Here is a 141,242-nt window from a genome sequence, read left to right on the forward strand (position 1 = left end):
CCAGCACCCAGCATTACACGGAGGATGCCGAGGTCCAAGAACGTAGACCGCGTTTATACCCAGTCTACCAGATTATCCTTTCTACGCAATAGTAGAGATATTAGTGGCTACTATCAAGGTCCGACAAAGTCTGGAGGATGGGACATTACCTTTCACAACTCAAATTTGGGGTCTCATATTCGCTGAATGCTAATCTTGGTTCTAGTTTCTATTTGAATTGATAAAGACAACAGAACAGGTGTCCATATCACTAAATGCAGAATAGCGCATTTGGTGATTACCGTCATATTGCCCGCTCATCTCCGAGAATACCATTTTGACATCTTTCAGGTCACCAGAAACTATAGAAGATACTTTTCCCCTGTCCTTGGGGTATCTAGAACATGTTTTAAAGACCGTTTACCTACTAATAATAGTGAGACCGAACCCCCCGCCCCCCGCCCCCCCCCCCCCCCCAAAAAAAAGAGAAATAGAAAAATCTCTTCTCTCAGCGTAACCCCTTCAGAAATAACGAGACCGAGAGGTCCCCCCTTCGCCCTCTGTAGCTAGTACTAGCAAGTCTGCTCTACAAATATCTCCCTGAGCTCACTCCCGGCAAGCGCGGCTATTCTACAGATTTAAACATTCACGCGACGCCTCCCAGCTTTTTCGAATGGAAATATAAATTTTATGGATTTATACTAGGTTGTTTTGATCTAGTATTTTCGGCTGGGCCCCAGGCCACAACAATATCATGTTCCAATACTACAGTGCTATCTCAAGTAACATACCTTCGCTTCCTCGAGCGACATATATAATGAGGAAGTCAACACCAGAGTCCCTTTACTCACAGTAGTAATATTTCGATGCGCCCCTTCGATACACAAAATAAACGTGCCTCTTCCATTCCTCTTTTCTTTAACTTCCGCAGACTTTCGATACTGACATACTAGCAGCTAAAACTCACATGAATATCCTCCTAGATCTGAAATTCCCAAACTAGCTTCTTGGGTAATGGAAGGCAACACCGTTGAGAGAAATCTATGGTTTATCCCACGTTGTTCCCCGAAATATACCAAAGGAGCACATTTAAGATTGCATGCAATTAATGAATTAAACCAAAAAAAAGAGCACATTTAAGAGTTTTAGAGCCTCAACAATAATACTTCCGGAAAAGCCGAAATACCTGAACCAATATTTACAAAAGTTAGTGACTTTGCACACATAACCTCCCCATATTCACGTTGTATAGGCTATAATCACCACATGTTCCCTTAGAATTTAAACTCTATCCTCATTGGAGACATATGGCGACCCAAATGTCTGGTGGAAACTTTCCAGACTTAGCGGGAAAAGACAGAGCTAGGGTTGGTTGACTTTAAGTAGCAAGCCCTACCCCCTTCAGCGGAGTAAGTCAACACCCCCGGAGGTGTATGTTAACGGAAGCTTGAACTTTCACAGATCTTCTTCAAAAGGCCCAAGGCACCAATAGCGAGAATTTATATAAAATTGCGAGGCGATTGTTGATACTCTTCATTTTGTGGAAAACGTTGGATCCTCGATCTTTCGGAAAAGAAAACTAAAGGAAAGCATCAATCAGCTCTTAAGAGGATTGATACATGCGTGGCTGCGCTTTGGACGGCCCCGGCGCCAAGCTAGACATACGAAATCTTCAAGGAACCCAGGCATCATCGCGACCTATACCCCACACAATGAGAATTGAAATACATCTTCCGGATTGATTTCAGAGCCGAAAGGATCACCGCACAAAATTCTGTAGTTCCTCCGAATCCCTGCCGCCCAGCCTTCATCCCCATGTCTGCCAAGGCTCACCATCCCATTCCTGACTCAATACTACCCTTCTGCTCCATACTGATAACCCTCTGTGGTGTAGTTGGTATCACACCCGGCTGTAATTGCTTGCTAACCGGTTGGTCACCAGTTCGACTCTGGTCGGAGGGATTATCTTTTGCCGCTGCTGAGTTTGGGTTGTTTGGTGACCACTACTTGTTTTTTAGTTTTAGTCATTCATAGATCGTATATACCACTAAACTGCAAACCTATAAGTTATAGTTCGAAGCATGTTCTCACTCTAAACACTTCGATATTGCGAACACATCCTACGGAGTGCTCCTTATGTACAGTCTTTATACTTCCTCGCCGAAGGACACATCTCCAGTAATCTTTCGGGGGTCCATATAAAAATTTTAAGTTTAGAGGTATGTTCCTCGGGAAGACCAGTGCGTGAATGTCCGATAGTTCTTATCCCGGGTGAATCCTGTCATTGAATTCGCTGCGTCTATGCTGTCTGGTGTGATTAGTGTCTCTGCTTATTTTCGCGTATGTGTAAGTTGATAGAGCACGCACCTCCGCACTACCCTTCTCCTACATTCCGGAGACACAATCGATTGACCTCTACCTATACGGCTAACAGCATATAACTCGAGTCATATCGACTACCCACCGAACCTACGCCCCCCCCCCCCCTCCCGATTCACAACCTCGGCGTTGTGCTATCTGCCCAGGAGACGGAGCGACTGAAAAGTAGGCACACATACCAATCCACCACATATATCCACAAGAACAAATTAAAGGTCAAATTCCATCGAATGATTCCACGCTTCCCCGTCAATCCTCAACACACTCATGAATGTATCCGCATTACTTCTCAAAACGGGCCGCAGCTAAAAACATGTCAACTCAATCATGCCCCACCTATTGTTACACAACCATTGTTACACAAACCCGGAGGACTCCCGCTGCATGCAACCCACCTCCACCGACGTCAATCCATGCAGCGTCGCCCCGGCCCTGAACAAACCTGTCAGTACCTCCACAACCAGGGAAGAAACACGCAAATCAGAATGGTACATCTAATCGTGCCGGCCCCCGGATTAGAGCTCAACTTGTATCATATCTATATCCTAGATCCCGTCGCGCGCTCTTTTGCTGCATTCCAACGGTATGCATGTCGATTTAGGCCAGATATCGCCTCCGGAACAAGCATCTGCGACGAAACCCGTATTCAACGACTTTAATATTATCTCGGGACACTTTGTTTTGTCTCATCTGGGGTTGTGTTTTCTTATTATAACAGGTCGGGGAGAGGTGCTTTTATGCCATAGTCTATGACTGCATGCAGAGTTTTGTACCTAGAAGCAATAAAACTATATGATATAAAAATAAATAAAAAATACTGGCCTCGACTTCGGCGGTCGGTAAGATAACTGTACTATTCTGCGACACATCTACGAAACTATGCTTGGAAATTAGTGAAGGGACATCCTCCAGGTAAGGAGCGCAGGGCAACAAATTTTCTACGCAGGATTGACACACAACTCTCTGATGTGTATTACCATAACGTAATTAGTCGAGCTGGCCGGGTGCTAAAAAAACATCAACCACCCCACCAACCACACCCACAAGAATCGAAAAAATAAACACCGATGACCACCCACCTCCAGCTCAAAAGAACTCTCTGGCGGGGAATTGAACCCCGGTCACTCGCGGATCGTTAGATGACAAGCGAGTATACTAACCACTATACTACCAAAGATTGCTGTACTGTCATTCCTGGCCAAAAATGAACACTGTATGGCGTCATGATACAGTTAAAATTTGCATCCTCATGGGGAGGGGCAAAAGACAGGCTCGACCCCGGGTTTGAACCGGGGACCTCTCGCATACAACTAAAAGTGCGGCCCTAAGCGAGAATCATACCACTAGACCAGCCGAGCTTACGTTAAGGGCGGGCGGGACAGTTTTTTGATAGACCGGGCTCGTCATCCTTCCTTGTTTTGCCACAGATGGGAAAGACGCCTTTGAATTGATTTCTTCCACTGCTCCTTTGATTTGTAGACTCCTTGGAGACTTTTTCTACTCAAATTTGCAGAGGAGAGTTACTACATGTATTCGTGAAATCCTAAGGCGGCAAACGTGCCGAGGGCCCTCTATGACGACTTTCAAGCCCATAGCAGCATTGTACACGGCCCGGCGGTGATAATGGATCCCTTTAAGGTCGAACGTTTCTAAACAGCCCAGCGAGCAGCTATAGTTTTGATATCCGGCACAAAAAAATTAAAAAGCACTTTTTGTATACAAGGTCAATGGTAGACAATGTCAATGAAGAGACTTCCGCGCACAAAAAATGATTCCGTTGCGGGGAATTGAACCCCGATCTAGTCGGTGAGAGCGACTGATGCTAACCATTACACCACAACGGATTGCGGGATGTAACGCTAATATATTATATCAGATTTAATTCTTTAAGTCAATTATCTACCTTAAATTGTTTTTAAGGTTTTTATAAGGCTTTCGTAAGGATTTTTCTTCCAATAATCGTCTTATAACCCCTCTCCCGGACAAACGGTGTTATAAAGAGCTACGGGATAAAAATGCTTATGGCGACTTTATTCAACACTTATTGATAGAAAAGGCTATTATAAGACTCTCGTCAGGATCACGGTTTACAAAAACTGAAGCAGGAAAAGTACGTTTACTGGATGAGCCCACCCTCTTCGCAAGGATGAGCTCGAACCACGGTTTCCAAGTAGACCGTGTGCACCTGTGTCGAGCATGTACCTGTGCCGAGCACCTTATAATAAAGGCAGCATTTTAGCCACCATTTGGAGCGGATCCCTAGAGATCAGATAAGATGCTCGGCACAGGTACATTCTCGGCACAGGTGCACACGGTCTATATACGTACAAGTAGATTTAGTTTTGTTGAAATTCACCAAATCGGTGGTTTTCGTTTCTCAAGAGTGACGTTCCGAGGTTTTGACTGTTTAAGACCAAGTTCACCCATCCGACCAGGGCCAGGGGAAAAAACCTCTTTCACCCCTGTCTGCCACTAATTTAGTGCCTGGCAAGCCTCATTCAATGTTTGCACTTGGGGGCTGAAACATGCAACAGCTTTCACATCACATGGGCGTATGGTTTAGGGGTATAATATCTCATTTGCAGTGCCTCTTCGGCAATGAAATTTGAGATGGTCCTGGGTTCGATTCCCAGTGCGTCCAGCCCTTTTGCTTTTGCTCTGCTGCCCTTGTCCAGGAGTATGAGGTTGGGCGGTCAACGGTCGGGAGAACCCCGATTGAAACTTCTTGAACGATTTTACTTCCAATTCCGCTTAGTTCCTACTTCCAACGCTTAGATCATGGGGATTATGCTTCATCTGTTCTTACTTTTTCTTTTGGAGTTCTGCGAGTGGTGGGAGCCGCGGAAATGATAGGCGAGCATGTAAAATCATATCCCGCGCCAAAATACTCGCAAACCACATCAAAAGGAAAAACAAGTAACTGACTTTCCTGAGCGATTATTTCTTTCCCGACCTATATCATTCAGTGTTAAGGAAAATGGCTAGTGCTAAGCGGTAGTTCTGTAGCGTTTAAACTGATGATATTGTAAACCGGATTCCCTTGACTTGATGGTTGATGATACCCTCAAGTCTTCGCAGAATCAAGCCCTATTTATACATGTTGGAACCTATGCCAAGGCCCGCTTTCTAATACTAACTGACACAACGATAATAGAATAAGAGAATGCTCCCGAAGATAACCCAGATAGAAAAGCGCCCCCGCATAGTTCCGTCCTCCATTCTAATTCCGACACGTAACCATGAACCTTGCAATTGCCAGTCACCGGGCTGTACCATACTATTATCCTAGACCTACTTCTCTCAGTAGAACAGCCCACAGCCGTAAACCCCGCTTCCTATTCTATTCCGGGTGAGACACCCAATAGTAAGCGTGCCGTCGTAACAGTATAGTACTAGTGTGGTAACACCGCATGCCCCCACACTACCCGATACCTTTCTATGCTTGTCCTTCCGTTACCCGACCGTCCTCGCATCACAACCCGTCACTCGTATTCCTCACTGTCTTAAGTCTTTAGAACAGTGTTCCGTAGTTCCTGTAACACTACTCCCCCTTCCTAGACGTCGCCCTCGACCGTTAAAACCCTTCTATGATAAAAACCCTGTGGGAAAAATCATAGGGTAGGGAAAGGTATCGAGCTTAGTCCCGCCTGTCCCGTCGTCGCTTACGAGCCCGGTCATTATCGATCGCTGGGCCTTGACTTCGCGTATGGGGTCGTAGGTTCGAGGTTGGCTGGAAGTTCTCGTCTGCCAATGCCTCCTGTGGTTCGGGTGTTGCCAGTCGTTTTCGTGTATTCTTTTTTCTGGTAGGATCCGGATCCTCACGATAGGGTCGCAGCAGCATCTCGTGAAAGACGTCATGAACCCTCCATTCTACCGGGAGTTAAAGGCGGTAGGCTCGGTTGCCCACTACTGCTGATATTGTAAATGGTCCCGTGAACTTATCTGACCACTTGGAGTACCCCCCTAGATTCCGAGTATCCAGCAAGACTTTCTGACCGATAGTGAACCGCTGTACTGCCGGTCCTGGCTTTGACGCCATTCTGTCGAAAGTCTTCTGTAGCGTGTCTCTCGCTAACTCATGAGCCGTGATGATCTCATCCAGGTAGTTATTGCCAGTATCATCTAATCGTTCAATCTCTGCATCCGTAGGCCAATCCGTTCGGGGGTGGAAGCCATAGTTGCAGTAGAACGGCGATTGTCCTGTCGACGTGTGCTTCGCATTATTGTAGGCGTATTCACAGATAGGTAACAGGTCCTTCCATTTCTTGCCTGTTCCTGCCGTATATGCCCGAATATAACCTTCCATGTGTTGGTTGGTCCGCTCTGTTTGGCCGTCGGTTTGGGGGTGGAATGAGGTGGAGAGTCTTCTACGAATCCCCAGTCTATCCGTAATTGCCGCCCAAAATGCTGACACGAACTGCGTTCCTCTGTCTGAGACGATGCTCCTAGGAAGTCCGTGGAAACGCCAGATGTCTTTGACGAATGCGTTGGCGGTTTGTTCCGCGTTGATTCCCGTCATTGGAATGAAGTGAGCCATCTTCGTAAAACGGTCCACGACTACCAATACGTTGCGGAATCCTGATTTCTCCTTAGGCATTTCTACTACGAAATCCATCGAGATATCAGTCCAAGGTGTGGTGGCTAACTCTAGGGGTTGAGGGAGTGACAAGTGTCTCCGACGTTGCTTGGCTCTCTGGCATATGTCGCAAGTCTTGACGAAGTTGGCTACATCCGTGGACATTCCTGGCCACCAGTAGTTCCTATCGATCAACTCAAGGGTTTTATCCCTTCCTAGATGCCCCGCTACGGGTCGATCATGATGTTCCTCAATGACCTGCTTGACCGCGTAGCCCGGTACTACCCATCGACCATCGTGGGTGGGGTCATTCGAATCGGGACTCCATTCAGCGGCAGGCTCTATCTTTACGATAGCAGCCTCCGGTGGTCCAAAGATCTCAAGGTTTGAATCAGGGAGGTGTTCATCCGGAACCGTCCTCCGAACCCATCGTCTTTCCTGTTCATACCAACCCTGTAGTGGCTGAGGCAGCTCTACGCTCGGTATGTTGTACCACTGATCCAACTGATTCCATTCCTCTTCGGGGTTGCCAATCACTTCAGACCCAGTTTCTACGCTGGTCCGTGATTTTCTGACAAACTGTTCTGCACTGAGTAGCTGTTTTACGGGCTGCTCACGCATTACTCCCCCTTCCATTGCGAACTCCGGACGCCTTGTAAGTGCATCTGGCTTGCCGTTCTTTTCGCCTGGTCGGTAATGAATCTTGAAGCGAAAAGGTGCTATCTTCTCGGCCCATCTGGCTTGTCTTCTCGACAACTTCTTGGTCGTTGTGAAGTACTGCAGGTTTTGGTGATCCGAATGTATCTGGATAGGGATGTCCGTCCCTTCCAGCCAATGTCTCCAAGTCAAGAGAGCAGAAACTATTGCGAGCATCTCCTTGTCGTAGATCTCATAGTTAACCTCTGCCTCGTTGAACTTGCGAGAGTGGTAAGCTACCGGATGTAGAATACCGTCCTCGAACACCTGAGAGAGTACTGCGGCCTCAGCCCAGTCACTCGCATCAGTTTCCACGATTGCTTCGCGGTGTTCGTCATAGTGTCGGAGTATTGGAGCAGACGTAAATCTCCTCTTGAGCTCGTCGAACGCGTCTTGCTGTTCCCTGCCCCATTTCCATACGGAACCTTTCTTCAGGAGATCGGTCATAGGTCTGCACACCTCAGAGTATCGGTGGATAAACCGTCTTAGGAAATTGGCGAACCCGAGGAAGCATTGAAGTTCCTTGACCTTGGTTGGGGCTAACCAACCTTCGATCGCCTGGACTTTCTTTGGTGATACTCGGTTCCCTTTTCCTGATAGTATAAATCCCAGGAATTCTACCTCCTGTTGATACCATTCCGTTTTCTCGAGGTTTCCGTATAGATGGTGTCGTCGCAGTCGCTCCAAAACTTCTCGTACAAGAGTCGTATGCTCTTCTCTAGTCTTTGAATACATTAAGATGTCATCCAGGTAGACTACTACGCCTTGATCTAGAAGATCCTTGAATATGGTATTGACCATGACCTGAAACGACGCAGGAGCATTGGTCAAGCCAAAAGGCATTACTCTATATTCGAAGAGGCCGTATTTCGTTCGGAAAGCGGTTTTCCATTCTTCGCCCTTAGCAATCCTAATCAGATTATAGCCATTTTTCAGGTCTATCTTCGTGAAGTAGAGTGCTCCTTTCGTTGCATCTGCCAGCTCGTTCATGAGTGGCAGTGGATAACGGTTCTTGATCGTGATTCCATTCAAGCCGCGAAAGTCGACACATAACCGAAGCTTACCATTAGCTTTCGGGACGAACAGGACGGGTGCCGCTGCTGGGCTAGTGGAGGGGACTACTTTGCCGGAGGGCAAGTTCTCGTCCAAATACTCCCGGAGTGCCTTATCTTCAGGTGGGGAGAGCGAATAGATTGGTCCCCACGGCGGCTGCTTTCCTTCCATAAGAGGAATGGTATGATCCCATTCAGAGTGGTCAGGTAGTCGAGCGGCTCCTTCCTTGGAGAACACGTCGGCATTTTCCTGAAACTCCACCGGTATAGCACTAACGAGAGTCTCGTTTACCGATGCTCTTGCCCAAAAGGGGTGTTGCTCGATCGTCATCTGCTTCTTGGGTGACGCCCTCAACAGCCTGATGACCAGCTCTTCTGGGTCTTGATCGTATATGTCTTCGACTGATACGAAGCATCCATTGACTATACAGTTGTTGCTATGGAAGCTAACACTGTTGCGTCCCCAATGGATGGTTGGTTGATGCTCCTTGAGCCATCGATGTGGTATGACGAGGTCCTCTCCTGCAAACGAGCCAACCTCACAGGTGATAGCCCTGTCCAGATGGTTGCCGATGCGGAGGGAAAGAGGTTGGGTGGTGTGAGCGCCGGAGTTGGGCATAGGGGTACCATCGGCCTGTCTGATAATGAGAGGCTTTGGTCGAGGTTGAGTAGGTATTTTCGCACGGTGGATACAGTCCCAGGACATGATCCAGTCCTCTGTGCCACTGTCTAAGAGTGCATTGACTGTTGCGACATGTTTGGTGCTAGTTGCGGGGTGGTCCCAAGAGATCTCGATCTCGAGACGAGTTTCTTGTGTGTTGGAAGACATGTTTGTATGTTGGTTTGGTAAAAGGTTTGTATTGGTTTTGGGTGTGGTTTTTCGATGGTTTTTCTTGTTGAGTGCGGGGTGAGGGGGTTTATATAGAGAGTTCGAGTGTTTGATGAAGATCATGGTACAACACTTACGCACCAGGCGTTTCGGGGTGTAACCCCATCCTCAGAGTGTGTGTAAAGAGAATTGAATTTCCGCGCGTATAACAAAACAAATATAGAAAATCCCGTGGCCAACCCATAAAAATAACCGTAATACATAAAACCCTTGTCTTCATAACCCAAAGTAGAAAGAAACCCGTAACGCAACATGAGATACCGAAAAATAGAAATACCCAATCAATTTTGATCCTCCAACGTTGTAATCCTTGCCCTAAATGCCTCATTCTGGGGGCCCAATTTCCGCTTCTTTTCACCCTCCCTTCCGTGGTCCTTTCCTCCGGAAGGATACCGTTTCCTCTTCAGGTCGGTTAACCTGACCTTACTCGTCGCCACGCAATCTTTCGCGAAGTGGTTATCTCTACCACAACGGAAACACTTTCCTTCCTTTTGCCACTTCTCCTTTTCGTCCTTGGTGACACCTAAGTCATCCGAGGCCTTGGAGTTGTGTGCTGGCGCGGAAAAAGTTTTCCGAGGTGCGGGGTTGCGCGATTTTCGCCGTTCCGATTTTTCCTCACGAGGTTTCACGACATCCTTGCCACGTAAGATCTCTTTCCGGGCCTTCACCTCGTGATCTTTACGTCCGACCTTCCTAACCCAGGCTAGCCATTCCGCGAAATCTTCTGGTTCTTCGATCGCATTCGAGAGGCGTTGTTCCAGCGAGGAGTTTATTCCTGTTAGGATCATGGATTTCATTACGATGGGTCCGACCTTCGCGTCCCATTCCAGATTCTGCATCTCATTGATGTAGTCATCGATCATGCCAGTTTGACGGAGCTTATCCATCTTCTGTTTGGCTTGTTCTTGACTTGTTCGATTGCCGTACTGAATCCGTAATTCGTTTTTGAAATTCTCCCATGTTCCGATGCTGGGGTCTACCGATAGTCGCTCCACGAAGTTTCGCCAGAATTTTGCCGCACTCCCGGTAAGTTCGAGGGATGCCCACAGGATCTTAGTTTGGTCGTCCCACCGGACTTTTCTCTGAAGTTCAATTAAGACTTCCATTTGGTCGATCCAGTGTCGTACGTCTTCGTCGGCTTTTCCGGAGAAGGGGATTTTTGCCTGTTTTGGCGTATCTCCCAGGGTGGTGCGAGGGGGGTGCATGAGGTCTACCTCTTGCTGCCTGTTACGGCGTCTTCGCTCCTCCCGTTTTCTCTGTCTTCGTTCGCGTGCTCGGCGATCGTCCTCTGAATCGGAGGAGCTGGATGAGTCTGAGGGGGATGGGTCTCGTGGTTTTGCGCGGTTTCCGCCGTTGCCATTATTGCCATTGCCTCCTCTGCCTCCCTGTTCACTCCGTTGGCTTTCTCTTGCCTCAGAGCGAGGGGGTATGGGGGGCTGGCTCCCTGATCCTTCCGGTCTCTCTCCGGAATTGCTAGGGGGGTTCGGTGGAGGTGGCGGGGGTACTATGCCTTCGCCTCCTGAGCCTTCGGGGGCTGCTGCCGTTCTATTGGCTGCTACCCGCATCTGCTCAATAATCTCCTCCAGGTTCTTCTTTGTACCCGCGAACTGGTCTTCCATCGCAGCTTGTCTGTCCCGTTCCATCCTTTCGAGGGCAGCCATAACCTCCGCGGGTATCTGCACAGGGCCATCTTTCGGGAGTTGTTGAACAAAGTTGGTCAGCGCATTTATGTGCTGATCCTGTCGCTCCTGCCTTTCCTGATGCGCCCTAGTAGCTTCCACGATCTGCCCAAGGACTTGGCCGAGGTTGCTGGTAGCGGCGGTGGATTCCGCCCGCAGTTGAGTCATGACCTGGTTGAGCTGATTGTCGCGCTCGGCTCTGTCCCCAGCGAACTTGGCGTGGAGGTCCTCGACGATCTTGTTGGTATACTCCTGCTGTTGCCGGGTGAGTTCCCTGAGTATGGGGATATCCCGCACGTGCATGCTGAGTTCCTCGATCCCGCGGCTGAGCTGTTGTACCACGGGGGCCCCTTGTCGCTGGACTTCTTGCCCAATAAGGTCGCCAAAAGGGTTCTCCACCCACCGTTCCTCTACGTCCATGTTGGTATCCTCGTTGTCGTCCATTACCCGAGGCACCGAGGGCCTCTGAGTAGAGGATCTCTCTCTGATTGGGGTGACGTATGGGGAGAACTCCCGGTGGTCTACCTGCCGCCTCCTCGCCTGCCCATAGGATTCTTCCTGCCTCGTCGATGTGAAGAGGGAGCCTATCGGCACATCTCTCTCTTTCCTGTGGCGCCTCTTCGCTTGGGTCTCCAATATACCTCGATCTCTCAAGGCGATTGAGCTCTCCATGTTGTAATCTTCCTCCGACCGTTGCTGATGAGCCCTTGACATTGGTAAGTTGCTCGAGTTTGAGCTGTGGATGCCTTCTGCACCAGGGTTGAGCAATGAACCAGGGGGCTGGATGAGCAAGTCCGAAAGACCGTTGGGAGAGAGTGATCTTGATTGGGAAGAGATCCGGGTAGTTGAGGATTTCGGGATCGTGTTCCTCGAAGGTAGCGGTGGTCCCTGCTTCTGCGAAGAAACCTGAGTAGTGAAGGTATCCGCAGTATAGATGTTCGGCGCTTCCTCTTCGAACGATGAAGGATGTAGCGCAAAGGTAGTTGTTGATGGCTGCTGTTGCCACTCGGGGGTGCATATAGTACCTTGGTCTTTTCTAATAGACTAAACGCTTATTCTTCTACTGAGAGCACGGTGACTATCCGACACTAAGCAAAATACTCAGAGTATTGGTTTAAGCGAGTAGTTGTCTTATCGAGACTTTTGGTGGTGTATGCGATAGGTAAAGAGTAAAGTTAGGGATAAGGAACAATATAGTGTTAAATTATTTATGCTTTTTACAGTGAGACTATTTGATGCCTCTACCCACATCAAAAAAGTGCAAAAGCGTTTAACGAAATAACTCCTGATCTTTGTTCTTAAAGTTCTCTTAGGTCCTCGGTGATTCCAATAGTGTATGATGATAGCAGGAAATCTGCATCGCACTATGAATACCCCCGTGCTGACTTTTCATCATCTTCGGCTACCTCGTTACAATACCCTTACTCGGTTGGCCATTCAGGCTTGTTCCTTTCACGTGATATTGTCGACCGGATTGCACCCGACTGATGGTTGATGATACCCTCAAGTCTTCGCAGAATCAAGCCCTATTTATACATGTTGGAACCTATGCCAAGGCCCGCTTTCTAATACTAACTGACACAACGATAATAGAATAAGAGAATGCTCCCGAAGATAACCCAGATAGAAAAGCGCCCCCGCATAGTTCCGTCCTCCATTCTAATTCCGACACGTAACCATGAACCTTGCAATTGCCAGTCACCGGGCTGTACCATACTATTATCCTAGACCTACTTCTCTCAGTAGAACAGCCCACAGCCGTAAACCCCGCTTCCTATTCTATTCCGGGTGAGACACCCAATAGTAAGCGTGCCGTCGTAACAGTATAGTACTAGTGTGGTAACACCGCATGCCCCCACACTACCCGATACCTTTCTATGCTTGTCCTTCCGTTACCCGACCGTCCTCGCATCACAACCCGTCACTCGTATTCCTCACTGTCTTAAGTCTTTAGAACAGTGTTCCGTAGTTCCTGTAACATTCAGATCTCCGCCTCTCTGCTCAGCGCGCCGAGAGAGCGTCAAACTCATTCCTCACTACCCCAAAATCGAGTGATACAACATGACCCGTGACCGACGACAACCACCAACGGAGGCGGCCTTTACTCGCGGCTCTATGCTTGGGAATCTGAATGGCGGTTTAGGGGGTTTCTGGCGCCCACCGGATCGACGGGATCTAATATAATTGCTACTTCGGCGATGTTTCTCAAACCCAGCGCGGTGCGGAAATAATTTAAAGTCCTTCTCTCTAATTGCCTGAGTACGTACGTATATATGTACCGGAAATACTCGATTTCCAAAGTACATCCTGTGTTAATATGTATTATGTTCGACGAACTGTCGAAGCCAAAAACAGCGCCTGATATATGGTGAATGCGTATACCCATCTTGATCCCGGTAGGTTGATAACTGTCCAAGTATCGAATCTACTTGCCCACCCACCACATTCTAAAAATACACTTACGCCCGTTTTATCCTCGCTAGAGCGAACCCTCCACAATAGAATTCGACTACGCGCCAGCTCGTACAGTGTGTTTCACGAGGGATTAACCCCCGAGAGAGACCTCAGGGCATAGGGGTCTACAAGGCGAGCATGCTTGAGTGAAAACCCAGCTGCTTGCCTCGACAGTAAACTCCAACTTTTGTAGGTTTAATTATCGCACTGATCTGCCTCGAGATCATCTCTCTTGGTAGGTGCGAGCGAGCAAAGGCATGGACTATACATACGAGGCAGAGCCACATCGACGTGCCCGTCCCCACCAATCTCAAGTAGCCCGTGGGTCGGGCTATTGCCATAGAAAAAATATTAAAATATTCGTATACTGTTAAACTATAAAGCCCAACAATTTACTGATATCAAACTCTCTGGCGGGGAATTGAACCCCGGTCACTCGCGGCTCATCAGATGACAAGCGAGTATACTAATCACTATACTACCAAAGATTGATATAATTGGAGCTTTACTACTTTATCAACTAGTCCTGGGCTCTGGCCGTCTTTAGTCTATTATGGCGCTCTTGGCGGCAGGGATACTAATGGCAAGGATTGTTGTTTCAGTGATCCTTGACGGGGTGGCCGGGAGTCAATGACCATCTTACGAACCAGTACTATACAGAACATCCAACGTACCGTATTAATTCGTCTCAACGGCCGGTCACACAGGACGTTGAAATTCCCCTCTATGGTTATTTGCCTTGAATACGCCCCCCAATCTCCCTCATGCTGGCTAGAAGAGGCAACTTAGACGTCTTGTGTGACCGGCCGCTGAGACGAATTAATGCGGTATTGCGTTACCTCTGTAAAACCATTGTGGTTGTTCAAAGACACCTATTCGATACTCCTAAATTAGCATTATGATGTACATTAGACCCAAGACCCGTCGGACTGGATCTTGTGTGTAGAAACAGCCCGCAACGTCATTAAATTGGATAATAAGGCCAGATTTAGACAAATCAGTCCGTGTTTGATACAGTATGTAGCTGCTCGATAAGGAGATATATGCTCCCACATTAAGTCACTAGATTTTTATTTCAGTAACAAAACACTGCATAGTCTTGCCGAAGGGAGTCTTGATAGACCCAAATCCGAGCCACGGCGTCCGTGTCGCTGGCGCCATATTCGAAAACATAATACCCCTAATTTTCTTGGTGTCCGGAGTGTAATACCGATCTCTGTCTCTTAAGGCTGCGAAGTTTCATCTCATGCCTGTAACCGGCGGAGGGACAAACCAGCTTGTGGGCTTCGAAATCGAGTGATAATTCATGAACTGGTTACGGGAATCATTACTCTTGATTCTTGAAAGCCAAAGGTTGAAAGCCAACACCATAGCGAAGACTCACAACCATCAACTTGAGATATATCGTTATCCTCTCAAGATGAATCAAACTACACCCTATAGCTCGTCGCGATAATGGCCACTATAAAGTCACGCCACCGTTCTGCAACCTAAACTCCAGCCAGACCTCCTACGCATACAAATTTACCAACACAACCAAACTAAACATATAAACCTACAGATACCCAAAAAGAATCATGGGCAACCCAATCCGCCGCTTCGACTCAAGCGACAATCCACTCCCCATCGGCACCCCCGCCACACCAGGAGATCCAGCACGCCCGCCGACCCCCACCCCCATGACCGACCAATCCCCCCTCCCACCTATGCCGCGTACCCCGAACCTCTCCCCTCGCCGCACCAATGAACTTAACTTTCTTCCCACCCCTACCCCTCTTACCACTACTATCAACCCCCGCCGCACTCCCGAGATCTTTGCACATCGCTTACATGACACATTTGTACTCACCCCGCTAGCTCCCACATCCGCGCGACCTCAACCACCCCGCCGAGGAGTAGTACTAGTACGTCAAGGCCAGGGAACACCTGCAGTGCTGCTGAACATGGTTACAGGAAGTGAGGATAGCGATGGAGGGGTAGCCCTGGTGCCTTGTGAGGTTTGTGGGCACTTATGTTCTGATGGCAGGTGGCATTGTGTTCGCTAATAAAGACGGGAGTGAAGTTGGTAGGAGGTTATAGGTCAGAGTAGAGAGATCTCCCAGAGTCCATTATTGCGATTGACCGCGCTGCGATAGATTAGAGAAACGAGTACTTTGCGGTTGAGTACCCAAATAAAGAATTAAAAGGCCCTTTGCCAAACTTAACCACTGCACTACATGCCCCTCAAGTCCACTATATAGCCTCGGTTTTTACCCTGAATAATAAAAAAGTTGGAAACACTGTGCCGTTAATAAGACACTATAAAATAATCCACCAGCTCTGAATCAGCCGGGAATCGAACCCGGGTCGGGCGCAAATCATCAAGCTGATGGCAAGCGCCCGTGATACCACTACACCACTGAATCTTGGTTTAGGCATCATGATAGTGCATTAAGAGGCCCTTACTAATTTCCGGTACAAACGCCAAGAAGTGCGGGTTGTTAGCGTTGAAAAATAGTGTGTTACGGCTTGCTAAGCCTTAGCGACGAGCGCACAGAGGATTCACGAAAGATGGCAAGTAGAATGGATCAAGGGTACTCCGAACTGACAATGTGTTTCGTCCCTTCGGGACTCCCGGTGGTCTGGCTACTTGTATACATCGTGGTTGTAGAGGGCCACCGGGTTACAGTCACGGAGTTCTGCCGCTATTTCCGCGAGCGACTTCTCCTCTCAGGGTCCAGTCTATCCGCAGCCACTACAAGAGATTAAGCCTTCCTCGAAATGGAATGTGACTGAGTCTTGCCTGAAAGAAGTCGGGAGAGAAGGAGACTGATTCCTGTCAGGTGAGATTGATATGGTCGAAAGAATCCTTGACTGAATCCCTCCAGAGAAAAGCCGGTCAAGAATTTGTTCCTTCCACGATTCCGTCCATGGCTGCTTTTCTTTCTCCTATCCTATCGATGGTGTGGCTCATCCTAAGGTCAATCTGTCTACATATCCTTCCACAAAAGTGGGCTCTCAGTGATCCGCTTATCACAGATCATCACTCGGATATTGGCCCGCGACAACCGATTTTTTTTTGTTTAATTCATTAATTCCCGCGACAACCGATTGAAGGGCCGCTGGTTATGCTTAGAAACAACCCCCGCGGGCGGGGGGGGGGGGGGGGGGCGCAAGAAGTCTTCTGCGGTTGTTGAGCTCCAATAGAAAGAAGAAAACAAACAAAGTAATGGAAAAATTGATGAGAGTTACTTCCTCTGCTGGCCGTTTCTATGCTGGACACACTGTGGAGAACGAGAGAGGGTGTGGTGGTGCGAGGGTGAGGGTTGGGGGATATAGCAACTAAGTACTGTTTTGGTAGCGGCAAGGAAGGAAGTGTCTCAACGACTTTTTGTTTTTGGTGATGGATGATTTATTATTTTCTACCTTAGCTCTCTATTTATAGCCGTAAAAACATTTTTATCATGCTGCTAGAGAACAATCTAGAAAATGAAATAAGAGAAGCCATTCCCAAAAAGACAAAAGATAAAAATAAAGGAACGTAAAAGGACAAGAATATAAAGAAATGCCTTGCATAATAAAGGAAATAAAGGACGGGAATCGACAGATGAGTTGTCTTTTTATGTATCGGAACCCTGTTCTAGCAAGTACGAGCCATGCATTAACCGGTCGGAGATTGAGGTAAAACACAATTGCTTGGAGATAGCTTCTTTTAACTGCTCTAACATGAGGTCCGGCGCTATTGTTGGATTCCGGAGTGTTCTCAATCTCAAACACGATGTCGCTCACCACTTGATGTGCCACATAATCCGTTTACGAAGGGCGAGATTCCATGAGAATCTGGCTTACAAAAAATGGTGGCCGCCAGAGAGTACCGAGATATTTGTGTGATGTCCTTGATGTGAGGCCTTAGTGCCTGGACGGCGAAAATAATATGCAGGAGTGTGCTCCACTTCTTTTGCTCGTTACTGGGAGTAAAAGTAAGAGGCTTCGCAAAATCTTATCCCTCATTTGGCCCGATAAAAATGCTGGATGTGATTTCTGCTTTGTGTCTCGAGGGTAGAGGAAGTCTTGCAGCGTGGAGGCAGATGTCGAAAATGAGATATCCTTCGATCATTGCCCCGTCGACGTGATGCATCATGTTCCAGAGAGATTTATTCGTCCAAAGTATTTTTCTTCTTGATAATATTAATATCCTTCCCCTGGAATGATCATGCTAGCATCACGCGACTTCAAATCCTTTTTGCTGCCCCATTCTGACTTCCTATACCCTTTAATCCCTACAAGCGGAGTGCGGCCTTCGGCCACCCAAATGTACTGAGGAAATGAGGTTCGGGCGGTACTGCGATAGCAACCCCTTAGATTACTGCTGTGACTCTGGATTATTGGATCATCAAAACGTACAGGCATGCACTAAACCTCATCTCCATCTCTCTTTATATGTAATCTGTGATACAATAGCTCTAGTATGCACTCTAAGTCATTCAAAGAGTAGCGTTAGTATGTACATGTAGTTCATGATAAAATGGTATCAGGGAAATTCGACCTTCATATATAAAAATATCGCTGTAGTTTTGTCAGTGTTTGTTCTTTTATATCCATCAATTGCAATAGCTACACGCCTTTTAATGCCAGTTCCCTTCCGTCTCGGGAGTAGTTCTTTGTCGAATCATGATATGCAATCAATATTAGAAATACATATAGTGCACTATAACCAATAGGAGACGTTCCTGGTGACGATGAGGAAGACTATATAGTTTAGATATCCTCCTTTTGTACGTTATCAGAATTCTGGATCACTGATCTTTGCCGGCGAGACTTCAAGATGAAAGAAGTGATAAAGAATCTCTTCCGGACACCGGCAGTCCTGACCATAATCCAACGCCGGCAAACCTTCTTCACCATTTTTCCCGCCCAAGGGTTTTCGCCTCTCACTGCCCAAAATTCCCTCATGCGTTACTCTCCGCATCCCCACTCAATCTTCTTTCCATCAGAATTGTGAACCTTCCCCGAAAGCAGAACAAGAGCCATTCCCCTGAGCGAAGCTTCCACCACGACAATAGGGAAGAAGGGTAAGTGCCTACACTGTCACTTAATATTGTGTCTGGGTCCGCGGCCATTTCCATCCGTACTCTCGCCCATATGGCTAGACTGAAAATTAGAGTTACGGAGGTAAGATTTGTCGGCCCTGCAAGTACTTAGGGAAGAGGGATTCTGCAAAGATTGGGGGTCGACGACGGGGGACGGAGAAACTGTCCTGCGCGGATGTTGAGAGAAAATGCGGCCATCGGCTTTGCGATAACGCTCCATTCTGGTGCTCTTAACCCGACTCTTCATCTCCGAAGCCTAGCAGAGAGTCGCCGCGAATGAGAGAAGACCACAACATAGCCGTCCCATCCGTCGTAGCTCGCCATTCATTCCGTGATGCTCTGCTCTCCCTCCTCTTCCCGGGGCTGCGGCGACCACGGCCGTATTACAATCTCCATTGTCTACCAGCCCAGACTCCATCGAAACGTTCCAGAATCTATATATATTTTCTATAGAATTTACTGTATGGTGAAGTTAGCAGTCGTATTCACATCCAGAAAGCGGTCAGCTATCAATGCAGAGGAGTAAAGCATACATACAGCCACTCTGCAAAAGTGTTCGTGATTCCGATTTCGGAGTGAGACATTTCTCTATATGTAACTGCGGTGGGCCATTAAGAACCCCTAAGAGAAGACCTTGCAGTGACCAATGGCGCCCAAGTTAATGAAGAATAAGATCAATGACCTTTTTTATTTTTTATTTTTAAATCATGTTCAATTTGATTCTAGGTACAAATGATCGCGTGCAGTATAAACTATGCCGTAATAAGATCAATGACCTATCTTCTTTTTATATATAGTCACGAACTATATTATATATTTCTCGTTGTTTTGAATCTCAACTTTAATAACATCAGTATTACGGGTGCGCCACACTGCGCACCGACATTAAAACTATATCACGAACACTTTTGCTGAGTGGCTGTAGAAGCCCATATATCTCTGTGTATGCTCCTCACCGCTCTTGGGCGCTGTCAACCAAGGTGCATTGCAGAAGACTCATCGATTTTTACTAGGGGGCGCGGACTGTCAGCAATATTCCGGTCCAAGGCAGCGGGGTTTGGGTACGAGAGTGGGTTTTTTTTTTTGGGGGGGGTCTTGAAATAGGGCGCTCGGCACGTTTCATAGTTCTGGAAGATTCTCACCATTTCATTATAGTATTTGTCATCGGCGTATGACTCACTTTCCTATTAGTCATTCTATTTACTCACACGTCCATGACTCATTGTATTTCTCTTTGTACTACCTTTCATTAGTATAAATACGGGGCATTCCCCCTTAGCTAGAACAATAACACGATCAATTACTTTACTTCTCCTACATACTTTCTCTAGGTTATGAGCCCGGAGACCACTCACGCTTATACACTCTTCACCATTTTTACCACAAAGTACACTTTCTCGTTTCACTTTCAATCATGTCTGAGAGGAGCATCAAAATTCCCGCACTCCCATGCAAGCTGGATGGTCAAGGCCATTACACTGTATGGAGGGACCTTGCTACCCGCATGTTGAAAGTTCACGATCTGTGGAACTTGGTCAATGGTTCGAGCAAGCGTCCCGTGTTGACAACCACCACCACTACTGTACCTACCACGGCACCACAAGCATCAGGAAGTACAGCCGAGGCTGAAGAAGACGAAGAAGAAACCTCCGACAACGCCGAAGAAATCAGCGACTGGGACAAAAAGGACAACCTTGCAGTTGTATTCCTTCAATCTAACATCGAATTCGAAGTTATTCTCACACTGACACCGGCCGACACCGCTCATCACCTCTGGACTCAACTCGAGGACAGATTCGATCGGAAAACCGTCGCTTCCCTCCACTCGCTCCTCGCCAATGTCGTCACACTACAGTACACACCCGACAAGGGTATCAAGGAACATCTAACCCAGTTCAACACTCTTTGGTCATCTCTCCTCACTAGAACTAGTAACTCTACGGACAAAACCAAAGACCCACTCGGTTACCACCTTCACCAACTCGCATCTGTCACAGAAGCGAAGGCATCCTTCCTACTCCTCTCACTCCGGCACGAATCCCTCGAATCAGTCGTTGACAACCTGCAAACCAAGCCCAACGTCACCTTCGATGACGTTTACGAAAAGCTGTTGGATCTGGACTCACGGCGCAACAACGATGGACAGGCGGCTGGAGAAGCCTACACAATCAGGCGAGGAAACCCAGGACACGGAAACAACAACAGAGTCAGGAGGCCACGTAACAACGAAACAGGAAATCGGGACGTCACATGCACCTGGTGCACCAAGAATGGAGAATATGCAAAAGGCCACACGCACAAAAATTGCCGAAAACTCAAAGCTTTCAGAGACAAGGAGAAGTCCGCTGCATCTGGCAACCTTAACGTCGCATCTGGTACTGCATTTCACACAAAACTCGACCTCTCTTGGATCCCCGATCTTTCTGGCCTTCCCGCACTCGAAGAAACCGATGTATTCACAATGCCGGTTGACTTCGACCTCAACAACTTCTCAGATGACACCTCGGACATTACCATGGAAGACTACTTTGGCTTCATTGCAGGACCTTCCACCACCGACAACAAGGCATGGATCTTCGACCCTGGTGCAACCAACCACATGACCGGAACGCTGGTTACCGACCCCACTCCCCACACTGGAACAGTTACTGTTGGAGGAGGTCGCAAACTCCAGATAACCGGAATTGGCAACGTCACCATCAACGGATCACATGGCCTGATCACTCTGCAGAACGTATTCTTGATCCCCGAACTAGGCAATACCAACCTGATGTCTTGGTCTTGCATCGCTAAAAAGGGATTCACAACAATTGGGACAGAAAACGGCTTTACCATCTACAAACCGAATAGCAAGGAAATCATCGGGATCGCTAACGCAAATAGTACTGGTCTCTACATCTTTGAAAGCAAGGAACCCTGCGCACACCTCTCTGCCGCCACCAGCTTCTATGACTGGCACCAACGGCTTGGACATCTCCCCGCTTCCTCGCTCTCACGGCTTCGCACCATGGTCGCCGACCCCAAGTCTCTCCCCACATCTGGTCACATGGAAACATGCAACACATGTGAACTCGCTAAATCAACCAAATCTCACCTCGCTCCCCTCACCGAACCACAATCCAAACAACCACTGGAACTAATACACTCAGATCTGAGCGGCAAGTTCTCGACTCCTTCTCTGGGCGGTTTTAGTTACTATATCACCTTCATCGACGATTACTCTAGGTACGCTCACCTCTACTTCCTTAAAAAGAAGTCAGATGCAGCAGCTGCCACGGAACGATATATCGCATACATGGAAAATCAATTGGACAAAACGGTCAAACGGTTTCGAAGCGACAACGGTGGCGAGTACATCTCCAATGACCTCCAACAATTCTTTGCCTCTAAAGGCATAAAGCATGAATTCACTGTACCTTACTCTCACGAGTCAAATGGAACAGCAGAACGCTTTAACAGGACTATAGCAACAATGGCACGATCCGCCTTGCTCGACCACAACCTCCCAAAAAATCTATGGGCAGAAGCGATCAACACCATGGCACACGTCAAAAATCGACTACCGCACAAATCACTCCCGAATATGACACCATACGAAGCACTCACCGGCAAGAAACCCTTTATTGGGCACCTCCGATCCTTCGGTGAAACCATGTTCATACACATACCCGTCGAAGCACGACCAGCTGGAACAAAACTGGATGCTAGGGCTATAACGGGACAATTCTGCGGATACGGAGATTCTGAAAAAATCTGTCGCGTCTACATACCATCACAAAGGAAAGTAGTTCTCTCTCGTCATTTTAGGTTTAAAGGTACATCCGTAGGGGAAGAAATCGAAGTCAAAACAAAAACCGACACACCCCCTAAACCAAAACAAATCGAGATCAAACAAGAACCACCCTCACGTCCGTCAACACCAAAACAACATAGAACATACGACGACGACCCAAGTGACGACGACATGATCAACCAACAAATAATGCGCGAAACCATGGAACATTTCTCCGACACTGATTCGGAAGACCACGCAAGTATAGTGGGGGCCGGCTATACGAGGCCCGCCACTGAACGTACCCCGCATGATGATAATGAAACAGATACTGATCAACCGAGACGTAACCCAGTACGGGAACGGAAACCTCCGGTCAGATACGGACACAACATTCAGCATGACACTACCCTAACAGAACCAACAAACTACCACCAAGCGATGAACAGTCCTGACTCCGAAAAGTGGCAGAATGCTATGAAAGTTGAACTCGACTCACTCGCAAGGAATAACACATGGAATCTGGTCAACACACCGGACCACCGCAAACTAGTTGACTGCAAATGGGTATACAAAATTAAACTCGGGCCCGATGGCAACCCCATACGGTACAAAGCCCGACTAGTCGCAAAAGGTTTCTCACAGGTCCCTGGTCAAGATTTCGATCAAACCTATGCCCCCGTCACCCGATACGAATCCATCAGACTACTCCTCGCTCGCTGCCTTCAAACCGGCGGCCAATACGATCAGATGGACGTCACAAGCGCATTTCTATACGGCGAACTTAAGGAAGAAATCTACATGAAATCTCCTCCAGGCTATCCCACTCCCGGCAAAGCATGCAAACTAATCAAATGCATCTACGGACTCAAACAATCCTCAAGGGAATGGTATGCCCGCATCTCAAAAGCGCTAATCAAAATAGGATTCAGAAAAGCAGACTTCGACCCTTGTGTCTTCATACACAAGACAGGGGAAGTTGTCATCGCGATATACGTAGACGATATCCTCATCTTCTACTGGTCCGTTGAACGCAAAAACCGTGTCAGCCTCCTCCTCCACTCTGAATTCGAAATGACGGAAACTGGCACAGCCAACTGGGCACTCGGAATCCACTTGATCCACACTAAGACTGGCATTGCCCTATCACAGGAAGCCTATCTCAAGCGTGTACTTATCAAATACGGCTTCGACGAATCCAGACCTGTGGCAACACCTATCGACAATAACGTCCACCTCCAAAAAGGAACGGAAGCTGAGAAAATCGACGATCCAACAATTTATCAGTCAATAATCGGTTCACTCATGTACGCAGTAATCGGCACTAGACCCGACCTCGCCTACACCGTCACCATGCTTTCACAATTTTCCTCCTGTCCCACCAAGGCTCATCTAGCTGCAGTCCATCGCGTCCTCCGTTATCTTAAGGGCACCCTCGATTGGTCACTCCATTACACCAAAACGCGACCAACTGCACTCATTGGCTACAGCGACGCAAGCTATGCCTCCGACATCGACGATCGCCGCTCATTCACCGGTCACTGCTTCATGCTAGGGGAAGCCCTCATCTCCTGGCGCTCTTATAAGCAACGATCTGTCGCCACTTCTACAACTGAAGCGGAATACATGGCCCTCTCGGACACCAGTCGACAACTGATCTGGTTAAGGAACGCAATCCACGAGCTGGAACGAAAACCAAATCTTTCTTTCATTCTTCGAGGTGACAACAACGGCTCTCTCTCTTTGGTTAAAAATCCTGTCTTTCATAAAAGGTCTAAACACATTGACGTACACTTTCATTTTGTTCGGGAACGGTTTGAGGATGAATTATTTGAACTGGAATATATTTCTACGAACGAGAACGTGGCGGATTTACTCACAAAGGGATTGGATAAAGGCAAACATGTTTTATTTTCTTCTACTATTCACTGTGGCTCACGAGGGGAAGTCTTGAAATAGGGCGCTCGGCACGTTTCATAGTTCTGGAAGATTCTCACCATTTCATTATAGTATTTGTCATCGGCGTATGACTCACTTTCCTATTAGTCATTCTATTTACTCACACGTCCATGACTCATTGTATTTCTCTTTGTACTACCTTTCATTAGTATAAATACGGGGCATTCCCCCTTAGCTAGAACAATAACACGATCAATTACTTTACTTCTCCTACATACTTTCTCTAGGGGGGGGGTAGTAGGGGTAATTCCATACAGTAGTGTCTAGGAGCTGTCTCCTTTACCCATACCATCCATCGAGATGTGCTAAAGTAGCCTTGCTACAGAAAACCTCCGACTCGGGGTCTACATCCAGGCTTCGCAATCTTGAGTAAGTGCGGAGAGTAGTTTCAAGCCGACTGCCAAGCCTGGGTTTCTTCAGTACCGCCGCAAGCTAGTCGATACTAGTCTCGTACCCAGCCCGTTACTTGCAGAAAGCTCTGGAAGCATGGAAGTAGACGGTTGGGGACGAGCCTAAGTCGATACTAATGATAGAACCACTCGTCAAACGTCAGCGGAAAGGCTCCGAGCACAGCAGGATCTGTGTCAGGGAAGGTTGAAAGGTGGGGCGGTGAAGTGGGTAACAGTCGGGAAAGCTGTGGTACGTGTGGTTTATTTTTTTCAACTTTCGACACACAAGTTTGAGCTCATGCACATACACAGATGCTCCATTCTTCGTCATTTCAATCACCACCCCCCCCGAGATGCGGCGCCTCGTCGTTCAGGCCGCAACCACAGCGGAGGAGCTGCCCTGAAGTGCTTCGGTGGAGGTGAAGAATCAACATCTACAACATCAACTAACACATAACAGCACACAACATACAAAGAACAATGCGGGGATTCTAGCGCACCTGGAGGCGGGGTCACCGGTGGTCCCTCAGTACGGGCAGCGAGAAGAACAGGTCCCCCTGGTGAGCGCATAGTGCTCCGAAACAAGTAGTGCAGCTCTGTGTTGAGGTTATTGTACGTCCCAAGTCTGTATGAATACAAATACCGGAACACTTGTAACTAACCTTCACGTGCACATGTAGAAACCGAGCTTCCCGGCAGTACAGGCGTGTACCTAGGTCTCCGAATCCAATTTACCGAGCTCCTAAGTCTTCCGGAACACTCAGAAAACGTGGAGGAAATTTGGAGTTGGAATAAAATTGCCTCGTTTTCACGACCAGGAAGATCTGTTATTGCAGAGCTTTTTTCCCCCTTCATCTTCTATATTCGAATCGGCGACGAGAGTCCTCCTCCTTTCACCTTATATTCAGAAGTTCTCAAAACTTGGTTTCTTGCCAATTATCGCTGCTACTCCACCTTCGGCGCTAAATGTAACCTTGAAATTGTAGTACGAGCTGGCGAAGTTGCATAAATTACGATTTCTAAAAGTCTCTCGATTCAGGCAGCAGGAGTCCCCCACTCAGCCAATTATAAGACTACAAAACCATACCCCTCAACTAGTCGTACTACCGTACGGATGCTCCAAATAAATAAAGCAAAGGAATCAGGAAGCTTCAGCTCACTGCTCGAACGCTGTTCCACTTCCTCCAGGGCAACACCCGATGAGATCACCTCTTTCAACCTGCCCGAACCTCTGGGAACTCTATTCAGCTCAACATTTACTCCGAGGACCTGTCAGTTCCATGATAGGTATTCATGCGGTATGCCATCACAAATCACCCCGGCTCCACGAGTGGGGGTAAACCCCAATATGTTTTCAACTCCGGCAGAAGCTAAACTCTCGCAGGTTATTTTCGAAGCCATGGTGCCACCGAAGCCCAGCTCTGGGAGCGCGGAGATGGCAGCATGCGAAGAGGTCATTAGCGGGTCTGTCGGTATGCCTCTGAACGCTCAAGCTTGAGGGGTTTATATTGCAATACCGCGGTCAGCTTGGTCGCCTATTCTCTGTGTCCTAACATCCTGTTCCAACAACCTCCTGCTGTCGCCCGCAATCTCAACTCCCAATCCCTCCACCGCTGAGAATACACGTGGGAACGCCGGCGCGTTCAAATTATTAGCGCGATCATAATATCACGGTTCCATGGCTCAGTTGGTTAGCGCGTGGTGCTAATATCTCTCCGGAGCATGTTACGCCAAGGTCGAGGGTTCGACCCCCTCTGGAACCAGTATGATCTGCCAGTCATTGATTAGCAGCCAGCATTTTACGATTTTTTTTTTGGTATTTGTAGGGCGGATAGGAATGGCGGAGGGTTCAACTGAGGGCGGCGTTGATTCCTGGTGTGGTTAGGTTGCGGCGTCGGGGGTGAGATGGAGTTGAGACAAGCGGCTGCTTTGGCTTGGCAAGAAAAAAGAGAAGAGAAAGCATTCGGGCGGACGGTTGCATGGAAATTTCGCCCACAAGATACATACGGCCGGCGGCCTACCCCCATAGTGGCGCCTGTTATGCGTTCCGCCGTTAAGATACAACCCACACAGCCAAAGCCTACATACATAGAGAGAATTACGAGAAGGCTAGATTGCTATTTGGTCTGGCGCTCTAGTGCTTTTACATTGGTGCGACGGGTACATGACGGTCGACGAGCATGACAGATCGATCATTGACAATGCTATTTTATCTTATCTTACGCTCCACTGTGTGCAGAAACAAGTAACGCACCCCGCTAAAGTTACATACGTACCCAGAAAAGTTCAGCTCGGCGAACCCCAAAACGAAAGAGAAAAGGAGGGATTAGAAGCCGTGACTACAACTGCCCGAACAATCCTCGGTTTGGTACTTCAGGACCACCTACACCCCAGTCAACGAAGGTCATACCAGAAATGATTGTTAGTGGAGGGACTAAATCCTAAAGTTACAAAGGGATTATTGTTCTCCTTGTGATTACAGAAACCTCTTTCTCCGTCTATCACCATAGGTTGTCACAAGCTCGGGGAAGATTGGGTCGGTGATATTGATGCGAGCCGGCGATGGGATGGCTTCCTGAGTATGTTTAAGTAGAGCTATAAAGGGTAGATAGTTTCTACTTCCTATCTATGGGTCGCGGCGCATGATATTTGAACCTGTGAGCTCAAGGGTGAACTCCGGTTTGTGTTTTGCTTACTCCTCAATTCATCCTGATTTGCGCGTAGTCCTCTGATTGCATTTACATCAACGAGCTACTTATAGCTAAAACCAGTCAACAAATCGTCCGGGACGAGCTAGAGAAATGACCACTTCCCTCTCGGCACCATGGAAATAGGCAGCCGAGTCTCCTGGCGTGCTATGGATACGGTTCCCTGAGGTTTCGGCGCTGCTATATAGAGCACCACCAGCAGAGTCGAACAGGGCTTCCATCAAGTTATCTACTTCTGTGGACTTTAAATTCCCAGGCTCGCTGCGGTGGATATAGGGGTCGGAAGCACTCCCAATAGAATCAAGGCCTGTGACTACCCATGAAAATCAAGTGCAGTCCACGGTAATCCCGAGCTGTCCCCGCCGAATAAAAACACCGGGGGTGGGCTTTCGCCCTACCGGTTGGAACAGAGAAAGGAGGATACATTTCTATCAATGTGAGACGTTGGAATTGTCAGCAAAAATGGGATAAACGACGGGTATACCTTCCGTCACTCTGTTCAAATCTGGAGAAGAGTGACATTCCGCGCTCCTATAATATCAACTGGAATTGAAGCTCATGGCAAGCCATTCATTTAATTTTGGTTCTGTTCTCCTTCCGACGTCATTGAAGGAACGCTGTCGCCAGAGGTGCAGAACTATTATTGGGTTAAACCAAAGAGTAATTTCACCTGCCAAGTGTCATGGAATACCTCTGTTCCGGCCCCCGAGAACTGCTCCAGCTAGCAAGAGAACATTGATGCCAAGGTAAAAAAAACCCCCGCGAGACCTGATGTTGTCAGGCTGTATTGTGGAGTGGAGATACTTTATGCAGGGAACTGGAGAACCCTAACCCACGCTCGCGGTTGACTCGTCCTGCCAAGACATGGATAAAAATCTCACCAGCTGTTACACCAGCTTCAGCCCGGCAAGGAGGGCAATCAAGCGAACTGAGGTATACACGTGCCTCTACCTAGGTCAATGAAGTCGGTATGAGTATCTACAAGAATGGGCAATTCTAAGCGAAGGCTACAACCTGTTCACAGTCGGAGAAGCTTTGTTCATGTCGCTCTGGCGCTCTGGGAGTAAAAAGAAAGGTTGACCAGAGTCCTGATCGCTTGAGAGGGCAGCCCGGAGTGATGTGTTTCTAGAGGCTGTTTTTTCAAGAAGTGGAGGACTGCTAGTTTTGATGTCAACGCGACAGTGTTCTGGTTTCAGTAACAGGAGCTGAAAATTTAGTTAAGTATAGGCTGAGAAGATACGAAAGACATGGGGATGTGGTTTAGTGGTATAATACCTCTTTAGCATAGAGGTGGTCCGGGGTTCGATTCCCCGCGTCTCCAGTTTTTTTTCCCTTGTTCCTCCACTCCCAGCGCAAGCGCATGACTTTCCCTTGTCCCCCTACGCGCACGAATTATAGGTCATCTCCTGACGACTTGCGAAACCGTCGAACCATAACTTATTTCAAGGGGTCTCGTCCAGTGCATCCGACCTTGTTTCAAAATCTTTGGCTCCTGCTTAATGCGCAACAATACCTAGGGAGCACACCGCGTCCTATTTCATCCTCAAAGTCTTCTACTTCGTCAATATAATAGTCACGAGATTCAAACTCTTACAAGAACCACCATTCCTCCCACCCATAAAAAAGACCTTTCAACCCCTCTGTCCGCTCATGCGAAGGCAGTGAGCGACATCCATAATTTACTGTGTTACGTCGGCTGTGATCTAGCGAAGAAGTCGGTTGTACCACTTCCAAGCTACTCGATCTCATCTTATCTCGGTCCCCAAAAGTTACACGATAGGGCCAGAGAGAGTGATTTATCATAGTGGTTGAGTTGCGCACCGAGGATCCAGCGCAAGAAGAGGCAAGTTCGGCCAGGACTGCAGCGTGTTATACTCGTGAGGCTTTGCCCTCATCATGTCGCGCATCATTTTGGTATTTCTAGGGATTTCTGACGAGAGTTCGGTTAGTTAGTATGGGTTAGTGGGTGGAGTGGTGGGGTTCGCTCCCGCAGAGCCTCATGATGCTTGTGCTAAACCTAACAACCTACAGCAGAGCCGCACGGCCTTGAGCTGCACAACCTCATCGCGACATCCTCCCAACACCACTCTCACCACCATTGACGAAGACGAAACCGACTGTGGACAAAACTCGAGCCTGAAGGAACTTAACCACAGCAACCTTATTATCTGACACATACCCCACCAGTCCACTCAGGGCTCATCTCTGCTTCCAAGGCGATTGACATTCTGAGGTAACCGTCGACTCCGAACACTTCGATACCGCTGAAGCGAGGTATGCCTACCCTGCCATCTACTCCAAATACCACCCAGTCCCCTTCGCCCTTTAGGGATAATTAAGCTCACCATGCTCCTATAGAGCTGCAGAATACACCTCGCTCGCCTATTTCCATCCTCACCTGGGGGTTTGTACGAGTGGTTTTCTCACGATGCACCCGAGGCAGGCAGCGACACCGTCATGTCTCGACGGTCATTCTTACTCTGACTCATGGCTCTCCCTATTCTCTTATTTCCATATTCAAGTTTAGAACGGACGTATAAGTCTACACTATAGGCTACGAGGAGGTCGTCAGTGCGATGGGCAGTGCCTAGTGACTCATCGGACGAGTACTGGAGCTTGTGGCAACTCGAGAAAGCTATGGCGGGGAATGGAAGTTACGATTATGCTCTAGGTATGTTTTGTTCTCTATGATCTCAATTACACGGACTAACGTCAAGGTTTTTAGGTCTTTAGTGGATACCGATGCGCATTGTTCGGAGGAGCAATACATCTTTTGTATTTTTAGGGTAGCCGAGAAAGGACGGCTCAACGAAGGAGAAGGAGAGGGCGTTGGAGGAAGGGAAGCAATTGACTTTCTCTGGTACGTGAGATGCTCCATAGTACTGTGGCCCCAAGTCCTCCATAGTACTGCGGCTAACAAAAAGGGTAGAAGTCATATCCACAACAATGTCGCGCTTACCACGGTTTTCTTGGGTCAATGTGTTTACAGGCCCTGTAACCTTTAGGAAATGCTAGACGAATTATACCAGGAGGTAGCTAGGACTAGCCATGTCCACTCTGATGACCGGTTTTGACCGGTTTGGTGAAGGTGAAATCTAGCACCGAACCTGATGCTACTCGACGACGCGGCACGGGTTCGTTGCTTTTTTTCTTCCGGGGCGCATGGCAACGAGAAACAAACGGAGCGAACATGTTACCTGCCCGCCTTCTGATGGGGGCACGGGAAAGAGGACTTGATGGGCACATGGTTAAATTTTTTCTGGGCGCTGTAATACCGGTATCTGCCATATGTTCCCACCTGTTGTGTGGGGCGAGGGGGGGGGGGGGGGGTTGCGCGCGGAGTAGTAGGTAGTAATGAGCTATATCACCATATCCATCTACGAGTCCTGGTAGTATTCAAGGGATGTTTCGGCGGTGGTCGGGACGACCACTTTCTAAGTGGTGACATAATCCCTCCGATTCGAGGGAGAGGTTATAACCAAGGGAAATGCAAGCGCATGTAGCTGAACTCACTTTTGGGGAAGTCAATATTACTGGAAAAAGGGAGGAATAGTATATTGCCGAACATATGGAAGTTGTGGTATCTCTAAATGTAGAAAGATCAGCCCGTTTTGTTTGCTCTTCAGACCTCGGTGTTTCGTCCGACATGTAATAATTTCCTTCGCCGTTTGTGAGGATCTCATGTCTGGTGGTGGATTTCCCATTTCATTTTTTGATTGAATGATCTAGTGTGACGGCAATATTCCTGTGAAAGAGCCTAGTTTCATCTGAGTCTCTTTAAACCCTTAACCAAACATAATACAGACGCTGAGCCTATTCCACTGGCGGGGGAGCTCAGACGTAATCGAACCCTCATAACCAACCATATAGGAACACCAGACTCTGAATTGATGTTTGCGAGTGATAATATGTGAATACATTACTATTTCATCTCATATGAATCCCATGTACACTGTAGAGCGAGTTCGTTTTGAAGATTTGATACTGTCCGGTGAGTGGTGAGGTCTTCACATGGCTTTCCGGGCTTGCGTTATCACCGTGTCGCCAGCTCTACGATATCTAGCCTGATATTCTTCTGTGAGAAAAACCTTCGCATCGCTGAAAGGACTCCCAGCAACTTTTAGACTGCCGCAGTAATATTATCATACCAAGCGTTAGAAATGTCTGTCTTATATAGACACCAATAATACGAGTAAGAGTCTATCAAGCATCGGAGGTAGAAGACAGTCAAGTCGAGTTAGGTGCGACGTTCATTTTCTTTTTGTTTAATTCGGTGCAACGTTCATGGTGTAGCTACTTAATTTAGATCATAGTGGATCACTCTAACTTTGCATTGTCTCGAGAGTAGATCATCACAATTTTTATAATATTGCTTTGTTGTTTCTTTTTTTCTTTTTTTCTCTCCTCAACTACACTAAACAATTTCGTTTCACGTCCCTTTGGTAGCCTGGGCATGACCAGTGAGAGATACAAGCATATAAACCCAGCTCCAGATCTCAAACCTCTTCACTTACCACCATATCTTGACACGAACCAACTCTATATTACCGCACTGTCCCGCCCCACGACTCCAGAGTCCAGAAAGAAGGGATACCGAGTGACCACCGGTGATGATTTAATCACCGTATAGACAAAATCCCCGAATACAATGGCGAAAAGACATTCAATACACCCCCAAGCTCCCATAAACTCCTTCTCTAACCGGTCATGTAGAATGCTCATACTGTGGGCTGAATTGCAGCATAGAATCAAATTTTCAACTTCGGAATATATACAGTTACACAAAAACTCGAACGATTTTGATTTTCTTGGTCGGTTCTGATCGCGTCAGTTGGATGCGAGATGTGGCATCGCTTCCGATCCGATCTCACTCGTAGTTTCCCCGTGGATGGGTGTTTTCTTGTCTTCCGGGAGAGAATGGGTGCGTATACCCTCTGTACTGTACTGGATTCTACATATCTGAGTAGAGCTTAAGCTTGAGACGAGGGCTTTCAATGTGGGATATCAGTATATAGCAATTAAGTTTGCTATGTATTCCTGAACATACATAGCTAGAAATTACCTCATCACCTACTATTGATACATTCGCCCCGTCACGTAACCTTAAAAATGAAGTCACGGTGTCCGGCGTCCTTCCAACACTATATGCGAACCACCACCATATCCAACTGTCAGCATACCAACAACAGGATCCTCACTACCCCCCCCCCCCCCCCAAAACAATGACCCCACTCCCACCGCGTCACCCACCCAACCTCAGCGCACCATACAATCCCCCACCAGACCATGCTACCTGGCGCGCCGCAGTCATCACCGACCTCCATGCCGCCAATACTATCATGAAATACGCAGCACAGCTCGTAAACATCTCCGACGACCGCGACTGGAGCGAACCAGAGTTTGAACAGGCGGCGGCACTGGAGGAGGCTGCGGGGGAGCTGGAAGAGAGGCTAGCACGACATCAAAGCGTGTTTGCACGTGTCCAGATGGGGGCAACGAGGAGGGAGCTGTGGGCAAAGGACTTGCCAAAGCTGGAGGCGGGAAGGAGAGATGTGGCGGATGTTCTGACGGATTTGGGAAATGCGTTGAAGGCCGCGGAGGGAGAGGAGGGGGAGAATAGGGAGAGGCCGAAGTATTTGCCGCCACCCTTTATAGAGGATACGGTATTGAGGGTGGGGAATCTGGGGAGTAGAAGGAGGCGGTGATGGAGGTTTAGTGAACTGGGAGCTTGGGTGTTTGATATTTCTACTTGTGATATTAATACCTAAACGTTGTAAACCCCTCCAAAAAAAACATTTTGTTCCTCAATTCACCCATGCTCTTGAAACAACCGAACGCGTGGTACTCGCGGCTCCCCCGAGCGATGGATGTACCGCCATGAACGTGTTCGTTGAAAGTACATGTACATAGGGATCGGCCAACTGTGAAATTGATTCGTATATCAACACTGAGAGCCCGCCCACTTAACAAACAAAGATATGCTCGATACGGTCCTGATTCTATACAGAAGATAGGATTTATTATTCCCAAGAATTTTCTCCCGCTTACAGACATGGATATGAGGTCCGCATCCTGCAATGGATGTTCTGGCAGTACTTGCCGTGAACACATGTTCTACCATCAGCTAGATTCCTCACAACCAGGGAGACACGGTTCCAACTAGAGTAACTTCGGGATAGAGATCGGAACAAAGGGTATGGACCATTCTTGACGACCAAGGTGCGTGATTGGAAAGTTTGAAGAGAAGTGCGACTTAGAGTGGACATGACGTTGTGTTGTCTAGATGTTCTGGAGACCGTTGTGGCGCGCTTAGATCTAGTCCATGCAGGCGCAGGTTGATGACAAATTGAGACGAGTGGAATCAACGGAGGAAACGTAACTCAAAGGCGGGCAGGATAACGTGGCCAGAAGAGATAAACACACTGTAAATTCCCGCTTCGGATTGTCATCGCAGCTATTATCATTCTCATCATTTAATTAAATTATTTCATAGCTCAACCCACCCATTCTCATACCAGCCCGTCGAAAATAATCATGCTGTGAATGCGAAGAACGTTGAACAGCCACGAAAAAAACACTATTAGTGGTGATGTAACAGCCGGTGAGCTTTTCTGCTCCGGGTACTAGATGTCAAAGCTTCCAACACTACCGTCTAGCCAATCTATACCACTTATATTCTATGGAAAGAGATATTAAGATATCAAGCGCGGATGGGATGTCTTCATGGGTTGTCATTCGATTTGAAGCGTCTCTACTCGCTCCACTCATACCGAGTTATCAATCAGATATATGCACTCTTCCACATGAAGGCACAACTCGGGGATCATTCGGACACATATCGGCCACATGGCAAGATCTACAATAGGCAGAAGTGCCTTCGGCATCCAAGAAGTCCCCAGAATCATTCTAGGCAAGTCTCAAAGCTAAACAGTTTTCTTTTTTTTCCTTTTCCCCCCCCCCCTTTTTTTTTAGCTATAGCTACATACTCCGACACTTAGCAGGAAGTAAGCAACTATGATTATCACAGTCATTAAGATGATAATTCCAGTGCAATAGTAGTGGATGACTCGACTGAAAGGCCGTGTATTTCACAAGATTAGGGGCATCCGCCATGGCCTGGAGTTTCTTCTGTCAAAGTGGAATAATCTCATATATATGACTAATCTTAATTGTAGTATGAATACTTATTATAGTACCAGGTACGTACATACGCACCGCCGGCTCGGGCGGGGGGGACGGTCTCAAGCTTACAGGAAGAATATATATAGTGATTAACAAGTTTATTAAAAGTCGACCCAAGAACGCATTATCCGAAAATTAAGAATAAAGCTATTACAAAACATAAAGCCCAACAAAATTAGGACGACCAACGAAAGCCACCACAACCCTCCATATCCCCCTCGTCACAACCTATCCACTCTTAACCACGTCTTCCAACTCAGTCAAACCATGGTTAAGCTTTCCTACAACCGCCCAGATCTCCGCTACGAGTGCCGTACACTCCGCGTCCTTCGTGATCGCGCTATTCTTCAGGTACACCTCATAATCATCCAAATCTTTGATCACCTCGCGCATATCACTCGTGACAATCTTCTCGAACGCCTCAGCACGCGTCTTATAGTCATTTGGCCTGTTTTTCGGCCGAGCTCGATGGCGGCAGTGAGTTGGACTTGGGTGCCCGTGAGAGAGTCCGTGTGCATCCGGAGACCGGCAGCGGCGTTGGAGTAGTCGACTGTGTTTTGCATTTTTATCTGAGATTTTTACCAGAGGATATTCTGTGTGCGGAGTTACGTATGCGGAGTTGCGTATGGGGAATGGCTGATGCTGAAGTCTAGGGAGCTGAGCTTTATATACGGCTGGGTGATAAGGGAGTGATACAAGTCTCAGTTAGGGTACATTCTACCGAACATTAATTGGAGGTACCCCACACCGGAATAGAAGTGCATCATCAATGCTCCTTGAGCCCCCCGCGCAGGAAATTGATACGCTTGTCATATGTGTTCATCAAGATTCTTCCAGTATGACTCCTTCCGGATACGACCCACGTGCAGCCTTATATAGAACGACGGTATACTATTAAGCATTATTCAGGCTCGAGTAAAGAGATTTGACTTCAGTAGGAGATAGAACCAAACGCTGCAAGCTTATTCAACCCGCGGCTGTCGCCCAATTGGTACGTGGTACAAGCATTATTATTGAATGTGTCATACCCGGCCGGTAGAATTGACCAATCACATCACGGGAATGCGTGACTGCACCTGAGTGATCACCGACCCCCCATGCCGCCAAATCCTCACGCAGGATAGAATCAAGGCGCGATAGCTATCAAAAAAGATGCACTGCCATGAGGCGAGGGCGGTGGCCGACTGAGGTGTTGCGTTGCGTGATGGATCCAGGAGTGCGTGGTCGTGACCGTACTATCCCTGGGGTGCTTATTCGCTGACGAAGAGTGATCACACCTAATATGCGACCATTTCTACCGACGAATCTGAGAAGAAGGTAGGGACGAACAAGGCACTCCCTTATATATGGTGGAATAAAGCCCAAGTTCTCTAACACATGAAGTACAACATGCGGTCATTTCAGAACTCCTAACTCAGGCCCCTACCGAGCGCTGTGTCATAAGAACTGCTTACTGTATTAATCAGTCAAGTTGTTAGTCACAACAATAGAAGCTCGGTATATATCCCGACTGTTTGTCGGTATCGGCCTCTTGGATTACACGCCTCGGTAAAGAGACGAAGCGGCTCCGTAAGTTACCACGGAAACCGCGCACCGTCATATCATCATACCCGCTGCTTAGACCTAATACGAACGAGTGGGGATAATCTATCCAAGGTGATTCAAAGCCTTCGGGGGAATGTCGTGGTACCTTTGGACACTTTAATTCCTATGGTCGCGGAGGTGCTGACTGGAGTTACTGCGGTAATGATGCGTACTGGTGAGGCATGGTTGATAGGACAATATTGAGGCCTCTCTGCAATATATCGTCGTTAATAATTATGGAGCTAGATACATACATGCACTCTTTTTGCATAATGGCGAAGGAATGACGCGGCAAAAGTATAAGAACATGACTGCCCAGACCACGACTCTGTGAGAGCACCACCGGGAAAGAAATCTGGTCAGCATTTTTCGGGACTGAGAACCAACAGTATATATATCTAGGCTTGAGTCATTTCATGCCCGTAAAATAAACTCACAGATACCCAAGCGGTAGGATCTATAACCAATTAGCTATTGGGGAATTGACAGTGCTACTACATGCAGAAACACAAGAAACTACATCTATACCTCATCTATGAGGACCATCTATAAGCAAATGACTGTACACCTGTATCTAAACGGTGGGATCAAGAGCGAAAGGATGTGTGTAGGTAATATTAGCCAGCGGGGGGGGGTGGACAAATATCTACCCTGTTTGTAGTGCCCGAAGAGCTGATATAAGACAGAAGAGAACAGGAAACCGGAATAATGTACTTCGGGTGCTAGGGCTCAAGGGAATTAAACAGGAGGGTGAAGAAGGAGGAGAAGAGGGAGGCCGGGAGTGCGTAAGTGTCGATGGTTACACTCATATTACCTTCCTAACTGTTAACGGGGTAACTATGGTAAATATACTTACCTATATAGCCCTCCCAATCCGATGTTACTATAGACTCCGATTTCGGTGGTTCTGCTGGAGCAGTTGTGCGCGTGGTTGGAACCCGGCTATCTTGCTGACTACTCCAGAAGAGCTGCATGCCAACACCGCCACCTAGCCCACGCCAAGAATGAGTGATACATTGTGACTCACCCCTGTCTTGTCAGCCAAGACCGAGTGACACGCGATGTCTCCAAGACAGGGGTGCAGCTTGCGAGGGAGGAAAAGATTAGGCATCGTGACTATTCGTAGAGAGAGCGGATGATATCGATACTTCAGTCACTAACCACTCCCTAGTGAAGTCAGTTGGCAGTCGGTGTCATGTCGCGCCAGCAAAACAACCGATGACGTTGGCTGTGTGGCTCTCTCTGTGTCTTGGCATGGCCGAGTCCACCACACCGCGGCTCTTTGTCTCCCTTGCTTCTGTCGCCTTTCCTCCTCTCCAGTGGATATTGCTACCAGCTTTCCGGACTCAACAGCGACAGAGTATTTGCGCCTCGGTATCAGGTCTATCCTACGATGCTGTACCTCGGTGTCGGCCGGTGTCGTGTTGGTGTGTGTGGCCGCTCAAACCAGGCACAGATACCGTAGTAAAATATCGAGAGTCTTTGGCGCTACTTGTTAGAAGAGAGGATCTTAACGGAGATGGGTTCTGGAGTCAGGGATTTGCAGAAGTGAGTCAAGTGCGGATTATATAGCTCTATACTCAAGCTGGATTGGTATCTTATCCTTGCTGGCCACCACCGCTACTCGAATCAACTGGGGAATCGACAGCGGGTGGGATTGAGAGGGAATTAAGGCGATTGTCACTGAGGGGGTGCGTTTTATATCTCTACCCATATTGTCCGCGTTCATTGGGCGAACAACCACTACCGGCATATCAATTACCAATACGCTGCGGAGAAACTTATACTCCGAGCCGAGCGCTCCCGCGGTGGCTCCGTCCTTACGCCCACCTTGAAAGGGGATTGATAAGGCGGTCTAACCGCTGTGTGCCACGAAGACAAATGGTAGCACGCGGCAAGGACGGTCCCAGCTAATGCCAGAAAGCTCACTTTTACCCACCATACAATGTACTCTCCAAAGACGGTCCCCGTCGCCGCATGTGCTCCTTAAGTTACAACGGTAACGCCAATCCGCGCCAGTACCGACAGTATCCCGCACGCTACGCTAGTAGGGAAACAACCCGGAGGTTTTATCTCTATTGCGGATATGGCGGTTATGCTCTGTGGCGCGTGGCTGGCTGTGGTCGGGGTTGGAGATCAGGATTACCGGGGGTGGGGATTCTTCTGCCGTACCAGATACCATTTCTATCCATGAAACTTGCGAGCGCAGAATCCTCCTCTAGACAGCGACCTACGATTATTCTTGCGCTGTACGCATGAAATCCGTTCCCTATGGTAATCGTTTCACAAAGCTTTCTCTACGGCGACGTGAGGCTTTAAACTGTTGCAGGAACTAGGATATCTGGGCACTAGATGCATTGACGCATACTTCTTCTTGGGCAGCACATACCACCATGTACCACCGCCGAAAAAAAGAATCCACCTTCTAGACCCCCCGTGCAAAGGCACAACCATGTATTCGCCACCCAAGACGTCCAATTGCGCTTTTCGGCATCACCACTGATTGCGGCGACGTGAGGCTTTTGATGAAGGTTTTATATCTACAAGGGCGACGTTGCGTTGCGTTGCGTTACGTTGCGGCTCTTGAAGTGTGCATTTACCCGCATGACATGCATATCCGCGCCGCATACGTGCGTCTGTGGAGAGGGTCGGCCATAATTAGTAAACAAAATAATGCTCTACATGGATGTAGAGTATGTATCTTGTCCAGGAACAGCGGCGGCAGCGGGACTTAGCACGGAGGATGGAAACAGACTAGGTGTCTGATTGGATCTTATCTTATCGCACCTTACCTTATCACAACCTTACTTCCACCGACACTCCTCGGAATAACACCAACCTCCTATAGATTTATTCGAAGATGGGGTTTTCAACCGCAAATGTAAGTCAGATATATCACTCGCACCTGAATAACTCAAAAAAGAAGGAAGCTAAAAGACGTCTATCGTCAATTGTCTATATAGAGTTGTGCATATATTCAAGGTTCTAATATCTAGAGTCCTCATCCTCACCCCCGTCCCCTCCCACGAGTCTTCAAACCTCCCGACTCTAGACCCACACACCCCCTCTAGCTACCATTGTTTGATGCCACTCTTATGTATGAATTTCTGTTGTCAGGAGTACGCTCACCCAGCGTCGGGTGCCTCATCTAATAAGCACAGTCACATCACGTCAGCATGCGCATGGAGACCCTTCGAATATGGTTCGTAGAGTTTCGCCCGGGGGAGGAGGGGGGGAGTTAATATACTCACCACGTCCAGAGTTATCGGCTTATTAGTATCGGAAACGCCTACGGTCACACGATACAAGCCATCGAACTGACCCGCCGCCCCAGTGTAAACAGCGCCCCCCTGAAGCAGCGGAAAGGTAATATATCTGTTGACTTGGGCGTTTGGCGTTGTTACCCCCTCAAAGTTCTGAAAGTCGTGAGGCCAGGGACCTCCTTGAGCGGGCGTGATCTGGTCATTAGCAGCATTCATGCTGACCAGTTTCTCCGCGGCCTCCTTCACTTGGCGGCCGTTGAAGATAGCCGGAGCATCCGGCCTGTTGCCTGTAATTTTCTAGCTGTTAGTATGCGGTGCATATCCATGGTGTATACACTACGTAACGTGGGTATCAATATCAAAGATGAAGGGCACATACTTGGGCATGTCCAACAATCGCCCACACTGACCAGATGGTCAACACTCAGCGGGTTTGCAGGCGTAACAGGTCCCCCCATTACTTGGTTCGTCAGCTGCTGCGCCGCAGCTTTCTTCTCCCTCTGGTTTCTACCCCGCTTCTGGAGGCCCTGGCAGGGAGCACAATTTACAAGCTGTTCCTTCTGTGACGGCGGAGCGCCGCAGGCGTCGCCTGTGCGCTTCCCGAGCTTGCCGCCCTTGCCTTTGCCCTTGGCTGGCATGGGACATGACTTTGCCGCGCCGGTGCTTGCGGCCGTCTTCTTCTTCCCCTTTGCGCCGGCGGCGGTGGCGGCGGTCTTCTTTTTGACGCCGCCAGACTGGACCTTATTAACTATACTCTTAGACTTCGCCTTTGTGGTGGTTTTGGTTCGGGAGGCGGCCTTGTTTTTGGTGGCGGCTTTGGGCGCGGTGGCGGCGGGGGAGCGCTTGCTATGTGGGATGGGGTTGAGGGTTAGGGAGGTGGTGTCGGCCACTGGGTGTGGGAATGCGTCGGCCGCTGCCGAGAGCAGGAGGATGGCGGTGGTGAGGATTGTGGTAAACTTCATGGTACTTGTAGGGGGTGGGGGTTAGGTGGAAGGAGCAGGGACGGAATTGGTAACGGAAAAGGAAATTGAAAAGGGAATGGAAAGAGCAGAACCGGCTGCTAGGGGAAGAAAATGAAAAATAGGAGGGAAAGGGGGAATGGGCTGGTAGAAGGAGCTACCTGGTAAAATGAATGACAGTTGATAGAGCTGATGGAGAAAGAAATGGCTTCGGGGGGGACGGGAGGGAGTTATATATACATATCTGCCCGATACTAGGCTCCCGAAACTCATACCGCCACCGATACCGCTGACTCTTCACAGAGAAACCTAGCTAGACGCATGAACCTATCTCACTCCGGGTCCCCCCCCCCCCCCCAATTAGCCGCACCCTCGCTGCGGCGTATAAACAAGCGGCGGTGAGCGAGGCAAAGCCTGCCACGTTCCGGCACAGCTTTGTGGAAGTGCCTCGACGGCTGTTTTATTCTGGAATACTTTCACGGTGGCTAGGTAGACGTAGTTAAAGCAAATCACGGACAATTGTTGACGAGAAAAGTAAGAATAATCAGATCCTATACATTTTATAGCAAAAAAAGACACCACCTACCAATTCGCCAGCCAAACATATTCGTCATCTAGACAGTACCGGCGACAGGTCGAGCTAGCTGTCCATCGCAAAAACCGCAAAAAAAAAATAATAAACCGAACGAATTATAGATCAAGGCGCGTAGCAAGACCATAAAAAATACTAAATCGAACAAATCACAGACCAAAGCGCGCAGTGCACCGCGCCATATCTATAATCTCCCGCCATGCGCCGTCTGAGGAAAGAGACGGGCCTAGACTGTTGAATAACCCTGCGCACCTCCGCCGGTATAATCGAAAGTATCTGTTTACCGGCCTTGACTCTTCCTCTTGCGCGGCGGGGTGTGTTAGGCAGGAACCCGAAACTACATACCTTGTAATTGGGCTTTCATGGCCCCTGATCTCTCTAGATCTGATAGCAGATGTTTTCCACCCCATCCAAAATACCCGCGCACACACCAGCCCTCCCCCTCTCTCCCCCGCGCCGCCCCAGCCGCGGTCGCCGCTGCAGCAGGCGGAGCCACCATGGGGAGAAATATTTTGAGAGATCTCTGCCCGGCGCATGGGATAGGGATATAGTAGAGTGCCGGCTGTGTGGCGCGAAGCGCGGCTGTGTGACGCGAAGCGCGGCTATGTGGCGCATTGGTGCCTGTATCTGACTGGGTGGTGTTGGCTTGGCTTGGCGGTAAGCGCCTGTCTTGCCTCGCTCACCCACCGCCGCTTGCCTCGTGAAGCGATTTTTTTTTTTTTTTTTATCTTTGTTTAACTCATTAATTACATGCAGCCTTACTATGAAAAGTTATGAAGCGACGTTAGTACCTAGTAAGTTTATTTGTTTTTTTATTTGGTTATTTTGGTGGCTGGCTTGAGAGGAGTTATAGTATACCACACCCCCGGGGATGTGGTGAGTCTGCGCAGTTAATCTACAATGCGCGCCTTGAGATGCACGACGGGGAAGGGGAACAAGATGGTTGTCTTGTCCTATCATGTCTCTACTGTGTGAAATGAATATAATTCAGTGTGTATGTTTGTCTATTTTTCATATATCTATTCTATAGATTTCCGAATTCCTCACTTCCCATTTCCCCCATATTTTCCACCTCACCTTCCCATATTCCCATTGAACACCCCAAAACCACCTGCTCACAAAATTAAACCCCGCTCCGTCTTCATAAGCTCTACTTAGCTATAGCGATATTGCACCGCCTATTTCTTGCCCTTTTCCACCTTGACATAGGTGGTCGAGTCTCCGTTGGGATGCTTCATCTACACACACCCCGCTACATTAGCACCCCACATCGCCACAAAAGCATCACAAACGAGAAAACTCACCACATTGACTGTTTGTGGGATTTCATTGGCCGACAGCCCAATAGTCACACGAAACGCGCCTGGGTTTCCGCCCGTGTACGAGCCGGCTGCGAGCAGCGGAAACGTGATGTACTTGCTCAGATCGCCGCCAGCAGCAGGAAGCGCGCCCTCGGCGTTCCCGTAATAGTGCGGCCATTCCTTAGCCCCCAAGTCACCGCGGTCGTAGGTGATCAAGCTGCCGGACAGGTTGCGCTTGAGTGCGTCGACGGCGGCGCGCTTTACTTGCGGGCCGGTGAATTTAACCAATTGGCCACATGAATTGGGAGAGGGGGGGGGGGGGGGGGAGGAGGTTAGCAAGTTATGGCCGGAGGAGAGGCGGGGGCGGGAGGGAGGGAGGGAGGGAGGGGGAAAGAACTTACTAGCATTGGTGCACTGCCAACAGTCGACATCATCAACCAGGTCGTCAACGTTATCCTTCGCCGGAGCACTCAACACCAGGACATTCTTATTCTTGCTGCGCTGGTCCTTACCACGCTTCTTGAGGCCCGGGCACAGCGAGCAGTTTGTGAGCTTCTCTTTCGGGTGGGGGCCGCAGGCACGCTTGCCTAGGCCCTTCTTGCCGCGCGCCGAGGGGAGAAGGCATACTTCGGAGCTGCTGGACGCCTTCTACTTCGTCCTACCGGCGGTTCCGGCGGTGGTCTTTCTCTTGCCGGCTGTGGTGGCCTTTGTTTTGCTGACGCCGGCGGGTTTGGCGCGGGTCTTGGAGGTTCGGCTGGTTGCCTTTGTGGTCCGGCGGGGGGCCGTGGCGGCGGGATTGCGCTTGGAGTGCGGGATGGGGTTGAGGGTTAGGGAGGTTTTGCTTTTTGTTTAATTCATTAATAGGGTTAGGGAGGTGCTGTCTGCGACGGGTTGCGGGAAGGCATCTGCTGCTGCGGAGAGCAGGAGGATGGCGGTGGTGAAGAAGGTGGAGAACTTCATGGTGCTTGTGGGGGGTGGGGTTTAAGCGGAAGGAGTGGTGGAAATGGAAATGGAAATGGAAAAGGAAATGGAAAGAGCAGAACCGGCTGCTAGAGGAATGAAATGAAGAAGAAAGAAATAAAGTAAAGGAATGAGCTGGTGATGAAAGACAGGTTTGCTGTTCGATGGTGTTGTAGCTGTTGGGGGAGGATGCTCGAGGTTTTATACATGATGATACTGTCATTGACACCCTCGACACCGATACCAGCTACCAGACTCCACCAAGCCAGCACGCTAGGTAGCTACAGCCACTCTCTCCCAAAACCCGGCACATTGTCGGACAATGCTCCATACCCCCCCAGCAATTGTCAGTCAAGAAACCCAAGCAAAGCTTCGATACCGACGCCCATTACCGGCTGTGGGTCAATGACTAATGCCCTGAAAAAGGTGTTTTGTCCAAACACTACACTACAATTGTAGATAGCTAGCCCGAAACAGCGCACGCACACAGCCGTCTCGTATCAGCACTTGACATCCTTCCTTCCAGAACTCTCAAGCTTCCCGCCGCGCGAAAAGCGCCTCTGTGGCACATTATGTCCCACAAACCCACCTCCTCCAGCTGGCTTTAGCGCGTGTCTTGCTCAGCGTTGTGCAGGGCAAGGGTACATGTAGTTACGTAACAGAAATATCGGCAGGGGGGGGGTTTATTTTGGTGGGCGGGTTGGCGGTTGAGCTAAGCGACAGGGAGGGGCAGGTGGTGGTGGACCCTGCATAGTGACATGCGCCATGCGCCGTGGTTTGACAGATGTTTGTGCTGACGACAGCGGGCCTATGTGAGATTGATAACGGGGGTGGTTTATCCATTGGACGAGTTTGAGTAAGGTCTGTCTGGGACCTCAATGATCTCGTGAAGCTTGATATATCGTTTTGATGAAGAAGGTGATGGATGTGAATGGTGATAGGTTCTTGAAACTAACACTTCTGGTTAACCAACTACAACCACGTCTATAGACAGCCATTGGAGACACCTATTCCACAAAATTTGCTTAATGAGAGTTTGTGTTAGCAGCTATTGTAGACTCCCAACGTGTCTCAAAACCTATTCCAAAAAATTCACTTAATGGCAGCTACAAGTACAGTGCCAAAAAAAGAGCGGGTGGATCCAGTACCATACCTAGCAAAAATACCGTAAGGTTACGCACGATATTATTGCGGTATTGCTACGGTAGAGCGTTTAGGGTTCCGATTTAGTTCGGAGGTTTGCCCAATTCCGTAGTGCTATCTACAGTATGGGCTGGGGTCAGAAGTGGGGTGTGGCGCATGGGTGCGGCGCAGGGTGTTGCGGGCATGAGCTATCACTCGGCCGCACGCTTTTTTTCCCTCGCAATTGTCGGAGAAGCACAACCACAACCACAACCACAACCACCGTAATAGTTACGACCGTGGGAAATCAAGTCTTCAATTGGATAATTCTATTATATACGCTATAATACGGGATGGTGTCAGTTATACTTTGGGGTTCTAGAAAGTGCGTACTTTGTGTAGTCGGTTCTAACACTCAACTCGATAAACAAATTTTGAAAGCACCGACAGCAAAAAAAAGATCGTAATGGAATTACATGTATGTGACCATACTACACGCCTGTAAAGAATTAATATAGATTCAAGACCCCCCCCCCCCCCCCAATTCCCATTTCCCACTTCACAATTAGCATGCTCCCTCCCGTCAATGCGGCTCTCTCAGCCGGAGCCGAACCGCAAAACAACCCCGCCACTATTTTTTAGCAACCCCTCGAAACTCAGACCACACGACACCGCCGGCGGAGATTCCCACCACGAAGCACCTCGGATTGCGGCTCTAGCTCTCGGGATCTCCATCCTCATCGCGATCTAGCTTCGCTAATCTCCATCTCTGCTGACCGGCACAGGCTTTCGCACGTCCGGTGAAGCTACTGACAGGGGCAGGGTTATTATACAGGGATAGGCGTTGCGACTCACCAACTCTATCTCATCTGGTATCCATCATCCATGTCGACCTTCTGACCTTATTTCGTCGTCTGCCAAGAAGCATGATCTGTAGAGTACATGGGGTCGTTTGGTAATAATTTACTTGCCACATTGGTAATGCCTGGTGCGGCGAAGCAGCGGAGAGTTACCAAGCTGGTTACTCAGCTAATATTGGATATATTCTTTTTAGTTTATGCAAGGCGTTTGTGTCAAGTTCGAGATAGCGGAGACGAGGATGAATCAGACCCGCTGTTACACGCAGACCGGATATATGAGTAGAGAACATGAAGAGTGGGGGGATTCCTGTCTTGCGCGCCGCAGGTACCGTTCAAGTGGGTACGTACGACTCCTTTCCGGTGATGAGGAAAAGACGTGTAAATTATATTTCGTTTGTCACTAGATCTAGAATCTGTATAATACACAGGTTACCGAGCAAAGGGCTCCACAAGGCAAAAATTAGGGAACAGCACATGCGGCCAAGAAACACCCGGAAGTGGATGCTCTCTTACAACTTCTCTACCCGTCTCACGAGCGACGCATCGTGAGTTTGAAGATAGCCCCGGTAGAGTAGGAATTGGTTTGGTTGGTGCTCGAGTATATTCGCTAAGTCTTGGCCGGGTGGATCTGATCTGATAATCTTATCGACACGAGGTGGATAAGATAAGATTCGATAAGATAATCCAGCTCCAAAGGCTCGTGATATAAACCGAACTTCATCTTCGACTGAACAAACTAAACCTGCAATACCAACTTGTATGTAGATCATGAAAAAATCTAAACCGTCGCTGACCACTTACCGCAGCAAGAAACTAGCAGCCATTCGAAAACTTGTAGCCAGGGTATCAGCCCGCCGGCAGGTAGTTAATAGGTCCCTTAAACTACGCCCAACCCATGTTGTGTTCCCTCCACCGGCGCCCCAGGTAGCATCGATGTGGAATTCGCGTACAACTTGCTTGTTTTATTACTACATACAAAAATAGATCCTTTTATACTAATAGGCAGGCGGCCAAGGGCGGTCAAAGGTAGGACTTTGTGGGTGCGTGCGTGCGTGCGTGCGGGTGACGGTTTGTGACGCACCCGCCAGTAGGAACCCTTAGTATGACTTCGCGCGCCCTAAGCCCTACCACATCGACTCCCGGGATAGGACACGTGCCTAATCCAATCCTTCAGTTCACTCTGCCGTCATGACCAATGCATATCTTGGCAGCGAGAAGCACGATAATAACGATAGGAAGAGGCATAGAAACACCTACCCGCAACCGGTCGGGATGTGGGCCAGGGTGGCCGTGGTGCTCCTAAATTGTCCTGCCAATGCTTCTATACAGTTAGATCCCTCAAAGTAATTCATGGTATTTTTACAGGTCCCACTTTTCGTAGACAGCGGTGAAGCTGCGCCTAGCGCTAGCGCGTCTTAGCTCCCGCGGCACAGAGCAGCGGCGTGGATGACAGGCTGGACCGTGGAAGTCCTTCATAGATAAGCTGCCGGCACTGGTGAGTGAGGAACATAAATTCTCAGCACAACAGCACTTGCCCCCTCCCCCAGAATCAGATCGAGTTCACCTACGGATTTATGGAGATCTGTGGGGTTTAAGACACCCGGCCGGCATCGGCAAGTGCACGTGCACTACAGGTGCATTCGGTTGTCACGGCCGGCCTCCCTTCCAGCCACTCCCGCCTCGCTCTTATTCCCTTCCACTCACAGTTAGAATCACCCCCCTCGAAAATTTGCAGTGTCCCTTCGGGTTCAATCGAGCGTTACGACGCGTTTCTTCACGGGGCGAGTGGGAGAGCATCCCAACTACCACCACGAGATCCCGTGGTGAAGACTCAATGCACAAAAAGATATTGGAAGCTTTAGATAGGATCGTCTCAATAGCGAGTATGGTTTATGTCATGAGATCAGCCGCTTTGCATAACTGAATGAGGTAGTTAAGATTAGGTGCTCGATGAATTGATTTCTATTGTCGCGTCGAAGATGTGCGTGGTGACGTGTAGTCGTGAGTTTCCCTGTCTTAGGCATCCGGTGATCTACCTCGCTTTCCATTACGCATAAATTATTTATGAAATGTGGTAACTACGTGTAGCCGGTAAGTAATCCCCAGAGGTAAAGAAAATGGATAAATGTCTCTCCATTGATTTTAGCCGTAGATTCCTCAACTAGCTAGTCGTAAATTGAGGTTCCGGAGAGCTGCAGAGGCAGTCACTCACCCGAAGCCCTGAGGGCGTATCTGTGCAGTATAAGTATTTTTGCGTGGTGAATGCATACACTTCATTGTGCGGGTGCTGGGCAGAGATGGGTTGTTGGGGGGGAAGGAATGCTGTACCTAACAATCGCGGCTATGTCATAGAAGCTTAGCACAACTGCAACTCCGGTTGATCAAAGCCACACAAGCGCGAGCAGGGACGCACAGACGCTTAAATGGACAAGTAAACTCTATACCTTGGTCAGGTGGAAAAGCCTCATCCTTTTCCAGCAGAGTCAAAAGGTGTGGTTTTCCTGTAGTCCTCATGGGATCCGAAATTGGTACATATGTATAAGGAAGGCACTGTAAAAGTTTGAGTTTCCCACTCTCGGGAATTCCCTGTTTACTCCTACTGCATTTACCAGTAGTATAAAAGGACCGCCGTTTCTCTTATTGCATCAAGTGCAGCTCTCCTCTATCTACCTGTGCGAACTATTCCAACACGCACGCGCGCGCGTTGTGCTGTGTAACGCCAACCCTGTGCCGTGCAGAATATAGAGTAAGTCAGAGGAGATCTATATAACCGATTGGTAAGAGATTAACTCAATCAATGCTCAATAATTGGTGATGCTAGCCACGTTTCCCTTCCTTGGCCGAGAGAGAATGACGAATCCACGGGTGGTCCAGGCGTGCACAATTAAGTGGCAGCGACATCGAAAATCACCATATAAAAATGGGGATCCTCAGACTCAGCCCTGCTGGTCCTGCTGCAGCGTACTCGGGGCAGGTAAAAAGTACCGGACAATGCAGGTTTTGGTTCACCAATGGGCGCGCGTGCTAGGCGTGAACCACTGCAAAAAAAGCCCAGAGACAAAACTTGCATTGTCCGGTACTTTTTGCCTGCCCCGAGTAGTAAGAACCTCTCAACGTTATTACCGTACTCATTCTAGTGCGAGATGCCCAGATGAAGCATTGGATATCTGGTTGTGGGGAGTCCGGGAGGGAGATTAGGAACGCGCCCAAGCAGCCCGATTTTAAACCTAACTGAGTAGCGAGATCGGAAGCGTGTTTACGACAGTCGGACAAGGACCGAATCGGGGAACGGGAGTACAAGGCCCAATCGATCGCCGACTGCGCGTGAATGGGTAGGATTGAGCGTGTTGTGGTTGGCAGGCTCTAGCGAGCTGAATCACCTCTCAGCAAGTAGTTAAGGGGTCGATATCAGCGAAGAATCTTGTTTTGAAGACTTGTAGTTTCTTCCCTAGAATTCCACTCGTATGTTAACCTTAAGCATTCCATTGTTTATGCAAGAAAGCTGACAGCGCAATACAAGGTCCAGGACAACCCAGCAAAGCCATTCCCTAGTCCGTATACCAACATGCAGAATCCTCCAACCGAAAACCCACCAAGGTTTGTCCAGAGTGGTGATATTCTTTGCCAGAAAAATGCATGGGGTGATGTTATCAAGTTCTTTCTTCTGAACTATGGGCTTCATGCCCTCACAGTCCTTACACCCGCTGGATCCGGAGCCTATATCCAGGTACGGAACATAGCATGGGCCTTGGTCCATCCGATAATTGGTATCACGATGGCGCTGGAAGCAATTTTTCAATGTCCAATATTTATAAAGGACAGATTGAAAAGGGCACAGCATGCGGGTGCGCTCTGTATGTTGGTGCCCGTACAGAACCATAAACCTTCGTAAGTGCAATAATCTACATCGTATTTAGCAAGGGAGTCGTCGGACTAAGGTCAGTAAGGGAGTTGCTGGATCCCTATTACTTCAGTATCCATGGCGAACATCCGGAGAAGCCAGTAGATTTCCGCGAACGAATGAAGAGATGGATCACCTTAGGCTCAAGTGCCTCGGTAGTTTCAACAGTCCCGGCCATAGGTGATTACGGCTATATCCGCGTTCCGACGAGCTACGATGTGACTCCGGACCTGAAGAATATGAGCGGTGAGTTCGGGATTAGCGACATCGATATCGCATGCAATTACAGTGTATTTAAGCCGCTTGCGGCTATCGCGCAAATCTGTTATGGATCGTTCGAGTTATACCAAGGGCGAGGTGACCAGATGTCCCACTTCGGATACGCGGCGTACTCATTGACAATTCTACCCTATGTGTTCATGTCATTTCTAAATCTCATTGCTGCGCTCTGCCAACCTGAATATCCGTACCTCTATATGGTAAACTGCCGGGGGATACTGCCACGGGCTGCCCGGGGACGGGAGCGCCGCAGGAGCAGGTCCAGGGCCCAAGGACTTTGGAAGGGCCACAGGAAAATGCTATAAACCTCCCGATTCCAACCGAACCACCGTACACGGTAACACGCCCACTTGGTTCGCAGCAACTACAGGCCACAGTTATGGAGTCCGAGAAAATAGAAGTGCAACGGGATTCAGCAACTAACTCCCCAGTTTCACAGACAGAAGGACAACCGGACCAGGCCGCTCGCAGCGCGGGATTGGAGAGACCAGAGTATCGAAACGTAGCTACAGAGATGGTGCCCTCCCGTAGATTCATAAGCTGTGCGGTGGGAGAGGCTTGCGTGGGAGCCCCAGAACAGCCTTCAACTCCGGCGTCCGAATGGGAGGTTGGTTCCTATAGCCATGGGAGTGATTGATGGATCTTTACTAAAAATAAGCGCAGATATTCCGGAGCTATATGATGCCCTTGACGGTTGTCGCAGTCATAGCACTGCCTTATCTGGTGATATACTGGCTCACCAACTTCGATCCCGGCCGGAGCACAGCCGAACAGCGATGGTGGATCATGACCTCCTTGGTGATCGGTCATTTCTCTCTCATTCTGTTCATAGTGGTAGAAACTCTTCTTGATCGCTTCGCCGGCGAGAACGTTGCTGCTGGTGTTGCGGAGGGGATCTGGGAGGGTAACTGGGGAGGGATTCCTAGATTGGTGCCATCTGAGAGGCTACCGCCGTACGCAATTCCATTGTATCTCTTTTTGATTAGTTTTCCGGCGATAGGGGCCTTTGTGATGGTCGCGAGGATGATGCTAAGTTATGAGATTTGTACTACTATATGATCATGATGTTTTTTATGTTGTGTGGGATGCCAAGACCGGCTTGTGTAAGAGTATACCTTTTTTCCTTTCTTTCCCCCGGGCCCTTGTCGCCTGCCTTTCCATCTTTTATCTTTCTCTTTCCCTGTTTTTCTTATTCACATCTATGGATATATGTAATAATGCGGCATAAACTATCGTTATAACAACTAGCGTTGCGGTGAACTTGAGAGAATCTAACAAATAGTGATGAACGGCCGGAAGGTGATAGTTGCAAGCATCGATTGAAACTGGATGTCTATAGCATGACGTGGCCTCCACGTTGTTAAAGGTCTACGCGATTTGACACCATATAAGATTTGGCACGCTCGGTGATGCCAAAATATGCTTGGACCATCACGGGGGTAGCTAATGCAGAGCTCGAGTAGTCGATATTCCCGCTCTTCCTAATCGCATTCAGGGGTAGTACCTTCATTGAAGAGACAAAATCTATCCATTCCATTTCGACTGAGGAGGAATAACGTCAGGACCTGGGAACGGAGGACGATCCGGTTGTGAATTGAAGTCATAATCTGTCACTCGAATTACCGCTGATTGGAACAGAGCCCACAGGTATCAAGGGTGGGTGCTTTTAGGAGGTCTGAAGTTTGATATACCATAGGTTTGTCTCTGTGTATAGCTATGGCGGGATTTAATACTGAGTATAAGTTGAGTGCCGGGAAAGGATGAGAACAGAACATACTAAGTACTCTTGGCAGATGCCATCAGGCATTATATCGTAGAATATATAACAAGCAAGGGAGACACACTCTATCTTAGAATGAGTATCGGTGGAGATAATCATTGGTACGCATACTTCGATCAGACACATTGATAACGCAATTTCTACGAGCTGGGGAGTGTTTCCGCATAATTGAATTCAAAGGGGACTTCACCGGAGGATAGTATGCTTCTATATACTGACTGTCTTAGGCTCCATCATTATCAGTTCCCAGGCCAGGGAGAGAGATCGATACCCAATATATTTTGTTGTTGGACTTGCAAAATAAGTTACAAGATGGCCAGAGATTTATCCTTTAGGCTAATGATGGGCAAGAGATAAGACGAGACGATTTTGCGCCAAGTCTCGTTTTGTCTTGTATCGTCCCATTACAGTCTCTGAAGTTTCAAGACCTGAGGTAAGTCTCGAAACGAATCTCGAGGCTAATACAAGCTAAACTCAATCTGGGTTTGAGGTAGAAATTTGTACTTCAATCCGTTAATCTTTACTTTAGAGTAAAGACCAGATATTCTTGGCAAGAAATGATGGATAAATCTTGGGGCTAAAACGCACACATAATTTTTCAAAACACTGTGCATGAGGAATGAGGAAGTCTGAGGATGAGGAAGTCTGAGCATGAGGAAGCCTAAATATTAGGAAGCACCTTGCTTTGGATCATTTAACATCACTCGACATCTCGTCTTGTCCAGGGCCGTCTCGCCAGGTCTCGAGACTGTGACTCCCGTACCAATCAGTACTTCAGACAACCAGCTGATTCATGCGAGCCCATAACGATACACAGGTTACAAGTGCAATGCAGCATCCGGCCGCAAATTTGCCAAAGCATAAGGAAATAAAATAACGCTGTTCAATTTACGACCTCTGAGTAGATATTGCAATGTCCGGCCAATATATGTACGATCGAAGTCAATTATCCATGACATCTATAGATATAGATAATCAGTCACTACAGACTACCGATATATCAAGGTGAACGGTACAACATATGTTACATCCCTTCCGAACTCGGGAGTGGCTCTTTATCCAGTAAACATAGCTGTCCCGGACTCCCGGTAGAAGAAAATTCACCAATGGGAATACTTATTGACCACAACAACGAAGGTTATACTATTTAGAAACGATATATTCCCGGTGCTACATACAAAGCTTGGGATTAACTCATACACGTCCTCATTGAATGCGTGAACGGTGAAAAAAAAAAAGGTTATATCGTTATTGGCATAAGGGACGACAAAAACATTTTCTATAAAAGACTCGCCAATTCGTCTGGCAGGAATGCGGCCCGCGCCAAGGCTGTAAAATTTGCTCACAGATACATATAACTAAACATTTTATCCGTGGTCTCTTCTCACACCTAGGCTGGGATGCTCGGTTCCAAGGCTCCAATGGGTCCTTGATACTTGGAACTATCCGGCGGTCTACAAGCGTAACTTTAGGTCAGGTCCTCCAGCTTCCGGATTATTTTCACTCGATTTTTGAATACGGGTCATCAATTGGTTATGGGTGATTATTTGCAGACCATCTGTTTCAATGTCTTTGATTAATTAAAAGGATTCAATAACATTCCTGGTGATATAAGGAGCGATAGAAAAGCGTTATATATATCATTCGAACTCAACATAAAACCTACCTATGAAACAGAACTAGATATCACCAGCCTGGGCTTTATTTACTAACCCGGGTGTATAATCCTATATATAGCAGAACTAAAATATTTTAACTGTTATTGGGCTAAGTCTCGTTGGCTATTATACTACAGTCTGCTCATTGGAAACCCTGCTCAATTCTGGCGGGCAGTATTATCAGACGAAAGGATTCTAAAAGAATTAATGGCTAACTTATGCATGGGAATCATGATTTAACGAAACTGGAGTTTATTTGGAAACGAATAAATTTAATTCCTAATAATCCAAGCGTAATAAAATAAAAAAAAGGCATCAGGAAAAACTCATAACCATTAAAACGACCTGCGCAAATAACTGTGAAAATGTTAATTATAACAAAACAAATGAAGCAAACGCAAGCGATAACAAACGGAAAGGAAAAATATCACGGTGAATAGAATAAAAATATCACCACGTCATATCAACGATCCTCTGTAATTAAGTTTCAAAGGAGAGTACCCCCGACTTAGGAAAATACCAGGCCTTGGAAGCATAATTAAAATTTGTCGTCGTCTTGTTGAACTTCTCGCTCATAATTTCTTTTTGATCCTCATATGAATACGGTACATACGCCGCCTTCGATAACATAATTAGCTCCGCGCTGGCCTCCCTTGCGCGGTCACTTCTAGGGAAGATCCCAAATTTCTCCTCCAAAAGCCCGACAAAAATTGCCCTTTCATTCAGCAACCTCTCTTTCTGGTGATGGTAATGCTTGACGACATTCAGCGTCTGCTGGCCCTGCTCTGTGAGGTCATCGCCGTTGTCAAAGCGCGGGATCAGGGCGTTGGCCATGCGGTCTAGCTTGCGGGTGAACAGCTCAGAGAGGTTGGAGTCTTTGAGAACCTGGGCATACCTGGTGAGCTCGGACATGGTGTAGCTTGCCGGGACTCGGCGGCTGCGAGGGCCGACGTGTCTGGCGCAGTCTATGAGGGTAGAACTGAGCCTGCCCATCCACATGTAGAATTCTGCAAGTTGGGAAGCGCGGATATCGAGGCGAGAGACGACGTATTCATATTGCAATTGGTCCATTGTGTGAGTTTGGGTTTGTTAGGTATTCGGTTGGGAAACTGTTGTGTTAGAAGGTGATTTAGATAGAATACTAACTAGGTTGGTTTTGAAGGTGAGAGAGCTAGAGAATGCGGGTTAGTTTTGGTGGAAGATGTAGAGAATGTGAGCTAACTAGGGTCCCAGGTCTTAAATACTCGCAGGATTTTTGAAGGGTAGGGTAAGACGAGCTTCGAACTCCCATTGAAAAGTATGTATTGTTCTGGTAGATGTTTCTAAACGGTAAGCACAACCAATCAATTGGCTAGGATTTATAATGATATGCGCTGATGTCCACTTACGATATGAGTAATTATAGAATTCGAGTACCAGATATCGACAACACCAGGCGGGAATGATGATATGTGCTCCTTCGGCGACTAAGCAGAAGAGATTGATTCCAACAAAACTTGACGCTGTCAAGATCGAGGTTATCCAATCAGAAGCCTAATTGAATGAACTGATACGTACCTCGGAGAGATGGGTATTGGTCGTTTCAGATCCGGAGCTAAAGTAACTAGTCCTGGTTCTATGCCATCGGCCACATGGCAATACGACTCAAAGAACTCCAGATTTCTACAAGAAAGCCCCACACGTGGCTATCCTTGAGTTCCCGAGAAGCAATGCCATCAAGTCCACTTTTCTATACACCTTTCTCCGGCCAGCTATAGAAATTCATCCTAACAACTAACACCAGCACCCCCGGAGCCATCTGCTCATATAAAGACCTCCCACCCCCACTCCCTCCCACCCAGAAAAAACCACAACATCTCTCTCCCGCCAACATAATGGACACCTACCTGTACCCCCCACGCCTCACCGACCCCCGCTACTGGGGCAAAAAAGCCGCCTATATCTACCGCGCCACCAACGCGCGCGCTGACCTATACCACAACGCCACGCGCTTCCTCGACATCCGCAACATGCTAAAGTTCACCTGGCCGCTCGGGAAGCACCTTGACGTCTACGCCGCGCGCGAGGCCGATGCGGCCCCATTTGAGAGAGAGGAGAGAGTGCAGATGGTGGGGCTGATTGAGGGCATGTGGGTGTCGGTGGTGGAAAGGTTTGCGTTTTACGGGTTGGTGGGGCAGGGCGTGAGCAGTGCAGATGAGCTGTATTGGGCGGAGGTGAGGGCGTTTTATGCGGAGTTGGGGAGAAGGGTGACGGAGGTTGTGTTTGGGGATCCGGAGTAGGTGTTGGAGGGGGGATGGTTTGGTATGTGTTCGTTGACAGCGGAAGGGGCGGGATGCGAGAGGCGTGCGGGTTGATTGGTTTATGTATTTCTCACTCGGCTTTATTTGTTTTCTACTCCTATAGTTCATTATTGGGATTGATTACACTTGATCCTCTACCGGATATGGATCTATAGCAGTCGTTCATACGATATAATAACTTCTTACTAATGTAAAAATATTAAATTGTTAAAATTCATGATGATTATAGCTCGTGTTTTACTCATTTAAGAATTATGACGGGGGAGATACACCAGGAGGTAAAAATCTATTCGATTGAACGAAAAAATCTAGATCATGCGCCATGTATATTCCGCGAGAAACCCAATTCATATTTGATTTCAAAGATGACTGAAGACGCGCCATTTATCTATCTAGATTTGCGTATATACCTCATCTCTCACTCGGTTTTCCGGAAACCCCACTGTTAGTCGTTCAAACTCCCAACTAAAACATTGAGGGCGCGTAGAACATTCACCGGAAAGTAAATCCTCTAGGTACCCGCCCGGTGCATATATGGATCTATCGTGTATATACGGCAGCCCAAGCATATCAAAGGGCAAACACGATTTTTTTAAATGCACGACGAGGTAAAGCTGGTTGCCAAGACGATGCCCCTACCATTACGCACCTGCGCTGCCATCAACCCCGCCACCCCCCCCCAAAAAAAAAGTCTCCACAGCCTCTCCAGGCAATCCATCAACCAGTCTGACTCCCAATAACGTGCCGCCCGCCGCCCTCCTCACACGAATAAAGTATTACCCCCCGTCCCACAAAAAGCAATACTATACTAACTGACAGGCGTTACAGCATGCCGACGGCACCACGCGCCTTAACTCTGAACGAGCGCTCCAGGGAGCTGCCAGGATATGCACCCCTGGCTCGTCGCGATCGCTAAAGGGTGCCCGGACTGGTACATCCACCCCAGCCTCGTCTCGTACACCGATCGATCGCAGGGGCAAAGCCAAGGGGGTCAGCAGTGGTCCCCTGCTAGAGTTGTCATTGGCGGACTGGAGACTCCCGGATACACTGGGGACAATTGCGAAGCTGGATGGATCGTTGTTTGTGTTCTCGGGCCCGGTGTGGAGTAATGCGTGTATTTGGGAGGGGGGGGGGGGGGTGGGTAGGCTTGCGTATTATACAATGTGGTGCTCTGTAGGGGTCGTGCGCTTGTGCTGGTGGATCTGGCGTATGTGTGGGTGGAGCGGGAGGTGGTGGGGGGTGTTAAGAGGAGGTGGAGGACGACGGGGGTTGGTCCTGGCTGCTATCTTCTTTAGGATGGTGCGTAAACGGTATAATATTGGGGAATGCTACTGTGGGAGGGCGTCTAGGACTGTCGTGTGCGGTGGTGTCGGCTGCGGTGGGGGTGGCGCGGGGTTTTGTGTTTGATGTTTTGGAGAATGGGAGGGGTGTGGATGTGGATGTGGATGTGGATGTGGGTTGGGAGGAGGCGGGGTTTGTGGAGTTGGTGCCGTGGTTGCGGGTCTTGGGTGCTTAAAAAGCAAAAGTCATTGAAATATAGCCATTTCTGGCGCAGGCGGGTATAGTGGCGGGTTAGATATGTGTTTTATATGTGGGTAAGGAGATTCCGATCTCATTCCTACTTTGGTTCGACCGGCAGTCAACCCAGACCAAACCACCAACGGCAAATAACAACCCAACCGCTAACAACAACCATCCCCGACGCAGTCGGGTATAGATGGGAATAAAAATGTATGCTTTAAATACGTATAAGGAGCCCGATTGCGTGGTTTGGATCCCGGTCCTGTATTGATACATCTGGTACTCGACTAATAATATTGGCAACGTGCGATATTTCGCAACTCCCCCTCCCTGGGAAACCATAACCCCACACACCTCCCCACCGCACCACGGCGTCCGCACATCCGCCACATGACAGCATACGCGACAGCACCACAAGCCCCATCACACTCACTAACGAACAAAGAAGCCATAACCCTACGCCCCATCGGGTGTGGGGGGTGTTGCCTAGGACCGGCTAGCCAAGACTCACAGAGTATCACTCGTGTCTTGGCTTCCTGCGCTGCAACAGGGGTGGGGGGGCGGGTGACGCACTGTGAAGCGAATATGATATCTCGCGGAGGGTATTTTTTTTGGGGGGGGGCGGGGGGCGGGGGGGTTGGAGTGTCTGGTGTGGAGGTGGAAACCCATGCGATGGGTAGATGTTTGTGGGATGGTGAAGAGGTTGGAAAGATAGGATTGCGGAAAAAGGGGGGGGGGGGTGTTGGCCAGCACCTCCACTTGGGTGGGTTAAGGTGCAACTCCCCACCCGCATCACTGTTAATACACCAACACGCACAACGCCCTCTCGACTATAAGAACACTGGAATGCAGATTTGACGAGTGATATATCGCTGTACGGTCATGTCCGGGATGATGGGGCATGTCGGCGGAAAGGATGAAAGCGACTAAATATTTTATGCGCAGTACCGTCGACTGTGGAAGAGTATACGTATTTTCCTGTGTGGGGAGATGACGGGGGTTACGCCTGTCGTTGTTGGTAATCCTGCATTACGGTAGCGGTGGTGCTGTAGGGCGGCACCGTATGCTTGAGTCGGGGGAGATTGGGTGAATGTGGTAAATATTCACACCCGCGAAAAGAATATCAACAAACGGCGGTTGTAGGAATGGACCAACAACCACTCTTGATAACCGGAGCAGAGAAGGTAAGGGGAGTCACTTGATGGATGAGCCTCGAGTCAGATCAATATGTGATGATACCATGTTGACAATCTGCAACATCACAGTCGCGCTTAGCACATATTCTGCGGGAGCGAGAAAGCACTCGTAGTCAGTACCACATCCACCACTAGAATAGGACTACCCTTAAAAGCACCCCCACCACCCAGTCCTCGAACCTGCCAAACAGCCAGCAAGACAGATCCCCATGCACGATCCCTACAAACAACACCGACTCACCTGCAGCCACCCGCACCTCCATTCTATGGCCCGCCATAGAATACCGCCCCTGCACCCCGAAACGGCAATTCCATGCGGAGCCACACCTCCATACTACGGCCCTTCCAGGGTATAAATAGGGCGCCCTCTTCCGCCCCCCAGAGCCCACAAAATATTATATGCTTCTGCCACCAGCGCACTCCATTACCCGGTGCTCGCCTCTCATCACCACGCACGCGCCTGCCAATTGCAACCACCAGCATCAACCGCCATTCTAGGCTCCCCACCCCATCCACCCCGCCCCTCCCCGCCGCTGCAATGCCCGCCATCAAGCAGGAACTACCCTCGTCCCCCCCGCACGTCAGCCCCTACTCCCTCCGCCAGCGCCGCAAGCCCCCCGCGCCCTCTTGGCTCCCCGAGCAAGGCCGCGGCCATCTCTCGGAGCTGCCGCAAGCCCGGCGCGCCCCAAAACGACCCGCCGCCACGACGCTTGCCGCGCCGTTCCCCACAGTCAAGGAGGAATTCACGATCCTCGAGGACCCCCTTGCGCCGGCGTACTCCGAGGAGGACCAGCGGACGCTTGAAGAGGCGCGCTTCACGGTGCAGGAGGCGGAGCTGACAGCCGAGCTGGTCCAGGAGCTGGGGCTCTTTCCAGTGCAGAAGAAGAAGCATGGGCGTAAGAATGCTGCGCGGGCGAGGAGCGTGATGGGGCGGTTGGAGAGGATGGAGGCGTGTGCTCTGGCATGGGGACAGCAGGGTCGGTGTTTAGGTGCTGAGCTTGGGACTGCGGGGGTGGTTTTGAAGGAGGTGGGGATGTGGAAGCAGGCGCTGGAGGGTTGTGGGTGGGAGGAGTGGGAGGTGAGCGATGATGAGTATCAGCGCCGGGGAAGGGCTGCCCTGGAGGAGCTGCTGGGGGAGGTTAGGTTGGTCAAAGAGATGTTGCAGGTTGGGGGGCAGGGCAAGAAGGGAAACGCGGAGGAGAAGGTGAGAGCCTTGGCAAAAAGGTACTTGCAGGTGTTCCATCTGCTGGCGTGTGGGTCTGGGCTGGACGGGACCCAGGGAGTCGAGATGGAAGTAATCAGGGGGCAGATGGCCATGCTGCCAACAGGGACGGAGAGAACAGCGGAGGACATCCTTGCCCAGGAGGCGGCGTTCCTGTGCAGTGGAATAATCAATGGCCCTGGGGAGGTAAAAAAGTAAGTCGATGTCCTTACTCACGGATTCTGTGATGGTGCTGACAGATGCGCAGGGAAGAGTTATGAGCGCTTTTAGGTCGCTCCATTTCTGCTGGTTGGTGTCGAGAGGGAAAAATACTTTATAATTATCTTGTTGCGCTTGTCTGGCATTGGTTCTTCTATATATTTCACTAGTCTTTCCTATCATTCATAATCATAATGATATCCATGTACTCAGCCATGGGGTGGAAGTCCTCCCTTGTATTCATATTACAAAAAATAAATATTGCATGCACTGAGAAAAACCTGTCCAGTTTCTGATAGAGTGAATGCTCTCCTTTCGTTCGGTCAGGAATCAAGGCTGTAATAGACAGCATCTTGCTTCTCAATGAAAACGTGCTTAGAGAAGTGGCTGATACTGTAATGCTTGCGAGTTCTAATAAATAACTGCAGGAAAATACACAGTGATTAGATAGTAAGAGAGGATGATCATATCGAGAGGACTACTTGAAAGAGCTTCCCTCTTTATACGACACAACAGGGGACAACCTGTCACGCCACCTATCCCTCACCCTAGACCCCTGGTTGTAATAAAGTACGTAACCGACAGTGACGGCAGACTCTATCGATAAAGCCACCCGCTCATGCAGCATGAACACAGAACACAGAACATCACTCGGCAAAACGCAACAACGACAGTGGATCAGTTGAAGCGGCGGATACGTGGTCCTCAGATCGATGCGAGGGGATCCAGGCCCTCATTCCGGGTGGTCTAGGTGGTTGTCTAGGCCTCTGTTGATAGGTGACGCATTTGCTCTGACCCAAATGCGAACGCTACCCAAACTCCTGACGTTTACAGATGGCACGACCTGTTCACCGATGGGTACCGTAACCTGTATGGGTAGCCCATTGGTTGATATTGCTCCTTCTTCCGACCCATACGTTGATATTGAACTAGTGATGAGCGCGAGCCTGACATAGAGCTCGAGCTGACTTGGCAGGTGGAGGTAAAGGCTCGAGCTCTCATGATCTTACATAGAAATAAGATTAAATGAGAATGGGAATGACAGAATCAGACATTCGTTGCCAGAATCAGCAACGTATTCCTACCTCAATGCGTCACTCAATTGATCAATTCTCAATCAAATATAAATACCACCTCAGTGCAATGATTCGACCATACAATCTCACGCTAGTGCAAAGGCTTGCAAGTCAAATCATATAATCAGGGTTTTTATTTTAAGTCCCGGACTCCATTATTGATTGATTCAGCGAAAAACGCTATCGATCCGCCGTGGCCCACAGGAAGGATTCAGCATTTGGGTAGCTCATAGAACCGTAGCTACCCATTCATGAATTAGTAGCACCATCGAGTGACAGCGGCCCTGTGGGTCAACCTATGCGATGATATCAGCGTATGGGTAGAGTCCGGCGTATGGGTCAGAACATCATAACCACTAGGAACCACGATGGTTCTGAGCTCATGTTCGTACAAGAACACACATGTACAATAAGCACCGGCAGATAAAAACCGGATCTTGGCACTATTATCCCCAACGATATTGTTGATCGTAGTGCCCAGCGGAAGTCGACACAAGCTGGGCAAAATATATCAAGCCAAGATACGTCTCCCACACTCACACTCCCACTCATAAATACCACACCGGCGCTCCCCACACTAAATCCACAACAACAACAACAAAAAAGAGAAACCGCCTAAAATAACCAACACAAAAACCGGGAACCGTCCCCACCCACCCCACTCCTCTCCACCCCCCGCCCTCACTCCTGCAACAAACCCATCAGCATGGAGTACCCCAACCCAAACAGTCCCGCCGCGCGCACCGCACGCCTCAACGCCCTCCGCGAGGCTCGCGACCAAACACAGGACATCGTAATCGCCGCACGCGAAGCCCGGAACCAGATCCGCCTACGCCTAGAGCGTGTCGGGTACCACCTCGGGCACGGCCGTGCCTTCCACGGCGTCATAACGCCGGAGATGCGGGTCATGATCACCAATGCCGCCGTGCAGCGGCAGCGGTATCGGCAGAACAAGGCGGCACTAACGCGACAGAACGAGGCGCTCGAGAAGGCGGAGGAAAACGAGGCGTACTTGGCCGCTGAGGAGAAGATTGAGGAGGAGAGACAGCGGTTTGGCAGGGAGGAGGAGATGCGCATGAGGCTGTGGAAGAAGGTGACGAAGAAGAGTTGGGCGCAGAGGAAGGAGGAGAGGGTGGCGAAGAGGATTGTGGAGTTGGAGGCGGAGATAGGGAGGAAGCAGGTGAAGTTTCGGGAGCGGGTGGTGAGAGACATAGCGGAGAGGGAGGCGGAGATAGCGGAGAGTCTTGAGAGAGAGAGAAAGAAGGGCAAGAGGGTTGAGAGGGGAGGAGAGGAGAGGGAAGGAATAGAGAAGGAGATGGAGGAAGAGGAAAAGGAGATGGAGGAAATGATGGCAAGAAGGATGAGGGAGGAAGCGGGAATGATGGCAGGAGATATGATGGAGAGAGAGGAGAGTTTGGTGGAGAAGATGACGAGGATGGAGGAGTGGGACGCCGAGCGGGTGGCGGAGGTGGCGCAGGCGGGCAGGGAAATAAAGAAGGCAAAGAAGGCAGCAGAGGGAAAAGAGAGGCAGGAAGATTGAATTCTCTGCGCCGGCTTTGGTTTTAGGTAGCGGCTACATTTAGTGCTTAGCCATCTATATGTACTTTAGAACCATACCTGCCGCTTTTGCAATGAATAAACTCCGTAGAAAGTAGTTTTTTCTTTTCTTTTTATATATTTGTTTCTCATTAGGGCGTTTCATACCTCTCTTCTCACCCACAGAATATTAACAAAGTGGGTGATTTTTTCGTCCGACCGTTATCACTTTTTCCCCGTCCCACTCCAGGATGAATACCCCGTACCCCGCCAAACAACAGTACAGCAACAACGACAACGAGCATAACCCCAACTCCCAATTCCCAAATACCCGTCCAAACCCCTCCCCCGGTGAAAATGACAAAATCCAGAACACCAGCGCACAACACCACGCACTCAGCACCCCAACTCACAACACAAAAGCCTTTCCAGCAAACAGCCACCAACTTCCGCAACATGTCCACCTAGCATATCTTCCCCACCACCCCGCACCCCGAAAAGACACCAGGCTCACCAAGGAGGAAGGAGGGTGGGAGGGGGGGGGGGGGGAGAATAGGAACCTGTGTCCCGATTGAGTGCCCGATTTTGTGAGAAAAGGTTTGATTCACTATATCGACATACCACTCCCACGGGGCGTCACTGTATTCAATACCAGCATGAGAAGAAAAAGGAATCGAGGGGTGCGTCCTAACCTCCACCTACCTACGCTACCAGTCCACATCCACATCCACATCCACACCCCAGATCCCCACAACACAAAACACACGAAGCGAGCATATAAGTGGTGGGTTCAAGAAGCATCACAAAAAGGTAGTTCCGCGGGTCAGCCTGCTATGCGTGGAGGAAAAGAAAACACAGGTTCAGCTTGTGCCCATTCTACAGTGGGCATAAGTGAGTGGTAAGTTGGGTTGGTGTATGTCCCTCGAATTGTTTGGGGCGAGAAAACAAGGAGATGAGGATGACAGCGAGGCCGAGGTTGGGTCGATTTTCTTGCAGATTTTGGGGGGGGTGGGGGGGGGGGGGGGAAGGCGTTTTGTCACCACCCCGGTATGTTGTTCCAACTCCAGTCGGGTTGGGGAGTGAGCTCTATGGGTTTTTTCTTTCTTTCATTTTTTTTTAAGTTTCGTGCCTACAAGCGCCCCGCCCAACGTGTCAGTACTTCCCTTAACCTTTCCAACCGAATGTACTCTCTAGCTAGTCCAGGGCGTAAACCGCTGACCCTGTATAGCAAACCACCGGCCCACCTACCCAAGACCCCACCCCGAAAGCGATATGTTAAATTAACAAGCTGTATACTGGTTTTGTATCACTTGAGGCAACGCATAGCGCTCACATACACCAATAATGAGGGCCGCTGGGAGCCTGGGAAAGGAGCTGCTCTGTCCGAGCTGAGCTAAAAGGATACATGGGGTACTACGTGTTCCTTTGCTAAGACTCAATGTTATTTTCTGTATGAAACACGAACGCTCTGTGAGAATATGACTTGATAAACGGTAGTTTTATAAGCCGTGCTCTCTATATAGTTACAGTACTTGCTAGAGCAAACTCAGCTTCTCGTTGTTGCGCAAACAAAAAACATGGAAAAAAGAAAATAAAGAGTGGCCAGAGAGGGGAAAACTCTGTGGATGGTTTTCCATGTTTAAAGACTCATACGGAAGAAACAATATCAAGATAAAACTCTCAGACTTGTATTGAAAAGAACTAAATCAGCATGATCTCGGCACACTAACCTCGCCGAAATCCACCGATCTCATAACTTTCCCTCGCCCCCACCTTTCCGCTGAGCAGCACATCACGGCCTTGCCTTATCAAACATCTCCATAAAGCTCATCTCCATGTATATTCCGACCCTCAACACCCTGCCTCATTTATCCAGCAAGCCATACACTCACGCCCTCACCCCCACACCCAGAATAGAAGCATCACCAAAAACACCAACCCCAGATACAGACCCCCCCCCCCGCTAGAGTAAACACAAAATCCCAACCCTGCACCCCACCACTACCTCGCCGCCTTCTTCCGCGTCTCACACCCCGTCACCGACACCCGCCTCTTCCTCTTCGCCGGGCGCAGCAGTGCCAGCGGCGGAGACAGTGGAGGTGCCGAAGACGACCTCGACGAGCTTGACGAAAACGGCGGCGGAAGCGACGACAGATTCTCCTGCGACGACGGCTGCGCGGGGGAGCATGTCGGTGGCGAAGACGTTAGGGGCGGTAGAGAAGACGTGGGTGGCGATGAGACGGGTAGGAGAAAAGATGGGCGTGGGGGGAGGGGCTGTGGGGTGGGGGCTAACATTGCTGGTGGGGAGGAGGTGGGTGGTCCGGTGGATGGGAGGGGTAATGGCAGTGGTGGTGAGGATGGTAGTAATATTGGGGTGGGTGCGGTGTCCGGTGGGGGTACTGATGGTGGTTGGATTGGTGGAGAGGATGGTATTGGTATTGGAGAGGACGCTAGAGAGGACGCTATTAATATTGGAGTGGGCGCGGTGCCCGAAGTAGTCGGGGGGGTAGGGGTGCTCATGGTTCGGGGTGATGGGGTGGTCTTCTTAGACCTTTGAGATTTTGATCGGGGGAGGAGGGTGGGAGAGAAGAGGGAGAAGGGGAAGGACGAGCTTTGGTGGTGCTTCGACGAATAGGAGACTGATAGAAGAGAATCGTGGTGAGTAGTCACCAGGCATACATATACGATTCGGTGTGGGAGACCATCAGTATACGCGGTCACGGGTACGTATGCAACAAAGGAAGCCGCCATCGGGGCAACAGCTGGCCGCGTGAGGGCGAAGGAAATGAGCGGAGCACCTAAGGAGATTTCCTCTGACCGAGTCCAGCCCACGAGCTAGGTAGTATTATCCCCGAAATATACCGAAAGTCATTTATGTAAAAGATGCCGAACTGTGTTATTCCAAAAACTTCGCACACAGAACATTTACACTCGTTGATATAAAGGCATCGCGTCTCAAGTCTAGCTCTGTCACAATAGTGTGCATTTCAAATGGAATGGAAAAGGCTTGTTCTGATACGTTAACCAAGACGCTCATTTGGCCAAATGAGCGCCCTATCGAGCAAGATGATGGACGGGGCGACCCCTTGGCCAAATGGGCGCCCTGAGGGACTTTTGATCCAATGATCAAGAGGAAGCTTCCGGCGCAAATTTTCCACAATTTCCCCCCAACAATTAATGTGCTCAGGACTTGAGAAAATTCGATACTCAAAAGCCGATGCTTAATAAGATAAGTTTGATCTTGTAATGAGGTTGATGAGTATGGTACGAGAATTCTACGGATTTGTTTTATGTCAGGCCGCAGGTGTTCCAACCCCATAGAGCTTTTCGCGTGCAATCCATCGAAGTTCAAACAGAGTACAGCAAAACCTATTATAATTCCAACCACACGGTGGCTATTGGAGGGATGCGATTTGTGGAGCTATTTTTAACAGGTTGTGTTCCCTTCGAGAGGGTGCAATTATGTCAGGTTTCTCTTTGCGTACTTGATGACTGGAATAGAACTATTACGCGAGCTTGTTTAATGGAGCGCGCTATTCATCATAACATGGGACTTTTGAAAGGATCGACCTATCCATCAATCTTGGGGAATCGTGCGCGCACTTAACCAAATCAATGTCTTAGTCAACGGATCAGAACAGGCTTTTAGACCCGCAGATATCCATACCACTGCTGTAAAGGCCCACCACCGGCCAGCCCGACAAAACCCACAAGCCTCCCCTTCGTCATATGAAGTATTTGAAATACTACTTTTGCCCTCATTCTACTTGAATACACTCTCTTCTGGGCAAGACTTTCGAAGCTACACCTCCGCTCCCGGGTGTACATGACCAAGAAAGGTCGTAGGTAGGTCGATCGATATATAGGTCCGACACCCGGTTGGTACTCCTTACACAAACCCTATCTGTGACTGAGATAGATACTATAACATACATGTATTCACCACTCAACCAATTCCTAAAGACCTTGTGCCGGATTTGTACAGTACGATGCCAGTCGTGAGCGTCAGGCGCAACCAGATTTCCACAACCTTTTCACGGCGGGTTGGTACACAAGATATTAAATGTCAAATTATTATTATTTATCTACTATTTAACAACTATACACAAATTCAGCTCTCCAAAGGATCAATTGTGGTTGCTGTGCTGGTACCCGTTATGGTTCGGGGGGCGTTGCGACGCCGCGCCTGACGCTCACGACTGGCATCGTACTGTAATCATGGATTATCACTCGTATATCATCGTCACGTGCCTCGGGAGTCCAGTGCTCTATTTTGTGCTCGATAAATGCCCTGAAGACGTATGCGCGGTATAATTACCTCCGATCCCAGTACTGCACTCTTTTTCTAGCGACCAATTTATCTCCTGTACCAAGACCGCGCTCACTACGTTTAAGAGGTGGAACGCAGCGCCTGGAAAGGTGGCAGTCATGGGGTATCACTCGGGTTATTTTGGTTATGAAATATGACTCCGGCCAGGCATTCCATGGCCAGTATCCGAACTCGTGGTGTCTGTTCAGTCTTCATTAGCATAATACGTGATTCCAATGCCCACCTCCGGTACCACTATTATGGATTCCTGTGTTCGGTGGTTTCACAGTCGTGAAGCACAGTGCTCTCTGTACCTATACCAACCGACTGCTTCCTATATTATGGTGTGACGTTCTAGTTCCACAAGAATCAAGTTGGTTAGCGTATCCGGCCCAATTATAATAAATCTATTTTTTTTATCCGGTCGGCAGCGATCCTATAATACCCTTATTGAACCATCCCATCCGGAATCCCAAACCGTTAACTGCAAATTCAAAAGAAAATCTATATAGCGTTCAAAAAACTTATAAATCCACCTCACAGTTGTATAATATTGTGTACCTTTCTAGTCGTACAAATCCAGTACAACCAACTGCAGCCAAGGAACACCACCTGAGGAGGGACATAAGTCTTGTATCCCACCCCCGAAGAATGTTTCGACGCCCAATCGCGAGCCCGCATTGGACTAGCGGGCTAGGATAGCTACTGCATAAATAGTTCCTTTGTAGGAGGTGTTCATCTCAGCGAGGGTCGAGACCAGCTGAAGCCGCTCTTTTGATTAACCCTAAATACTCTCACGACTCGAGGTCTGTATGGTTGAGCCGTATATTGTAAGGCTCATAGATGTTGGCAGTGAAACGAGCCACTATTCAATTGTAACCCGAACATATCCAGACAGAAATACCACATCGCGCTAAGGTTTCTTAGGCAGTAGCACTACTCACCCGAAAGTATTGATTGGGGTTCCAGAGATGCGGTAGGTGCGATTCCTTGCTGGTACTGAATACATCCGCATCCACGTTTGGTTGTTTCTTCCGCTCGATTCCGTGAATACTATACGGCCTGTGCATCTAGTGCGAAAAAGTAAACCTTATTGTATATTTTACTGCGTGTGAAACCTAACGGTGTAGAATATGAAGGTGGGACATAGGAGAATGTAAGACAACATATGCCTATTCCCGTATTCTAATACTGTACCACATAGCCCCGAATATGCAGTCTGGAGAAAATGATATAGAAATACGACGTTGCTCTCCGGGTAGTGTTCTAGATGGAGAATCTTCCTACTATGCATGCCCGTTTAGCCGCGGGTGGTACCTGCAGGAGACTGCCTATATATAACCCAGTGTCAGCGTTATTCCTCCTCAATATCCAAACCACGCTTCTGCAGATACACAATCGTAACCGGTCACGTACCTTCGATCATTGTTCCACAACCTCATCCGTAAACCCTTTTTATACAATCATGGCCAAAACCCCTAGTACTGTCACTGAGTTTGGCGCAATCATTGCAGTCATCACCCAGAACCTCGACGGATATAGCGGGGGTCTCCAAAATTGGATGTGCCTCTTCAAGCAGAGTGCCCAGCCTCTGAGCGACTACACAATCGAAGAGCTGTCCCCACTTGCAGCTCTATTAAAGAGCTCAAATATACTCCATACCATCGCACTTCTAGACTGTGACTCGCAGACATTATTGCCCGAGGGTTTCTTCCCCTGGACCGGTAAGACTGCGTGCAATCATTACATTAGCAACGAAGACAATCCAATTCTGGAGAGGAATAGTCTGCATATTTATAGAAGATATTATGAAGCGCGAGAGGCATTGCTGCCCCTCAGAAAGGGGATTCAGGACGTCATAGCCGCCAAGTTTAACATTCAGAAGCCAGAATTTGAACAGAGGCTTCATGAGAATAGGAAGGCAATACTGCTCAGCCAGGCAATCTATCAGCCTATGAGTGAAGAAGACCAAGACGTGTTATACGGTGAGTTTGTTGCAACACAAACCCAAAAGTTTCATAAAGCAGACTCAGTTGAGTATTCACCGTTAACCGGAATCATCTTTAATTTCAAAGATGGAGAGCCTGTATTGTAATTTTAGTTTTCTTCCTTGATTTTTCTCTTCGAATACTCTTTGCTTTACTTGGCTGATGTAACTTCCCCGCGTATGTCAGTCACATTAGGTTTTATTATCAAGTTCAAAACCTCCTTTTTTTGTAACTCATTTCTTTCTTTCCTGTAGCAAATATTGCTCTAGCTGTTGTCTCCACCTATTGATCAGATGTACGCTCCTTGTCCTCAAGGATCCCACTTAAATACAGTATTTATGGAAGATAGCCTCATGGAAGTATGCGATACGTATTTAAATATTATACCCAGTTCCCTGTGACCCCATGTTAGTATTAGCGGAGTGGGTAATCTAATAATGGGCACTCCCGAGCTAGGTTTCATCCCATCGATCTGTCCCCATAACACACAAGGAGGTGTTCTGATCTACCGACTACGCCTATCCTGGGCAATGTTTTCAACCCGGTAGGGTAGTAGAACGGGTACGATTCCCAGAGGTTAAAAGGCGTTGGTACAGATTTTGGCAATCACGCCAATAGGAACCTAGAAGGCCCGGCTAGACATGGCAACTGTGATGCCCATCAACTGACTTGTATAGCCGAACCTTGACAAACAAAATGCATCTGGAGAATGGTCAGTTATATCTCTCCCTGCCTCGAATAATAAAGTGCTATACCCCCTACCTCACGCCCTACCACTGCACATCATACAAACATACCTTCACCAACTGAACTCCGAATTCCGCTGCAGATTGAGAGACATACCGCACGGCAGTGTAATAGCAGCGGCCTAGCACCCATACACTGGCACAATCCTCGTCGGCTGTGGGGGGTTGGCTCTCCAGCCGGGAGTGGGGAGAGAGGGGTCCGCAAGCATTTGCACTCGTGCCGACAGCACTGCTGCAGGTATCCAAGGGAACGGGGAAAGGTCGGAAAAGTGAGGTTCGTTGCTATTATATTTGAGCTGATTCGTATGTGGTAAATCTACATTTGGGGGGGGGGTAGGTGGGGTACTTCCATCCAGAAAATACGTATTGGTTGAGCGGAAAAGCGATGGCAACAGCGGAAGTGGCCTAAGGACAGCGTGGTAGTTGTTTGTCTAGGCTCGTCCCCAACCAGTCTGCTTTCATGCTTCCAGCCGACGGATCATATTAGCTTTGCTACTAAGCTCTGGGGGATGGGTACGAACCTATTGTTCGTGTTATGCTAGGGCACTGGCTAGCGGGAGCTGCTCTGGATAGTGGTGATCTTGACTGGCGTTGATGGAACACATTGCAGATGGCTTTGTCTCCTTGTGTGGTTGTGGATTGAGAGAAATAACCTCGATCAACGTGCTCGTTACTTGCTCGAAGAAAGGCCACGCCGGATGTCAACTGACTAGATTTTTGACATTCGGCGGTGGAACACGTTTTCATATGGCAGCCCAGGGTCAGGTGTGGATGGTAATTTGCCATTTGTTTCAGCACCTGCTCCCCGCTACATCTGGGTCCAATAGCTCATCTCAAAATCTTCTTCACTATCGATCAAGCTACACAGTCTACACAACCAAAAAAAATCAAAAGAACAACATCAACGCTTTAACATACTACAAAGATATCGGATGTCATTGCCTTTACCTGGAAGCCTGGCTCAGCTAGTCCATACACAGCCCACCAACGACACCCGGAGAAACACCAACCTTCTAATGTTTCTCGAACAGTCCATAATCTCTCCAACAGGCTCTACAGCCCCCGGAGACCCCACCACCCCGGCCGCTACCAACTATCCCCATACCCATACCCCCAACCCCAACCCCTCCGCTGCCAGTTCACCCGAAACAACCGACGACCCCGAGACCTGCGCGCTAACCCCCCCACCCACCACCTCCACCCGCTTCACCGCCCTCCTCTCCACCAACGCCGCCTCCCTCACCCTCGCACGTCACTCGCGCACTGGTCTAACCACCCACCTCCACACCCTCACCGCGCAAAAAGACGCCCTCCTCCACAAGCTGCAAGACACCATGACAACCCCCACCCCCCACTACACCGCCACCTCCTACGACGACGGCCTCATGGCCACCCACTCCCTCCTCACCGCGTGCCGCGAGGCAGAGTCAGACCTCGCATACAACTGGCTGGAGCTGTACCAGCTGCGCTCGCAGCGGGCGGCGCTACTCGCTGCGAGAGAGGCGGAGATACAGCGGCTGCAGAAGTTGATTGAGGAGGGAGAGAGGGAGGTGAGGATGTTGAACGGGATTGTGGGGGTGCTTGGGTGCCGGTGGCCGGGGGCGCCGGTGGAGGTGAGGTATGAGGGGATTTATGGGGGGAGGTGGAGGAGGGGATGGTAAGGGGTGGGGAGGTGTTTTTTAAGAGGGAGGACGCGGAGAGGTGTTTGGTGTGGGTGCGGGGGCAGATGGGTGTGTGGAGAGCGGAGTGGGAGAGATTGGTGAGGGGGGGTGATGGTGGGGTGTAGGAGGGGGTTGGTGGGGTGTGATGGAGGAGGTTGTTGTAATAGGGAGAAGACATGATCGCTGTCTGCAAAGCCTCTCTTGTAGATATCTCACGGTTGTAAGAGTCGTTCTTTTTAATACCTTAATCTCTACTCATTATATGAATGATTAAAAAGATATTATATCTGCATTTCAAAGAATACTCTCATGGAAGTAAACATGTTTACCAAACAACAGTTTTAGATCAGACACCATGGCCACCAATGTCTGGTCCACCCGGTACTAGTCACATGAATCTCCAAGCCCTTCAAGTGATGAAATCTAAACCCAACGACGCATTGACACTCGACGCCCCGTGGAAGTCCCAGCCAAGGGGGTTCAAGGAGGCGAGTAACATGATCGAGGCAACCCAACTCCTCTCACTCACCTCGAGCTGCACAAGCTTTCGACAACAATGTAGTAGTGGCATAGTGTGGTTTCTGCGGTCTTCGATATCTGTTATCAGTACTTTGTCAAGGTAGTTTTGATGATACGTTGTTATCACGGCGTTTAGTTATAAAAGCAGCCTGTCTCTTCTTCTCTCGTTGCTTCTTTCATCTAATCACACAACTATGAACTAGGCTCAAAGCTGGAGCACCTCAGGCATCACCTATTTTTACCGGCAAGGGGCATCCTGATGAGCCACACTAAATTAAACCTTCACGCATACGACTAACTCAACCATCGCATGGAGTCCCAAACGAACTCCCCCCTCCCCCCCTCAAGTCCCCAAGCACCAGAACGCTGGTTCTGGGCATGGGAAGCATGTACATGTGAGGCGTTGAAGCTACGAGTGCGAGCGTAAACGGGAGTTCCTCCTAGTAAGAATATGATCACGTCTGCGAGACAGTGTTTCCAACGGTGCTTCAGTTTACCAGTTCAAACCGGTTTTCTAGAACCGTTTAACAAAACAGTTGAGTTCAGTTTTGCCTATTCACCATTTGGTTCAGTTCAGTTTCTGACTTGGGTAAACCGGTTTTCCATGCAGGTGGAGCTCCTCATCTTCTATTATGTACTGGATTAACGGTTTTTTTCTGAACTCCTTGCAGCCTGATTGGTCAACAGCTAAAGGGTAGTTTAGTAAGCACGACACATCAAAATACTGAGCGCACGACTGATCATGAGCGGGACCGAAGGTCCCCATAATTGAAGAAGGGGAGGTGGAGGGGGCCGAAGGCCCCCATTCAAGGCATTCTACATACAATTCTTGAACACTTAATACCCATAATACAAAGTACAACTCGTGGTCGCGATTTGGCACACCCCTAGTACAAAGCACGAACACCTTATCAAGACCAACCCTAACCCAGAACACTTTTAGTATAGAGTTCCTGCCAGACTAGTGCCAAGATTTCAGAACCGTTCTGCAATATAAACCGGTTCTTATTAATTCGGTCGGTTCAGTTGTCGCCCATTTGTATTCAGTTCAGTTCAGTTCTGCTGAAAGTAAGAACCGGTCACAACCGTTGGAAACACTGCTGTGAGAGGGCAGTCATTTTTTATCCTTCACAATTAACTTTTGAAGACACTACAGGGAGAGATAATAAGAGAAAAATAGAAATTCAAAAAGCAAGATATTTATTTTCTAACCACTCTTGCGCGTTAGGTATGACTTAGTAAAGCTATGTATTTTTTACACCCAATTCCCCCCTCAAATCTGTCCCTCCCCCACCTTCCCCTCCCCCTCCATACCGGCAACCGCCTCCTTTTCACGTTGCTTCTTCCAGGCCTCCTCCGCCTCCGCCGCCTCCCTCCTGATCCTCCTCATATCCTTCTCCACCCCTCATTCACCACATCCTCCCTCTCCCTCCACAGCAACTCCCCCCTCTGAAAATTCACCCCGGCCATCATGGTCCTACAATCCAATATAACACTCAGGCACACCTGGAGCCTCGCCCCCTCGCCCCTCATGTTCGCCGTCATATCCACCTCCGCACGCGGCGCACGTGCCTGAAGGTCGTATCCGGCGCGTACAAGGCTGTGCCGCACCATCGTGATGTCGAAGCAGACTTCGGCGTGCAGGCGCTGGAAGCGCGTGATTGTGCGCGTCATGATGGCGACCCTTTCTTGAATGAAGGCGGTGCGCATGGCTGAGAGACGCTCGGCGAGGAGGTCTTGGGTTGTTGGTGTTATGGTTGCGGGTGGGGGGTGGGAGGCTTGTTGAGACATTGTATATAAAGGTTACGAGAGAATAGTTCTGTTGTTTGGCAATTGCATTTGGGGATGTGGAGAGTAGGGGCTAAGGGGCGTTGAGTCGGGCTTATAAAGACCTGGAGTAAGTGGTTCCCATCTTAGCTTTTCCATCCGGCCTGGGTATATTTCCCCTTAAACCTGATGCCGGTACCAGCGGCTTGGCTTGCTTCTTGGACAGTTAAAGCTCCTATCAGCGCTAGGGGATTTTAGTATGTATTACGTTGATGTTAGACTTTAGATTCAAGGTGTTACATTAAACGTCCGGCTCCTTTATTGATTGTGTTGAAGGTGTGGATAACGAACTTGAACGACACAAAATAATCTCAAATAAGGTCAAGAATTTAAAGACGCTACAGCGAGAGCAAAGTTTAAATAGCAAGATATTTAGGTTGTGATTCTTGCATCAGTTGCTAAAGAAAGATGAAGGACATGATAATTGTGACAAAGGTTGCAGAAGAGTCTCTTTAACTGCTGCACACTAACTTAATCCTGATCCTCCAGGTCAACACCCTGTCCATCCACATCCTCCTCCTCTTCCACCTCCCTCATTCTGGTCACCTCTTCCTCAGCCTCCGCCTCTTTCGCCCTCGCTTCTGCCTCATCCCTCTGGGCGTCCTCTCTCTCCTTCCACAGCATATAGTTCCGCGCATCGTCCATCAACTTCATCGAATAGTCGGTCTGCATAATAACGAGTTTGCAGAGCTCCATGGCTTCCACAGCGACCTCCATATCATCCGTCATCGTGACGCCTTCGTGCGGAGCCCGGGCTTGGAGGTCGTAGCCGTTGCGCAGAAGATAGCACCTGATCATGGTGAGCTCGTGGCGGGCCTCGGCGTTGAGAGGTCTGGCGGCCCTGATCGCATCCATGGCGAAGGCGCAGGCACTGGCGATGAGGGCGGTGCGGGCGGCAGGTTCGATGATAACCATTCTAGCAGTTATGGGGAAGATCTAGGTGAGACGATAAAAAGAGAGAAATCGTAGGACTATGTGTCCTTTATAGGAGGTGAGTGGTGCCCAGGAGAGGTTTTGCACTCAGGTCTGGGATATGTATCAAACTCTGACTGGTACCCAGGGGAGGTTTTGCACCCAACCTTGGGATACTCCCTACACCGTGGCCGGCGCATATCGTGCAGCATATTGCCCCTTCGCCATCCTCTGGCGGGAGTCCTTAGGAGCTTTCATAGTCGTAGACTGAGCCTTGAATCACTGGTCCTTGAATCGATAACCCCACGATATGAACCTTCATATATGGATGTAGATTATGAAGTTCTTCTGCTAAACTCTTCCGGAAGAAGTAAATGAGCCGTATCCTAAGGGGCCCCAGATCAGTCTTCCACTTGATGCAAAATACCAAGATCTACCGCCGCAGAAACCAGCCTGCTTTGTCAAAACATCCGCATAGTCAAAGTCATACCCATCTTGAAAAGCATTCGAAAAGCGGCTGGAAATTGCGCCCAAGGATTCCACGTGTGGAAAAGATGCAGCGAAAGTGCTGGGTCATAGTAGAAGGATGGAGAGAAGACAAGGAGCTGACAAAGGTCAAAGAGGTTGAAAAAGGATGCAGGCCTATGTAATGGACCGTGAGGGATCCTATAAACGACTGAGTAGCTCTTTAGTTAGTAAAAGTAGATAGTCAGTACAAGAAAAGCTTACGTTCACCTTAAGGTCCCAATCCTATACCACCAAAACCATGTTCTTCCTAATGTTTCCACGCCAAAGTTCAAAGCCAAAATACTGCCTGCATTGTCTCCCCCAGTGCAGCCGGAAGTGCAATAGATCTCTTAATACGTCACGTCCCTAGATTCAGACCACAATATTGGTGGTGAGCGAATGATGATCAAAAGCGAAGGATCGAGGTCCCGCACCTTTTATACTCTAGTATCGGACACGTTTTGATCACATACCTGTCATATTCCAATGATAATACATGTCTCCGTAGATGGTCACGCACCGTGGCTTTGTTCGAGGTAGGCTGAGGAGATAGCCTGGGTTGCTGCATCTTCCTCCATCTCGCGTATTTCGCTTTCAACCGGTATTACTTTGTGCTCACTGTGTAACACCTCGCCACGCAACCCACTAAATAGATACATACCCGGATGCCAGCTATAAGCTACATAAGATAGTAAACCTTCGACCGCAAAAAGCACCTCCACACTGCAATTAAAATGGTTACAGCTAGTAATTCACCAACATATATCCCACAGCTTCAAAACTACTCCGTCCATTCTTTATCACGAAGATCCGGGGTGCAGTGCCATCGTATCTAGCTCCCTAGCTCAAGACCCCCCGGCCCTCATCATCTAGGTCCACATACCGTTCAGCAGCACGGTCCAGACCCCGATATATATAACTTCAGGGCGGGATTTATTCTATTCCTATAGCTTCAGCTAGGACCGCTCACCTGTTACCACCTTGTGCACACCCCCCCCCCCCCCAAAGAAAATAAAAGGATAAAAAAAAGGTAAAAAAAACATAGTCATTACGGGGACGGGTCTATGTCTAGCTCTAGGAACTCCACACTCCATGGTCATGTACTATTTAAATTAAGCGCCCTCCCCTACCCCCCCTCCCCACCCACACCACAAAACAAGTAACGATAAAAGAAGTCTTGTGGAGAATCGTGATATTACTCTCTGGTTCACTTTTTAACTACCATGTAGAGGCCGGATTGATACCGGCCCTTTCACGAACAAGATTCTTTCCCGACGCGACTGGAGAAGTGTGTGACAACACTGGATATGTATAAGTCATTCGGCTTTAGTAGGAATACCTTTGTTACAACACTCATAGGTTAAAAAAAAAGCCAACAGTCATATACTATCACTCGAAACGCTCACGAGTGACATTCCATGAACAGGTCACGTGTATCACACAAAAGCTGCTTTCGAGCATGTCCTTGAACACTACGGTGATGGCCTTCTTCCGAAGGCTTTGTTGGTAGGAAGAATAGGCATACTAATTACATGTAAGCAATTAAGAGCTTGATCAGTGTTCACGAGATCTTCCGAGGGGAATGGCTGGAGCCGGTGACACGAGAAATACCTGCATCTTTGACCATGTACCTCGAGGGGCATCGAGACAACTCGAGACATCAGTGTATGAGGAAGACCAGAATGGATCCCCTTGAGGTAGAGGCACCCGATACTCTCCGTCTCCCTCCCTTCGCTGACACATTAAGCTAATTGACACCACCTCCGGTGGTAAAGTTACAAGGAATCGAAGCTAGCTATCTTCTATGCATGTGCCAAAAGTGCCAGTAGTGCACAACATGGAGCGGTATTTGACCTCTCAGTACCCCCGCGGGGAGGACTGGGCGTGGAGATGCAAATTACTAAAGCTTTCTTTGTTTTCGTAGAAGGAGCATTATGCGAACAGTAGAGGTTTCCCGTTTGTTACCAACCGTAATCATTTCATGTCGATGCCCCATCTCAACTTATATTATTTCAAACCAGGTAGCAATTGGTGAATGAAATAATGCCTTACGCTCTTTTGCCTGCTACTCTGACCCGGAACCTCTTTTTCTTTGAAAGTACTTCCCCGCGTGGCGTAAACAGAACAATCATGGCATTGAAGGGCTGTTCCGGCATATTCTAGTACACCGTTAACGTCCTATGTAGGTTGCCTAGGTGCAGGGCCAGGCATCACCCGCTATTTGCGAAATTTCTTTTCATCCTGGCCTTTTATCTATTAGTAGAAGGATAGGAGGATAGAAGGATATAGATATATCAGTAGATAGATAGATAGATAGATAGATAGATAGATAGATGTTATCGATTAGGAGATAAGAGGTAGGAGATGCGCAGTGCGCTATCCATGCCTGACAACCTGTTAGCACACCTAGCCCAATACACCAACCAATCTCCCAGGGCAGTTAAAAAGGAATTGCACCGTGCCAAGACCCTATAAATTCCCATCACGCCGTCCCTTCTCTTCCCTTCTCTTCCTCCACAAAATCAACCATCAAACCGAAACATTCTGTCCACCTCCAACCACCCACCATGACCACCAACACCACCCTCCCCGACGACGTCGCCTCCACCCGCGACACCCGCAAAGCAAAGGTAGCAGACCACACACATGGCATCGATCATTCAATCGACCAAATTGCCTCTGTTATTACGGGCGCTACACTCCACCTGGAAACGATCAATAAGAACCTCGCGGGCCTCGGCTATGACCCCATTTCTGTATCACGGTGTTACGATTACGGCGCAAATGCGAGGCTTGATCTTCCAGGATAAGCAGATCAGGTTGTACAAAGACTTCAAGTTTCAGCAAATGAGGCTTTATCATGAATTGAAGGGCGAGATTCTCAAAGAGGAGATGGAGCTAGTGAGAGAAGAGAAGGCGCAGGATGAGGCGGCGGGAATTACCCAGTAGGAGGTTGAACTTGGTGGGTAGACTGCGGTGGTTAAGTTCGGATACCAGATTCTGATAGAGACTCAGTGTTTCTGTACTTGGGTAATTTGTATTGACAAGGATATGGAAAGAAATTAGAATCCGGGGATTAAACTTTGCTATCAATGAAAAATCTCTTTTTTTGGGTCTGAGACCACCTCTCCTATATGAGCATTGAGATTAGAAAACCTATACAGTCCGTTCTGTACGGATAAATTAAAATGAGCTTGGGAGGCAATGCGCACAGGATCTTTAATCCATTCCAAGTTCTCTTCTAATGGATGTGTTCCAACTTAATCGCTGTTTGCCATCTTTTTAGTGTGGTGAGTATTTCAACAGGAGTATCATAGACGAAAAATTCTGGAGGTTCAACAGGAATATCATCGGATAGTGATGAATGGGAATGATATACAGCGTATTACAAGTAAGTCAGAGAAGGAAAGAGAATAACCTGTGGTTAATTTAACTAAGGAACAACAGACAGCAGGACAGCAAGACAAAAAGACAAAAAGACAGAACAGGACCACAAACCCTTTACATGCCAACCCGCCCATGAGCAGCCAACGTTCAACAAGGAAGAGCCACATCTCAATGAATTTATTCTTAGTTACCGGGAATGAATAACTTCGGTAACCATCTACCTTTAAATTAAGCAAGGTCTTTGAAGTCTACCAAAGTTCCAACAAGTCAGCTACCACCTGACCATAAACATACTTACCAGATTGCAACGTGTCCGTTAATTTCTCTCTTTCTGACGGGACTTCGGCGCTTTTGATTATGACCGAGCAGCGGCTGGTGCACTTTCAAGGTTGGTGCTTTTCTTTCCGAGCGAGATGGCTGCCCTATGCAGATGGTCCCTGGGTAGTAAATACCATACGAATAGCCTCCTCTATTACGAACTAATCTGAACAGAACACTCCATTCAAATTCCAAATAGCTGGCATTTGTCCATCAGTGTTATTTGGGTATTTGGTGTCCGTTGTGAGGGATACGATATTACCACCTTAATCAGCAAGGTCAGAGTAATTTTGGTCACCGTGGATAGAGCCACCCCCATGATGAATAATATCCGGATAGCACGTACTATCCAAGTATTATCTGGTCAGTACGCCTATCTCAATGAGACAGAAATTGAGCTCCTCCGCTGCTGGTCGCCTTCCCCGGAAACGTTCCTTGGACGTTGTCTTCTTACATTTGAGCGATCTTATATTATTTCAGGACATTCCCAGGCCTATGGGAAAATTTAGAAACAGAAATATGCGCCCATCTCTAAAATATTAAAAATTAACGCAACAAATATTCTCGGGTGCTCGCTGTCTTGTGTGTAGTGTCGTCGTATCGTCTCGGACAACTCCTAAACCAGAAAAAAAAAGATCGCCCACCGGAAACGCTGAGGAAATCAGACACTTCAGATGAGAGGATAGTTAGGGCCCTAATCCGGGATTGAACCGGAGACCTCCTGCATTTAAGAGAACCCAAAGCAGGAATCATACCACTAGACCATCAGGGCTTATGGATGAGTCATAGTCCTTACCTTGATGTAGCATTTTGACCAGGATTAATCCTTGTCCCTCCGGTGGCGTGACATAGTGTTGAGGCGACAGGGGGTTTCGTAAGCATGGTTAGTAGATCCCTGCTCAACACTAACGCGACCCCCTGTAAGAGGCATCAAAATGTAGGTTTCTATTGGCGGGCTTGTTTGAGCCAAGAAATAGTAAAAGCGCCTTTCTCAGCTCAAGCGCGTTGGTCCGTGATACATGTAGAAGAACAGAAAACGTGGAGAGAGGTAGGAAACGACATATAATAATATTCACAAAGCCCGAACGGTCATGTCGAAAACAACACCGATATGCAACCCCAATTTTGATATTACTGCTTTACCATATGCCAGGCTATGTGAGAACGAGTATTATTTCATTACTATGGGGGGGTTTCGACTTAAGACGAGGTTTTCGGGAGAGATTCGAGATCTAGAATCTATTTATTCCGTGCTAATGACACGATTTAACCACTCAACAGTGGTACCGGATCGCGGAGGTCGTGTGTTAAATTATAAAGCCAGTAGCGTACATATTTTAGCGGGCTGGCCTCGATATGTCAAGATATAGTAATGTATTATTTGGCAGATATTGAAGCACCTGCTGCGCGTCCCACGAACGCACCGGGACAGCAATAAAAGCAGAGCTATCCCTTCTCACCCAGTTGCATCGGCGCGTTTCCGCCGAGCCTTGGGGGGGGGGGGGGGGGGTGTACTGCCAGACGCCTGTGGGCACCGTAATAGCCACGGGCTAAGGCAGTAGATGGTATGCATTTTACTGATCTGGCTATGGAGGCTGGTGTATTACTTTTCCGGTGTATCACAGGGGTGATTGTGAAAAAAAAGGATATTGGCATAGCTCTGTGGATCAAACAGCCGGTGTCTACATGTAGTCTGGGGAGACGGTCATAGTGCATTACGCACTGGCCAACTCGCCGATCTCTTATGCGTGGGGAATGTATACTAGAGGCGCTCGACCGGCGCTGAAGCTAGGTAAGAGCACTTGGATAAGTGTAATACATCGCGTCGACCAGCTGTAACGATAATGATAATGTTGTGTCTATAATTATTGATGTACCCAGGCATGAATTAAAAGGCCGGAAACTTTAATAAGGATTAATATTTGCCTGCAACGACATCGGAGTACCATTTACGGCCCGCCCAGCCAAAACAAGCGCTCAACGCTCCGTTTCAAAAAGACAACCTATGTCGTTCAACTATGGTTCGTGACCAGGACCTAGTACACCTTTTATCTACACCTCCCAACCTGCATCACCTAATAACCATTATATAATACTTACTCCCGACCCGTCAGATTTTCACAAGTTCTAACATCACTAGTTGTAGTAAAATATTCTGATTCTACTCTGTTGCTACTTCGCACCAGTGCTTCAGAAAGCTCGCTGGATTAATTGAGGTCTTATTCTGTAAGGTGTCCTTCTCAATTGATCCTTTTGAAGTTGGTGTATCTTCTCTTACAGTTTTCCGCTACCTCTACCTACTCTATTCTCCGATGCTGATGACCTATAAGGAGGTTCAAATTCAGATTTTGACATCGCGACACCATCCTGCTCCATTTTTTGCAATCTCTAGGATCCGGTAGGTTCGAATTTTTGACATCCTAGAACCATTGCCTATCTCTCCTCGACGCTAATCTTCCTGTAAGGTTTCAGCTCCACAACAGGCTATCAAATGTGGACCACTGCCCGTCGGTCTCGGTTTGGACCAGAGGGTGAGAACAGTTCAATATTTGAAGATCCATATATTCTAACCAGTTCAGCAGATGGAGATGGAAGAAGAGCTAGCCCAACTACATGGACTGTTCCTATGAAGCGGGCTATGTTAGAAGCATTGGTGGCTGGAGCTAGGGAAGGCAAGCGTGATGGAAATGGATTTAAGAAAGAGGTTTTCAAATCCGCTGTGGATGAAGTTAATAAGCTCTATTGCTCTGTTTCTCCAGGTGGTTCGGAGAAGATACCACTAGCGGTTGGTCGCATAAAGTATAAAATAAAAGTTGTAAGTTGCAACTCATATCAGTTTCTGTTCTCTTTGGTTGCCTATAACTCATGTCGTGTTGTATGTTTTATACTAACGAAGATGCGGTTGAAGAGAAAGTACAAAACCTTTATGATGCTTAGAAATGGTAGAGAGTTCGGTTGGGATGAAGTGACGAAAGTTCCAAATGCCCCCGATGATATCTAGAATCGTACGATTGAGGTAAACTAATTGTTTATGGCTTTAATCGTTTTGGCTATTCTTTACTCTTTCTAATCGATAGATCGGTATAGAAATATCGCGGTGCTAAGGACTTCAGATATTACACCCTACGCCACTATGAAAAGTTAGAATTGCTTTATGCTGGTAGGCTAGCTCCTGAGGAACTCGCACTACCCCCAGGTGACTCGAAGAGAGAAACTGCTGTCGAACGCGTACAGAAGCACTATCATCATTGGGATGCACACAGGATGATTGCCGCAATGAGCATTTTCTCAGATGAGGCAAAAGCTCAAATGTTTTGCGGTATGAAACCTGGTGCAACCCGTGATGCTTGGATCAATCGAGAGATTAAATTCTATGAAAATGACTTCCAGCCCTGATTGCAGATTGAGATAGGTATTTCTGTCCCGCCTTGCCATCTTATAATCGTTTCGCATTTTATCCGCACTTAATTCTCTCAATATCAACACTCGACGGTCTTCTACCTCCAGAAATACTACTTCCCAGTCGAAATCCCTTCTGTCCGCTTCACTTCCGTCCTCTATATCCGCTTCATCGTCGATAATACTGCATTCATCATACTCTCCGCATATAGTTTTTCTATTGAGGTTACGCAATGCTGTCAGAGCGGATACGAATCCTACCCCTAGTTCATATGGGTACTCGGGGTTGAGGATAGGATCGGAAATCCCTTGTGGAGTATACCAAAATTCTTTCAACCACGGTCCCTAATTAGAATGCCGAAGATTGAAACGTTCTTGTTTTGTTTTCGGCTCTTCAAAGTTTAGAAATGAAGTACTTTGATTTCAATAGAATTATCATATATTCAACTATCAATTGCTTGCTCTGTCAAACGATAAAGAACTCCTCGATAGGGTGTTAAAAACCCTCTTCTAAGCCCGTAACCACTATCTACAAGGGGATACTTCTCGTTTGAAATAAGACGATCACCATTCCTAGAGCATACTGCAAAACTCTGCCGCCTTGAGCAAAGCCTTCCAATATAAGTACTATATAGATAAAATAAAGACAGAAACTGCACTTCGCCAATACGTTTTTTACACATATGCTTTGCGATCATAGTAATAAGCCACAATTTGTGCCAGTAGTCAGCTTTGAATAGTCTTGTATTCCTAGCGGTACACTGTCTGCCGATGGGAGGTGTACCGAGTCGCTCTATATCTGTATGATTACATCTAATACGGTTCATGGTGTCTTTTTCCGGTTAAAAAACAGTAGCTGTAGGATAATTTTGAAATATACCTGCTGATAGTTTCCTACTGCGTTGAAAATGCTCTAGGCGATTTGGTTACTACCGCCACTTTCTACGATGAAGAGATATGTTCTAAGTTGCTCTTGCACGGTAACATTCGCAGTATTTTCAAGTGGTTGTCGGTTTTCGAGCAGTGATTACAAGCGTAGAAGTGTAGGTAATGGTATACGCAAAACTTCAGAACGCGACGGGGGTTAAGAGTTAAAAGTGCTTCTACACAGTAATGTCTATTCAAAGGGGAGGCTCGGCATGTTTCTGTATAAATTTTGAAGCTGGTGTATCCGCCAACCTCCCATGCTAATCTTTCAAATTTTTCCGGCTTGAGGAGGGCATCGGTTCGTGGCTGAGCAGCTTCAAAGTCGTCCATCGTAAATGTGTTGTGGTTGTGTGCAGGTTGCGTGATTGAGTAGGTAGTTGGTTGTTAACGGAGAAGAAAAGGTGTGAAGTGCTTTTTAGAGGGGCCTTATGGTTGATAAATGTGGGTTGAATAATGGTGTGCCAAACAGTCAAATAATTTTGTTAATGGAGTCTGGGGAATCATGCTAATGCTTTCCTTATCGCCAGCTGAGACATTTGTGTTCCCTCTAGGCTAGTGCCAAGACGTAAGACCACAGCTGGCATTATGGGACTTTTTTTTCTTTTTTCTTTTTTCGTTTAATTAATTAATGCATTAATGGCATGGAACCCTACAGTTATAGGGATTGGCCTGGTGGTACTAATGGTCGGCAGTTCCCTTTAGCCCTCTAAACAGGTTCTGTTCAAAATATATGATTTATTTATTTACAAGGAGTATGAATCCGGCTCTCCCATCATCCTCACATCTGCAGTTGCGCCATAGGTATTTTGCACCGCACCAGGTCCAGCAGAAAGGACTGCAGTAGCAGTATTCTTAAGTGAAATCCTCACTTTAGAATTTACCACATATATGTGTTTCCCTACATGGCCGCATAGGCGTGAGGGGCCGCAGTTACCGGTAATGGTGTTGACCTCTTAGATGGTTTGTTAGCATATATATAACCAGAGTAGGATAAGAGTTAAAGCACACCATTGTGAGAATCTTCTCAGCGCACCAGTTACGAGCGGAGGCCTGCAGAAAGCAATAGTCCGCCTGACAAGCAACAGGCAGAGCCGACACCCCGAAAATATCTCCTCTCTGATTAACGTCCCCTAGGGCACACACAAATACGCTGTGTGGGTTCCATATGCACAGCGAGGCCGGTTGGACGTGAGGCAGGCAGTGCAGGGGCCCGACCTACCCATGGTAGGGGGGCCCCACTAATGATCCCTCTCCACCACTATCTGTGCAATGTTAGTATATTTGGTGTGTTGAAAATTTGCGTGATATTAAACTTACGAACTTAGCTGAAGATGTTCGAATGATTTAGATGACCCAATACGTCACTGCTGTCATCCCCCTCACTTTTGGTCTCTTAGTTCAACGTGCTCGATTGTTCGGGTCTTGAAGAGTAAATACCTAAAGGGTTACCGTTTCGAATGAATTCGATGACTCAATGAAGGCAGTCAACCTCTATGAAGAAATTAGTAAAGGCCTATGAAAGGAGATGTCGATATAAGAGACATACATAACACCACCAGCACAATGGCGAAAACGACACCCATCATGAATGGTAAAAAGAATAGAAGGGAAAGAACGGAACGAAACAAATGAAAACCCACAAAACAAGCGAAACCTACAAATACAACACCAAGAACCCATTGCCGTATGCCCTCTAGGAGGGCTGCGAATGATTGTCAATGACTCAGGGAGGGTTGTATCCTCGGCCCACCCGTCAAACGGAGCCCGGCCGATAGCACCCTCAAAGCGCCTCAACTGTTCCTCGACTTAGGGAAATTCCCCACAGACATTCAGCCTGGGAATCGACACATCGACTTGAAAGCCTGTGCAACAAGGCAGCTGAAATTGACCTTGCCCCGGTGGGATCAGTCAATCCTAACGAATACATCTGTGATTAGCCTCTTATAATTTACCGTTAATACAGTTGATGATACACTTACTATTGTCACAGCGGCCAGCAGACCATATTTCGGGGACTGAATCCTCCTCAGGACCAAATCCTGAGGTCTAAAGGTCTGTTACTTGTTGTATTCATAGTTAGTGATGTTCATATTCAATTTGATTCATCAATTAATACACTTACGGCAAAGAAGATTGATGTGACGAATGAGCTTCGAACACAGAATCACCTCCTCTTAGGTTGTGGTGGAGGAGAGGAGGGTGAATATTGGTCGACACCTGCGGGACGATGGAGGAAAAGAGTGATTGTAGACCTATACATCAGGTTAAGGTCTTATGGATGGATTGAGGTGCATGGAGATGATTTAAAATATGGATGGCGAGGTTTTAAGATGGGGAGAGATATTGCTGGGCGTGAGGGTGGTGGGGAGAGGAAGAGACTGAGAGTGGGTAGGATGGGTATATATAAGTGCTGTTGAGTAAGATACTTTACAAGGGTAGGGCTGACAACACCTATATTGATTGATTAATGCAAGCTGACCAAGCAAAACGGTGACTATGGTCTCTTCCGGGAAGAAAGAATGTGAAAGGACAGAACATTATTATTGCTTGAATCACTATACGATTTCCAGCAGTGTACCATACTCAATGTATAGATTAGGAGGCGTTTTAATTAGCCTGCTAGTCCATTCTTTGTTATGATGCAAGGATCCTCAAGATATTTCCTATAGAAAGCGGTATCTGCATCCATTTCACTGTTTACCAAACGACATCAACAACGCTGCATGGTCCTCAATACCAGCTCATCATCGAACCCTCTCTTATTCCTTTATTCACCTTAAGAAATTCGGAAGTACGACAAACCCACTCACCATGGTTTTGAGTCACAGTCTATCACTCGCTCATAACCGTTGACAGGACAGGCGTTACAGAGCAGGAAGGCAATGATATGTGGCACATACCCACCGAGCTATGCCCGAGCACTCACTTTGAGCATAAGTCTCGTGTACTAACACCCAGTATTCTCTCTCTCGGGGGTCTACAGTTTCTAACCACAGGCTATCACTCGGGGGTTTGGTTCTTCGACTCACGCGGATTGGGGCAGACATCTATTGTGCAGGTGATCTCAAGACAATTTTAATGAGTTGAGTATACTAAAAAAATGACAGCTTTTCCTTAAGTATGATATATACCCCCTGAACAACCCACCAGTGGGAAGCGCCTATCATTCTAACATGTTGGGGAATCCCAGATATTTAGGGTACCAATCAAAGTATGAAGAAACTGTTCAATTCTGTATCAGTTATTACAAGGTTCTATTACACAGACTGAGTACACTCCCACACCTATCTCTTCCCATCCCGCACCCCCGAAAACGCCGTACGACATACAGAAAATAAGTCTTGAATCTTGGCTCATGTATTTGAATCGCCTGAATTAATTAACGTAGATATTGTACACTCGGCTGACCACACTCTAGTACGAGTTGGACAATATCGAAAGATGAGAGAAACAACTTACCCCACACCGCCGATTTTGTCGGAATGAAATAAGAACTACTATTCCGGACGTGAGTGTCCGTTCAGGCCAGGCGGATCCTCAAAGTGCGGTACGGATAGGTGATTTCAATACGGTGGTCTAAACGTACCGTAAACGTCACAGAAGATAGATCAATTTCGCCGGGGGTGCCGACATCGGGGATGTTGTTATCTGGATACGCCTCAATTAGAGAGCACAGCTCTCGGCCCATGCCTACCTCTACCTCACGCGCCCTCCGTCCTACCGTCCACTTGCCCCACCTCGGACACCTCGGACACTTCCAACCCCTCCCACACCTACGCATCCGCTTCCAGTTCCCCATTATTACAAGTACCACAGTCCGCCAAGGAGAAAGAAATCGTCCAAAACATACTCAAATCCGCACAACCACTCCCCCACCGAAGCCAACAGACGAGCTCATGGGTCATCTGCCGCTGGTGGGACTAACTTGTAGGCTAAGCGTCAGGCGAGCTTATAGGTCCCACGCGCCGCCTGCGATAGTGTCTGGCGCGCCGAGCCAATGGGTTGGTGCACCAGAGGTTGTGCGGATAAGAGGTTGTAAGGGGAGCAGGAAAATGAAGGGAGACGACGTGGGTGGCAGGAGGGGCTTAGCTTTGTGCCATGGCCTGTTTGCGAGAAACTTGTTGTTGTATTTAAATTTCTGGGTTGTTGATTTACTTGGGTAGTGGCGTTGGTTGTTGTCGGTAATGGTTGACAGTTCCCGGAGGTGTAGAAGTGAGGGATGGTGGGTCGTTGGTGGTAAACTGCCGAACTGAGCATGGTATTACCATTCTCTAGACCTAATGGTCTTCAAATCCCACCGAAAGTATCTTGGAGTGATGGAGGACTCACATTGACAGCGAAGGTATCCTCTGATTCGTGGTTTGAAGAAGGAGTGAAGGGAGAGGTGGGAGGGTGTAGGGTAGTATATATACACCCGCCCACAATCACACTCGTTTCAGAGTTACCCTTGATTCCTTTGTCTGAGGTTTGAAGATTCTAGAACATTGGGAATGGATACAAATTTAATGCCAATAGTAACCCTAACCCCGGCCCTCACGCAGAACTCTCCGGGGTCTCCGCTTAACGGTGGTGGGGTGAAATTAGTAAGATATAACAGCAATAGTGGAGGCTAGAGGTACATGCAGGCTTAAGCTGGTAATAGAGGACAACTGTAATGCAGCCCCATATATGTCTGCCGTCCATTCTTACAAGGATAGATTACTGCATTACCGGTAGTGGTTAGTTCATACTTAGCAACACTGTGCTCATACATGTACATGTATATACATGTAGCGCTAGGGAGGACAGTTAGCGTTCTACAAGTTAAAGAGATACACCAAATGTTCTCCTCCATATCTTCACAGCCATCAAGCTCCTCTTTTCCCACAAACCAAGCCATCTACATCACCGGTCGGGGGCCCGGCTTCGATTCCTTGTCCGTCTCGATAGACAAGTCATCATTTTCATTCGCCCACCACGCCGAACGAGGGCTATTATAATTTAACATTAGAAAAGATTTATTACTTTATAAAGATACTTTTTGAGCCTCTCCTAAGATTATCAGCGTAAATAAAAACAATCCTTAAATAACATGTTTACAAGGAACTCAAAACGCAAGAAGAGCTTATTGCCAAAAAAGGCGAATCTCAGCCTTATTTAAGCTCTAACGTGGCTTATAAAAGCTTCTGGCGCTAATATAATCATGAAATTCGCTGGTGGTTGCTTTAGAGTTGGAATTAGTATTTCTATGAGTCTGGTTTCCGGGGGAAAGGCCCCAGTTTACTCAAATTAGCCCCAATCTAGCCTATTTTAGGCATAATCATGACCATTACTCAGGATTATGCATGTTTTTCGTCTCTTAATTTGCAATCCTTGTTGTCAAGGCTGATATTCATCCAAGTTGTGATGTACTCATTCATGCGATATCACTCGGTCCTTCCAGACAATGGCCGGGATGGCCCATGGTCATTTATGCTGGTGGGAAAGGAGAGAGAAGGTGCTAAATAGTGACAAAGATATAAATTGCCCGCGCTTTGTGAAACCTTATAATCACAGCTTCTATCTATTCTGCCGGGAATATTCCCATTATACCCCACGAAAACCCCACCTGTATCATGTTTTCCCGGGACAGAGAAGGAATTCCATTATCTGTATATCAGCTATCATACGAAGGTAAGCCAAACACAGTCACATTATAGGTACATGTGGTTAGTTAAAAACGTGCAGCGGCTTTGAATGATCCAAAGCAAAGAACTGATTATTCCCCGGTTTCCAACATAAGTACGGGGTTCTCCACTCCGGTAAGATATCGGGGAAGCAGGCAATTCAAACAGACCAAAAAATCCCAGATCAAATTTTCCGGCAGTGAAGATGTGTCCCTCTTGCCAGTTAACAGGAATATGGCACCAGTTGTCACCGTCTCCCAAACCCCGGTCTCGGAAGTCTTGCCAGCTGTCCACTCATTCAAAAACCTCAAAATGACCTTCATCCCTCTCTCTTCCGTTCCTCTCTCCAGTTTAATTCCGCTCCACCCGGAAGCATCATGCGCACCCGCTCCACCCGCAACGCCAAAAAGCGCCTCGCTTCGCCAGCGCCCTCCCCGCCACCACCACCAGAATCGGCCCTCGCAGCGCTCATCGAAGTAAAAGGCGACCACCCCAACTACGCCGCCCACCTCCAATACCTCGAAAAGCACCCGGAGTACACACAAAAGGCCGCCTGGTCCGTCTTCATCCACCTCTCCCTGCAGCGCCTGTCGGTGCGGTACTACAACCGGGTAGTCTACGAGCTCCGTGCTGCACCCCGAGGTATGTCTATTGCGGCAGGCCGCGAGTGGGCGCGGAGGGTGTTCCGCGGTGGTATTCTGTTCGCTGAGGAGGAGGTGGGAGATGTGTGGGGGGTTGTGAGGGCGGAGATGCAGCGGCTGAGGATCTGTGCGCGGGTGGCGGAGAGGGAGATGGATGTGTTGTGGAGGGTTGTGCAGGCGTGGAAAGAGGAGGGGTGGGATGGGAGGAAGGCGATCTGTTGGGCGCATTATGAGAGGAGGTGGATGGGGAGGTTGAGGAGGGAGGGGGTTGTGGATGATATATTTGATGTTTTGGTGTGAGGGTAAGGGGTTCTTCATGGGATGGGGGTTCGCCTTTGGGAGCCTGAGTGTAGGTTTTGATTATCGAGTACTGGAGCTTTCGAGTCCAGGTGTACTATATTCTGCTGCTTATATAGTAGGCCTTTCTCTTGAAACAGGGCGCTCGGCACATTTCATAGTTCTGGAAGATTCTCATCATTTCATTATAGTATTTGTCATCGGCGTATGACTCACTTTCCTATTAGTCATTCTATTACTCACACGTTCATGACTCATTATATTTCTTTTGTACTACCTTTCATTAGTATAAATACGGGGCATTCCCCCCTCTAGCTAGAACAATAACACGATCAACTACTTCACTTCTCCTACATACTTTCTCTAGGTTATGAGCCCGGAGACCACTCACGCTTATACACTCTTCACCATTTTTACCACAAAGTACACTTTCTCGTTTCACTTTCAATCATGTCTGAGAGGAGCATCAAAATTCCCGCACTCCCATGCAAGCTGGATGGTCAAGGCCATTACACTGTATGGAGGGACCTTGCTACCCGCATGTTGAAAGTTCACGATCTGTGGAACTTGGTCAATGGTTCGAGTAAGCGTCCCGTGTTGACAACCACCACCACTACTGTACCTACAACGGCACCACAAGCAACAGGAAGCGCAGCCGAGGCTGATGAAGACGAAGAAGAAACCTCCGACAATGCCGAAGAAATCAGCGATTGGGACAAAAAGGATAACCTCGCGGTCGTATTCCTCCAATCTAACATCGAATTCGAAGTTATTCTCACGCTGACACCAGCCGACACCGCACATCACCTCTGGACTCAACTCGAGGACAGATTCGATCGGAAAACCGTCGCATCCCTCCACTCGCTCCTCGCTAATGTCGTAACCCTACAGTACACACCCGACAAGGGCATCAAGGAACATCTAACCCAGTTTAACACTCTTTGGTCATCCCTCCTCACTAGAACTAGTAACTCTACGGACAAGACCAAAGACCCACTCGGTTACCACCTTCACCAACTCGCATCTGTCTCAGAAGCGAAGGCATCCTTCCTACTCCTCTCACTCCGGCACGAATCCCTCGAATCAGTCGTAGATAACCTACAAACCAAGCCCAACGTCACTTTCGATGACGTTTACGAAAAGCTGTTGGATCTGGACTCACGGCGCAACAACGATGGACAAGCGGCTGGAGAAGCCTACACAATCAGGCGAGGAAACCCAGGACACGGAAACAACAACAGAGTCAGGAGGCCACGCAACAACGAAACAGGAAATCGGGACGTCACATCCACCTGGTGCACCAAGAATGGAGAATATGCAAAAGGCCACACGCACAAAAATTGCCGGAAACTCAAAGCTTTCAGAGACAAGGAGAAGTCCGCTGCATCTGGCAATCTCAACGTCGCGTCTGGTACTGCATTTCACACAAAACTTGACCTCTCTTGGATCCCCGATCTTTCTGGCCTACCCGCACTCGAAGAAACCGATGTATTTACAATGCCGGTTGACTTCGACCTCACCAACATCTCAGATGACACCTCGGATATTACCATGGAAGACTACTTTGGTTTCATTGCAGGACCTTCCACCACCGACAACAAGGCATGGATCTTCGACCCTGGTTCAACCAACCACATGACCGGAACGCTGGTTACCGACCCAACTCCCCACACTGGAACAGTTACCGTTGGAGGAGGTCGCAAACTCCAGATAACCGGAATTGGCAACGTCACCATCAACGGATCACATGGCCTGATCACTCTGCAGAATGTATTCTTGATCCCCGAATTAGGCAACACCAACCTGATGTCTTGGTCTTGCATCGCTAAAAAGGGATTCACCACAACTGGGACGGAAGACGGCTTTACCATCTACAAACCAAACAGCAAGGAAATCATCGGGATCGCTAACGCAAATAGTACTGGTCTTTACATTTTCGAAACCAAGGAACCCTGCGCACACCTCTCTGCCGCCACCAGCTTCTATGACTGGCACCAACGGCTCGGACATCTCCCCGCTTCCTCGCTCTCACGGCTTCGCACCATGGTCGCCGACCCCAAGTCTCTCCCCACATCTGGTCACATGGAAACATGCAACACATGTGAACTCGCCAAATCAACCAAGTCTCACCTCGCTCCCCTCACCGAACCACAATCCAAACAACCACTGGAACTAATACACTCAGATCTGAGCGGCAAGTTCTCGACTCCTTCTCTGGGCGGTTTTAGTTACTATATCACCTTCATCGACGATTACTCTAGGTACGCTCACCTGTACTTCCTTAAAAAGAAGTCAGATGCAGCAGCTGCCACGGAACGATATATCGCATACATGGAAAATCAATTGGACAAAACGGTTAAACGGTTTCGAAGCGACAACGGTGGCGAGTACATCTCCAATGACCTTCAACAATTCTTTGCCTTCAAAGGCATAAAGCATGAATTCACTGTACCTTACTCTCACGAGTCAAATGGAACAGCAGAACGCTTCAACAGGACTATAGCAACAATGGCACGATCCGCCTTGCTCGACCACAACCTCCCAAAAAATCTATGGGCAGAAGCGATCAACACCATGGTACACGTCAAAAACCGTCTCCCGCATAAGTCACTCCCGAATATGACACCATACGAAGCACTTACCGGCAAGAAACCCTTTATTGGGCACCTCCGATCCTTCGGTGAAACAATGTTCATACACATACCCGTCGAAGCACGACCAGCAGGAACAAAACTGGACGCAAGGGCAATAACGGGACAATTCTGCGGGTACGGAGACTCTGAAAAAATCTGTCGCGTCTACATACCATTACAAAGGAAAGTAGTTCTCTCTCGTCATTTTAGGTTTAAAGGTACATCCGTAGGGGAAGAAATCGAAGTCAAAACAAAAACCGACACACCCCCTAAACCAAAACAAATCGAGATCAAACAAGAACCACTCTCACGTCCGTCAACACCAAAACAACATAGAACATACGACGACGACCCAAGTGACGACGACATGATCAACCAACAGATAATGCGCGAAACCATGGAACATTTCTCCGACACTGATTCGGAAGACCACGCAAGTATAGTGGGGGCCGGCTATACGAGGCCCGCCACTGAACGTACCCCGCATGATGATAATGAAACAGATACTGATCAACCGAGACGTAACCCAGCAAGGGAACGGAAAGCTCCGGTCAGATACGGACACAACATCCAACATGACACCACCCTAACAGAACCAACAAACTATCACCAAGCGATCAACAGTCCGGACTCCGAAAAATGGCAGAATGCTATGAAAGTTGAACTCGACTCACTCGCAAGGAATAACACATGGAATCTGGTCAACACACCGGATCACCGCAAACTGGTCGACTGCAAATGGGTATACAAAATTAAACTCGGGCCCGATGGCAACCCCATACGGTACAAAGCCCGACTAGTCGCAAAAGGTTTCTCACAGGTCCCTGGTCAAGATTTCGATCAAACCTATGCCCCCGTCACCCGATACGAATCCATCAGACTACTCCTCGCTCGCTGCCTTCAAACCGGTGGCCAATGCGATCAGATGGACGTCACAAGCGCATTTCTATACGGCGAACTTAAGGAAGAAATCTACATGAAATCTCCTCCAGGCTATCCTACTCCCGGCAAAGCATGCAAACTAATCAAATGCATCTACGGCCTCAAACAATCCTCAAGGGAATGGTATGCCCGCCTCTCAAAAGCGCTAATCAAAATAGGATTCAGAAAAGCAGATTTCGACCCTTGTGTCTTTATACACAAAACAGGGGAAGTTGTCATTGCAATATACGTGGACGACATCCTCATCTTCTATTGGTCCGCTGAACGCAAAAACCGCGTCAGCCTCCTCCTCCACTCGGAATTCGAAATGACGGAAACTGGCACAGCCAACTGGGCACTCGGAATCCATCTGATCCACACTAAGACTGGCATCATCCTATCACAAGAAGCCTATCTCAAGCGTGTACTTATCAAATACGGCTTCAACGAATCCAGACCTGTGGCAACACCCATCGACAATAACGTCCACCTCCAAAAAGGAACGGAATCTGAGAAAATCGACGATCCAATAATTTATCAGTCGATAATCGGTTCACTCATGTATGCAGTAATCGGCACTAGACCCGACCTCGCTTACACCGTCACCATGCTCTCGCAATTTTCCTCCTGTCCCACCAAGGCACATCTAGCTGCAGTCCATCGCGTCCTTCGCTACCTCAAGGGTACCCTCGATTGGTCACTCTTCTACGCCAAAACGCCACCAACTGCACTAATTGGCTATAGTGATGCAAGCTATGCCTCCGACATCGACGATCGCCGCTCATTCACCGGCCACTGCTTCATGCTAGGGGAAGCTCTCATCTCCTGGCGCTCTTATAAGCAACGATCCGTCGCCACTTCTACAACTGAAGCGGAATACATGGCCCTCTCAGACACCAGTCGACAACTGATCTGGTTAAGGAATGCAATCCACGAGCTGGAACGAAAACCGAATCTCTCTTTTATTTTACGAGGCGACAACAACGGCTCCCTCTCTTTGGTTAAAAATCCTGTCTTTCATAAAAGGTCTAAACACATTGACGTACATTTCCATTTTGTTCGGGAACGGTTTGAGGATGAATTATTTGAACTGGAATATATTTCTACGAACGAGAACGTAGCGGATTTACTTACAAAGGGATTGGATAAAGGCAAACATGTTTTATTTTCTTCTGCTATTCACTGTGGCTCACGAGGGGAAGTCTTGAAACAGGGCGCTCGGCACATTTCATAGTTCTGGAAGATTCTCATCATTTCATTATAGTATTTGTCATCGGCGTATGACTCACTTTCCTATTAGTCATTCTATTACTCACACGTTCATGACTCATTATATTTCTTTTGTACTACCTTTCATTAGTATAAATACGGGGCATTCCCCCCTCTAGCTAGAACAATAACACGATCAACTACTTCACTTCTCCTACATACTTTCTCTACTTTCTTCATTAGAGTAGCATCTCGTCCGCGAGATGGGCGGTAGATCAAATCAATCGTGGTAAATATGATAAATCCATGAGATGTCATAATGCCGCCCACTCTAATTAACACAAGTAAACTTGTTCTTACTATTTCCCAGAACCGTCTTCAGGGTATCAAGGTAGCATAGCTCCTACTGCTACTTTCGGATAGACCAGTGCGCTTCTCACTGTATGTTCATTGCATGTCTTCCCTTCTGACAAGCAGGCTGCTCCATTTAGTAAACTTTAGTATTCCAATCCCTAACCCCATCTGCGCGGATCACGATCTAGATGCGTATATAGTGTTTACTACTTGCATTCCTGGTACGGTGGAGGGGTGTATCTGCGGGTCCTAGGACTGATCTACAGGCTGGAAGGCTCAACAGCTTCCCAACAGACAACCCCCGCACACGAGTCCAATATATCAATTCTCCCACACTTATACTTCTATCTGTTGGAATTGGGTTCCGAGCCTAGGAGCAGTGTCCTAATACTCATTAGTATCGGTATATGTGTCAATATGTAGTCATATATAGACTATTCTAAGAACAATAGTCTTGTATTGATAATTATAAGGGCTTTCTATATCTTGTCAAGCAAGTCAATTAAGAAAGTCAAAGGTCTTCTGCATTTATTATGCTTTATTACTATTTATTAAAAATCCCCAACACTATCTAGTCGCCAAAACCGAGTGATCGTTCATCAGCCTACAGACATGTTTAGTCTGGAGGCACTGCCAAGGCATCGATAGATATCTATAATCGGTACCCCGTTGCAAACACTAGGCACAGAAGATACTTTCTATGCTTTGTTTCTAATACAGTATAATTGATTGCGAGTAGGTACTGTACATGACATCTATGCCCTCGTACCACCAGCTATAGGCTAGCAAGCAGGTTCACAGGGTATCTCATATAAACCATACAGCAGGTAGCCACACCACATTCATTTCTCTTACAAAACTAGGGGCGCCAATGAGCCTTGGCCCAAACCGTGAAGCCCGAGCTCACTTCGGGCAATTTGGGCCGGGCCTTCTGATAGATAATATGGGTCGGGCCGGGCCTCATGGGAATCAAAGCCCGGGCTACTTGAGCCCTCTTTGGGCCCATCAAGAATCGATATTTCCAGCCTCAATGTTGAAGATCATGTCATATTTTTCATACCCTGACCTCCATATCTAGGTGTTCCCAGTCATGAACAGGGCATATAATACATTGGGCTCTTCAAGCGCTGAGCCCGGGCATGCCCGGGCTTATGAACGTGGGCCAGGCCTAGGGCAACAACATCGGGCTTTGGGCCGGGTATGGGGTGTTTCAAGCCCGGGCCGCCCCAATAGAGACCCTGTAGCCAACAATATATCCCGGGTTATGTTACCCGTCCCATTGAGAAAACACATGAGCAGGAACCCGAAGACCGGACACATCACACTAGCACTGATCACGTGACCGAAGACGGCCCGATCTGTAGAGCTTGTGAATGGAACGGGATATCTGGCATGACGTACTGCGGGGGGGCAAGTTCCTCGCCGGCTAAGCGAAAAGCTTTTGGAACAGAGCACTTAAAGTACGTGGTAGAGTATAAACTGTTCAATGAACCCCCAATACTCCCTCACCACCCCCCCCCAAATCAACCAAGCAAAACTTCCGACCCAGGACTCGATGACCGCTCACCAGGTCTTTTTCCGATGCGTATAGCTGAGGGAAAAGACAACCCAATGGAGACTGAGGAGGAACCGACAAAGCCCCGGGAAGACAACACAGTGCGGAGAAAGGGTATGCGGGATCAAAGGGCTTTGAGAGAATCCATTGGGGGATGTGGAAGACAGTTCCAGGAGTCATGAAGACGCTTCCTAGAATTGGGTCACTAGTCAAATATCATCATACCTCACTTGGGAGCTGTGAAAGACAGTTCGAAGTCATGACGGCACTGGCCGAACTAGAGGTCTTGTGTACAATTGCAGGGTCCGATTGAATCCCTGGCACTCTCGTGAGACTCACAACAACGAAAACCACCCTGCGAATCGAGATCTTCGGACCCATTCCTGGCAAGAGTTGAACTTTCGTTGGGCAAATCCAACACTCTCAACTACATCCCTCGTTATAGGATCTGGATCATTACCGCCTCAATTTGGGTTCGACGTTGTTGTGAGTAGTTAACCCTCTATAATCCTATTGATACCGTTCTTATCCTCTAACACTATAGCCAGAAAATATCGACATTTCTTCCAGCAGCACTCTGATCCTCGACTATCTCTCCAACAAAATGTCCGAAATAAAACTTGATGACCTTTCCCTAGGCCTTTCTTCGGTGCGTATAGCTGAGGAGAAGGACATGATGGACATTGATGAAGGAAAACGCCACGGGCAGTCAACACGGCGGGGAGAGAAGGGCTGACCGATTCAGTGCGACGCTTCAGGGCAGCTTGGCCTTTCAGGAGAGCACCACTCAACAGCTGGAATCCATTCAAACAAATATCTCCAGTCTGTAGAGCTCTATCACCACTCTCGGGCGGGAGGGAAGGTTGGAAGTGATGAGGGAACTTGCGGGGCTTGAACGGCAGGGTCGGAATCAGCACACCTCAGTCGATAGGCATATGATGGAAGTGAGGAGAGCACTTGCGGAACTCAGGGGGCAGGTGGGATATCTCCACAGAACAGTGGATAGGCGCATGACGGCTCCTATCGCTCCGGCACCACCCCCCGAACCCGAGGTTGCTGAAAATGCCCCTAGTACCGCCTAGCGTGATGTAGAGGGCCACGATGACTTCGCGGGACACAACGACGAAAGGAACAATTGTGTTAAGATGTTCGTGGATATTGAACATTCAGGAAGACAGCACTCAATCACACTAGGCACAAGGTGCACTACCCGCCAGATCAAGCCTCAACTAAAGCATATAATGAGATGCGAAGCAAACATCTTGCAGCCATTATCTGGCCTCCGCGTCGTTGTGAGGAGCATGTGGACAACAGGAGGTGCGACAGGTGTTCCGGAAGAGCTGAACATTTCAAGGAAGGGGGACCTCCAAGCAACTTAAAGGATGATCAATGCGTCTCATGCATGGGTGAACATGGAAACACCACATTTTACCATACGGTATAGGGCGCTCGGGGTAGGCTTTAACCTTACGAACAAAATCCACATATCCTAGATCTATCTTATGCTAACAAAGGTCTTAGTTCCTGCCTCATTGATTATCATGTTGGTTCCCGCTCTGTACGTTGTTTGTCGTGGTTGCCCTCACTATTCTGTTTGCAATTTTAGCGGCCATCCCCGATCAAGCTTCGAAGAGCTCCATATATGCGAACTTTGGTATGACTCCTTCGATAAGGTATGACGTCGGGAATATTCTAATGCGATTGCAATGATAGTGAGCATCGTAGCCGGATGGATTTACCGATCCTTCTCACTCACATTTGGGTAGGCTTTCCCATCGTGGCGTAACTTGTCCAGGAAAGGATTGCTGACCAAATCGCAGACTGTTGTTTCCGTAGCGCCTGCGTGCGCTGTGCAAAGGAAAAACAACTCTTTCTTGTACCTCCTTTTTACCCCTAGAAAATTAATATATTCCAATCCATTCATCAAGACCTCCATTTGGTCAAGTGCGCGCTCCTCGATTTCAACATCAAGTTTACACTTTTGCGAATATCTGTATATAGCAGGTTATTGTGTTGAAATGTTAATCCATGTTTAGAGAGAATATGCTGTTGTAGAAGTTTCCAAACCGCCAGTCCATCTGTAGCTAGCAACATATTTTATGATTTGAGCATGTTTTCGCAGCGGGGAGAGTGTCATAGACGCGTTTGCTGCAGAGCACCCTCAACGCAAAGGAGAGATATAATTCGACATGTAACCAACCTTCCTTTTCAGCGTTGCTAATTAACATTATAATGCAAGCATTCGGAGAAAAGACTGTTGCCATAGGCCAGTTAGGCTGTTGTAAATCCGAATCCGACTCCAGGAACGTTTTATGCGGGGTTTCGTTTACCGGTTATCTGATTGAAGCTGTTTGTACTGAACCGTTGGAGTGAATTGTTGGTATGGTTCTTGCGTTCCTAAATACCCGGTTTCCTGTTATACAGACAGTTTAACCGTCTATACAAACCTGGTTCCGACGCTCGAACACATCTTTATCTCGCTGGAAGGTAGTGTTCGTGAGCTTGAACAGACTATTTCACAGACTGAAAACCCAGACATGGAAGTGCCGTTTGGATGGTTCACCCCACCGGCCCAGACCCCCGGAGTAAACCGTTGTCGCTTTTGAATATATGGTAAAATGTAGGTTATTCTGCTGAGGCACTCCCTTCAGCAGTAGGAACGGGGTTTTCTCTTTTCAGCGAAGTTGAACCCAACTGAACAGAACTGCTCTGACTGACAATTATGTCGACTGAATCAAAACCGGTTTATATATTGCGAACCTTTCTGAGGTCTTGGCACTAGTCTAACAAGAACTCCGCTCCAAAGGTGTTCAGGGTTAGGGTTTCCGTACTTTGTATGCGGCGTTCCAGTTGCTCAAGCGGGAAAATGAACCGAACATAATAGTGGGGAGGCGGGGCTGGGTGCTGTCTTTCAAACGGTTCTAGAAAACTGGGTGGAACTGATAAACTGAAAAACCGTTGGAAATACTGGAAGGCAGTTGGTCTGGTGTACTCATGGTGAACGGAGGAAGTGTTCGAAATACAGAACAATGCATGTCTTTATCCCTCGTTTCTCCCTCTCGATACAGCGGAGGCTATCCGCTCTTATATACGCAGCGCCTTTCTGTCATCATGCTTGTCTACTCTATCTCCGCGCGTACGCCACCCCCGCGAAACCACAACCCCACCCAGTGTAGCGTGCAACCATATATAATAACCACAATACTCCACACCTCAACACCACTTTAACCCAACGTCTCCTACTATATACCCCTCGCCCTGTCTGCTCACGAATCAGCGGTCATCTACTCTCTCCAACCCCCCTCCTGTAGCAATGGGCTATACAGTAACGCCCCCTCCTGCACCAAACTTCTACATGCCACCCGAATTCTTAAGAGATCTGGTTAAAGACACGCTACAAATACACATACGAGTACAGACGGCTCTCCTATCAGTACAGGCTCTTTCCCTCCGAGGAATATCAGCTGGACCAGGCGCTTACAAGGGTCGCAAAGTATGCTTCCCCTACCAAGTGGACCAACCCTGCGGCGTTCGATCTAGCCGGAAGTATGTGTAACCTTCCGGTGCCCTCTCCATCGTATCCTCTACCCTTTCCTCCGCTGTCTGATGCCACCTCGGTCTATTTTACACGATGTGTATTTTACCCGCTAAAGACGCTCACACAACATAAAACAGTTATCGTAAACGGGAAGCGCTATGTAGACGATGAAGCGTACTGGGAGGGTCTCCTCGAGAAAGACGGTGAGTACCAGATAGCTTACGGTATCTCACCCCCACCCTCCCATCGGCACCCCTTCCACATCCTGCGTCTAACCCCTCAGTACGCCGTCCCTTTAGCAAAACACCCTTGGCCCTCTGGCTCTGGGATTGGGCCCACCACACCCCTCTCATCGACACAGCGTCCGTCCCACCCCGCAATCCCGCCTACAAAGCCAGCACCGCCGTAGCCCGCCTCCTAGCCTGTGGCCTAACACCGTACACGCTTCCAGAGACCACCCGCACTTGGACGCTCTACAAGTGGTGTGCCAGCATCCCATCGTGGGTTATAGAACCCGGGGGCGAATCCACCGATGACGACGTGGTTCTGGGGGAATGCGGTTTGTAGGCCTCCGGCTGTGTGCCCGAGGCGATGGCCGCAGCCTACATGATGGATCGGGGGGTGGTTTTTATACTAGGGCGGTGGTGTCGTAATGTGGTAACCTCAGTTGCAGCACCTCCGGGTGGGTGAGGGCGTCATGACGTATGTATATATATAACGACTATGTGACGTAAGAAAATGGCCAATGGGTATATTAGATGGCCATACAGCTTTCTGGCTTACGGGTATCGGATGCACCCTTCTTTTATGAGGCCGTCCTACTCTTGAGAAGACCCATATTACCTCAGATCGCCGACATCCAAGTTATGAGAGATCCAGAGCCAGAATAGTAGGAGAACGACTTGAACAATGCATGCATATCTCTCCAATTGGCATCCTTGGCTAATTTATTAGTTTCCCGGCGGAAGGCGCCTGGAAAAACTGTCTAACTTAGTTGAAGTGAAGTTAAACGGTGAAGTTGAACCATGAAGGTTGGATTAACAGACACGTGACGGCTTATCAGCGGCGAGCAATCAGCGATACTTACCATGAACAAGAAACCTATAGATTACTAAAGCAAAATCCCTCCACTGAGGGGTTCCAATGGTAGAAACCGGATGATGGATAAGATAAAACCGCGCCGATCACTAAATCGGCAAGCCCAAACTGTGCCAGCTGCAACAACCATTTATCTTGACAATTTGAAACGGTTTCACTGTATAAGCTGTGGTTCTATGTCTTGGCATATATACCCCAATGGATTCCGCAAAATACGTGTTCATGATCTCCGGAACCGGGTGCTCGAGCACCGAAACCAGGTATTAGACCCCACCAAAAGGGCTTAAATAAACCGTTTGAACCGTGGGTATAACTGGCTTTGAACATTGTTAAACCGTTTTAATCAATTGTTGAAGTGAGTAAGAACTCTTCACTTATACGGTTCAGTTGAACTGGTTTGAACTCCATAACCGGAAACCCATTGGAACCGTCCCGGGTCTCCTATTCTTGCTCAGGCATATTTGTATTGAGGGCTTGACCCGGCCCAACCTCAAATTCAACAGGGCGACTGGGCCTATGGTATTCATGTCCGGGCAAGCACTTTTGGGCCGACACCCATTGGAGCCCCAGGTATATATGGATATAGAACCAATGCGTGTATTCACTGAGTAAAGCGGTTTTGCAGCTTTTATACAGCACTACGGCCGATATAAAGAGTTGGAATATATCACCCGCACCAGTCTTCGGACTACGAACCCGGTACCCTCGAACGGCATTTTTTATTATACATCACATCCCTCGCTGATAAACCATCCCCCCCCCCCTCTAAAAGAAATAAAAAAGAAAAAAAAAGGTCCCCAATCCCGGGAAGCTTCCCAAGAATCATTGACAGTTAACATAGATCCTAAAACCTAATAGATAGATGTACACACCGGTGAAGCCAGCCATGCCCGCAATCCGAAGCCTACTCCCATTCCCGTCAGATCCCAACAGCCAGCAAAATAAAGATTTCACGTTACCCGTCGTGTAAGACGTGATTTCGCGATCGTACATAATTGCCCCACCTTAACTACACGTACGCGCACCCAACCATCTTCCAAACCACAATCTCTCTGCATCTGCACATCCAAAGACCGCGGGACTATGAAGACAGCATTATCATCGGTGTTTAAATATGCTGCTGAGCCAATGTCAGTTCCCCGCGCTAAGGCGCTTGACAAAATCGCTGTAACGGTCAATCAGCGTGGGACACCGTTTGACGCAGCGGATATGAAAGCAGCCATGAGGGTGCTGCGTCCCTGATCTGCGGAGCAAGTATCGGTACGCTAGTGTCACCTCCAGCCTCTCCGTATCGTTGTAGTTATTCGTTTCCAGAGCTGACATGACGTGCGGTTTAGGATGCCTTTGTACTCCGACTCGAGCTTCCTATTCATCTTGACGGATCTCTTGAAGCCCCGCAATCACAAGCTTTGCAATCACAAGCTCCCTCGCCATCACAGTATTCCAGACCAACAGAGTCTGCTAGATTGACACGAGACTAACTTGGTGCTCACGACGTACAGAAAACCCAGGTACCCTTTAAGTTTCTGGGAACCGTGGAGCATATGTACACGGGCACAGGAGGAGGAGGAGGAGATTGCGGGGACGTATGAGCCCGAGTACCATGCACCACCTTACGAGGATGCGGTGGCTGCAGAGCCCATTGAAGCTGTTAACCACTCCCCCGGTAATCCCACCTTTCCACCCACACTCGGACTCGGACCCGTAGGAGCACGTATGGTGGGCGATTTACTGACATAACCTTAGTGTCCTACCCTACCTTGCCGATACCAGCTACACAGCTTCTTCCAGATTTAACCAGGTCTCCGAGGAAGGCCATGCTCTCGGAGAAGGCCAGGAAGCTCTTGAGCCACAGAGACAGGTTTTAAAACACCAATCGGGTGACTGGAGACCGGCGGGTGACTTGCTTAGTGTCGCCATCTTTTTCCGAGATATCGGCACAGAAGGTTCTCAGGACTTGGTACTATCACCTATGTAAATCTTTGTATAAGGACATTACTAACGGTCTATTATCCTAGGTTAATCTACTTTACCGGGGGACTACAAAAAGTAAGAGCAAAGTCAAGACGTTCAAACCAGACGCCTCTCACACTCTTTCTGCTCAATTGGGTGTCTGGAGGGAACAACGGGCTACTATGAAACATGAGGCTCAAAAAAGACGCCTGAACGCCGAGAAGGCCGCAATGTTCAAATCGAGATACGCAAAGAGATTGATTTCCAATCTTTGTCTTTACGCTCTCGTAGTGTCAAGAGACAGCGTATGGAGTAGCCTTATTATAATCAGTAGCATACCCTTAATAACCCTTTTCCCTCAACATTCCTTATTACTTTACTCTTTCTCTTTGTGACCACATTGTAGCCTAGAATTACCGTGTCTTTCTATATGGTAATCTTTAGTTAAGGGAAGCAGATATATCGGAGAATGAGATCTAAGCTCACTTTTTATTTTATATTATTCTATTCTACTACTGTTTTTATATTGCTACCTCATCTATTCCTTCGCAGGCGAAATAATAATTTTTTTCTTGGGGGATGGTGGAAAACCCCCTAAGTTGGGGATGCCTGAATGCCTGGGTGGTTAGATATTAAATAGATCTTGGCATTTACCGTTGCCATATACTGGAATATGGTTTTTTCGAAAGTTCTCGCACCCTGATTGGTCGACAGCCACAGGGGGTTTAGTACAGCTTGCGGTAAGATTATTGTAGAAATATGGGAGGAGTCCTATTGGCTTGCCTAGCCACAGAAACCCTGTTTTTAGACCCTGCTTCTACAATAATTTTACCTCTCGCGGTAAGCACGACACATCGAAATTGGTGCAGTTACCCTGCTTGCTCGCTTGCACGCCTGTTGCTATGCACCTCCAGGTAGGCACGCTGCGTGCGCTCTGACCCCTAACCCTGACTGACTCCTGCATGGCAACCAGTCCACCCCAAAACCTATGATATTGGCAACTGAAGCTCTACGGTTCACGCCCTAATATTTATTTAAAAAGGTCTCTGTATAATTCTATTTATTTAAAAAGGTGTATGTATAATTATAAGACCAGCCGCCCAAAAATAGACATAGCAACGTTGACAACACGTCTCGGTGGTGTAGTGGTTTGCATTCTCAAGAATCGACTAGGTGGGTAAGAGTTGTGCGAGGGGCCGGGGTTCAACTCCCTGGGCGGGGCAATGTTTTTTTTGTCTCCCCCCCTACATAAGAGAGCTATCATCCGAAGGGGGTATCAAAAGCCATAAATTCATTAATGGGGCGTGGTACGGTAAATTTATTTTATTAACTGGGTGGTATGGGAGATACCTTAAATGAGGTATTCGCAGCAGAATGATGGGTTCAAGAGGTCCCTTCACTGGCGGGGGTATCGAGATGGAAGGCCCTACGAAAGGCACAATTAATTGGAGTAAAAGGAGCTCGCGCTCGCGAGTTCGGCCACTGCTAGTATAAGTGTATGGTAAAGTGGTAGCCTATCCAGAAAACAGGGCCAAACAAGCCACACCACTAGCCACTCTCCTGTGCTTCCTTCATCAACGTGTCATCCATGACCGCCGAGTTCGAACTCCTTGCGATCACTCGAGGGGAAATGAAGCGTACGACCGGGGTGCGATACGAGTCCATAAATCTTTCCTCGCGCTCTAGCTATTCCGTATGATCGAGTTGAAAGGTTTTCCTTTCTCGTCAACGTCGTTGCCTCTGGTAGGCGTGATGCATGGGCCGGGCAACTCTGACGCAGGGGAGACTGCTATATATAGCCGCCCAGTGCATTGGCCCATCAAACGTTTTTTTTCTTTAAATCGAAAGAAAATGTTCCGGAAAAACGTACGTATCGCTTGATATGCAGCGTGTATCAATCCTCGGAGGCCTAGGAGGAGCTTTTTTTGTACCACCCGAGACACGGGTGGTCACTCGTTTGTCTTAGCTCCCCCGAGCGTAGACTAACCTTCCTGGCGGCACTGTTGTTTGTATTCAAGACCTCAAGGACCGGTGTATTCCTCTCTGCTTGTGTGCGGAGTTGTAAAGCCAATAGAACATTGTATATCAGGCTCCGAGACCCTGGCATCGGCGCTGCTTTCGCGCGGGTAGGTGGGATGGCGTGCTACTGAACTAAATCTACCATCATGGAAACCTTTGGTTGGCCGTCGGCTCACCGTACTGCTGTTGATGAGAAAAGGAAATTTACTACCTGTGGAACTGAATTAGCTCTGCTCTCTATTATACTATAGTCTATTCTTGACCGCTACCATATCTATCCTTAATATCAGATCTCTGTCTTTATCCTCCCTCCGGCTATAGCTATCCAGCAGTTGTTTACGTAGCTCGCCCAACTGATGGTCTCGTCGCTGGTATATTTCCATGCCGAATCTTTTCTGTAGTGTAGTTAGAACCATGAGGTACAAAACAGGTAAGGTGTAGGAAGATTTCTCAAAATTAAACTCACAACACTGGTTGGAGCTGGACCTTTTCACTGGTATCCCTCCAATCATGGCTTATGAGAGTGAGGACCCTGAGCAAGAGAACCTGGCTCCAGAGATCCTCGTCATAACCGTCGTCGGGATCCGGTTATATAACTCTACAATAATCACTAGGACTGCCCGTCGGTAATGGCTGAGATCGAATATTCACAACCTTCCCTCCCCCACCCCTGTCAATGAGGATAGGCATCCACCTGGGCCTTTGCACCCCCAAGCACGCAAAACGTTCTGCGCCCGCCACCACTATAAATACCCTTCACCGAACGTCCTCCATCTTCTTCTTCCTCCAGTCACCATTACAAATAGGCTCACAACCAAAAGTCAAGTTTTGAGTCTAACAACCAAAAAAAATACAACCACTCCACACATAACCCAACACCCTACCTACCTCACTCAACATGCCTTTCATTGCTATCAGGAATGCCTACCGCAGTCTCCGCGCTCGTCGCATGTCCCTCGACACCTTTTTCTGCTTCGTCGTCAACATCTTCAAGCACCAGATGTTCCACCTCACTATCTTCTTCCTCCACATGTGGAGATTCTACGTTGTCATCGGGCAGCAAACTCATCCAACCACTGCCATGGTATGCACCAATACCACTTCGGTCGTCGTCAACCTCCCGAAGTACCAGGAAGTCTACTACCCTGTTGGGAACAATCAGCAGGCTTACAGAATCCTGCGTTGGAGAGAGGACGTAGATTACGTCAATGGACACCCCGAAACCCGCATGGTCGAAGTCAAGGGATCGGTCTACGAGTACAGCTTTGAGCCGATCGTGAGAGGGGCTAGTGGTATCCATGGGGTGGACAGAGCGCCGAACGGGGATGTGGCTGCGTGGGTGGCTGCGGTCCCTCGTCTGCATGGTGGATGGGTTATCTGAATGGTGTTTCTGTCATTCACATGCTTGGGGTTTATTATGGGTACGTCGATTTTGTGGTCCCCGGAAACTTTGTGATATCTGCTATATCGTGTCAGAGCTATAGCCTTTTGCGAAATCTGAATTTTAAATTTGCTTTGAAAAAATTGTGCTTCTTCGTGGCTTTGTACTTAATGCAGTAAATGCTTGCCTGCCTTTGTGATATGACTCCATGATTTCTCTGCGCTCCATCTTCTGCTCGTGGCCCAAAACCTTCCAGCCAGAAAAGACCGATTCCCTTTCTTGATAGGCGTGAGTAAAAGATATTGTAATGCGACCGTGAGATCAGTCAATCCGTTGAAAAAAAGGCATGGTGACAATACCGCTGGGTTGTAGAAGATGTTGTTGGAGATGGTGGAAAAAATCATGGGAGAGTTCACAAGCAGAAGAGGTGGTCACTTTTTCCCCTTATCCGTTAGTTTATCTATGTGGCCTCCCGCTCCTAGCCCGAATTCATGCCTTCACTCGCCTACACAAGCCCCTACTTTTAATCTTACAAGTCCCGGTCAATTACGTGTATGCACATCTCTGGTGCAAACAATACTCAAACTTCAAAAAATAAAGAATTCATCATGAGTGGTGAGGTTATCCGTGTGGGTTAGGGTTTTTATGCTCATGCAACTGAATGTCGCGTTGCCCAAATATATATATGTCAACAAGGATATGGCCCTACAACGAGCTTCCTCCATGGCCAAACGCTCGGAAAAGAAATACGTGGAGACTATCTACGTATGGTCAGCTCTCGCGGTGATCTACCATTTCCAGTGGGAGCGATGTGTAGGGGGTGAATATAGGGGTTATGGTATCATTCGTGTCATTGCAGCATCGATAACTGTACTTATACTTCGAGTGAACTTTCGTTCCCGCTAGAGTGTTTCTTTATCTCTAACCGCCGTAGCGCAACAAACACCACCGCGATGCATTCGATATTCATCAACTCTATCTCCCTCTCAGTCTTCAAGTGATTCAACTCATCAGTAGCTTCTACAACTCTGAGGGGTGTAGGATTGGGTAGGGGAGCCATACATCAAGGTGGAGATGGACAAGAGTCGAGCCGGTGGTGATATGGGCTTGAGAAGCCTTGTTTCGTTTCATGACGGATAGGTATACCACACCCACTGCCAGTCTATAGATATTGAGAAAGAACCTATAGCTCAGTTAGTTGACAGATGCACGTACCTCCCTTCAGAGCGGAGTCACGATAACTGAACTATGCTCTATTCTACGCTAATTGGCGCCCCCGGCCCCGGGAAGCGCTCTAGGGTCTTTATCGGCTCCCCCAGGAAGTATAAGCGTATTATCAGGGTCCTATAACCGCCTCTAGTATTTTGAAGCTTACTCTTAAGATATCCCGTTTTGTCGAGGTTGGAGTCCCATCAGGTAGCCATGTGAGTGAACCGAAGACCCCCGAGACTTCGCATTTGTGGCCACTGCATAGTTAAGATTGAAAACTCTTATATTCAACATTTTCGGTACTGATGTGTTATTGTTCTTACGCCTGGGGTGCGTTCGACTGTGGCACAGAGACGGGCGCTATTGCCGCCACTTATCCATGTTGAGAAGCAGGTTGAAGAGCAACCTACCGAGGTTTCATTTCTCACTCCCTCCTCCCATATCCAAGAGAAAGCTGCAAGTTGGAATCGTGAAGATTGGACTGGCGGCCCCAGTTAGGTGGAATACCGGAGGTGCTGAATAATTGTCTACCCCGATTTATGTGGAGTACCTGGGTAAATGGACGCCTTCCCGTAAGCTATAGCGGGTGCTCTATCGCCGGACAGACCAGACCTTGGTGTTCTAACGAATAGAACAGTGTGTCTATTTGTTTCCTATAGACCCCCTTCAGAGGGCCCCGGGGGGGGGGTCTATTTGATTCATGAACTCTATCCATTCATCTTCGCATGGGGCAATAGCCGGAACGATCATTTATCGTGACTATAAAGATGCGGGACTGCATGTATTATGCGTGGTTAAATTCCAGAAACCTATGCCGCTGGGGGTTATTATCTACAACAGGATTAATGTGTGGTTCCACAAAAGACCCTAACCCAACCGAGTCAGATCGCATGATGCAGAAAGTAAACCTAACCCAGCGAGTGATCGAACGTGCTCCACCACGACACCACTGTGGTCGTACGTCACCTTCATATGGTATTTCTTCAATGATGTACACTAGAATTGGGAATGCTTAGGACCCCGAGAACGTATCGATTACTGTGGTTGTGGCTTATTCACCTACTCCCTTGTGTTGCAGGGGTTGGAAGCCAAGTGATAATATATATGTGATTCCCAGGAATACGTACTCTAGCAATACGAAGAGAAACGCATCACAGCGATCAAGAAGGAACGCTAGTAGTGCAAATTCAATGAGGGTGCGTGTCATTCTGCCATTCAAAGAACGAGTGCATGCCCTCGGGCGGCGGACGAAAATAGAATGAGTGGGTTCGGAGTTTCGGTGGCGGTTTTCGACAGATTGATTCCGGTGATTCTGTTGATTCAAAAAAGGGGAAAAAAAGAGCAAAACAAGAAAAAACCTAGGAAAAGTACACTCGTAGGTTATGCCGCCACTCGATTGCTACAATTATTTTCCCGTATCTCCCATATAATGGCGTGAAAACTCTCTTCAAGGGACGAATACATACCCCGGTGGAGGGACGGAACTCAATAATCATTTTGGAAAAGATTGGGCAACTACAGTTACAATGGCACTTTTCGTCGCATTCGTTGCTATTTTCGTCCTGTTTTCCCCATTGATCGTCGTAAGAAGCATCCGTCAATATAGGACCTCACTCCACCAGCCCACCCACCGTCATAGAATGCTAATTCCCATCAAAACCAGTTTTTTCGCCCAAAACCACATCTTCTGTCATAGAATGGGTGTTGTTGAAAACATTTTTCCATTCTAACCACATTTTCGGTCGACGAAGAATTCTTTTATCTGTGATATAGAAAGGAGCCGCGCACTAGCGCCGCCTCCGTCGGTCGACGTATATAACGAGCGGCCGCCCGTCCTGTTGTGACACTCTCATCGCACATGGTCACTGTGCCAACGCGGCTGTGTCAACAATGTTCGACGTTGCCAGCCAACAGAGATCTTGTCATGGTCGTCACTCGACACATCCTCACCAACGTCCGCAGCCTCGTCCGCCAATTGAAGATGACCAAGTCTCAACAATATCCGCAGCCTCGCCCGCCAATTGGGGCTGGCGGATCGTATTCGACACCACTATTTCGCCCCGCAGATAGTTGTGGTAGGTATATCCCTTCTGTCGATGATTGCCTGTGATAATTGACATCCTGAATGTAGCGGTGGACCACAAAAGGCGCAGTGGAAACACCAGTGGAAGCCTGGTGCTAAAAAGTAAGAGCATCCGCTCTATCTCTAGGGATTGACAATTGATATTAACGATTTATCAGAAAATTACCCAACAATGTCCGTAGCCTCGCCCGCCAATTGGGGTCGACGGATAGTTGACGGGGCATCATCAACATCAATAGCGTTGTATCCCCGCGGGTGATGCTAGTGAGTATATCGCTCCTGTCGAAACTTGAAGGTAGTAATTAACATCCTGAACCTAGGGGTGGGCAAGAAGAGCACCAGCGGAAGACCGCCATCAAAATGTAATAACATCGCCCTTCATCACCTCAGATTAGCAATTGATAATAACGATCGATCAGAAACTCCCCTTAACAATCTCTGCAGCCTCGTCCCCCTTTCACCGAGGCGTCGGCAGCGGAAGGCCAGACGTAAGATAGATTACCTACCTCCAGCGACCTTTCCCAATTATTGTATATCTAAGCAACTGCTAATAACTGGTATCAGAACCCCGAGGCAGGCTCCCGCGCGTCAATGGGTCCGAGGAGGGAAAATCATAGTCCCCCGAAGAAGCCTCTGCCTCCCCCCGCCTACCCCACCTCAGGCAACATCACTGCGGTGACAGGTCCGGAAGGGGAAATCATAACCCCCGACTGGGCCTGCTCCTCCAACACCACCAAATTAAATAAGAATAACCAGATCTAAAGTAAGTAGTCACCTTCTACCATATCTTGAAGTTCGAAATGACTACAGATAGCATCAGCTAACATGTCTGAACCTAGTAGAGAATGGACGCACAGAACCAACACCAGGCCCAGAGCGGGGGGGGTGGGCGCCTCCGGAGTGGAAGTCCAGGTAAGAGAACATACATCTTTTCAACTGACAATAACAATGGACAGAAACTAACAGACTGTGATGAGTGCTAGGAGGATACTGAGGGTGCCAGAGATTCCGTGGAAGCCCCCCCCCACCACCACCACCACCACCACCACCACCACCACAGCCACCATCGCCTCTTCCTCCGCCTCTACGGCTGCCAATGACACCCAGCTCACTCCCGCAAGGGAGGCTAGATCTGACCCTGAGGAGTCCGGCGCTCACGAGGCGGGCGTGGGTGATAGTGGGGTGGCCCCGCCTATCCGTAGGCGCGGGAGGGAGGAGCCACGAGTGGGACTGTGGGAGAAGACCAAGGCAGCGGCCTTGAGGGGGGGCAAAGAGGCACCAAACAGCCTCAACGTGAAGGGGATGCTTTCGGGGACGAAGAAGGCGAAAGATTTGGAGACGCGTTAGGGTCGGTGTTCCTGGTGAGTATCTTTCTGTTTGTACGTCGCAGGGAATCGAACTAATAGAGGGCGGATCCGTTTAGACTTCCGGAAAATGGAGATGGTGTAGCTGAGCAGGGTGATGCTGCCAGCGATACCATCGCCGATGTCGACGTGGGGGCTGGCGAAGAGGACCCCACTGAACCAGGCGCACCTCCCCCTACCGTCATCGACAAGCGGGGCCGAAAAGAGCCCTCAAAGGGTAGGGGATGGAGCTGGCAGAGGACGCGGGCGCCGGCTTCTCGCGGTTCCTCGGGGGGTGTTTTGGTGTCAAGAGTGGCATCAAAGGTTTAGGGCGGGCCAGGATGATGCGAGCGTGACATTAAGAACGTTCGCATCATCTTGTGCTTCAGGCCAACAGAACCGATAAAAAATGATTACTTTCTAATATCCGAAGCCTCGATACCCTTACCCACCGCTAGGGCGCAGGGGATTGGTGCTAACCCACTGCATTTTTATCAGTGAGTAGTCTTCTCTTACTTCTCAAAGTGTCCTACTTCTCCGCTTACGGCATTAGCTAACACGTTCCAACCTACTAGTAAAGATGAACAGACAATGTTCCAGCTTTGCTGGCAACAAAGGATCGAACTTGGAACCCCAGATAGATCTGGGGGGGTTGATCAAAGTAAGACCAATATATTTCCTTTCTCTCTACTGCTCCACTGGAATTAGTACTGACTTGCTTTCAGTAAGCACTCAACAATATCCGTAGCCTCGACTAAGCCCTACAGATACCTCGGTATCCATACACAGCGGGGACAGAAACGCCCGGGCTAGGCCCAAATAGCCCATAAATCGGGGATATAAATCTAAAGTGCATTAAATAATTAAAATAGATGCAGTTCAAATTTTCTCAGCACATTGAATCTTTTTTCCATCTACAAAATGTATTTTGGTGTTCGAAAAATGCCAGTTTTCCTGCCCAAGCCCAGGGACCATAGCCCCAGCCCGAAAGGACACCGGCCCGGCCCAGCCCAGCTATGTAAATAGAGGCCCAGCCCAGCCCAGCCCATCAACAGCCCGGGCAAGCCCATATCAGACGGGGCCCATTGGAAGCCCTGACTCTGCCCACTCAACAACATCCGCAGCCTCGTCACGCGTACAGAAGCGCTGCGTTGGCAAGTCCGGTTGCCACCTGACATAGTGGCAACTATGAAGTGAGTATATCGGTTCTGCTCCTCATTGAACTCAATTTCTCTCCTGTATGGTATTAGCTAACGTCCTAAGCGTATTTGAGCATCTAAGTCGCAATCTCATAACACCACAAATCCTTAACAATTATGAAGTAAGTAGATCTCTTCTGGCTCTCATTGAAGTCAATTTCATTTCCGTATGGTATTAGCTAACATCCTAATAGTAGTGCCAATAAGAATGAAAAAGAGAATTCGCATGAGCAGGAAACTCATAAGGAGCTGCCCCATGTAAGCACAACTCTAGCTTGTCCTATGTATTGCAGGCAATTACTGAATGTTGTGCTTAGAACGGGGAGGAGGTGAAGGACCTCATGTCATTGCGCCTTGGGGGTTAAGTAAGTACATTTGAACCTCTCTAACATGTACTTCATATAGTCACGAATGCCCTAAACTAACGTTACTATATATAGCTAGTAATTGAATACCTAAGGGAGGTATATCCTAATCCTATTTCCTACCTCTTACCTCCGAGCATCCCTGCATTTTTAGGCCGGCCTTGGGGGAGAGGGGATGGGGGAGAGGGGGTTAAACCAGTGACCGGAGGTATCCCAGGAAGGGGTTGTACATTGTTTAATATAATATAATATAGATCTAAATCACATCCAGTTTTCACCTTTTTGACTACTTTTGCCTTTTCAGTTAGCATTATAGCACCTCCGGTACTAAAAGCATTCTGTTGGGGGCAAATCAATGTAGCCTTGCGGCATTCCTTTGACACTAACCATATCCTCTAGAATTCCAATACCAAGAACATGGAAGTAATAGCAAGTCAAGGTTTAGTTTCTTGTAGCAGATGGATGTAGTAAACGATTTGACTTCCCCAGTATCGAGACATGTAACATATCGTCTCACCGGTTGTTGACCACGCATCTGCCACCTCAACCTCAAAAGGACAGCTTGCGTGGGGTTTGGTATTCTGACCGACCGACTGTTATTGCCATCCTTGCCGGTAACAAGTCGAAAGAATGGGCTCAACAGTACCAAATTTGATAGGTCTGAGGACCCCTCCCTGCCCGAAACTCTCCCCCGGAAATGCGCCACCAACGCCGGTAAATGGTCCATACTCCATTTCAGGAAAAGCTGGAATAGAACAGAACAGAATTAAACCGAAGTAAGAGGCACACCGCTGGACTAACCGAGTAACTCCTCCGTTACAAAAACTTCAGAGCTGTTACATCAATGGTATTTAGGGTTAGGGCTATGGTGGATTAGCAAAAAAGATGTCAGTGTGTTGTATGAAGCGTTCCGGCCGGGCACAAAATAGGCTTCACCCAACAAGGCACGAACTGAACGGAGAGAAACATATTGTGAAGAGGTAAAATCGAACTAAGCTGTGTCGCTAAACATTTCTGGAAAATTGTACTCAGCTGATAAAGTAGAACGGTGGAGATATGCCCCCCCCCCCCCCCCAAAAGCGGTTTTCTGCCATATCTAAGGGCGGAAGAATAGCAAGAGGTGTGTTGCGTGTGAGGTTCCGTAGGCAGAGACATTTATTACTAGGCTCTTATTCGGTTTTTTCCGCGAGAAAGTGACCTCTGAGCTACTAGCAATGTCGCTTAGTATATTGGTCACGTGCAGGCAAGGCGTCGCAGTCAGCGGCATAGTAGTAATGAAGGCCATTGACGAACACTTTGACATGACCACGAATAATTGTACAGATTGTAATTAACCATGAAAGTTGTTATCCCCTCCGTGATCTCTTATCTGCTGTAGTTTGTGTTGAACCCCCAAACAATGTTTGTTGATGAGATCTATAGGAATCGCCTCCCACTCCATTTTAATTATTCTTTTGGCCTCCTCTTTTGCAGCCTGACTTTGGCCTGATAAATGGTGCCGAGATACCGCATTTTTGAGGTACATCCAGAGAGATTCTATCTTGTTCACATCAGGTGAATTTGGGGGCCATATCAATCCTTTGATACCAAGTCTCTCCCTCTCCTCCTGTGACAGCCGTTTACAGAGAATATGAGCAGGAGCATTATCTTCTACAAGCCACATCTCACATCCAGTCTCTCTCTGTACCATCTGAACAAATGGATATAGAAGAGGCCGACAGATCTTCTCCCTATACAAAATCCTATCAATGCCCCCATTTGACCTATCTCCTCTTTTAATAATCTCCTCTTTAAATTCCTATTCTGCCCTTCTTTTTTGACGTGAGCGACTAGAGGGCAATGGACTAGCCTGATCTAGTTGTTTGATGTGTTCGTTGATGTCTGAAAGAATTCGGTATTCTTCAGTCCCAGGCTGCGTGGCTAATCTTTGCTGCGTAATTTGACGCTCTTTCTTCTCATTATTTTCCCGGTTCACTATATCATCGTAGAATTGTCTTTCTTCATTTGTTTCCTTCTCCCAAATAAACAAAGGTCCACGATAGCCAAAGGATATACAGCTCCATATCATGAATTTAGCCCCAGCTGGTTCTTTGACTCGGTGGTGTGCATAGTCATACGGATTCGATCCTACTGGCCTAGTAATGCGACCGTGGCGGTTTTTTGATTGTGCATTAACCTCAATAAAACACTCATCCGAGAACATCCAGCAATTTGCGGGAATACCATTGGCACGATCCACCAGCTCAAGTCGTTTTTCCTTGTTTTTTCGATCCAAGGGAGGTTTGACAATTGAATTGAATCGTCCTAGGTGATGCTGATTGTGCATTACCCGTTCAATAGTGGTACGTGATGCGACTATTCCAACCTCATCCGCTATGTCCACCCATTTCTTCTCTCGGTGCTCTTGGTCTTGAAGCGCTACCTCTTTTAACCTGGTTGAGACTTGAGACTCGGGAGGTATAATTTCCGGTTTTCCAGGTCTTTTTTGCCCCTCTAATGCAGTATAGAGATCTCTGGTAGTTTTCTCTCCGGGGGCATTCTCCTATATCAAATCATTAACCCTTTAGAACACATGAATATTGGGTCTATAGTACGTACCCTTGCTCTCTTGCAGATCAATCTCGCTGTTTCTGGATGAACCATTAACAGCTTAGAGATCTCTGTCCACGACATATTTGTGAACAAATGGAGCGTAAGAATAGCGGCCCGAATGGGCAAAGAAATCTCCTTTGATCCGCAGCTCTTTCCCATGCTATTGGTGTTCGCCGTTGTCAACTTGAATGGTGGGCGTCTCAGTTGCGCCACTGACCTCAACGCCTTGCCTGCACGTGACCAATATACTAAGCGACATTGCTAGTAGAGTTGCCTCATCAAGCGCCGTGGTGAAAACGTGCAGACCCCCGAGCTAGCATACCAACATCTCAACCTCGACAGCGAAGGGGTGCTAAATAGACAGGGTCCGGGATCCGGGACAGAAAGTCTCTTGCAATGGAATATATGAGCAGAAGATCCATCACGAAAACCTAATAGGCCAAGGTTACCGCCAAGTATTATTCGTTCGCTGTAGTGGTGTAGACGTTGCCCTTGCCGTTTCTCAGCGAAAAATCTTTGGGGGCGACCCAGATGTTTCCTTTATTAGGTGAATTCGAGGTCGAGCTAATATATAGCGCCGAAAATCGGCGACTGGCGATTATGGCAAGTGTATTTAGTGAAACGGGGGGTGGGGTATATATTGATAAACGTGCGCGGCATCGGTGCACCCCCGGATTCCACCATCACGGCGATTGATGCGAGAGGGGTATCGAGATAGGATTGAAGCAGTAAAGAGGCACTCGTTCTTTTATTCCTTGAATACTCATGTTAGTCAAGTTTGCGGAATTTCGATCTCGGGGTTTAGTTTCAAACACCACACTTACCAGATGCGGAGGTTGGCTAGCAAACAAGTAGGTAGTGATAGGTTTATATTCCGTGTAGTTGTTATTCATATACTACTGACCGTATCTCCTATCTCTCTTAATTTCTCCTAACCTATAAAAGGTCAGGATAAAAGAAATTAAGCAGCTAACGGGTAATGATTAGCCCTGAAACCAGGCTCCCGACATAGATTCGAACGTTAAGGTGTACGTACTGGAATACGCTGGAACAGCCCTTCGACAAAGTGATGGTTCAGTTTACTCCGCCTGGGAAAGTATTTCCAAAGGTAAAGGGTTCCCGGCCAGAGTAGGAGGGAAGAGAGAAACGTAAGGCTTTATTTCATTCACCAACCCTATTTGCATTGTTAGTATAAATTGAGGTGGCTAATCATGAAATGATTCCGGTTGGTAACAAATATGGAAACCTCTAGTGATGTATGTATACAAGTAAGTATTAGAAGAAGGGGGATGTAGAATACTGCGGGAAACAGTACCTCCGCGTACACACAATACCCCACCCTTCCAAGGGGCTCGAGGAGATGGGCCCAAAGCTAAGTCTACCACAGAAACAGATATGCCCTGGTAGTGTAGTGGTTAACACACCAGAAACTCAGCGCGTAGGTTTAGAGCTGTGAGGAGATCTTGGGTTCGAATCCCAATCGGGGCAACATCAATTTTTTTTTGTCGCCGGCTTCTGATCCTTGGGTGCTGTTTTTTTTCTTGATCTTGGGTCGATATCAACAGCTACTGGAAACTAGTTAAGCATGATATATCTTTTTCGCTGAACGAAAAACAACATCGAGCAGTCTCTGGTGGGGGTAGTCTCCTACATATGCCATACTTAGCAGTGGTCTGCCCATCCAGAAGCAGATTCGTTAGAGACGAGCCTATAGTAGAAGGTACTCGCACTTATGTTGTAGTTCACCGTTCAAATGCAATCTGGGGGTGCGAGCAGTACTTATTTCTATCAAGTATATAGGAGAAAGCAAATTTCATTCCCGCAATGTTAGAATACCTTTACATGTATTCTATGTACGTCGACACGAAAAGTCCTATATGGAACGGAACAGATTTCGGGAAATCCCAACCCTCCCACGCTGGTACGTACGTCCGTGGGGCGTGCATCTAATTGCCGGGGAGGGAACTATTCAAGTTCTTAAGGGTATAATACCACTTCTAACTGGTAGTGCTTGCACGGTGCACTAGAAACTAGAATAACACCATGCTCCTCCGGGTTTCACTGGTAGGTTCTGCTTCCCATAGCCGTTGGAGAATAACCCCTAGCCAAGCACCGGGGATTTAGGAGTCGAAGCCAATTACCGGTGCAGCTATTGTACAAGTATTAATTTGCTTTAATCTTACCTCCGGGAAAACACCTAGTGGCTAGTTTGCTAACCGTTTCCGAGCATAAGGGTCTCGTGGCACCGCCGATATATTGCGCCACCGCCGCCATATGCATATATACCGACATATTCACAGATTCCACAAAGTTTAATTAGCTACGGTATCACTGCCAGCACATGGCACACAGGTAAGGTGGGATAAGTGTAAGTGAGTACGGACCCAACATATCAGTATTAACTTTAGCACTGCTAGCTGTTATATTGATAACACAGGCATAAATATACCGCCATATACCCCGGCATGATACTGCGGAGGGCATTGGGAGAGTACTTTAATATCTGGAATGAGGATATGGTCAGCTGTGCGCATATGAATGTCAGTACCGTAGGAAAAACCGCCTTACACTCTTGTACTTGTAAATTAAAGCAGAGTCCTGCGATCTGCCGTTGCTTGGAAGCACTCTCGTGAATTACCTCATTCGCTTAATCTAAAAGCCTGGTAATGGTGATAATGATGATGTGATATAAATCGGATGCATCCTTCCGCCCTCCACCTAAAAATATGTCTCGGAATAATTGAAGATTACAATCGCGAGCACACACCCTTCTCTACAGATCAATTCCAGTATCAAAATTCTAACAGGTAATAGCTATTTCACCTTGGAATCTTCGGCGATCTTTGTTGCGCATAGGCATCAATCCGTTCTTCCATAGCCCCGCACATCTAATAACAGGACGGATACGCGCAGTTTGCATAAATAGGCACAGCTGACCCGGCATAGAGATCTTTCTATTATCGAGTTCGTGAACACGCGGGTACAGCCCCAATCAATATGGTTTCCCAGCCTCCGTCCTCAAGACCAATATCCCCCAGAGTAAATATAAGGACCAGATACCATTGATAAACACACACATTTTCAGCAATGCACCGGCAATTCGCTATAGAGTAACTGTGGTGATATGAGTTGAACGGCGGGTCTCCGCTATCACAGCAGTTGTGAGGGTGCACTCATTGTTAACTGCCACCCTCTTTTTACGTCACAAGGGAGCAAATATAGAACAGCCATCCCGTGTAGCTATCCGTGCACGTCCCTATTACACGCTCCGCAGGTCGACCTGTTCCATCCGCCCCTGTTTCCCTTGTATCAGAAAGTACGCCTTGTAAATCTGAGATTCCACGTATGGAACACGGCTGATATTGCATGCGCGGGTGCCATATTTGTGTACTTGAGCATCCCCGATCTGTCGATGCCCGTGGTAGTAGTCATCGAACGAGGCAAAGAAGGTTTAGATGAATGAATCTTGAGTGCCTGAATATGAGTCATGAGATGTTTTCCTATTGGTGGTCTACTAGAACGAAATTCAAATGCTCAAATTGAACCAGACCGGAGGTGATACCTGGAAATGTGCGCCTGGTATGGACATACAATAGTAGAATAGAAATAACAACGGTTGCGATAGAAAACTGGTATAACTATTAGTAAATCTCCTGTAGAAGGTGCGCATTAAAATAAAACTTCCCTTAGAAGAGAATGTCGTTTCTTTGAATTCATAGAGAGAGAAATCAACATCGTCTTTCATACTAGAGAAGATACCCGGTCCCAGCATCCGCATATCTACATATAGCTGTAGCAAAGTATATTAAGCATTTACCGCAAGCTTTTTGTTGTTTCGGAGCTCTGCTCAGATATCCAGGGCTATTCCAGCCAAGGTCGATCATATATTGTCTGCGGAGGTACTTGGGTAGGGAACAGATTATGGAATTGCATATTGCCTCTCGCGCTTCGCACATATCAGTAGGAATAAAAGGCCTCCACATGCCATTCCGGACTCGAGTGGTGTGCATAAAGACACGGAAAAATCAATATAATAGCTTTTTCACTTGCATGATTAAACTATGAACAACAGAGTAGCATACACGGCGGAAGGGTAGCTATGTGAGGTTCCGGGGCCGGGTAGGAACAGGAGCGTAAATGAAAAAGTATGCATATGAGTTATATTTGAGTTATCTCATGCTATATTATCACCGCCGCCTGGGGCTAGGAAGGGTGTTTACTATATATCGAGGAGGCATTCACGAACAGAGGCCGAATACCAATTAACCCCCGCCTGCCCGAAAATCTCTTACAGCGCCCATTTTGATAGAGCCAATATTCCGAAGCATCATTCACGTTTCACCCCGATCAACCATTATAAATCAGGTACACCTCCTTTCTCACCCCCGCGAAATTCGTATCTAACCAATGTTCGTACGTAGATAATACCGGGAATACCACTCCGTACCACAATCCGATCATTCACAGTGACTATAAGGGTCAGATATATATATCAAAAAAAAACAAAAGGTGAATAATCATTCCTATACCACGGGTAAATAAATTCTAACTTCAATGAGTATTACGAACCAGGTGGCCTAGATCTCTAGCTGGACGTGAGCATTTAGGAGCATCTTGTTTTCAATACAATCCCCCATGAGCTACTGCTCTTCTATGATGTAAGAAGCTTCTTAAAATTGAATATACCATTGGGCATGCTAATACGTTTGAGGTAGAACGACATAGGAGACCCCCCGCCCCTCGAATAGGGCGATAACACAACTGAACACAAGACCCTTGGAGTCATATCATTAGGTCGTTCTGAGAAAAACCTTTTCAAAGATGAAATTTCCCAGCGATTTGGTTAGTACATGGCCAATCCTAGCTATGCTAGTTATTGTCACCGCAGCTGCACCCATCGACAATAGCACATCACCAACACAAGGCTATCAGAGTTCCTGGGTGGGTGAGCCTAAGGGTCGCGGGACACTCGGTATTCTTCGGACATGCGTTTCTACCCTGTTCCTCTGTGTATGGAGCGCTATGCACCCGCCCGTTCAAGCCAGCACGTCAAGCCTTAGTCGAGGTCTGTTTAAGATTAAATGGGTTATTGCTGGAATGTTTTTTCCAGAAGTACTCCTATTCGCCGCGCTCATTGACCACTGCGACGCGTGGAGATTTCGACAAGAATGGCGGAAGAGGAATGAAATTAGCCCCAAGGCTAGTAATGATATACTTGACATGGAGGACTGTTTTTTTGTGTGTATGGGGGGATATTCTGTTGGGAAAATAGAAGAATATTCACAATTTTCCAATATCCTCACACCAAATGGCTTGCTATTTCTGCTGGAGAGTGGCCTGGTGTCTCCTGAAATCCTTCGGAAAAGATCCATTGCAGACAAGAACAAAGCAGATGTATTTGTCAAACTTATGGTCTTTCTTCAAATCACCTGGATGTTGGTCCAATGTTTGGTTCGAGCGAAAAGGCACCTTTCCGTAACCACTTTAGAATCTCATGTTGTACTACATGTTATCTGTACGATGTTTACGTATGGAATATGGTGGAATAAACCACTCGATATTTCAGACCCGATTCCGGTAATCAGTGACGTTGAGCTTGCAAGTCTCATTGTCGTTCTTCTTTCCCCTCACTCCCGTGGGAACCTATCTTGCCTGAATATAAGCGTTTCAACCACCCCAGCACCAGCAGAACAGCTCCCTGTCCTGGTGCGCAGGGTATGGTTGATCAGACTCCGGAGTTAAAGGAGGATGGCGAGTTTCTCGATATTATTAAGAAGGATAATGGGTACCACTACGCGGTTACCGAAGGGGCGTTGGACAAGATATTTTTTTGCGCCGATGAAAATCTCGTCCCAGAAGGTTTTAAAGCCATCCCTATACCGACGGACGTACCAGTTCCCCGTCTTTCCGCCCGGGAAGGGCCTGACACCCGGCCGCCGAGCGAAAACGGAACTCCAATTATACCTTTAAAAAATAGCTCCATGAGGTCGAGAATCAGAAACTTCTTTCAGCATACCGAGAGGTCTCATAGGCCTTTGGTAGAATACATTGGACCCGCAGAATACGCTGCAATTGATGGAAAGCTGAGGATATCGTTAGATCTAGATAGCACACCAGTATCCTCAAAGATCGACCTTCCAAGCATTGCCTTAGACAAGACAGATATTGCCAATCTACACTCTGCGGTAAGGGCAATAACTTCGGGGAAGGATTTAATAATCACAGCCGCAATCGAAAGATATGGCGAAAATACCTATGACCAGAAGATGCCGCTTCTGGTTTCTAAGACCAGAATGCATAATATCTATACTCTTGGAGCAAATATCCACAAGCAAGGTGGAAATCAGCGCCAGTATTATATTCGAGCGCTCACCACGGTAGTGTATGTTTTATTTCCGGTGTCATATGCCGCATGGCACGCCTTGTATTGGAATAGCCACTTTCCAACGGCGACCGAGTCACGCCTATGGAAGATATCATCGATAGTTGTAGGAATTGTTCCCTTGATTTTTGAGCTCGGCTTTGTTATAGATGGCGAGGACTCTAGGGTTAAAAGGCTGCTTGAATGGGTTGAAGTAAGAGTTGATCGGTTGTTTCTGCACCTCCTTCCTCCAGCTAGCCATACCTCTCGTATAGGTAAGAGGGTAGCTCATATAGTGGAAATCGTCGGGCAGTGCCTTGTTGTCGTTCTCCTTTTCTTTCTTACTCTTGGTAGATGTTTCCTTGTGATTGAAGCGTTCATCAGCATAAGAAGTCTTCCGCATGACTCTTTTCAAACTCCGTTTTAATATGTATTGATATTACATTTTAATAGAGATTCATAAACTCTTCCCGCCCCCGAGTCGCGCCCCTATGGATAATTACCGCGAGTATTTGCCTTACTAGTGTAAAGGTTATATAGAGTCAGACAATCTGATAGTTATTCCGGATACTGCCTATTGAGTGGCCATTTATAAAATGACATCGCATATATAAGACGTCCGGCGTCACCGGCTTCTCAGTCGTGCACCCCATTCATCAACTAGTGGGTAGACAAGTATGGGAGGCACCAGCGTACCTAATAGCTATATATGCATAGGATAGTTACATGCAGGCGAATAGAAATCATTTGATTAAGAGAGGCTGAGGCACCAATGCTTTGCAAGACAAGGACCGGCAATCCATGCTTCATCCTCAACGTGAAAATAATACACTTTTTGGGGTCCCAACCAATACCGAAATTAAACTAGGGAGAGAGACTTAGATTAATATGATTGCCAGGAATTGTAATTCTGCAGTGCCTGGCCTAGTTAGAAGAAACATTGGGGGGTGGGATATGCACCACGACGATCGATGCCGGAGGTTTTTATGAGGCAGAGCCCATATATTATGTAGTCAACTTATCCTGACTACGTAATGTGACGTGAGCATGAGGTAAACTAGCCTAGATCGGTTCGATGCTGAGGCTAATGCTTGAACGGGCCAGAGAAACAACAAATAAACGTGTTTCTTCCCCGGGGACTCTAGTGAATCCTAAACCTTGCTCAGAGATAGAGATTGCAATTGTAATTGCAAATAGAAAAATAGCAATTCTACCAAGAAATTCAATTATATCGTATCAGCCAGTTCCGGCCAGCACAGGCCACCCCCAGCGACACACGAAGTACCTCGGTTGGTTAATTAATAGGACTGATGAGCGTAATCAAAGAGGAGGTAAGGAACGTCATTTGGACGGGACTGGTTCTCACGTTGTTTTCTCAAGCTGGGAATACTACCCTAATCCTCTGGACAAGATCATATCACAAATAGATTCTGAGCCGCCACATGAGCGGAAACCCCACCCCACGTCGGCTCACAACCTACGCCCACCTTCCACCCAGAGCACCAGGCTTCAGGATCGGCTCTCAGGTCCAATCTATACCGATCATCCACACCGTCAAAGTTGCATAAGTGGGTGTGCGGCTCGAGCTCCAGAGACGTCCTATCCATCGGACCACCTGGTAAGCACAAAACGACGATTATAGATATTGCGAGAGCTCCTTCCATATACCCGCTAAACTCTCACCAGCAGTTACTACAGGGGTGCCTCTAGACACCTTTTTAACACATATTCCGAAGATTTAGACCATCCATTAATCTAGACTACGGAATCTGATTGGTGTGTAGTATTGGTGATAGTCTCTTGCTGTTGTTGTATTCTCCGGGCACTCCCACCTAGAAAAGAAGGCTACCAAGAAAGACTAAATCAAATTCAATCCAATTCAGCATTACCAAAGAACATCTTTCAACCAGTATAGTTAAAATTGACATCATCGTCTCGATAAAGGCGTTTACAGCCCTCAGCACGCTGCAAAACCTCTGCTGGGGCTTTTACCAAAACTAGCTATTAGTAGGTTTATAAAGACTAAATCCCATCAATGGGACATTACGGATTGATAATATCGTGTTTGTCCTGGCTAGTGTAGTCCTCGAGGATGAGCGATCTTGTGTATCTGCCTCAAGAATATGTCCCCAACGACCAGAAGGATAATTGTCCGGAACTACTAAGAGCGTCGGGGACACTACTGCTCGCGCTCTTGTATTGGAGAAAGGCCAAGCTGGATCGAGATTTGGGCTTGAGTTTCAGACTCAAACACTTCGAGCTCTCCTTCTCACGAGTCAAATCCTCATCAAGTTTTCCAGACGCTAGTTTATAATATGAAGGGGGTTGTAACCTGGAAGATAACACCCCCCTCGAACAAACTCTTTCCCAACACCAACCCGACGCTTACTTCAAGGTTCCCCTGGCACACGTGCACATTTCCTATGTTTTCTATCTTTCAATTATAGTAGTCTATCGAGGTAGACTACGTTGACAACAAACTTGGCACTCCATGGTACTACTAAACAGTGGGCCTTCCTCTTTCCCTACGGTCCATTCATGTCAATGTCTAACACTCAGCTAATTGTCAATTCAGAAATTATTTCCAAAAGGGCTACTGAAAATAGTTTAGTACATATTTGTGTTCAAAATCTGAAAGCACTGGATTTTGGGCGTGGATTTGAACTGCGTTGTCTACTCTTGTACACAATTGCAACTCCAATGTAAACATGTCAACGAACACCCTAATTTGATTCAATTTCACACGAAACAACTCTGGACCCTTCCACATTGTGTGAGTGAGAAGATATGAGAGACACTGCGAGGCATAAATAGCTTCATATTTCTAACGCGTCTCCAAATCTTTCGCCTTCTTCGTCCCCGAAAGCATCCCCTTCACGTTGAGGCTGTTTAGTGCCTCTTTGCCCCCCCTCAAGGCCGCTGCCTTGGTCTTCTCCCACAGTCCCACTCGTGGCTCCTCCCTCCCGCGCCTACGGATAGGCGGGGCCACCCCACTATCACCCACGCCCGCCTCGTGAGCGCCGGATCCCTCAGGGTCAGACCTAGCCTCCCTTGCGGGAGTGAGCTGGGTCTCATTGGCAGCCGTAGAGGCGGAGGAGGAGGAGGAGGAGGCGATGGTGGCTGTGGTGGTGGTGGTGGCGGTGGTGGTGATGGTGGTGGTGGGGGGGGCCTCCACGGCATCTCTGGCACCCTCAGTATCCTCCTAGCACTCATCACAGTCTGTTAGTTTCTGTCCATTGTTATTGCCAGTTGAAAAGATGTATGTCCCCTTACCTGGACTTCCACTCCGGAGGCGCCCACCCCCCCGCTCTGGGCCTGGTGTTGGTTCTGTGCGTCCATTCTCTACTAGGTTCAGACATGTTAGCTGATGATATCTGTAGTCATTTCGAACTTCAAGATATGGTAGAAGGTGACTACTTACTTTAGATTTGGTTATTCTTATTTAATTTTGTGGTGTTTTGTGACGATGAAGATTTGATCAAATCGTGCTCCAAATGCACCAAAAGGCGTATGGCACCATAGAACGAGACATCACCCTAATCGTGTTAGTGAGTCGGCTAAAAAAACTCTCGGCGGGCAGGCAGGTTGGTAGATGAGGCTAAGGCGGGCATGCGGGCTGGTGGATGAGGTTAATGCGGGGATAACAACACCATGTGGTTACCCACACCTTCTATGGCCACCCTTTTCAGAGGGAAGCAGAGAACCATTTGGAAAGTGGTAAATACAACAGGGATAAGACTCAGGGCTCTACCTCAATAGGAAGAAAAAAAATCTTATATGGGTCTCGAGATACATACCGAAATTTTCGGGTGTGGGCGATCATTGGTGGTCAAACATTTTACTCAACCGCCACCAAAACATTCTGTTGAAACTTCGGACCCACACTTCCTCCCCCAAAAGAAAGTTTTCAATCCCAAGCGAAAATCCTTTCAAACTTTGTCAGGTTTGGATCGAAAACTATGCAGCATTCGACCCCCGGCGTTGAGTTTTACGCCAGTGGAGCATGTGGCTAAGCGAGGCCACCTTGCGCAGGCGCGGCCGTCTGTCTCCCCAGGTACTCCCCCCATATCTTCATGGATCCTGAAAGATGAGCTCTCTATTCTTTTCTTTTTGCGAGGATCTCCGTGGTCGCACAGGCCAAACCCAGTTGCTATGTCGAGGCACCGAGTGATATCTTATGTCTCGGTTGTCTGGGCATAAATGGCCTTCAGGTGGGTACCAATACAATGGTTTTTTTGCGGACATCCACGAAAAGGGGTTTCTACACTCTCTCGGGTTATTTTTCTCATAGCTGACTGAGCTTTAGCACGACGTTGTGGCGCAGGCGAGAACTAGATGGATTGTGAGCCACAACAGGGATACTGTGTCTGATGTAACTGGGCGTCGTTCCTGAGTGTTCTCTCCTCTTCTAACTAGTCTCACCATCGTATCAATCGAGCTACGTCTTACTTCAGGAACCTGAGTTTTTGTCCTCCGAGAATCACGTCGCTATAGCAGCTCCTGTTTCGCCCCAAATCATCCGTCGAAATTAACAGAATGTCTTCAAATTTACCTGCTTATTATTCTGGTGACGTCACAAATCAGTAGCTTCAGGCTTCTATTTCCAAGTCAAATGCGATAGAAACTCTGTGTCATGCTCAGTCGGAACCTCTTGGCGTAAATTCACACTTCAGGCAGCATCATGGGCATGACACACATAGAAATTGTCAAAACCGCTAGAGAGAGAGGCAAAAAAAAAAAAGATGAAAAAGAAAAAGAAAAAGAGTTTTTGAGGGGGTCAGAGAAATACTACGGCCCTGCTCGGACGGAAAAAAATCCATACAATGGTACTCTTAACCCCATATATTTTGGTGTTCTGCTATCAGAATCTCTCTATAAAAATCGCATGGTATTGATAAACACCTCCGGAGGTGTTTATCTAAGCAACATTTCCACACAACACCGCAACACTGTGCACGTGTTAGAGATCACCCGGGATGACCTGTATGTTTATACCAACACCCACATACAGAGACGATATATCTTTTGCTGACATGTACTGGTCGGAATAGGGTTGACCCCCTACCGTTCCAAACCCCCCCCAAATAAAAAAAAAGAAAGAAAGAAAAGAAAAAAAAGTGCGATACCAGCAGAGACATCGAAATACATGCTTACCGACAGAATTTAGATTCACTGGCTGTACGGGTGGGTCTGTATATATGCTGGTGTTCGAAAAGAACTACCCATGACGGCGAGATGTCGTGCGTGTTACAAAACCAAGTGATCGTTCATGACTAGCTCGTTACTCCTCTTCCGATTGGCGATATTTCTTCGTGGATGCTTCCACCGGTTTATTTGATTTCCGCCTTTAGGTAAGATAGGGAGAATAGTATCAGATATTAATGGCTGGTTAGACACGCTTGTGGAGTATCCACGGAGGTATACGTACACTCGGGTAACAGAAGTTTTGGCGATTCTACGACAACGGCGCAAACCCCAACTTTTCACAACTTCGGCCCCACTTCAAATCACCACAATTCAATACAGAGATGCCGGAAGAAGACAGAACTGAAGGGCAGGGTCGCCTATCTGACTTTGAAAGAGGCCAAATTGTCGCTCTTTGGCAGGAGTTTAGTCATGTAGCCAAAATCCTCCCTCGCTTGACACACCCCCGCTCAGAGAGTACTGTCAGAAATTTTATCCGCCGTTACCAAGCTCGCAACTCTATCAGAAATTTACCTGCACCTGGGAGACCTCTTAAGATGAATCTTAGGACCCGAAATCGGGTTTTTACAGATGCAAAAGAAAAGAGAACACAGTCTTTTCGCCAAATATGGGACAATCTAGCACCTGAGGTCTCAATTAGGACTGTGAAACGCTACCTCCAGAAGAGAGGTATTCGCAAGTGGAGCGCCGCATTCAGACCACTCTTAAAACCTAAACACGTTGCTAGGAGACTTGCTTGGGCCCTTGCACATAGGCATTGGACGGTAGAAGACTGGGGCAAGGCCATTTGGGGTGATGAATGCTCGGTAGAAAAATGCAGATATTCCGGTCAAATATGGGTATTCCGTTTTTTTTTTTTTTGTTTAATTCATTAATTGCATGCAACCTTACAGTATGGGTATTCCGTTCTTGGTGGGAAAAATGGAAAAAAGTCTGTATTAACCCTAGACAAAAGAGTGGGGAGGTAAAACTGATGGTTTGGGGCTGTTTTGGGGGAGGAATCGCGGTACATTTGTCCCTATTATTGTCAAATCTATGTACCAGTTTGTCTATACCCACCTCCTCGACACCTGCATGAAACCGGTCTATGAACGAGTACAAGAGACACTGGGCGATGCAACATTCATGCAGGATAATTCCCCACTGGCAGTACATACGGCATACTCTCCTACGATTTGGTTGACGGCAAATGATATCAGGTTGGAAGACTAGCCTCCTTATTCACCTAGTATAAACCCTATCGAGCATGTTTGGAAACGCCTCAAGGATAAGTTTCACACATCTTACTCGAACCTTGTAAACACTAGAGGAGGTCTAGAAGTAGTTAGAGCAAGGCTTGCTGAAGTTCTTCCACTTGTGTGGGAAGAAATAGAACCGGATTTCTTTGAAAATCTGACAAAATCAATGTTGGATCGAGTAGAGGCTCTTATAGAGGCAGAAGGATGGTATACAAAGTATTAGATGGCAAGGAGTTCAGATACTATGGATGTAATTAAATCGAATTTACAATATAGATATAAAGTATTCACTCGCAAAATTTGAAGTGGTTCTGAGGCCTATTCGTGGTTACGCAACAGGTGGTTGAGGAATCGCCCATGGTTACTATCGAGGCGATTGAAAAAATCGCCAAAACTTCTGTCCTAGCACTATACGCACGCTGGTAGGTAGGTCCTAAACAATCAAAATCGATTTGTGAATAGATATAGCCCAAGACAACATACTGATCGGCTTTATGTGACATTTCTTGTTTACTGATCTTTGTCAATTCCACAGTCTTACGTGCGTATGAAAATAAACCAAGTAGGTACACATCCCAATAGCCGTTGATTAATCATGGACGCCCGGCCTGAGATCGAGAGTCCTCATTGATAGTCTCTAGATCAAGAATCACTGTTCATTACTTTCTGTACAGCGGTGGGTAATAAGTCATCGGACGACCTAGCCACAATTTTGCCTGCAAACGCGTATTTGGTGGCGTTCCGTCTGATGACTTATTACCCACCGCTGTATAACAACCCACTACGGCAATATCGATATTGCGGAATTCCTTGTGGATGCGCGCAGCAAAGGTACGAAGCAGCAATTTTTGGTCCAACCCTAAAATGACGGATTGCACTTTGATATAAGTTGGCAAAATTAAATTAAGATGTATACTTTACTTCAAGACTTTTCTACAGCCGCTCCTAGGTGTAGTCCTAGGGAGGGGCGACACTTCGGTGGTGCTGGTGAATAATTCCGGGGGTTTTTCAAGTACCCCGAACTCCCGCGAAAAAAAAAGATTATATCTCACAATGGGATAGCACTTGTCTCGAACCAGACTTTGGGTCACGTGCTTTATTTAATAATTAATGGTTACGAAGTGCCCAACGGCTTTGTTGTTGATTCATTTATTCAACGCCAAGCCGAAGGGTTTGGTTCGAGACAAGGGATAGCACCATCCGGCCCTGATAAACGGTATATATAGCACACTAAGAAAAATCCTTCCCGGAGAGCTTATTTCTTCCTCCGGTCAACCCGGAAGCAATACCAAAATCCCTGGGTAAGCACCAAGCAGCAAGAATAGAGCCAATTCGATCTCCCTCTTTCAGATGTATACATCCTGTATAAGCCCCTCCGTATCACTAAAAGGATCTCTTGAGATTTCCGGTCCCAATACTGAATTCCTTCTCTTATCACTAGCCATATAAGTCCGAGAGGACTTGAATATATGTAGTTTACTATTGGCATTACCATACGGGGGCCCTTCTCTCAGTGCCAGAACATCTACTCAAAGATGAAAAGATTACATAATTCATCAGCTCCTTATCCCTTAACCCGTCAGTTACCTTTTTTTTTTTTTTTTTTGGCGGGTCAGTACTTTGGTGACGGTTTAAGAGATAAACGCCTTCGTGTACCCATTGCCGCGCCCACACCCCACTGTCCATTGCGGCTCCATGAACCTCATCAACGCGAGTACCCCAAATCTTCATCTCCACAACCATCCCCTATCTACATACCACCTGTTGGGAACTACATACCCTCTACTCCCCAGCCACATGCGGCCGCGCCGGGGTCTCGGGTAGGGATCGGTAAAATATCAATAATACCATACATACGGCACCCTTGCTGCCAAGGCCATGAGACCTGAGAAGAAAAAATGCAAACGATAAAAACCAAACCAAATGTGGGCACTATGAGTAGGAAGGCTAGTGAAGTTGATAAAAGGGAAACAGTACATAAACCAGTTCTAGAAAAGTGGGTGATTTTTGGTGATTTACACCCCTGCATTCCCTATTTAGGATTAGTTTTTCTTAGTCTGTATTTTTCGCCGTATTATTGGGGAAAACACAGTAAAATACATAAAATACAATACATTACGGTACCGTAATTTTACAGGTCCGAACCCTTAGTAGTCTCGGGGAAGCAACATTGGCGCCAAGCCGGTATTTAACGACCTGCATACCTCCGGAAATGCTGCAAGAGCCGTGTAGTGATCAGCTATGGCGATAGTTCCTGCGATTCGAAACCAAAGAGCCAGACCCCGCATGCAACGGGTGGTATGATGGGCTATCTGGGCGTACACATCCGGGGGGATTGTCCTCTGGTGAGTTGGGTTAACTGGGTGTAATTGCCAAGCAAAAATAATTACTACTGATACAGTCAAATCTCGCTATGGGTGATCGCGCATAAATGGACCTATGGTTCAATCCTTTTTTGTGTGATTAAAGATTAGGGGAAATGACCGAATGCTTACTATAAGGATACCCCTAGCAACTTGAACATTTCTTTTAGTGCATACCTTATAGAAAAGTTCGGGTACGTGTCAGATCTCTCCTACTACTCGTAGGTCTCCATTAATTCCTAGTCCCTCTATCCATTATTGGACCGAAATAACCCTAACCCTAATTTCCATGTAGGTACACTCTCTCTATATAAGGGCAATCCGCGACCCAATGTTTTGAAATTCCCGTACCCTGATAGCGAGATTCGACTGTATGCATTTTCCCTCATATCTACATTAGCTACCCGCTAATCTATGGCTAAACAGAAACTAGAAAAACTAGGATGATCTTCATAAAAAAAAAGGTCCCATAACCCTAACCCACCACCTGAAATTCCACGTACCACCGCCAGAGGTTTAATTTTTATACATACCAGTTTGCAAATTTACCGACAGTGGTATATATGGCAGGTTTTGTTGAGTCGGGGTTCAATCTAATCGGGATTGCATGCGGGGTCCGGAGAAGAGCATAATTTCTGCTTGTTAACGATAGGCCTTGGGTCGCCACCCCGACGGCTTATGGAAACATCGCTAGGTGGCAGTAGAACAGTGGAGAGAAAGACAAGGATCGATGGAGAAAGGAGTAGACAAAAGATCGGATGCATGCAGGTCTATGTGAGGCGGGTGCCGTGATAGATGCCATAAAGACACATTACCTCGCTCGACATTACTAGAAGAAGGGAGGAGATGAAGTAGGGCAAGACAATACGCGTACGTACCTTTCCCGTTTGGTCCCTATATGGTTCTTGCATACTGCACGATCGATGGCCATTGATTCCCTCACTCTACACAGCGTATTTCTCATGACGGTGTTGGTTAGGCGCTCTTAACACGCGCCTACCCATAACAGAGACGGGATATATACTCAGATCCAATCTCATAAATGTGTGCTTTTATCCAGGTACACCTTCCCTCCGCCATACCGGTATGCCAGCTGGCACTTTATCGCCTTACCACCACCACGACAGACACAATAAGCCCCGCGGCACAACCGTCCAACGCCACCCCCGCGGACCCACCTGGAAATACATTTCCATATCAAATCAAGACACCGGTGATCCATATTGACGAGGAAAACCCAATGGGCTTAAACGCATCGTTCCACGCCCCACGTCCCGCGAGCGGAAACTTCATTCGTCTCCTCATCTCGTCCATACACACCTCTCTCACCGGCGCCCCCGGTTTAATCCACTACAACAAGATCAGGACGTCAGAAATCTGCTTCAACCTCCACCCCTTATATAGTCTCTCATGACGGCATACACACCTCGCTGCTAAGACTATCTAGGCCCGGGGACACCGGTCATACCCGGTGACAGATATTCCATCGAGGGTTGGCGAGCCCTGCTTTACCTCCTCCAATGCTGAATCCAGTGCCGATTGCCTTGTGGTCAGGAACTCCCGCGCCGAGCACGGCGACCGATTCGAGGCTCTGAGCAGACCCCAGCCGCGATCGCGCAGACTCGGCGGAGGCGGAACAGGCTGTGAGAGTAACGGTGTGGCCCACAGGTCTAGATGCAGGTGGTGGAGATCGGGGAATAAACCAAGTGCCGCAACCGCAGAGCTCTGTGAAGCAGTGTAAGCGAAAGATGCTGCAGGCCTATCTCAAAGTGCATGTCCATATATATTGCTGGGCCAACGATATGGTGCCACTGGGCCAATACACCTACGTACCAAATCATCATTCCTCACGCCAATCAGGAGATCTGATAGCCCCTCGCAACCCGCCGCTATCACCGCCAGGTCATCCGCATTAAATGTTATAATCCTCAGCGCTATGTCGGACCGCACGCATACAAGTGGACTAGTGCATGTTAGCGCCTTCAGCCCCCGACACTTCCTCGCGATAGTTTGCGGCAATAGGTGATCGCGAGGCCCATCATAAGGCATCAGCCCACACTGTGGCCAGATGAGATGCAGCTCCTCCAACGCGTCCGTCATGAGCTCCAGCACCGCACAAGCCCTATGATAAGGGATCTGTATATATGCTCAGCTTCCGCAGCCCGGTAAGGCCGCTTGCTCCTAGGACGTCGGACGCCTCCGGGGAATAATTGCCACTATGGCCGACGGCGCCTCGATACTGCGGGCTAACGCGGTGAGTATCAGCGACGAGCTGGAGAGTGTGCAGTCGATCGAAACGGATGGCCACAGCCAGCCGTGTGATAAGCCTCACATCCCATCCGAAAAGGTTGAGACTTCTGACCTCCGGCATGAGTGGGAACGGCTCATACTCGGAAAACCCCCCATAACGGAATCCCTCAACCAATGCCAGCGCAAGATGCTCTAGGGTGTCGGAATTTGCGGATAGTAAGGGGCCCAGCCCACACGTGTACGGGCAGCGTTGAACGCTTAATGAGCGCAGGCGCCACTGATTTGGTATGTAGTGCTTCAGTGCATCGTCTCCGCAGGTCAGGGATATCAGGTTATAGCTATTGGCCACTTCGAAAATAGTTTTCGGAAACTTTGTGAGTAGATATAGATTCTGGATGTTGTGGAAGTTTTCTAGCGCCCTTTTGATGACGGCATCCCCGAGAAATGCACTTGCCTCATTTCGGCGTTTATAGGGGTCGGCGGGCAGGACAACAAGTGTGGTGGTGTGCTGCACGAGTGAGGGATTGAAGATACAGTGCGGGTAGTCTTCGGCGCAGAACGCGACGGTTCGGTAGAGCGTTTGAAGGAGATGTCTGTAAAGGGCCCGGCAGGTCAAGACGAGGGAGCTAAGCGCTATGGGGACAGTAGATGCAAGAATGATTGTGGTGCTTATTTGCACTGAGTCGTGTATTGCCTGTGATGTATCGTTATTAGTATTTGTGTAAGTAGATCATAACGGTGGGAGTTAAGAGAGGGGGATAGGGATAGATGTGGGGGTTGTGGGGGGGGTTGCGGGGGAGTAGGGAGAAGCTAGAGGAAGATGGGAAGAAAGGGAAGGGAGAGTCACCACATAGTCCAAGATCTGCTCGAGTAGCTTGACTGGTAGAAGTAGCAGCATCGTTCCAGATATAGATCATGAAAGTAATCCGTGGATCTCAAAAAACGGTATTGGAGGGGGGTTATATATATTCTGCGAGGTATTGTCTCGATGACTCAGCACCGATGCGCCTCCTGCGTGCATGCATGTCAATGTGGGGGAATATTGTAAATTGGTCCGAGTATTGAATGTTTGTAGGTGCAGGCGGACTTTAAGTACAGGCAATGATGATGTTCTCATATACAGTGAGTAATATAATGACCTCTAACATACGTGACAACTAGAGTACACTAAGCCTAATTCAAGTCACAATGCATGAGATTATGAAGATACTGTAATATATCCTATCCAGTGACTCCTTATACGTATGGCCGAGACTGCCGATATCCCTTGTGCGCGACATCACGCAAGCTATCGGCACATAGTTCAAGCAGTGTTCAGAGTTGGAAATTGAACCGTGTCCTGACACGATTACACAAAGCCTATATGTAAGTACCCAACACCTCATTCTCAAAGCCTGAAAGCAAGATCCAGTGAGCTCTTCCCTTTACTCGTACCGCTACTTCTAAGGCTGGGTGTGAGCATTGACGTTCCGCCACTATTACCGAGACTAAACCTCTGTTTAATGGGATAACAAGTATATGGAGATAGAAGGATAGTGTATATACGTATACAGGATGGATAATGGCATGAGGGGGTGAGAAACTATGAAACCGTCGTTAGTACATATTTTGACATCTCACCTCCGATCTCACACCCATTCTCCCCGAATTGACAATATATTACTGCTGGAATATGAACTAAATCAGAAATTAGACACTTTATCGCAACAGGTACAACATAGCTTCCCTCCTCGAAATGAGAGTTGACGGTACTAGAGGTCTCTACTGTAATCTGCGATTTAGCAGACGACGCACCACAATGTCTACCTCAAACATTACCCTCTCCCCAAACCGGTTCCTCATCCCGCCGTTGTCACCGGTCCGCGTCATTACTACCACCTTTGCACCGAGAATATTCAGGAAATGATAATGCCACTAACTCCGTCTCCCGGCTGCAGCTAGCTTACCCCCCAGTGCGCTTGAATGCATTGCAAGTTCCCCGTACGGCATTGCACGTGGAGTCACTTCGGGGCCGTGCACTTGAGGACCTTGTAGGCCTGACCATGTGTCTACCGTAAACTAACGGAGAGGGCCTTTGTCGGGCAAGGCGCTTTCCACCGGCCCGGCCACCTACCGCTGGGTTAGAGGTTGAGTGAGTTCGCAGAGCGCCGGCACATTGCGGGGATAATCGAAGGATTATTATAATTAATAACTATATGAATGAATGCATGTCTTTCCGGCAAGCTTGAGGGCTGAGGGTAACCTGTCACCTCCCCCCTCCCTCACACCCGGTGGTGGTGCTCGGCGGAATCCCATACCTGCCGGACTCCGCATTCCGCCGGATCTGAGCCTGGACAGGAGGTCACTATAGACAAGGTGCTAAGGTTAGATTCGTTGCGAAGCTGCTTCTTGCCCAAAACTCGATAACGAGCAGAATGGAAAATCGGGCAGGCACCCTGGTGTCGGGAAATGAGGCTCGCTTCAGCAACCCTCACATGGGTTTATATCGAGACCAACAAAGTACGGACACCCCATCAGAACGAAAGAACAAACAGAAGTGGTCTATCATTGCTACCCATCCAGGCTATTTCCGCAAATCCATACTACTACTTAATAGCGAGTTCTTGCCTGCGAGGTTATTTCATATTCAAATAACACCAAATGTGTCTCAAGACGCCCCACACCCGAGATATGAATTCAGGAGCGTGCTGTGTTTTGCTAGAATATTGGTATCTAGGGTGTGTTCTACATGTAGTAGGGCGTCGTCAAAACACCCTGGAACATCCGTAAGCTGCACAGGGGGTCACTCGGCTGATCCATAAGACTGCTAGTAAGTGATAAGATAAGATCCGCTAGGTGATAAGACGAGACTAACCGACCTAGGTAATGATAAGAGTGCGCATGATGTGCGATAAGATGATATCGCGATAAGATAAGATAAGACCTCCCACTACCGCGGCGTTGTTCTATTGACGTATTCCAGGTGCGCCCGTTCAAAATCGTCAGCATTTCTCGCTCAGACTGAATTTGAGCCTGAACTCTGTTGCGGTGGTTTTGGTTTTTGGGAGCAAGCGCTGCCGAGCAACAAGAATTTCAAAGCCAACACACAAAGACATGTAGACACCTTCCCTTCCCACCCGAACCCCTCACCCAAATATTAGTACTACTACAGAAATTACACCCAACATCCTTTCTTCTTGACGTAGCAGTTCGGGTGCGGGCAGTGTTCGTGTGGCTATAGGAGGTACATGTATGTACCCGCGGGTGCCGGAAAGTGATGCAACGCTTGACCTAGCAACGCCGAAATGTACTCAGAACTTCAACTTTTAACACAACACAATGCTTGGACAGGATAGATATTTTAGTCATACCCATGATAAATGAGTCTCTAGAACAGAGTCTGCAGTTTTTCAGGTCATTGGTTTGGGGTTTTTAGCCTGGGGAAGGACAACTTGTGAGAAAAGACAGTAATAAAAGGAGAAGCAACAGTCAACCACATCAACTCTCGCCATAACTATGGTCTCCAGCTTCTAAATTACCATAGATTTGCTCCACATTCTATTAGCTAGTTTGGTTGTTGAGAAGTGTGGGCTATTTGACTGTTGCATTACTTTCCGGCACCCCTAGGTACATATGTCTACCCATATTCTTATGGTTCAACTGGCGTCCGTTAACGTCAATCTTTGGTAGTATAGTGGTTAGTATACTCGCTTGTCAATCGACAACCCGCGAGTGACCGGGGTTCAATTCCCCGCCAGAGAGTAAGATGGGCTGTATAACAACCTGTGTTACACATTCCATCTCGGTGCGTTCTTTTTGAAATTTTATTCACTTTTTTGGCGTTGGGGTTGGTGGGGGAATCGATGAAAGCTGTTAGGTGGATTGACAACCGGAGTGCCAAGACAGATGTGCCAAGCATTAATGAGCCTCACGAAAGCGCGCAGGATATCAAAAAAAAAAAAAGAACCAAAAGTTCACAACACCGCCTATAGGCCTCGGTTGCTACGTCTTTTCTACGTCCGGTCCTGGTGGGGGTTGAACGCTCACGAGTTCGGTACAGAGTGTGAGCTCTATACTGCTGGGCCACGTCCAACCCCATGTTCATATTGTTTCCTTTGGTGCTGTTAGCTCCATGGGGGGGCTCGTACGTACGCTACTAAGCTTGGCGATGTCACAGTGTTATCCTTATCAGGGTGGCTTGAAGAGGCCGGATGCGGACTCAGCAAAGAACAACGAGTGATACCCTATGACACGAACACCGATAAGGGGCAGTTTAGTAAAAGGTTATAAGACACGTTACAACAGCTACGTGGTTGTAACTATGTGGCCAAACCTGATCGCAAAGTGACGGCGCTTTATAAACCAATTCTACCACTGGGGAGGTCGAGAGTTGAGATAGGAAGTTGAAGTTGGGAAATGTGTTTCTACGCGGTTACTAATCAATTTATGAAAGGCGAGAAAACCCACCCCCGGAAAACGTCAGTGTTGCGATAAATTGCTTACGGCAAAGAGAACCAATTCGTTCGTCTAGGCCGGCGCTTGTTGGAGGTTGCAACACTCGCTACCTTTGGAGCTGATATGTACAGCCACTCTGCAAAAGTGTTCGTGATTGCGATTTCGGAGTGAGACATTTCTCCATATGTAACCACGGCGGACCATCAAGAACCCCGCCAAGTGAAGACTTTCCCAGTGACCAATGGCGCCCAAATTAATGAAGAATAAGATCAATGACCTATCTTCTTTTTATACGTAGTCACAAACTATATTATATATTTTTCGTTGTTTTGAACCTCAACTTTAATTTAATAACATCAGTATTACGGGTGCGCCACACTGCGCACTGACATTAAAACCATATCACGAACACTTTTGATGAGTGGCTGTATGGTGCGCACACTCTTAAAGGTGATATGGCGGCATACAGAAGTGGAACAATTGTGGCTGCAATAGAGCCTCGTGGGCCAATAAGAGGGCCCATTTCTAGCCATTCTGCTGCATTACTGCCACGGATCAGTCAGGTGCCCGACGGGCTGGTTAATACTATCGCTGTGGTATTTTTTGTTTACCAGTAACTGGGCACCTCGATACTAACTGCGCATGTGCATAGTTATAGTATCGTATTATATCTCTGCGTAAAGTACAGGCGCTCATTAAAATGCTACCTCGTACATTTTTTATATTTTTTCTGGAGGGTTAGGGTTTGCGACGGCCGACGTTGTGGCGCGTGGCGCGTGGCGCGTGGCGCAAGGTGGGGCTTAGCCTGCAGGCGAATAAGCGCGATTAGACGTTGTTGGCCGGTTATTGTGTTCACTCCTCTTCGACGATGATTCGAAATACGAGAAATGAATAAAAAACTTCAGTCAACAAGAAAACGGGAGCAATGTATTATGATGATGATGATGATGAGAAGACACAAAAGACTAGCTAGAGGTAATCCATGATATGGACACCTAAACACACTGTTGCTGGCGCTATCGCTACGTTTCCCTTTTTTGCGCCTATCTCGGCTAGCCCACGCGTCTACTGTATGACTAATGCTTGACCGTAAATCTGCCCAACAACGTGGTCAGAAGGCTAGAGGCGACGTAAGAAGGAAGCACGCTTAGATTAATGTTTTGCAACTCTTAGACCATCATCAATACATACTCTGTCTTTACTCTAGTTAGTCTACATCAGTTTTGATCGATCGTGATTTATGATCGTTCTAGACTAGACTCTAGTGAAAACGGAAAACAGTCAGCAAGGTCTAACCCCCGCCCTTCCTAGCTTTCTGGGTCTCGGCCGGGGTGTGTAACCTCTGAAGAGTGCGTAGAGGCGCGGCTTAGTATTAGTTATTCATGTTATGATGACAGTGTGTGTTTCTGGCAGGCTCCTGTGTATACCATCATGCTGCAGGCTGCAGTACCGATTATCGCGAGTAGTACATGGTGGAGATAAGACTAAAACTCCTATCGTGTAAGAGTAAGAGTGCACTAGGAAATATAAGGCGCTACTCGGTGATTGACCTCCGAGCGCTGTTATGAGGGGAGTGGGTTGGGCTAGCTGCCAGTGGTGGGTTTGGCGGTTTAATCATGAAGTATCACTCGGTTTCTCACTGCTGCGAGCCCACCTTCCGAGTCCTGCGGAATGGTGTCAAGGCAGACGCTGGGTGGTATAAGTGGTATTCTGTGTCTCCCTGGGTATTCTTGTGCTAGGTCCTTGGTTTGGCGCTGGTGAATAGTACTAGGGGGTACTACTACCACTGTCGTTCCGGTGGCAAAGCCTCCTACGAACGTGTTCAATGTGCGTTTCGGTTGGCAGTGGATATAGAGGTCGGACCTCCTCATACTCGGTAGTGATGTAGAAAGTAGGAGTTTGTATGGGTGTCTTTTCAAAAGCCACACTCGTCTCCTTGTATGCTTAGTACACACAAAGTATCCGAAAGTCATGCTGTTGTGGGTGGTAAGATACCGAAACTTGAAAAGGGTTCTTAGGGGTGAATGTGGTGGAGATTCTCCTGATGCATGAAGGGGTCCGTTGTATAACTTGAGATATATCCCCTTTCCCGGCGACGATCTTATTAGCATGCGTGACTTTCAAATCCCGAGAGCATCTTGGCAGGTGCGAAAGGGTGAGTACCAGATGTTGCTTACCCCGTCTCCAACGATGTACACCTTTCTATATTTTCATCACTTCCGACACCCCACTGCTCATCTGGTCCACATGCTAGCCCGAAATGCTTCAACCATCCCCCCTTCTCACATCGATATCCCTCCACGCCCCCGTCCAAATCCATATCCGTGATCCATAACCGTCATATTACCGCCCATGCCTTAAACTGTCAGAAGTTTCACTGCTTTTAAGCAATGGCGGCCGTCCTAAGTGGGTGGTCGGGACTCCTAGAAGAGGATGATACAGGCCAAAACGTTTCACGGCCAGGTCTTGGGAGGTGCTAGTGATGCCCAGAGCGCCGTTAGCAACAAATCAAATCTTGATGTAGTAATACTCTTGCCCGCCGCGGGTAAACGTTCATATGGTGAGAATAGAGGAAGAGATATCATGCAAGCCCCCCCCCCCCCCCCCAAGCCCCAAAAAAACAAAGACAGCAATAGAACAAACCTAAGCCCAACCTGCGGAACCGAGAGCAGTGGAAGGTGAAGTGATAGACGTAGCATACCTTAGAGAAAGTATGTAGGAGAAGTAAAGTAATTGATCGTGTTATTGTTCTAGCTAAGGGGGAATGCCCCGTATTTATACTAATGAAAGGTAGTACAAAAGAAATACAATGAGTCATAGACGTGTGAGTAATAGGATGACTAATAGGAAAGTGAGTCATACGCCGATGACAAATACTATAATGAAATGATGAGAATCTTCCAGAACTATGAAACGTGTCGAGCGTCCTATTTCAAGACTTCCCCTCGTGAGCCACAGTGAATAGTAGAAGAAAATAAAACATGTTTGCCTTTATCCAATCCTTTAGTAAGTAAATCCGCCACGTTCTCGTTCGTAGAAATATATTCCAGTTCAAATAATTCATCCTCAAACCGTTCCCGAACAAAATGAAAATGTACGTCAATATGTTTAGACCTTTTATGAAAGACAGGATTTTTAACCAAGGAGAGAGAACCGTTGTTATCGCCTCGAAGAATGAAAGAGAGATTTGGTTTTCGTTCCAGCTCGTGGATTGCATTCCTTAACCAGATCAGTTGTCGACTGGTGTCCGAGAGGGCCATGTATTCCGCTTCAGTTGTAGAAGTGGCGACAGATCGTTGCTTATAAGAGCGCCAGGAGATGAGGGCTTCCCCTAGCATGAAGCAGTGGCCGGTGAATGAACGGCGATCGTCGATGTCGGAGGCATAGCTTGTGTCGCTATAGCCGATGAGTGCAGTTGGTCGCGTTTTGGCGTAAAAGAGTGACCAATCGAGGGTACCTTTGAGATAACGGAGGACGCGATGGACTGCAGCTAGATGAGCCTTAGTGGGACAGGAAGAAAATTGCGAGAGCATGGTGACGGTGTAGGCGAGGTCGGGTCTAGTGCCGATGACTGCGTACATGAGTGAACCAATTATCGACTGATAAGTTGTTGGATCGTCGATTTTTTCAGCTTCCGTTCCTTTTTGGAGGTGGACGTTGTTGTCGATAGGTGTTGCCACAGGTCTTGATTCGTCGAAGCCGTATTTGATAAGTACACGCTTGAGATAGGCTTCCTGTGATAGGATTATGCCTGTTTTTTGTGTGGATCAAGTGGATTCCGAGTGCCCAGTTGGCTGTGCCAGTTTCCGTCATTTCGAATTCAGAGTGGAGGAGGAGGCTGACGCGGTTTTTGCGTTCAACGGACCAGTAGAAGATGAGGATATCGTCTACGTATATTGCTATGACAACTTCCCCTGTTTTGTGTATGAAGACACAAGGGTCGAAGTCTGCTTTTCTGAATCCGATTTTGATTAGCGCTTTTGAGAGGCGGGCATACCATTCCCTTGATGATTGTTTGAGGCCGTAGATGCATTTGATTAGTTTGCATGCTTTGCCGGGAGTGGGGTAGCCTGGAGGAGATTTCATGTAGATTTCTTCCTTAAGTTCGCCGTATAGAAATGCGCTTGTGACGTCCATCTGATCGCATTGACCGCCGGTTTAAAGGCAGCGAGCGAGGAGTAGTCTGATGGATTCGTATCGGGTGACGGGGGCATAGGTTTGATCGAAATCTTGACCAGGTACCTGTGAGAAGCCTTTTGCGACTAGTCGGGCTTTGTACCGTATGGGGTTGCCATCGGGCCCGAGTTTGATTTTGTATACCCATTTGCAGTCAACCAGTTTGCGGTGATCCGGTGTGTTGACCAGATTCCATGTGTTATTCCTTGCGAGTGAGTCGAGTTCAACTTTCATGGCATTCTGCCATTTTTCGGAGTCGGGACTGTTGATTGCTTGGTGGTAGTTTGTTGGTTCTGTTAGGGTAGTGTCATGCTGAATGTTGTGTCCGTATCTGACCGGAGGTTTCCGTTCCCGTGCTGGGTTACGTCTCGGTTGATCAGTATCTGTTTCATTATCATCATGCGGGGTACGTTCAGTGGCGGGCCTCGTATAGCCGGCCCCCACTATACTTGCGTGGTCTTCCGAATCAGTGTCGGAGTAATGTTCCATGGTTTCGCGCATTATCTGTTGGTTGATCATGTCGTCGTCGCTTGGGTCGTCGTCGTATGTCCTACGTTGTTTTGGTGTTGACGGACGTGAGGGTGGTTCT

General features: G+C 47.9%; 29 protein-coding genes across 29 annotated transcripts; 17 read left to right on the forward strand and 12 right to left on the reverse strand.

Moving 5' to 3' along the window:
- Window positions 1-15,281: 15,281 nt before the first annotated feature.
- On the forward strand, window positions 15,282-15,793 carry LAJ45_03693 (uncharacterized protein; the record flags this gene model as incomplete). Its single annotated transcript, XM_046113278.1, has 2 exons — window positions 15,282-15,701; window positions 15,767-15,793. 2 exons carry the CDS (start codon window positions 15,282-15,284, stop codon window positions 15,791-15,793), a joined length of 447 nt encoding a protein of 148 aa, XP_045973571.1.
- A 10,214-nt stretch (window positions 15,794-26,007) lies between these two features.
- LAJ45_03694 (uncharacterized protein) lies at window positions 26,008-26,391 on the forward strand (the record flags this gene model as incomplete). Its single annotated transcript, XM_046113279.1, has 1 exon — window positions 26,008-26,391. The coding sequence occupies one exon, from the start codon at window positions 26,008-26,010 to the stop codon at window positions 26,389-26,391; it is 384 nt and encodes a 127-aa protein (XP_045973572.1).
- Window positions 26,392-27,631: 1,240 nt separating this feature from the next.
- On the reverse strand, window positions 27,632-28,123 carry LAJ45_03695 (uncharacterized protein; the record flags this gene model as incomplete). Its single annotated transcript, XM_046113280.1, has 4 exons — window positions 27,632-27,654; window positions 27,717-27,862; window positions 28,000-28,029; window positions 28,086-28,123. 4 exons carry the CDS (start codon window positions 28,121-28,123, stop codon window positions 27,632-27,634), a joined length of 237 nt encoding a protein of 78 aa, XP_045973573.1.
- A 342-nt stretch (window positions 28,124-28,465) lies between these two features.
- LAJ45_03696 (uncharacterized protein) lies at window positions 28,466-30,616 on the forward strand (the record flags this gene model as incomplete). The annotated part of the gene is made up of 10 exons (XM_046113281.1): window positions 28,466-28,534; window positions 29,434-29,478; window positions 29,555-29,575; window positions 29,633-29,720; window positions 29,872-29,875; window positions 29,960-30,005; window positions 30,256-30,272; window positions 30,327-30,333; window positions 30,392-30,461; window positions 30,531-30,616. The coding sequence occupies 10 exons, from the start codon at window positions 28,466-28,468 to the stop codon at window positions 30,614-30,616; spliced, it is 453 nt and encodes a 150-aa protein (XP_045973574.1).
- Window positions 30,617-32,823: 2,207 nt separating this feature from the next.
- Window positions 32,824-33,306, forward strand: LAJ45_03697 (uncharacterized protein; the record flags this gene model as incomplete). Its single annotated transcript, XM_046113282.1, has 1 exon — window positions 32,824-33,306. One exon carries the CDS (start codon window positions 32,824-32,826, stop codon window positions 33,304-33,306), a length of 483 nt encoding a protein of 160 aa, XP_045973575.1.
- Window positions 33,307-39,528: 6,222 nt separating this feature from the next.
- LAJ45_03698 (uncharacterized protein) lies at window positions 39,529-40,592 on the reverse strand (the record flags this gene model as incomplete). The annotated part of the gene is made up of 2 exons (XM_046113283.1): window positions 39,529-39,917; window positions 40,010-40,592. The coding sequence occupies 2 exons, from the start codon at window positions 40,590-40,592 to the stop codon at window positions 39,529-39,531; spliced, it is 972 nt and encodes a 323-aa protein (XP_045973576.1).
- Window positions 40,593-42,359: 1,767 nt separating this feature from the next.
- Window positions 42,360-43,442, reverse strand: LAJ45_03699 (uncharacterized protein; the record flags this gene model as incomplete). The annotated part of the gene is made up of 4 exons (XM_046113284.1): window positions 42,360-42,419; window positions 42,486-43,069; window positions 43,145-43,283; window positions 43,371-43,442. The coding sequence occupies 4 exons, from the start codon at window positions 43,440-43,442 to the stop codon at window positions 42,360-42,362; spliced, it is 855 nt and encodes a 284-aa protein (XP_045973577.1).
- A 3,099-nt stretch (window positions 43,443-46,541) lies between these two features.
- Window positions 46,542-47,221, reverse strand: LAJ45_03700 (uncharacterized protein; the record flags this gene model as incomplete). Its single annotated transcript, XM_046113285.1, has 6 exons — window positions 46,542-46,581; window positions 46,682-46,742; window positions 46,797-46,823; window positions 46,885-46,907; window positions 46,993-47,006; window positions 47,129-47,221. The coding sequence occupies 6 exons, from the start codon at window positions 47,219-47,221 to the stop codon at window positions 46,542-46,544; spliced, it is 258 nt and encodes an 85-aa protein (XP_045973578.1).
- A 1,531-nt stretch (window positions 47,222-48,752) lies between these two features.
- On the forward strand, window positions 48,753-50,663 carry LAJ45_03701 (uncharacterized protein; the record flags this gene model as incomplete). Its single annotated transcript, XM_046113286.1, has 8 exons — window positions 48,753-48,756; window positions 48,819-48,886; window positions 48,945-49,021; window positions 49,117-49,191; window positions 49,256-49,312; window positions 49,372-49,804; window positions 49,858-50,211; window positions 50,268-50,663. The coding sequence occupies 8 exons, from the start codon at window positions 48,753-48,755 to the stop codon at window positions 50,661-50,663; spliced, it is 1,464 nt and encodes a 487-aa protein (XP_045973579.1).
- A 2,859-nt stretch (window positions 50,664-53,522) lies between these two features.
- On the reverse strand, window positions 53,523-54,113 carry LAJ45_03702 (uncharacterized protein; the record flags this gene model as incomplete). The annotated part of the gene is made up of 1 exon (XM_046113287.1): window positions 53,523-54,113. One exon carries the CDS (start codon window positions 54,111-54,113, stop codon window positions 53,523-53,525), a length of 591 nt encoding a protein of 196 aa, XP_045973580.1.
- An 803-nt stretch (window positions 54,114-54,916) lies between these two features.
- Window positions 54,917-55,321, forward strand: LAJ45_03703 (uncharacterized protein; the record flags this gene model as incomplete). The annotated part of the gene is made up of 1 exon (XM_046113288.1): window positions 54,917-55,321. One exon carries the CDS (start codon window positions 54,917-54,919, stop codon window positions 55,319-55,321), a length of 405 nt encoding a protein of 134 aa, XP_045973581.1.
- A 3,051-nt stretch (window positions 55,322-58,372) lies between these two features.
- On the forward strand, window positions 58,373-59,541 carry LAJ45_03705 (uncharacterized protein; the record flags this gene model as incomplete). Its single annotated transcript, XM_046113289.1, has 2 exons — window positions 58,373-59,475; window positions 59,529-59,541. 2 exons carry the CDS (start codon window positions 58,373-58,375, stop codon window positions 59,539-59,541), a joined length of 1,116 nt encoding a protein of 371 aa, XP_045973582.1.
- Window positions 59,542-61,261: 1,720 nt separating this feature from the next.
- Window positions 61,262-62,095, forward strand: LAJ45_03706 (uncharacterized protein; the record flags this gene model as incomplete). Its single annotated transcript, XM_046113290.1, has 1 exon — window positions 61,262-62,095. The coding sequence occupies one exon, from the start codon at window positions 61,262-61,264 to the stop codon at window positions 62,093-62,095; it is 834 nt and encodes a 277-aa protein (XP_045973583.1).
- A 2,022-nt stretch (window positions 62,096-64,117) lies between these two features.
- Window positions 64,118-64,842, reverse strand: LAJ45_03707 (uncharacterized protein; the record flags this gene model as incomplete). The annotated part of the gene is made up of 2 exons (XM_046113291.1): window positions 64,118-64,635; window positions 64,794-64,842. 2 exons carry the CDS (start codon window positions 64,840-64,842, stop codon window positions 64,118-64,120), a joined length of 567 nt encoding a protein of 188 aa, XP_045973584.1.
- A 3,023-nt stretch (window positions 64,843-67,865) lies between these two features.
- LAJ45_03708 (uncharacterized protein) lies at window positions 67,866-68,495 on the forward strand (the record flags this gene model as incomplete). The annotated part of the gene is made up of 1 exon (XM_046113292.1): window positions 67,866-68,495. One exon carries the CDS (start codon window positions 67,866-67,868, stop codon window positions 68,493-68,495), a length of 630 nt encoding a protein of 209 aa, XP_045973585.1.
- A 1,655-nt stretch (window positions 68,496-70,150) lies between these two features.
- LAJ45_03709 (uncharacterized protein) lies at window positions 70,151-70,795 on the forward strand (the record flags this gene model as incomplete). Its single annotated transcript, XM_046113293.1, has 1 exon — window positions 70,151-70,795. The coding sequence occupies one exon, from the start codon at window positions 70,151-70,153 to the stop codon at window positions 70,793-70,795; it is 645 nt and encodes a 214-aa protein (XP_045973586.1).
- A 1,905-nt stretch (window positions 70,796-72,700) lies between these two features.
- LAJ45_03710 (uncharacterized protein) lies at window positions 72,701-73,105 on the reverse strand (the record flags this gene model as incomplete). Its single annotated transcript, XM_046113294.1, has 1 exon — window positions 72,701-73,105. One exon carries the CDS (start codon window positions 73,103-73,105, stop codon window positions 72,701-72,703), a length of 405 nt encoding a protein of 134 aa, XP_045973587.1.
- A 507-nt stretch (window positions 73,106-73,612) lies between these two features.
- LAJ45_03711 (uncharacterized protein) lies at window positions 73,613-74,056 on the reverse strand (the record flags this gene model as incomplete). The annotated part of the gene is made up of 1 exon (XM_046113295.1): window positions 73,613-74,056. One exon carries the CDS (start codon window positions 74,054-74,056, stop codon window positions 73,613-73,615), a length of 444 nt encoding a protein of 147 aa, XP_045973588.1.
- A 3,071-nt stretch (window positions 74,057-77,127) lies between these two features.
- On the forward strand, window positions 77,128-77,509 carry LAJ45_03712 (uncharacterized protein; the record flags this gene model as incomplete). Its single annotated transcript, XM_046113296.1, has 2 exons — window positions 77,128-77,316; window positions 77,366-77,509. The coding sequence occupies 2 exons, from the start codon at window positions 77,128-77,130 to the stop codon at window positions 77,507-77,509; spliced, it is 333 nt and encodes a 110-aa protein (XP_045973589.1).
- Window positions 77,510-80,756: 3,247 nt separating this feature from the next.
- Window positions 80,757-81,661, forward strand: LAJ45_03713 (uncharacterized protein; the record flags this gene model as incomplete). Its single annotated transcript, XM_046113297.1, has 2 exons — window positions 80,757-81,080; window positions 81,353-81,661. The coding sequence occupies 2 exons, from the start codon at window positions 80,757-80,759 to the stop codon at window positions 81,659-81,661; spliced, it is 633 nt and encodes a 210-aa protein (XP_045973590.1).
- A 6,952-nt stretch (window positions 81,662-88,613) lies between these two features.
- LAJ45_03714 (uncharacterized protein) lies at window positions 88,614-89,177 on the forward strand (the record flags this gene model as incomplete). The annotated part of the gene is made up of 1 exon (XM_046113298.1): window positions 88,614-89,177. The coding sequence occupies one exon, from the start codon at window positions 88,614-88,616 to the stop codon at window positions 89,175-89,177; it is 564 nt and encodes a 187-aa protein (XP_045973591.1).
- Window positions 89,178-101,565: 12,388 nt separating this feature from the next.
- LAJ45_03715 (uncharacterized protein) lies at window positions 101,566-102,350 on the forward strand (the record flags this gene model as incomplete). The annotated part of the gene is made up of 4 exons (XM_046113299.1): window positions 101,566-101,709; window positions 101,820-101,920; window positions 101,985-102,148; window positions 102,229-102,350. The coding sequence occupies 4 exons, from the start codon at window positions 101,566-101,568 to the stop codon at window positions 102,348-102,350; spliced, it is 531 nt and encodes a 176-aa protein (XP_045973592.1).
- A 3,002-nt stretch (window positions 102,351-105,352) lies between these two features.
- Window positions 105,353-105,835, forward strand: LAJ45_03716 (uncharacterized protein; the record flags this gene model as incomplete). Its single annotated transcript, XM_046113300.1, has 1 exon — window positions 105,353-105,835. One exon carries the CDS (start codon window positions 105,353-105,355, stop codon window positions 105,833-105,835), a length of 483 nt encoding a protein of 160 aa, XP_045973593.1.
- Window positions 105,836-109,952: 4,117 nt separating this feature from the next.
- Window positions 109,953-110,800, forward strand: LAJ45_03717 (uncharacterized protein; the record flags this gene model as incomplete). Its single annotated transcript, XM_046113301.1, has 3 exons — window positions 109,953-110,039; window positions 110,094-110,469; window positions 110,577-110,800. 3 exons carry the CDS (start codon window positions 109,953-109,955, stop codon window positions 110,798-110,800), a joined length of 687 nt encoding a protein of 228 aa, XP_045973594.1.
- A 3,032-nt stretch (window positions 110,801-113,832) lies between these two features.
- Window positions 113,833-114,785, reverse strand: LAJ45_03718 (uncharacterized protein; the record flags this gene model as incomplete). The annotated part of the gene is made up of 2 exons (XM_046113302.1): window positions 113,833-114,576; window positions 114,633-114,785. 2 exons carry the CDS (start codon window positions 114,783-114,785, stop codon window positions 113,833-113,835), a joined length of 897 nt encoding a protein of 298 aa, XP_045973595.1.
- A 5,558-nt stretch (window positions 114,786-120,343) lies between these two features.
- On the forward strand, window positions 120,344-121,414 carry LAJ45_03719 (uncharacterized protein; the record flags this gene model as incomplete). The annotated part of the gene is made up of 1 exon (XM_046113303.1): window positions 120,344-121,414. The coding sequence occupies one exon, from the start codon at window positions 120,344-120,346 to the stop codon at window positions 121,412-121,414; it is 1,071 nt and encodes a 356-aa protein (XP_045973596.1).
- Window positions 121,415-123,811: 2,397 nt separating this feature from the next.
- Window positions 123,812-124,326, reverse strand: LAJ45_03720 (uncharacterized protein; the record flags this gene model as incomplete). The annotated part of the gene is made up of 2 exons (XM_046113304.1): window positions 123,812-124,189; window positions 124,261-124,326. 2 exons carry the CDS (start codon window positions 124,324-124,326, stop codon window positions 123,812-123,814), a joined length of 444 nt encoding a protein of 147 aa, XP_045973597.1.
- Window positions 124,327-130,041: 5,715 nt separating this feature from the next.
- LAJ45_03721 (uncharacterized protein) lies at window positions 130,042-130,724 on the reverse strand (the record flags this gene model as incomplete). Its single annotated transcript, XM_046113305.1, has 3 exons — window positions 130,042-130,162; window positions 130,327-130,428; window positions 130,672-130,724. The coding sequence occupies 3 exons, from the start codon at window positions 130,722-130,724 to the stop codon at window positions 130,042-130,044; spliced, it is 276 nt and encodes a 91-aa protein (XP_045973598.1).
- A 266-nt stretch (window positions 130,725-130,990) lies between these two features.
- On the reverse strand, window positions 130,991-132,941 carry LAJ45_03722 (uncharacterized protein; the record flags this gene model as incomplete). Its single annotated transcript, XM_046113306.1, has 6 exons — window positions 130,991-131,143; window positions 131,220-131,236; window positions 131,306-131,552; window positions 131,627-131,929; window positions 131,982-132,737; window positions 132,891-132,941. The coding sequence occupies 6 exons, from the start codon at window positions 132,939-132,941 to the stop codon at window positions 130,991-130,993; spliced, it is 1,527 nt and encodes a 508-aa protein (XP_045973599.1).
- Between the last annotated feature and the right edge of the window lie 8,301 nt (window positions 132,942-141,242).

This window comes from Morchella importuna, assembly GCF_003444635.1.
Source record: "Morchella importuna strain M04M26 chromosome Unknown Morimp01GS008, whole genome shotgun sequence".
In the NCBI taxonomy this organism is placed as follows: Eukaryota; Fungi; Ascomycota; class Pezizomycetes; order Pezizales; family Morchellaceae; genus Morchella; species Morchella importuna.